Source organism: Pinus tabuliformis, chromosome 4_2, assembly GCF_031772625.1.
Source record: "Pinus tabuliformis cultivar Carrire ecotype Pingquan chromosome 4_2, CPIR1, whole genome shotgun sequence".
Taxonomy (NCBI): Eukaryota; Viridiplantae; Streptophyta; class Pinopsida; order Pinales; family Pinaceae; genus Pinus; species Pinus tabuliformis.
The window spans coordinates 334,200,809-334,344,987 of NC_142304.1; the positions used below are offsets into that span (position 1 = coordinate 334,200,809).

General features: G+C 35.2%; 1 protein-coding gene across 1 annotated transcript; it reads right to left on the reverse strand.

Moving 5' to 3' along the window:
- Positions 1–51,654: 51,654 nt before the first annotated feature.
- Positions 51,655–53,006, reverse strand: LOC149169310 (uncharacterized). Its single transcript, XM_089425152.1, has 2 exons — positions 51,987–53,006; positions 51,655–51,795 (listed from the first exon to the last, which is right to left on the reverse strand). Exons 1-2 carry the CDS (start codon positions 52,911–52,913, stop codon positions 51,655–51,657), a joined length of 1,068 nt encoding a protein of 355 aa, XP_089281278.1. The 5' UTR covers positions 52,914–53,006.
- Between the last annotated feature and the right edge of the window lie 91,173 nt (positions 53,007–144,179).

Below are 144,179 nucleotides of genomic sequence, written 5' to 3' on the forward strand. Positions count from 1 at the left end.
AAGGTTGGGATTGAATTTGAATGTGGCTTGATGGAAGATTGGGTCATATCTTTAAATTTGACTTGATGAAGTTTGGGTCAAGTTCTTGAAGTATATTTTCATTTTGAATTGGGTGGATCTTTTAGAAGTGGTAGAAGTCCAATCATTCAAAATGGTACGATGGACATTTTTCCTTTTCATCAAATAAATCTTTTGAAAGTGGCTTATGGCCAATGTTTTAAAATGGATAAATAGCCTTTTTCCTTTCTTCTAGGTTGACCCTTTGAAAGTGGATGATAGCCAATATTTCAAAATGGTTTGATGTCCCTTTTTCTTTACATTAGTTACATATTTCAAAATTGGTTGATAGCCCACCTTTTGAAATGGCTTGATACCCCTTTTTTCTCCTTTGTATTAGGAGGATTTATGAAATGTGGCCAATGGTCATTGTTTCAAATAGGCCTAATGGCCTTTTCCCTTCACATTAAAGGGATGTTTTGAAAGTGTTCAATGGCCAAGCTTTAAAAATGGCCTAATTTCTTTTTCCTTAACATCAAGTAGCTATTTAAAAAACGACTGATAGCCCATCTTTCAAAAATGGCTTGATGGCAATTTCCCTTTAAATTGGGTGAAACCTTCAAAAGAGGTTGATGTTATCTATTTTTAATGGGTTTGATGGGATTATCCTTCAAATGGAATTGATGTTTGGCGATATTATGATATTATTTTCAAGAAGCCCCAATGGAAAAAGTTCAAAGGAGGTTAATGCCTTGAAAGGGATATTTTTCAAACTAGGCCAATGTATTCATGTGAGAAACACCTTCAACACTTTCCAATGAAAAAGTGTTGCAATGTGGTGGAGAATTCACATTTACAAAAATGAAATTGAGCCAAAATTTATTTTGGCATAACATGAGCATATGAGCTTGGATGGAGCTAAAATTATAGAATTCTTGAAAATTAACAAAAATCCAATTTCTAGAGTATAAGATAGTACCTTTTGCTATTAACACTATTTATGATGAAATTTGGATAAGTAGGGGCATGAGAAAAACATGGATAGATTCTAAGGGTTCTCATTTAACTGTAAAAATGGGAACATACCTAGTGTTTTGAGACACTTTTTGGTAGCCATGGAAATAATATTTGAAAGAAAAGGGGTCTATGACAATAAATTTGGAAACAATTTCTACATTAATGTTTCATATCTCAATAATATGGACAATGTTGTCATAGTGAAAATTACATATATCCTTACAATTTTAAACATAGTGATTTTCTATTAGATTTTCTTAACGTTTAGATGGTGTGAAAGGGACGTAAGTTATCATATTAAGAAGGATGCAAAATATGAATATAATAATGAATTTCTAGATGAAGGTTGTTGAGTGTTCATAGATGATAATACTATCAGTTCTTGATACAAATGTTTTTTTAGTGGTCACATGATATTCTTCCACTATTAGTGGACGATGGTATCCAACCTTCATTTTCACTTGCAAAACAAGTAGAAATATATAAGTAGAGAAATTTTTGATATTGTAATTTAAATTGTAAGCTCAAAAACGAGATAAGAGTACAAGCATCAAAAATATATTAAGAGGAGAATGGAGTATAATATTCAAGTTGCAAACTGTTCTTATAGTTACTCTAAACTAATCTAAAGACATATATAAGACCCATGTTAAACATAAAACCATTTATTAAGCCCTGGATATTGTGTGAGTAGATTTCTATTGTTATACTGTTATGTGAGATAGAACCTTTCATGGCCCCATTTTATTATAATTGTACCCTTTGTCTCTAATATATATACTAAGGAGACCTCATATTAGGATCATCAAATCTTGTCTTATACATTATATACATTGTAAAATGAAGTTTTCCCATCAAAGAGAATTGTAATTATTATTTTCTTATCTATTTTAAGGTGGAAGGTTAATAACTTTTGGTATCAAAGCACACAAACCAAGGGGCTTTCTACTTCGAACACGGTTCGGTAGAATTTTTTTATATAACTTATTTATGGGATATTTCATATGGTGAAACTTTGATGATATTGAGGAAAGATCTCGATGAACATATGGTTAAAATTTCAGATTTTGGTTTGCTATACCTTCTGAGATATACTATATGGAAGTTAGGGTTTATGATTGGTTTTGAAATCTATTTCAAAGTAGTCATCTCAACATTTTTTCTATATTTTTTTCTATGAAATTTTAGATAGTGAAATTTAGAGATAATTAAGAAGGAATATCAAGTTACATTTGGTAAAAAAATTAGATTATACCTATACTTTTAGAGATATACCTTGTGAAAGTTAAAGTTTTTGAAGTATCCTAAAATCAATCTCAAACAAGTGAGCCTCTCTCTCTCTCTCTCTCTCTCTCTCTCTCTCTCTCTCTCTCTCTCTCTCTATATATATATATATATATATATATATATATATATTGGTGATAGCTAAAATTCTTTCTCTCTCTCTCTCTCGCTATATATATATATATATATATAGAGAGAGAGAGAGAGAGAGAGAGAGAGAGAGAGAGAGAGAGAGAGATATTGGTGATAGCTAAAATTGTGAAAAAAAATAGATATAAGGAGACATAATGGAATTGCATATAAGACATATCAAAGTGTTACAGACCCAAATTTTAGATTTAGAAGGGCTCTAATCTCATAGATATACCAAGAAAAGGCTCAATCATTCAAAGATTCTTCAAATTAAGGTCTTAAAGGTATATAACTTACAAGTGATATAATTTTTTATTAGAAGACCCAAGTTTTTTTGGTGATATGAAGTTGTGAAAAGAAAGTGATTATAATATCAATTGTTGAATGTGCAAGGATCAATAAAGAATGAAGAAAAAAAGATGGAGGAAGCCAAGGAAGAATAAAAAATGCATGACCAAAAAAACCGAATAAAAAAAATATAATACTATAGAATCTCCCTAAAAGGGATATGGATATCCAAGAAAGTCACGAACATAAAGAAAAGTAGGGTGTTGAGACTCAATCACATATGGGGAGTATTTTATCAAAGTTGGAGATCATAAATGTTGAATGATAGAACCATAATCATGATTTATCACTCCAAGATCCTCATCATTAGGGCTTTAAGTTAGCACCAAGGAACTAATACATTATGAATATTGTTATGAGGAAGTTTAATGGTAAGGATCCTATAATATAGATATTATAAATGGATAAATACTTTGATCTACACAAAGTGGAACCCTTACAAAAGGTAAATATTGCAGCCATGTTTTCAATGGATTTGTGAAAGGAAAAAAAGTTCTATTATATCTAGGTCCATTTTTATAGAGGAATTATAACAAATTATGGGGATATTAAGAGAAATACATTATTTAGTCAATTGGTAAATATTCAATAAAAAGGTATAGTTACCGAGCACATTCAACAATTCTAAAAGTTGATTCTTAAGGTAAAGAACATTTTAGAGGATAATTTCTTAGACCTATTTATGGGAACATTAAAGGAAAGAATTCAATGTGAGGTGCAACTCTTTGAACCTAAATCTATAGAGCATGCTTCAGTCTAGAAAGGAAAGTTAAAAGTAAAAATATGGCCACTAGAAGATTGGTCAATGCTAACTATAAAGAAAATCATACTCCCTCTCCTAAAATGACAAGTTTGACACTTCAACAAATGGATGAAAGAAGAACAAAGGGACTATGTTTCAACTACGATAGCAAGTACAATAACGGGCATCAATGCAGGAGAAGAAATTATTATACATATATTGTGAATACAAAGAAGATCAAGAATTGGAACCATCAAAATATATATAGCTAGAATATACTACAAAAAGATCTTTTCATGCAGTAGTTGGAAATAGTACTCCACAAAACCTCAAGCTAGAAGGATATATCAAAAAGAAAAAAGAAATATTATTGATTGATTTGGGTAATACCCATAACTTCGTTAATTAAAAATTGGAAAAACTTCTTAATTTCTTTATATATCAATACCAAAATTTCAAGTAATGATTGCAAATGGAGGTACCATAATGTTTTTAGCAAAGTGCCATAGTATTAAGTTTCTATGGGGGAGTATTTGTTGGATAGTTCGATGATTGCAATCCAAATGATTGGGTTTGATGTTATATTATGGTTCCAATGGTTACAATCATTGGGAACAATGGATCTTAATTTTCAAGAACTTTTAATAAGATTCTCATGGTGAAGTGATAAGCTCTAATAGCATGACAAAATTGCTAAACAAGGGACACCAAGTTATAATTACACAATTTTGTTCATTAGATGTTCAAATATCTTTATGCTTTTCTTGAACAGATCTCCAAAACATTATCAACAATAATTCCAACGTATTTGGAGAGATGCCTAAGGGTCTTTTACCCGCCTAAGATTGTGACTATGTTATTCATTTGCACCCTGGAAGTGTACCACCTGATATTAGGATTTACAAGTAAATTTACACAAAAGAGTGAGATTAAGTGTATGTTTCAACAAATGTTAAAGGTTAGCATCATTCAACCTAGCTAGAGTGCTTTCTCTTCAACAATGGTGATGATTATTAAAAAGAATGGTCCATGGAATATGTGTCTAGATTACATACAACTTAGCAAAATGACAATCAAAGATAAGTTTCATTTTCCTATCATTGATGAATTATTAGATGAATTTCATGGAACAATTTTCTTTACTAAGTTGGATCTCCATTTTGGATATCATCACATTAGAATGAGACAAAAAGACATTCCCAAAATAGATTTTAGAACACTTGAAGGTCGTTATGAGTTTTTAGATATGCCATTTGTACTTACAAATGCACCTTCAACATTCCAAACTTTATGAATTCTATATTCAAACCATTCCTTAGAAAAATTATGTTCGTATTTTTTTATGACTTACTAATCTACAAAAAATCATGCGAAGAGCATGTACAACATGTTGATAGGGTCTTAACAATCTTGGAACAACAATAACTATATGCAAAGGATTAAAAATGTTCCTTTGGTATTCAAGTAGTGGAATATTTAGTTCATATTGTATCCCATGAGGTGTCAAAGGGGATCCTAAAAAAATCAAATCTATGTGGGAATGGCCAATCCCCAAGACCTTGAAGAAACTAAGAGGAATTTTAGTATTGACAGGCTATCACTATAAGTTTGTTAAGAATTATGGTATGATAGCATCACCTCTAACAAAATTATTGAAGAAGGGAGTATTTTCTTGGGCTAAAGAACCAACCAAAGATTTTGAAAAACTTAAAGTGGTTGTGTGTACAACGCTTGTCATGGTGACACCTTACTTCGCAAAATCCTTCAGTGTGGAGTATGATTCCTCAAGCCATGGAATTGGTACAATTTTGATGTAAGAAGGAAAACCAAATTACTTTTAAAGTAATTAAATTAAGGGAAATAAATTACTCATATACATCTATAAAAAAAGAAATGTTGGCTATACTACACGTAGTTAAGAAATGGTTTCCATAACTAATAGGAAGACACTTCAAAGTAAAAATAGATAATGATAGTTTGAAGTACTCCTTGAGGCAAATACTATCCTCATAAGAGAAACAAAAATGGGTTACAAAGATGTTGGGTTATTACTTTAATCATTTACAAAAATGAAAAACAAAATATTGTGGTAGATGCACTCTCAAGGAAAGAGGAAAACTTCCATTGCACGATTTGATAGGGTGGAAGAAGCAAGGACTAAATGGAATCAAGATAGAATGAATTGGTGGTGTTTTCTCAAAGGTAAATAAACCTTCGAGGCCACGTATTCCCTTCCATGTGGGAGAATATTAGTTGATGGAAATTAAGAAGGCTAAAAGGGAGGCAGATACATTGACACTTTTCCATTTTTGGGACTTGAAATTTCACAAGTATGATCCTAGATCAATGGTTAAAAATCATTGCAAATAATGCAGATTCAAAACGGAGTATTGGTTATATGCATAGGAATAAGAGGAAAATCAAAATAATCCATGGAATTATGTAGAAGTTACTTCAATAATCAGTTATGACCAAACCCAAAGAAAAAATGAAGAAGAATAGATTAAACCATAAGTTTTAGCCTAGGAGTGGAAAACCAACCAAGAAGATAATATAAATAAAGAACAAGAATAAATCTATATAGTAGAGTAAAATACTATAATAGCTCATCAAATCGAACAAACAAAACAAAAAGGGGAAGAGATGAGGAAAGAAGGGGAGTGAAGAAGAAGAAATGAATATAAGAAGAAAAAAGAGTAGAAAAGGATATAGAGTGAAACTGAGGTTAGAATCCATGAAGAAACCCTTCAGATTCATTAGTAGAACCAAAATCACATCCTCAACATAACATGACTTATATGGAAATGGGCCCAATAATTCCAACATTTTTAGAGATCACAAAAGGTCATCTACCCATATCAGAGATATGAAATGTGCCAGCTCAAATAAAGAAGGTGGTAAATATATACAATTTCATATTTGAATACACTTAGAACAAAATCATGGAATACAAACAAAACACATGTTAAGCCATAGCTACCACTGATATGTGTTATGACTGAGAGGACTATAGTTCTAGATACCAGAGACCCACTTTCAATATCCTTTGTAGGAACAACATTTTCCCAAGTAACTGAAAGAAACATTTAGGTTATCTTGGACCAAGTTTAAGAAAAGGATGCTTGGATTACAGAACTGGAGCAACATGTGAAAATGTTACGAATTGGAGCTAAAACCATGTGGTAGATGAGTATCAGGGTGGATGACTATAAATTATGTAAAACGAAATTCCGTCACCATTATAAATATTTTGTTGGGTCCCTATAATACTAGCGATTACCCCATTACTATTGTAGTTATACCCCTTATTTATATTGATGTACCCATGTAGTGCCCATATTGTTACTATTGTGCCACATAGAAGCCCACTATTGTTATTGTTGTGCCCTACAATATTATTGTTATGTAGGCTTTGATTGTATTGGGACCACTTAGACTCCTATATATAGAAAGGAGGTATTTTCATTTGTATCATCCAAGAATTGTTCATTTATGTAATGTAAAGGAGGTTGCCCCCTCGAAGAGGCTGAATTCTAAGTCGTGGATCTCTCTTTTCTATCTTTTTGTGAGCTGGTTTCATAACATTTGGTATCAGAGCTTTGGATTCTAGGGTTTCGCTGCTCCAAACAGGTCATCGTGGCATTTTCACTATAACTTTTTTTCTGTGACGTTTCAGAAGTCGCAAAAAAAACCCATTTGAGAAGAATTGGCGCTGAACCTTGGGTCCGAATTTCAGAGCTTTTAGCGCGATATTTTCGGAGATATGATCTGAGGAATTTGGCCTTTTTGCAGACTCCTGAATTACATTCAAAACAGGTGACCTGGGGAAAATCGTCATAACTCTCTCTCTGAGGATCGGATTGAAATTTCGTAAAAAGGTACAGAAAGAGGACGGACTGTAGTTTCTTGTGGGTGAGTTTCAGATTCAAAGGTTGAAACAGTGACTCGTGGCACGTCGTACAAGTTCGCTCTACTGAACCAGTCTAAAAGAAAGTCACTGTGGGAGATTTCACATAACTCTTCCTTGGAGAATCCAATTTGGCTCAGACTTGTGGCATTGGAAAGAGGACACAGAAGGCTACTACAGATAGAAATTTCAGAACTGGATGATCCGAAATTACAGAGATACATCAGATTCAATATCAGGCTTCTATAAAGTGAAAAAAGGTGTGTAGTTTTTTTTTAAATTTTTGTGTAAGCTTGGTTTAACAGAATTCAAAGGGCATAGTAAAGCATTATTATCGGTAACTGATGCCCCGAGGAAAGAAAATGCAAACACCTAGTAAGGAACCTGAAAGCTCTAGCATGACTCATGAAGAAGAGGAAGAAATGCTACATGATATATCAAAATTACAAGAACAAGTGCAACAAATGTCACGCTCACAAAAGCTAACAGAAGCTAAGATAAGTGGCGTGGAATCTAAGATAAATGGCGTGGAATCTAAGATAAAGGGCATGGAAGCTAAGATGGATGGCATGGAAGCTAAGATGGATGGCATGGAAGCTAAGGTGAATGGCATGGACTCTAAAATTGATGGCATGGATGATAAGATGGATGAATTGAAGAAGTTGCTACAAGAAAGGGTCACTAATGGTGAAAAGGTAGTAAAGGAAACTCATGATGAGAACAAAAGAAATGTTAATCATGATTCCATAGACTCTAATGTTGGATCGAAGACTCACCATGTTCCAAAAATCGATATGAGGAAGTTTGATGGCAAGGATCCCGCCACATGGATATTACAGATGGAGCAATTCTTCGATCTCAATAATGTGCAAAACACACAAAAGGTACGTATGGCAACTTTATATTTGGAACCAAATCAGTTTGTATGGTATCAATGGCTTTGTTCTCGTAAACAATTTATCACTTGGGCAATTTTTACGGAAGAATTGATAGCACATTATGAGGATACAAAAAGCAACACTTTTTTTAGCCAATTGATAAGTCTCAAACAAAAGGGTTCAATAATGGAGCACATTGAGGAGTTCCAAAAATTGAACATAAGGGTAAAAGATATTCCAGAGGAGCATAGGATTGATGTGTTCATAGGGTCTTTAAAGGATAATATCCAACATGATGTGCGCCTTTGGGAACCTGATTCATTAGAGAAGGCATTCAGGTTAGCAAGAAAAATGGAAAGCAAAATTATGGCAACTAGGAAGCATACCATTCACAACTATAAAGATGGAAGTGTTGTTGCCCATAGTCTTCCACAACCTACAAGGTTGACACCACAACAATTGGAAGAAAAAAGAGCAAAAGGGCTTTGTTACAATTGTGATAGCAAATACACAAAAGGTCATAAGTGTGCTGAGAAGAAATTATTCTACATAGATTGTGAAGAGGAAGAAGAAAAGGAGCAAGAAAGGTCAAAAGAAGAGGATATATTCCAGGAACAAAGCCTAGATGAAGAACAAATAAATCCGACCATATCTTGTAATGCATTGGCGGGAATTACCACTCCTCAAACCATCAAGATAGAAGGACAAATCAAGAAGAAAAAGGTAATAGTGTTGATTGATTCAGGAAGCACCCACAATTTTATTCATTGTAGGGTAGCAAAAGAATTGAATTGCTTCCTATATCCAGCACCAGAGTGTCAAGTGATGATTGCAAATGGAGGAACAATAAATTGCTCTGGAAAGTGCCATAATATCAAGCTATCCATGGGAGAATATGTATTGACTAGCCCAATGCTTTCCATTCCAATGGGAGGTGCTGATGTTGTACTAGGAGTCCAATGGCTACAATCCTTGGGTACAATAGCTTTTAATTTTCAAGAACTTTTCATGAAATTTTCTGTGGAAGGAAAGGAAGTTGAATTAAGGGGTATTGCAGGGAAACCAGGAAAGATAATCAGCTCTAATGGTATGACAAAGCTTCTAAAAAAGGAGCAAAGGGTGTAATTGCACAATTATGTTCGCTAGATGTTTCCACATTGGAATCATCTATTTCTCCAGATCTCCAAAAAGTCCTGGACAATCATTCCAAGGTATTTGAGACTCCCAAAGGTCTCCCACCTATGCGTGATCATGATCATGCTATTCATCTGATTCCAGGAAGTGTTCCTCCAAACATCAGGCCGTACAGATATCCCTATGTCCAAAAAAGTGAAATTGAACGTATGGTTGCAGAAATGCTAGAGGCTGGTATAATTCAACCGAGTCAAAGTTCTTTCTCTGCTCCAGTAGTATTGGTGCACAAGAAGGATGGATCATGGCGCATGTGTCCAGATTATAGGGAGCTCAACAAGCTCACTATTAAAGATAAGTTCCCCATTCCTGTCATTGATGAATTACTGGATGAATTGCATGGATCAATTTACTTCACCAAGTTGGATCTTCGTTCAGGATATCATCAAATCAGAATGAAGATTGAAGACATTCCGAAAACGGCATTTAGAACTCATGAGGGTCATTATGAATTTTTGGTCATGCCTTTTGGCCTTACCAATGCACCTTCAACATTTCAAGGTTTGATGAATTCAATTTTCAAACCATTCCTTAGAAAATTTGTGTTAGTATTTTTTGATGATATACTAATCTACAGCAAGTCTTGGAAGGATCATGTTGAACATGTTGACAGGGTGCTACAACTATTGGAGGAGAAACAATTATATGCAAAAAGATCCAAATGTTTCTTTGGAGTCCAGGAGGTGGAATATTTGGGTCATATTGTATCTCATGAAGGAGTTAAGGTAGACCCTAGCAAAATTAAAGCCATTAAGGAATGGAAAATCCCCACATCCATAAAGCATCTGCGAGGATTTCTTGGGTTGACAGGGTATTATCGCAAGTTTGTTAAGAATTATGGGAGAATAGCAGCACCTCTAACAACATTATTGAAGAAAGATGCATTTTCATGGACTCCGGAAGCAACAAAGGCCTTTGAACATCTTAAAGAGGCAATGTGCCAAGCACCGGTCTTAGCTACACCGGACTTCACAAAAACCTTTATTGTGGAATGTGATGCTTCAGGAAATGGAATTGGTGCTGTTCTAATGCAAGATGAAAGACCCATTGCTTTTGAAAGTCGTCCAATCAAGGGAAAGTTTTTAAGCAAAGCTATTTATGAGAAGGAAATGTTGGCAATACTCCATGCACTTAAGAAATGGCGACCCTACCTAATGGGAAGACACTTCAAGGTAAAAACAGATCATGATAGCCTTAAATACTTTTTAGAACAAAGATTATCCTCTGAAGAGCAACAAAAGTGGGTCACAAAGATGTTGGGTTATGACTTTGAAATCATCTACAAAAAAGGGAAGCAAAATGTGGTGGCAGATGCACTCTCAAGAAAGGATGAGGATGTGGAAGCATTGTTGTGCGCCATTTCTATTATCCAACCAGATTGGATAAATGAAGCAAGGGAGGAATGGAAGAATGACGAAGAAGTGTGGGCACTTATTCGAAAGCTACAACAAGATTCCAGTACGTCTGATACATTTAGCTGGAAAAATGATTCGTTATGGTACAAAGATCGCTTATACCTCTGTAAGAATTCCCAGCTAAAACAAAAGATTCTTATGGAATTGCACACTTCTCCCTTAGGAGGGCACTCAGGATTTTTAAAAACTTACCACAGGGTTAAGAAGGAATTTTTTTGGGATGGCCTTAAATCAGATATTCAAAAGTTTGTGGCAGAATGTTTGGTTTGCCAACAAAATAAAGTTGAAACAATTAAGACACCGGGTCTATTACAACCTTTATCCATTCCAAGCCAACGTTGGGAGGAGGTTTCAATGGATTTTATCACAGGTTTACCCAAGTCTGAGGGAAAGAGTGTCATCATGGTGGTAGTTGACAGACTTACCAAGTATGCACACTTTTGTGCATTATCACATCCATTTAAAGCCAGTACAGTTTCTACTGCATTTATGGAAACAATTCAAAAGCTACATGGAAACCCAAAGATTATTGTAAGTGACAGAGATCCCATTTTCACTGGAAATTTTTGGACAGAATTATTTTCTTGTCTTGGTACTCAGTTAGCTCATAGCTCATCTTATCATCCTCAATCTGATGGGCAAACTGAGATAGTAAACAAATGTTTGGAAGGATATCTTCGTTGCTTTGTATCTGATAAACAGACACAATGGGTCAAATGGTTGCCTCTGGCTGAATGGTGGTATAACACTTCCTTCCATACAGCAACAAAAATGACCCCATTTATGGCACTTTATGGGTATCAACCACCATCCATCACATCATATTTAAGAGAAAATTCTAAGGTTCAGGCAGTGGAACATCACATCGAACATCAACAACAAGTCCTCCAACTCTTAAAGGATAACCTCGTGTTGGCACAGAATAGAATGAAACAACAGGCAGATCAACATCGCAGTGAAAGAAGTTTTGATGTAGGTGATTGGGTATTCCTACGGCTACAACCATATAAGCAAATGTCCCTCAAGCAAGCTAAGAAGGATAATAAATTATCACCAAAGTATTATGGTCCGTACAAGGTGTTGCAAAAGATTGGTACTATGGCATACAAATTGGAGCTTCCTGCAGCTTCTCGATTGCACCCAGTTTTCCATGTTTCATGTTTAAAGAAGGTTATAGGCGACAAGCTCCCAGTTCAAACAATATTGCCAGAACTTGACGAGGAAGGAAAAATTATATTGGAACCGGAAGCAGTCACAGAAACAAGAACTCGACAGCTACGAAATCGATCAATTTCAGAGTATCTTATCAAGTGGAAGAACTTATCCGCTGAAGATTCCACATGGGAGGATGAGAATTTTATGCAGAAGTATCCAGAACTACTCAAGCGTTGAGGACAACACTTTTTTGAAGGAGAGGGGCATGTTGGGTCCCTATAATACTAGTGATTACCCCATTACTATTGTAGTTATACCCCTTATTTATATTGTTGTGCCCATGTAGTGCCCATATTGTTACTATTGTGCCACATAGAAGCCCACTATTGTTATTGTTGTGCCCTACAATATTATTGTTATGTAGGCTTTGATTGTATTGACCCTTAGACTCCTATATATAGAAAGGAGGTATTTTCATTTGTATCATCCAAGAATTGTTCATTTATGTAATGTAAAGGAGGTTGCCCCCTCGAAGAGGCTGAATTCTAAGTCGTGGATCTCTCTTTTCTATCTTTTTGTGAGCTGGTTTCATAACATATTTGGTTCAAAAAGTGTATTCACATCTACAAGTTATGCATGAATCGACAAGAGAATTGAAGCCACTTTGGTAGAAAGTTAAATAACAAGGTATATAGTTACAGGGAGTCCTAAATGCCATCTAAAAACTAGAGGAATGGCCAAAAGACTATTTGTAGGCCCCAACATACCTCCTAAGAATTAGTAGCAAAGAATTAACCTATGATTCTCTTGTTGTCAATCGAGCCATGAAAATACAAGAGAAATTAGAGAATTTCTAGATCATTGATCATGTATTGACGTAACTATTATCTAGCTACTAGGACCATTAAAGTGAATAAACTCCCATATATTGGAGCTGAAGGGAAAGTAATATATATTGAAGAAGTAACCAGGGAATTGGAGGAAGCCCTTAATGCTAAAGAGATATCCTTCAACACTATTACTAGAAATCGTACCAAAGAAAACCTCAAGCATCACTTGGTGGAACTAGCACAAGAACAAACAATACCCAAATCCTTCCTAAGAACATTATAAAGATAATTTCCCTCATTCTCCCAAAGTACTAAAGAGTATTGTGTTTTCATGGAGAGTTAACCACCAAGTAGGCTCAAAATGATTGGATCATATCATGAAGTGTGGGTAGTGTATCTTAAGGAGATTGGTAAGATTCCACTAGAAGATGCAATCATCTAAATGACTTGTAAAACATTAAACAAATTATTATATAATTGTAATTAGAAAATAGAAGCTAAAAGGTTGTAAATTCCTTGAGAAGTCCAACAGTCTCAAGATACAATTACCATTTAGGCCTACAAATAGTGCTAAGTTGAATGTAAACATGGATTTTTACATCTTTTTGAAATTCTGGTAAACGAAATATTGGGAGTTTATATCTCTATATTCTTTTTTCCATTTAATATAGAGAATCCATGAAGTCCAATATTGAATTTCACTCCATGTACATGGCATATTTGTTGATGGATATTCTCAAAAAAATTGTTCATGTATGTAGATGTGAGATTCATTACTGTTGTTTTTAGATTATTTTAAAAACTAAATTGTAATTTCTTACTCATAGTTTCAACTCAGTTACTTTCTTCATTGAGCACCTATTGCTTTAGGGACGAATTATTATGTGTTATAATTTCAATAATTTGAGTGTACACTACCATCTAAGACTACAACTAACTATTCCTTGGATGGATACCTATGCAGTTCTTTCTCATTTCTTCCAAGTTCCTCATCAACCTCCCTTATAGATTAGAATAACTACATTTTTCATTTAGGATAGTATCTAGCCTAGTAGGTGCACCTCACCACCATGACGATCACAAACATATTATAACATTCATCTAAAACAAAGATGGTAGCCAGGCCAAAATCTAGATGGGTTTTTCATAACAAATGGTGTGAGGTATACTTGGAACCTCATACCAGAGATAATCGCTAACTATTGTTGGGACAAATTTCCTAGTCAACAGATTAATAAATGAAATTACCTTACAACAAATCCACATGAAAAAGTTGTGATGAGACTTACCTACAATCTACTTACTAATAATTTATACATCCATTGCACATTCCCAATCTTCCTGACCACAAATAACATGTAGGGGATTATTGACCATTTGACCATAGGATAAGGAAAACCATATACATCTATAGATAGCTACCCTTGAGTCCTCAATTTGATATTATGCTATATGGCCTATTGCACCCAAACAAAAGAGATGCATTTATTCTTCTTCCTCTTCCTTATATAGAATCCATTCATCTTGAAGAACTCAATCTCTAAGATACACTTGTGATTAATTCTTTCTTTATCTTGCTTCTTCCTTTCCCATGTTGTATTTTTAGTGTTTTCCCTTTTTTTATTAGATAATTAATTGTTTATTATTATTATTTTACTTATTAAATAATTTGAGGAATTATACACTCTCCCCCTTCAAGGAAATTCATCCTGAAGTTAACTTTAATCATGTCAACTAGGTAGGAATCTACCACCAAGACAAACATCTATCACCGAGGCAAGCATCTGATACATCACATAACGAGAAATTTTCCAAGGGAGGCATATATCATTACAAACATATATCACTAAGGAAGGTATCTATCACCAAGATAGGAATTTGTTACATCACTTACCTGGGAATTTTCCATTAAGGTAGGAATCTGTCACCATGATCAGAAGTTACGCAAAGGTGGACATCCATCACTAAGATAGCCATATATTACAAGAAGTTACTAGGAATATACCACCAAAGCAAGCATCTATCACCAAGATAGGAAAATACCACCAAGGTTGCAATCATCACCAATACAAGCATCTGGAACATCACATACCTAAGGCAAGCATTTGTCACTAACATAGGCATCTATCACCGAGGTAGGCATCTGCCACCAATGTGTGCATTTGTCACCAAGATAGGAATATACCACCAAGGAAGAAATATATCACCAAGACAAGCATCTATTACCAAGATAGGTATTTTCCACCAAGGCAGTCATCTATAATAAAGATAGGAATCTTCCACCAAGGCAGACAACTATCACTAAGGCAAGCATCTACCAGCAAGGCAGGAATCTATCACCAATATAGGCATCTACCACTAAAGTAGTTATCTTCCACCAAGGTAGGAATTTTCCACAAAGACAGTAATCTATATTCCACACACGACTCCCTCCTTCCTTCTAGACATGGTATCACAAATGTAAGGCATAAGAAATACTGAAATAAGTTGTAGATTAAGTCCTCCCCAACCCATAAGATGTTACTTGCAGGTATTCTCCCTTGTAGAGATGTGATTCCATGAGATAATCAAATACCGACCCTCTCAAATATTGGTGGACCGCCTATCAATCACCATCTCAACATGAAATAGATGGATTAGTCATGATTATCCACATACTAACTTTGACATATCATAATGAAAACACAACATCATTGTTACTAAAATATCCAAAATAGTAAGGAATCACATGCCCATGCATGACATAATTAAACATATAGTCATAAAAGGTTATATGTAATTCAACATGACATCACATTATGAAATGATATCACATTAGCATAGCCTCAACCTATCTTGTCAAAGGTATAGAAAACAACATAACATCAACATATCCTTATCAAAGGCATAAAATTACATCCACTTAATGAATGGAACCACAATTAACATAAAAACCTAACATAACATTTAAATAAGTTTCTCAACACATATTCTGTAGAGAGCAAAAAAACATTATAGGTGTTCTTATCATGATTCATAAACTAGATCAAAAATATTATCTTATATAAACAATTAATACCAACTATTTCACTTAATGCAATAATATCATTTAACATCTATCTAGAATCTAAGCAACATGAATACTATGAGTGCCATATGATTAGCCAAACATTGATCATGTTTTGATTATCATTTCCTCTTCTCTCAATAAGAAATTAATAAATTATAGGATATGTATAGTTACCCTATTCACATGCTCAAGTTTTCAAAAATTTTCCTTATGAATTACCCCATTAAAATTCAAGTAAGCCTCATCATATAGGCTTAATCTCTAGTCATGCCTTATTTTTCTGCGTCGGAATATTTTGTGAAATTTAACATTGGAGTATACTGGCCTTACTGGCATGCCTTAAATTCCTAGTATTAAAATTAAATTCTTGACCCTTTTTATCCTTTGGTCATTACCCATGGGTCTTACATTAGTTACATCTTTTCTTACCCATTCCAAGATTGTTGTACTCGATAGCATGTAAACATTAGGTTATCATTATTTAAGTCTTTCCTATCATGCTCAATCCTTTTTCACAAAGGGATGGATAAGCCCCAATGATTTATCCATCACCTCACAATTATCATTGTTTACCCTTATAAGGGTTGACTTTCCCACTCACTATAAATTGATCTATTTGATCATAGATGCACCTTTATTCAAGTTGGACTAGGGTTTCTTACCATTTTTAAAAAGCAATATCCTCAAAGTAAATTTATTATGAATTAAGGTACTCCTAACTCAACAATTACTATGAATCCATCTAAAAACTATTTTTTTATTTTCGATTATGTCATTATCACTAGGTTTCCATTTTATTAACTCTTTTTGGTCATAATTGCATTTTGGTATACACATTTGGTTTTGTTCCTCCAAATTTGTCCATTAAAAAATAAGACATTACAAGCTTGTTATTTCTTAGTGAAAAGGTTGATATACCACTCCATACTCACTCATACTAGATTTGGTTCATATACCTCACTTATGCTAGAATTTAGGGCCATCTTATGTCAAGAGTTAGTATTATAGCTTTTTCAATGATGCCTTCAATATTATTATTTTAACAACCCAATATATAGGTAGATGTGTAGACAGAAATGTTTGTAAAATTTGACATTTAACAAAAACTCAGTTACAAAATAATAAAAGGGTAAAAGTAATATAGATCCCAATATGGGGGATATGTTGTAGTGTCTATAAATGAGTGTAAACATTTAAATCATGACTCAACTAATAATAAAAAGCTAAATTAATAAAAATAATAAAATTCAACTTGTTATATTGTAATTTTGTTTTTTAGGGAAGCTTAGTCCCTCCAACTCAAGTTAGAAATTATGCCCTCAGAAAAAATTGGCTAAATAAATATAAGTTACATTGGCCAATGCTAAATTAATAGTGGTTGATAGACAAATCATCCTATAGTGTTGCTTTGGAAGGAACTAATAAATTGAGAAGTGAAGTGGATCGTGTTGCTTTTTTGAATGGTTTTCCTACAAAGCTTAAGAATAAAAAAATCACTACACTTATCTAATAAGACCTTTAAGTTTTTGTCCAATCAAATGTTTAAAAATTAATTTTTTAATAATTTAAAAAAACTATTTATTTCACAAAGTTAAATATTATAATTTGCATTGGTAATAGTGATCAACACACAAATAAATTGTTAGTGTTTCTTTGGGAGGGACTACTAATGATTCCATAACCATATTTAAATTTAATTAATAAGCACATGAAAACTTAATACTTACAATATAATACATTTCTTAACCATGGATATCCACCCCCATATTACCATGGTTATTATTAACTTGTAAATAGGTTTTGTTACAATACCATGGCTTATCAATACCACATGCCCAAAAACCATAACTCATTTCACAATAAAAAAAATAAAATGTAAAATATATTTGACATTACATATATCATTGATTGCATAGAGTGACAATTCTCGATCATACAGATGGGGAGAGAGAGGGGAATAAAGAGGAGAGAGGGAGGGAGATAGTGACAGAGCTGGAGCGTAGAGAGAGAGAGAGAGACTTATGGGGAGGAAAGAGAGGAGGTGTGAGAGAGAGGGGTAGAGAGGAATGTAAAGAGAGAGGAGGGGAAGGACAAAAGGAGAGAGGGAGGGAAGATCAAAGACATAGAGAGATAGAGGTAAAGAGAGAGGGAGTAACAAGGGAGAGATGTGTAGAGAGTGAGGGAGAGAGGAGAGAGGGAAGATAGATAGAAAGAGAGGGGGGAGAGAATGGGAGAGATAGAGTGATATAAGAAGAGAGATAGTGACATAGTTGGATGACAGAGAGAGATAGAGTGATGAGGGGTGAGATAGAGGGAGGTGGGAGAGAAAGGGACAAAGAGGAAGGAAAATATAGATGACTTGAGAGAGAGAAGGAGAAAGGGAGGGAGAGAGAGATGGGATGGGAGAGAGGGAGGGAAGAAGAATTATATAAATAAAAAATGGTGGAGAGAGATTGAGAGGGCGAAAAGGGAGAGATGGAGAGAGAGTGAGGGAGAGAGTAGAGCAGGAGGGGGGAGAGAGGAAGAGATGGACCCAACCTAGATACATTTTAACCCTAGATCTATAAATTATAGAGAAGGATCAAATATCTTGAGTTGTAAACCTTTTTTTTTAGTTCAAAACTTGAGGAAAAGTTTGCACCTTGAAATGTTTGATCCCTCTCGGCGCTTGATAGATCTAGGGTTAAGATGGATCTAGGCTGGTACAATATTAATCCAATTATTTTATTTATATGTTTATGTATCATGTAATCTTTGCATGACCTTTATATCTAGATGATAAAGGCCAATAAAAAAACCATACTTAATATCTATTAATATTATCATATTCTATTAATAATATATATATATAAACTTTCAATTTTACAATCATGGCTAAGACAAAGACCAACTTGGTGTAAGAAAAATTTGTGTTGCACAATGATATAACTATTAATGTCTACAAAGGCGTACATACTCTATCCCCCTTTGGATTTGACCCTATGATCACTTACAAAGAAAATTAACCCTATACAGTAGTATTTTATATTTAATTTATTCCTTCAACCATATTTATTTATATATCATATTTATATATTCATAAATTTAGAAAGATTATCATTTTTATATGTACTTTATAATCTGAATTATTGTAATGTCCCCATCCACTTAGGAGACATAAGGAGAAGATTATATTAGCATAATTAAGTTCCTATCGGCTAGGATAGGAAAATTAATCAAGGCAACACAATTCACCTAGGATAACACTTTATAAAATCTAAAGTGGAGAAAAGGGGACATGGGTCCTAGGCTAACAAAAAGTCACTTTTAAATTATAACATGAGAAAATCCACTAAATTAACTTATTAAAATAAAAGGTAAAAGGGTGATAAAAGGGTGAAGTGAGTTATAAAAAAAGGAGATGAGAAGCTTCTCCTCAATTTTGCATTTTATTACTTGAAAAATAATTTTTTGGAGAGATCTTGAGAAAAGATTCTAGAGTTTTTGAAAACCCTCATTTTGGTTGTTGGTTTTGGTGTTGAAACTATACACCCTAGCTAGTATTGGAGCGTAGTCACACATATTACAACATTGCACTTCATTGTTGATGAAGCATGAGGCATTGTTTGAAATAGGAAAATGTGCAGGTGTTATCACTTGATTTTATATTTTGAATTTTGGTGCTTTATATTCTCCACGCAGGCTGAGTTTCCTCTTTCATATCAGGCCAATGGCATCATTTAAAGAGACTGTGGGATTCTCTTGTTTGTTGGTAGATTATGAGTAATTTAGTGAAGGTATTAACCATGTACAATAATTACCTGCATTCAAATTATTAAAATCAGAAAATATACAATGGAGAAAACATAAAATATACATAACTATTTTTCTCCTAGAACCTAAAATCAGGAAAACCAGATTGATTTTTCATTATATTCCTTTCAATGTTACAATACATTGTATACATGTCGATGAATTCATAAACCCCAATCCATTAACCGTATATTAGAACATAATTGTATCTCCCTCGATAGGATCTACCAACTACCACAGGAAAAACCATCATGCCCAAAACCATGAGTAAAAAATCACATGCAAAACCATGGGCAGGTCTGCCCTCCATCCTTGGGCCCGACCCCCATCCTTAGGTTCACCCAACCATCCTTGGGCCCAACCCCCATCCTTAGGTTCGCCCAATCATCCTCGGGTCCATATAAAAAAAATAAAAATGGAGTGTTACCCTAAACCCCTCAGTAGCGGGGTTACTGCTCCCCCTGTGACCCCCCATGTGCCCAATGTATATAACAACTCCTACAACTAGTTGTGTAAAGAATATAACACATACACAACATTATCCTACTTATTATTTTCTTTGCACACAAGGGGCTGCAAGAGTATACAAACATTGGTCCATGGATGCAACACCCATTATTTCTCTGCATCAAGGAAACTTCTTAACATTCGTAGACTTTGTCAATGCATTTGCAACATTCTTCAAAGTGTCCACCTTTACTTGAAACACCATTTTGTCTTCAACCATATTCCTCACAAAGTGATACTGAACATCAATATGTTTTTTCTTCAAATGATAAGAAGGGTTCTTTGCCAATAAAATTGCACTTTTTTTTTCCTGAACACATTCTCTACAAATAAATTGCTTCCTTGCTTGCATGAGTGGCTGGCAAGTGCCACTACAAACTGTCTATTACTCAACCAATTAACTGCTCCTCTAAATAGGTTAAACACATACCCACTTGTAGATATTCCTTGATCTAGATCCAATCCATTGTGCATCAACAAATTCACATATGTCCAACGCTTTGTCCAATCCTAGTCTTCCTTGGTAGCACAAACCATAATCACTACTGCTACACAAATATCTGAAAACCCGCTTTACTATTGTCCAGTGCTCCTTCCCTAGTTTTGACATAAACATGCTCAATAGTCCCACTGAATGTGCAATGTATGGCCTCATACATACCATTGCATAAATAAAACTACCAACTGCACTAGCATATGGAACACAAGACATATGCTCTTCCTCTTCCTATTTCATCGTACATTGTTCTGCAAATAATTTTACACCTATAGGATAGGAACCTTCACTAGTTTACTATCCTAAATATTGAACATATGCAGTATTGTCTCTACATGCTTCCTCTAGTTTAACTAGAGCTTCCTTTTTGCCTGATCTCATTTAATTTCCATGTCTAAAATGAAGTTTGCAACACCAAGATCATTCATGTCAAATTTAGACAACAATTGGGTCTTCACATCCTCGATATTTTCTCTATCATTTCCAATCAGTAGCATATCATCCACATACAAGACCAAATAAATAACAAAGTAACCAAGTAATTTATAATACACATAGTGATGCACTTTTCTCCTTGAGAATCTAATTCCCTATATATATTTATCAAATTTTTGATACCACATCCTTGGTAATTTCTTTAACCATATAGAGACTTATTTAATCTTCAAACCAATACTTTATTACCCTTCATTGCAAAGCCTTTTGACTACTTCATGTAGATATCTTAATCCAAATCCCCATGTAGGAATGATGTCTTAAGTTCCATCTATTCTACCTCAAACTCAAAAGCCACAACAATAGATAAAATTAATCTAATAGAAGCTAATTTGGAAACATGAGAAAAAATATCCCCAAAATCAATTCCCGACACCTGGGAATAGCCATTCACTACTAATTCAGCTTTGTCTTTCTCTGTTTTTCCTTATGCATTTTTCTTCTTCTTACACACCCATTTGCTACAAATGGGTTTCCTTCCAGGCAACAACTCCAACGGTTCCCAAGGCTCATTTTCATCCAACGTTTCGATTTCTTAAACCATTCCCTTCTTCCATAGTTTTCCATCCTCTGAATCCATTGCTTCCGTGATAGTTTTGGGATCATCATCAACAACAAATAATGAAAAATTCAAACATAAATTAGATGTTTTATCTCTATGGCTTCCTTCTTTCCCAAACTAATCTCCTCAAAACTAGAGTGCGTGGTTCTTCTTCTTCTTATTCTTGTTCTTATGTTGAGTCTAATTCTTCACCCTTCAAATCAAACTCTATATTTTCTGGTTCCTTTTCCATTGGAGGGACTTCTTATTTCATGAGATACTTCACTTCTCTAAATACCACAACCTTCTTTGTTTCTAGGCTCCAAAGCTTGTAACCTTTTAAACTATATTTATACCCAATAAATATGCACCTTTCAGATTTGTGAATACTCTGAGATATGAGAGAGAGGGTTTCTAACCATTCCATACCTCATGTGAAATCTTATCCTCCAATTCTAATGGAGGTGATCTGTTAAACAAGTATCATGCAATATCTACTACCTCTGCCCATAATTCCTACCTTAATCCAGCACTACTTAGCATGCTTCTTGCCTTTTCCATCAACATCATGTTCATCATTTATGCAACTCCACTTTTCTGAGGTGTGCATGGAGTAGTATTTTGTCATGCTATTCCATACTTGTTATAGAACTCTTCAAATTCCTTCTTATATAAATATCCATCATTATCTGTCCTCAACACTTTAATCTTCTTCTCTATATGATTTTCCATCAAAGTCTTAAATTCTTTAAACATGTCAAAGACTTCAAATTTCTTTCCGAGGAAATATATTCATGTATTCCTGGAGAAGTCATCTATAAATGGGACACAATACACAAATTTACCCAATGATGGAACCAAAACAGGTCCAAACACATTATTGTGCACAAGCTCTAATATTCCTTTTGTCCTCTTAGCACCAGAGGGAAAACTCACCCGATTCTACTTGCCATATACACAATGTTCACAGAAATCAAAATCTAGAGAGGAATTAGACATACCTTCTACCATAGCACTACTATGTAGTATCCAAAGGCCCATTCTCAACAATATGTCATAGTCTTTGATGCCATAACATAGTCTTTTCAATAGAGGCTACAAGTTTTTTTCTCCACTTTTAGGAACAACATAAATGTTGCAACCATCAATAACAACATTGCCTAGAATCTTATATAAATTTATGATCCAAAATTCCTTCATCAATATTGGCGCTCTTCGAACCATATTGTAGGTATCTTTTTTCAACATTATGTTTACACTTGCACCATCCATCTTTCTTACAAAAATTAGATTTCTGGCCAATCTAGGAATGTGCAAAACACCAGGAAGTGTTCTAATCCTTACACCTATCAAATTTATTTTGATTTTTCCTCGTCCTATAATTTTGGTATTCCTATAATCACTTAGGAAGACATTCACCTCTATAGAAGGAACATCATCAAATCCCTTTCCTTTCTCAAGAGTTTTAAATTTGTAATCCTTTTTTTAGTTCCCTTATTTTCCACATTTCCACCATACCTTTACAAATTTTCCTAGAGATTTAGATCTCCCACTTGAGGACTTATTTCTATTTCTATTCTAGGACTGTCCTCTGATAGATAAGGCATCTCCATTTTTCCTCTCCATATTTTTTTGTCTCATGTCCTTCGACAACAATGATGAGACTATTTCATCAAAGTTCAAGTAGTTGTATTGCTATCTATGGCAAAAACTAGAGTATCCCACAAGTTTGCTAGAGAACACAACAAACTGATGCACTTATCTTCATCTAAAGTTTTAATATCAATAGATAATAATTGACTTACCATAATATTGCAGGTGTTCATATGCTCTGCCATCGAGTCTATATCCCTCATCTTAAGGTTATACATATTTTTATGCAGGAGCAATTTACTCAACAAGGATGTAAATTGATACAAAGCTCCTAACTTGTGTCACAAATCCTATGTTGTATCTTCTCCTGAAAGATTAAATCTAAGGCTCACAATCGTATTGTGCTCTTTTCCATCCGATCCAAATTGGTCCAATATTTTGTTGATATTGTTTTTGGTTTAGTACCTAGATCCACCACAATCCACTAATATTTATCCACCAACATATCCTCTATCTGAGCTTCCACAACTCAAAACTTTGTCTATTGAATTTATCGATCTCTATTTTTCCACTACTCGCTATATCCTTTGACAGAAAGAATCAATCCTGAAGATCTCCCACTGTAACAGGGTTTACTGTAGGCCTAAGAAAACCCCCTTAGCAATAAAGGCATCCCCTTGAAGCCAAAACTACTCTGATACCAAATGAAGGTTTTAACCTTGTATAGAAATTACTTGCAAACAAATTCTTAAAAATAGAAAATATACAAATGGCGAGAACATAAAATATACACAAATTATTTTCTCATGGAACCCAAAACTAGGAAAACCAGATTGAATTTCCATTATATTCCTTTCAATGTCACAATACATTATATACATGTTGATGCATTCATAAACCCCAATTCATTAACCATGAATCAAAACATGGTCTGGTTTCCTTGAGCAGATCTACACTTAAACAGTACAGGACTGCACACACACAATGTGATACATATATAATATAAAGAAAAGATTGTAGAAGGACTAGTTGGAATCAAATTAAGATCTCTCACACACCACACTCTCTCTGACTCATTTCATTAAAGTCCAAGAAATATAAAGATTACAAATGGTTTTGTCTAGATCCACAAATATAGGATCTAAAAGACTAATTTAGAGAAATAAACAAACTAAAACAAATTGTCTAATCCAAAGAATTACATGGAAATTCCAAACAAATCCTATCCTAACAAACCACTCATTAAGGAACCAACACCTCTAAGAAATAATTTTGACCTCTCGATCAATGAAAATTATGGATGTCCCTACATCATACTCCCAATGAACAAAGATTTCATGGACTCTTATCCATGAGTTCTTCAATAGATTTTCCACACTTTTTGTATAAGTGTGGCGGTCATCCAAGTTTCATCTAAGACTAGAAGGTTTTTCTAATTAACCAAATATTCAAAATACTATATCCATCATTTTCTTGATCAATCTCCTAGCTAAAATCCTTTCAGGCTGCAAAGATTCAATTGCTGGCAACTTCTTTTCCGACTATATTGAATGCTGCTTCTAATCATCACTTGCTAGTTGTTCTATGTCAGGCTTGGAGTTATATAAATATTCTACATTAAATGTTGGTGAAATTCCAACTCTAGGTGGAAATTCAAGTTCATAAGCATTAGCAGAGAATTTCTTTAGGATCTTGAAAGATCATGTTTTCTTAAATTTTAAATTTTTGTACCCACCCTTTGGGAATATTTCCTTTCGTAAGTTTTCAAGTACTAAACATCCCACTTTGAAATTCTATTCTCTTCTGCTAACATCTGCTCTGCTTTTATATTTAAGGCTAGTGTCATGTCTTTTTTTCTTTATATCGTCATGGATTTCTCATATAGTTGTAGAAAAATATCCTCCTGTTGCACTTCTCTGCTCTATTCTTCCTAATTTTCTAAGATCATGCAATCCTCTTTGGATTCCATACACAATCTGGAAATGGATTTGTCCAATTCTTCTATTGGGAGTGTCATTGTATGCATATTCAACTTGTGCTAAAATTTGGTTCCACTATTTAGGATGATCCCCAATGAAACTGCATATAATATTTTCCAAACTTCTATTCACTACTTTAGTTTGGCCATCAGTCTATAGGTGATATGCTAAGGTGAAATACAATTATGTACCAAATTTCTTCCATAATGTTCTTTAGAAATGTCCCAAGAACCTAGTATCTCGATCTGAAACAATACCTTTGGGAATTCCATGTAGTCTTACCACTTTTTTAAAGAACATATTAGCAACATGGCTAGCATGCCTAGTCTTAGCACAAGGAATAAAATGAGCCATTTTTAAAGATATTTCTACAACCACAAAGAGGTAGTTCTAAAAGAAAATCCATACTCAACTAGTTCCAATGCATTTATGGGATTGGCAATGCGGTAAATAGAGTAATGTTCTGAGTTCTTCCTTTGGCATATAGAAAAATTATGCATTTATTTACAAACTTTTGCACATCAATCCTCAAATTTGGCCAATATAGCGTCTTTTCAATATATCTTAAGTTTTGTCTTGCCCAAAATGTCCTCCAAGGCCTCCACTGTGTTTCTTAATCAAATTCTCTCTCATGGAACAATTGGGAATACACAACTGGTTGTTCATAAAGAGAAATCCATTTTGGATCGTATATTCAAGCCATGGGATTTGATTTTGAGAAGTTGTGTTCTTACAAGCTTCAAAGGCTTCTTTGAAATATGCATCCTTATCATACAATTCCTTCATAAAATCAAATCCCAACACTTGAATTTGACTTTCTTGAAACAATAACTGCCTCCTACTCAAAGCATATGCAATTTTATTACAATTATTCAACCAACTTAATGTGTTTTTGATTCATTTTAGGCCATTGAATAATATATTGGAGGGCATGATTATCAATATATAAAATAAATTCCCTAGACAATAAATAATGCCTCCATTTCTTAAGAGCTTGAACCACTGCATAGAATTCTTTGTCATAGGTTGTATACTTCCTTCTAGCCTCATTTAGTTTCTCACTATAATAAGCAATGGGTTTGTCCTCCTGGCTGAGTACTGCTCCAATCACATCATTGCTGGCATCACTTTTCACTTGGAAAGGCTTATTAAAATCTGGAAGTGCAAGGACTAGTTGTTTTGTAATCTTCTTCTTTAGCATCTGGAACCCCTTCTCATCTTTAGCATTCCACCGAAATGGTTGTTGATTCTTCTTAATTGTATCAAAAATTGGTGTGCTCATTTTTCTAAAGTTCATGTTGAATTTCCCATAAAAACTTGCCAAACCATGAAAACTTATTAACTCAAAATCATTTCTAGGAGAGGGCCATTCAACAATAGCCTTTATCTTTCCTAAATCGATCTTCAACCCTTCTTTGGAGATGAAAAATCCTAAATATACAAGTTTTGACTTTAAAAAGGAACATTTCTTCAAATTTATAAGTAACTTTTCCTGTTGTAATATTTTCAACACATACCTTAAATGTAGTATATGTTCCTCCTTTGACTAACTGTAAATTAAGATGTCATCTAGATAAACAGTTACAAACTTTCCTATGAATTATTTTAGTACTTCATTCATTAGTCTCATGAATGTGCTAAGTGCATTGGACAATCCAAATGGCATGACCATCCATTCATACAATTCTTCATTAGTTTTAAAGCTATTTTTCCACTCATCTCTCTCTTTGATTCTAATATGATGGTATCCACTTTCAAATCAATTTTTGAAATCCCATTGGCACCACTTAAACAATATAGAAAATCATCGATGTGTGTCCAAGGAAAACAATGTAATTTTATTAAAAGATATGGAATTTGTACACATGTGCCATCCACCATCCTTCGTTGGGCTCAACACTGTAGGCATTGTGCATGGACCAAGACTTTCCCAGATCAAGCCTTTATCTAACAAATACTGCACTTGTTTCTTGACTTCCTCATTCTCCTTAGGTGTCATGCGATAAGCAACTTTATTAGGAAAAGTTTCTCTTGGTATCAAATTGATATGATGGCTAATACTCCTTATAGGTAATAGTTCACTTGGTAAATCATCCACAACAATTTCATGGAATTCCTCCAACAATACTTGAATCTATAAAGGAAAATCAGAAATAGTAGTGAAAGTAAGAACTACTCTAGGTTTGCAAATAAAAACAAAATTTGCCTCCTCTGTTTTCAACTATTGTAAAAACTCTTTCCCACACATCAACAGAGATTTAGGATCACTGGTTTCAGAAGTCCTTTCTTCTTGTAATTTGAAGCAAGGTATTATTGATGCCATCCTTTTGAAAATTATAAGCATTCCTCTTGCCATAATGTACAACACCTCTATCAAATTGCCATGACCTACCCAAAAAAATATGACACACGTCCATCGACATCACATCGCACAAAATCTTATCCTTATAGATGTCAATCTGAAGCTCTATCTTACACTACTCATTCACCAAAATTTGATGTCCTTTCTACAACCAAGATATCTTATATGGCGTTGCATACATTTTCTTCTTTAAATTTAGTTTTTCTACAACCTCTGTAGACAATAGGTTGTTAGTACTACCACTGCCAATCACCATTTTACAACACTTCCCTTGAACTTTGTAAACAATTCATAGTAAGGCTCTCCTCTGGACTGGATCAACTACTTCTTTCTCCTGCTTAATCAACCCTTATTCATCATCAAGGTTTCTCCTGTCTCTAGAAAATTGTTAGCTTCCTGCACCTCTACTTTTTGTTCCTCTATTGGAGCAGTGAAAACATTCCTTTGGTTTGTCTTTCTATTCTCCAGACAATCATATGCCATGTGTCCAATATTGCCACATCTGTAGCAATGAACCTCTCATCCTCTACCTCTTCCTCATCATTTGAAAAATGATCTTCGACCTCTGGATTCTCCCTCTTTCTATTGTTGTGGATTTGAGCTACTAGCTCCATCTCCTGGTGCAATATATCTTCGTCGGTTTGTTTGCTTCCCTCTAACTCTGGCAATACTCTTACCTCTTCTAGCTTGCTTCCTTGCAAGTTTATCCTTAGCCTTCAATGCCAACTGATATGCCTCCTCCACTGTCTTAGGTGACAGTACACTAATCTTATCTTGTATGTCTAATATAAGACCATTTATATACCTTGTTGTCTTCTCTGTAGACTCCTCTACATATCCTTCCCTAATGTTCACCTTGTAAAATTCTTGTGTATAACCTTTGACTTTCATTTCCCTCTAACTAAGCTTTTCCATACTCCCGAACAAGGTAAGATGGTAATCCTTCAACAAAATCTTACCTCTGGGTTTTTCCGCCATCCTGTCCCAAATTTTAATCTTCTTCTTATTCTTTCTTCTTTTCTTGCCTGTACAACATCCCACCAGAGAGTTGCATTACCCTTTAGCTCATTTACAACAAAGTTAACTTTTCTCTCTTCATCCATCTCTTCATACTCAAAGAATTTATCCATCTTTGTGATATATTCAATAAGCTCCTCCAGATTCATGTTGCCTGCATAAGAAGACAGATTTGGTTTGGGTTTCATACTAGATCAGAAAATTGCTTTCAACACTTTAGCTTATGTCGGTTCTTATACCACTTCTTCTTCTTAAGATTCTTTGTCTTCTAGACTCATCTTGCTCTTCTAGTTCTCTCTGCTTACTAGTCTCCATCACATCCATTATTTCCTACAATCGCTCCATCACCTACAATACTTCTCTATTAGCAACTGGTCTTTGTTTTTCTCCTCTTGCACCTCATCCAATGCCTCCATCCACTCTTGGTGGCATGATTCTTCCTATTCCTGAAGCAGACATAGGGTCTGTTGTGATATCAATTGATGAAAATCTAACTCAGATTTGCTCTAAATTGGTCCATTAAGTTGCTTCCCCAAATCGATGCTTCCTTCAACCTTATGGACAATTACGGTGGGTATATTTATTAAAGGTGGGAGGAGTTGGAACAGTGACCAACTCTATACGAATATATATATATATATATATATATCAATCCTTGCCCAAATATCTGATCATATGCCTGTGACCCCAGAGCTTAGTGCTCTATTAAAATTCCAATTCATAAAGCTTACAGGCTTTCGACCTTCTGGGTATGGGACCTACCAGTCTTGGGACTTGCGCTTTGAAAATCTCCAAGCTCAATAGCTCTAGGTTGGCACACCTTGAACTCCTCGCTCTTATCGGGTTGGCCCACTTTCCACCTGTCGACCACTTGTACTGAAGACCTCCGCCAACCACCTAACTTCTTGTCTCTTAATTGGAATTACTTCCGGGATTTGACGGTCTGGAGCAATGAGAAATCTACCGTCACCTGCAGCTCTGTCAACAGATGGATCCCTGGTGCCGGAAGATTTTTAGAAATGCCAATTCAAAAACATTACGGGCTTTCGAGAAACTTTGTTATGGGTTCCGTCAATCAACGGTTTCGGGTCTCGTTAAGTGGCAAACTTCTTAAACACTAAAATCGAATAAGTGTTGGTGCCTTAAATCATATAATCAGATGTATGGCTTTGTACTTCGACTCTCCTCGACTCCTCTAGTTCCTCTCACTACTGTTTGCGGCACTCCTTTGAGCTCCTCCTCTCTGTGCCTTCTCCACCTGACCTTTCTTTCGCTCCTCCTGCAACCCAACTACTCTTTGCGGCACTCCTTTGAGCTCCTCCTCTCTGTGCCTTCTCCACCTGACCTTTCTTTCGCTCCTCCTGCAACCCAACTCTATATATATATATATTGTACTTCTCTCACCTGTGACACTTAAAGTAAGAAATAACTACAGGACTGCGTGCACATAGTGTGATACATATATATTATAAAGAAAATATTGTAGAAGGATTGGTTGGAATCAAATCAAGAGCTCTCATACACCACACTCTCTCTGACTTATTTTATTAAAATCTAATAAATATAAAGATTACAAATGGTTCAGTCCAAATCCAAATATAGGATCTAAAAGACCAATTTAGAGAAATTAAACAAACTACAAAATTGTCTAATTTAAAAAATTACATGGCAATTCCAAAGAAATTCTATCCTAAAAAACCACTCATTGAGAAACCAACTAAAAAACCACTCATTGGAGAACCAATTCTATCCTAAAAAACCACTCATTGAGAAACCAACTAAAAAACCACTCATTGGAGAACCAACTCTTCTAGTAAATGATTTTGAGCTCTCGATCAATGAAAATTATGGATCTCACTACATCACATTGAGGAGTTCTTACATTGTTGTTGTTTGGAAGAAGTCACTGACATCCGAAGGATGTATTGCTGAAGTCTACATTGCTGGGGTTACTCAAGAAAGTCTGTTATTTTAGAAGATTGCATTGTTGGAACATACACCAGGTTTCTTAGTTACTTTAAGCATTGCAATGCTTTATCAAGTTAATAACATTGTTATTTACCCTTAAACTTATTGTTGTTGCAAGTGTTTATTAGTGGGCATATATTTTTTAATTTAATATAAATGTTATAGTGTTGCTTGAAGTATCTTTTGGGCATTTATTTAACACTGTGTTTACTTGTTTAAAATAAAATATAAAAGAAATGCACTTACAACTTTATGCATGTAAATTATTTAATGAAATATTTCTAAAAAAAATCAAACAAATTCAGAAATTTAAATGAGAATTTCGAAATATTTCAAAAATATATCTTACGATTATTTTTTATAAAAATCTTTTAATATAGTAAAAAAAAATTTAAGAACCAAAATTAAATTAAATAAATAAATACATCAAAATAATATCATTCTGTTAACTTTCTCTACATAGATTTCTCTTTATAAATTATATTGTTTCACAAAAAAAACTTAAAATAAATAAACAAATGTTAAAAATGAGAGAGATATTTTCATTTGACTTAAACTTACCACATTTCTAATAATATATATGTCATTATATTTATCATATATATATATATATATATATATAAATATATATTTCGTTATTAAATATAAGGATATTAAATAAACTATATTAAATAAACTTACAATGATCCTCATTAAATTTCTTTTAACTTATAAATACTCTTTCTTGATGTATTTCTACCCCTCGTATTATTGTATCCTTGTGTTTAACCAATGTCCAATTATAGCATTTTAAAAGGGTGTTTTGCTCGATTTTTTCCTTCACTTAAACTTTGCAATCCTTAGATTATTTCTTGTATTAGTATAATCCAATTTTTAAAATAATTATCATAAATCTTTATTTTCTGTTATCACTAGATTATTTCTTGTATTAGTATAATCCAATTCTTAAAATAATTGTCATAAATCTTTATTCTGTTATCACTAATGTGATTTTGCACTGTTCTATCCGGAATTTATTCATATACTATAACCTTTCATTATGGAAGTTCCATTAACTAAAAGTAGTTAAGCAAATCAAACACATTATTTCTGTTTTTGTCAGTGAAAAGATAAGGGGAACATTTATGTGAAACAAGATTTGCTTTTTAGAAAAGTCAATATTTATGTTTTTTTTTGTCAGTAACAAGATAAGGGGACCGTTTATGTGAAACAAGATTTGCTTTTTAGAAAAGTCATGGTAAAAAAACCATTTAGTGGAAAAAATCAAATTTATATATAATTGTGATTAAGTGTTGTTATGCATGGAATATTTTAAGGATGAAAATTTATTTCAAGTTTAGAATTTTTAGTGAATTTTATCAATTTTTAATGTGCAAATTATAGATTTTTGATAACATTATTGTAAAAATATTCAAATTTATGACTTTATATATACTCTATAAAATGTTGGTGATTTTTTGAGGTAAAATAATTTTATACTATAAAATTTGGGGGAATCATTTTAGGAAAAAAGAAATTGGCACATATTTTTTTGGAAAATGCATGGAAAATTAGCCCACCTACAAAAATTAGCCCTTAAATTTTCCCTGTTACTATATAATGAAAGTGACAAATGTTAATGTTAAATATGGGAGAGTGTCAATGCAACTTCTGTAGCCACTCTCCCAAAGAAGGTCATGGGATTGAATGGAATATGTTTGATCAAATTATATTATATTTGCAATGGTGAAATTTTTCCAAATATTGTAAAACCTTTAAATGGAATGGAATCTCGTGCAAGGATGTTGAAACAATACACATAGTGAATTTCATGACATTTTGTTTCGTTGAGCCCATTGAACTAATACAAGTTGAGATTCTAGAATTTCTTCCCACTAAGATGTTATGATGAGCAATAAACAATTTATTATGTCTGTTATGCAACCAGCTCATAGAAAAGATAGATCAATGACTTAAAAATCCTCCTCTTCAAGGGGGAAACCTCCTTTACATTACATAAATGAACAATTCTTGGATAATACAAATGTCAAGGCCTGCTTTATATATAAACGAGTCTAAGGGTCACAATATAATCAGAGAATACATAGTAATAATAATGTAAGGGCACAACAATAACAATAGAGGACTTTTATGGGGCACCACAATAACAATATGGGGGCTACATGGGCACAACAATAACAATAAGGGGGATACATTAGATTTATATGGACTTAACATGCTCCTCTCCTTTAAAAGTGTTTTCCTCAATGTTTGAGTAGTTCTAGATTTTTTTGTATAAAATTCTCATCCTCTCATGTGGAATCTTCAGCAGGTAAGTTCTTCCACTTAATGAGATACTATGAAATTGATCGATTTGTAGTTGTCGGGTCCTTATTTCCATGACTACTTCACTCTCAAATATGATTTTTCCTTCTTCGTCAAGTTCGGGCAACATTGTTTGAACTGGAAGCTTGTCACCACTAACCTTCTTTAAGCATGAAACATGGAAAACTAGGTGTACTCGGGAAGATGTAGGTAGCTCCAATTTGTATGCCATAGTACCATTATTTGCATCACCTTGTAAGGATTGTAGTACTTGGGTGATAATTTATTAGCCTTCTTAGCTTGCTTGAGAGACATTTGTTTGTATGGTTGTATCCGTAAAAATACCCAATCACCTACATCAAAACTTCTTTCACTGTAATGTTAATCTGCCTATTGTTTCCTTCGATTCTGCGCTGGATTGAGGTTATCCTTTAAGAGTTGGAGAACTTCTTGTTAATGCTCGATGTGATCTTCCACTGCTTGAACCTTAAAATTTTATTTTAAAGACGATGTGATGGATGGTGGATGATATCCATAAAGTTCCATAACTGCAGTATGGAAGGGAGTGTTATACCACCATTCAGCTAGAGATAAGCACTTGACCCATTGTGTTTGTTTATTAGATAGAAAGCAATGAAGATATCCTTCCAAAAATTGTTCACTATCTCAGTTTGCCCATTAGATTGAGGATGAGAAGATGAGCTATGAGCTAATTAAGTACCAAGGTAAGAAAATAATTTGGTCCAAAAATTTCCAGTGAAAATGGTATCTCTGTCACTTACTATAATCTTTGGATTACCATGAAGCTTTTGAATTGTTTCCATAAATGTAGTAGCAATTGGATTGGATTTAAAAGGATGAGATAATGCAAAAATGTGTGCATACTTGGTAATTCTATCAACTACCACCATGATGACACTCTTTCCTTTAGATGTGGGTAAACCTGTGATGAACTCCATTGAGACCTCCTCCCAATGCTGACTTGGAATGACTAAAGGTTGTAATAGACTTGGGGTCTTAATTGTCTCAACTTTATTTTTTTGGCAAACCAAACATTCTTTCACAAACTTTTGAATATCATATTTAAGGTCATCCCAAAAAAATTCCTTCTTGACCCTATGGTAATTTAAAAAAAAAATTGAGTGCCCTCCTAAGTGTGAGGTGTGCAACTCAAAAAGAATCTTTTGTTTGAGTTGGGAATTCTTACAAGATATAAGTGACCTTTGTACCATAATGAATCATTTTTCCAGTTAAATGCATCAAATATACTGGGATCTTGCTACAACTTTTGAATGAGTGACCACACCTCTTCATCATTCTTCCATTCATACCTTGCTTTGGTTATCCAATTAGGTTGGCTAGTAGAAATGGCACAAAGTAATGCTTCCACATCCTCATCCTTTCTTGAGAGTACATCTGCAACAACATTTTTCTTCCCTTTTTTGTAGATGATTTCAAATTCATAACCCAACATCTTTGTCACCCATTTTTGCTTCTCTTCTAAAGATAATCTTTGTTCCAAAAAGTATTTAAGACTATTATGATCTATTTTCACCTTGAAGTGTCTTCTCCTTAGGTAAGGTCGTCATTGTTTAGTGCATGTAATATTGCCAACATTTCCTTCTCATAAATAGGTTTATTTAAATAATTTCCTTTCATTGGACGACTTTCAAAAGAAAAAAGTCTTCCTTCTTGCATTAAACAACACCAATTCCATTTCCTGAAGCATCACATTCCACAATGAAAGTCTTTGTTAAGTTTGGCGTAGCTAAGACCGGTGTTTGGCACATTGCCTCTTTAAGATGTTCAAAGGGCTTCGTTGCTTCTGGAGTCCAAGAAAATGCATCTTTCTTCAATAATGATGTTAGAGGTGTCGTTGTTCTCCCATAATTCTTAACAAAATTGCAATAATACCTTGTCAATCCGAGAAATCGTCAAAGATGCTTTATGCTTGTGGGGATTTTCCATTCCTTAAAGGATTTAATTTTTTTAGGGTATTCCTTAACACCCTCATGAGATACAATATTACCCAAATATTCCACCTCCTGTACTCCAAAGAAATTTGGAGGTTTTTGCATATAATTGTTTCTCCTCCAATATTTTGAATACCATGTCAACATGTTGAACATGATCCTTCCAATAATTATTGTAGATTAGTATATCAACAAAAAATACTAACACAAATTTTCTAAGGAAGGGTTTGAAAATGGAATTCATCAAACCTTGAAATGTGGAAGGTACATTAGTAAGGCCAAAAGGCATGACCAAAAAATCATAATGACTCTCATGAGTTTTGAATGTTGTTTTTAGAATGTCTTCAGTCTTCATTCTAATTTGATGATATCTTGAATGAATATCTAGCTTAGTTAAGTAAATTTCTCCATGTAATTCATCAATGATAGGAATGGGAAATTTATCTTTAATAGTGAGCTTTTTGAGCTCCCTAAAATATGGACACATTGGCATGATCCATCCTTCTTGTGCAACAATACTACTGGAACAGAGAAAGAACTTTGACTAGGTTGAATTATACCAACATCTAACATTTTTGCAACCATATGTTCAATTTCACTCTTTTGGGCATAAGGATATATGTAAGACCTGATGTTTTGAGGAACAATTCCTCAAATCAAGTGAATCATATGATCATGATCATGAATAGGTGGGAGGCCTTTGGGAGTCTCGAACACCTTGGAATGATTGCCAAGACTTTTTAGAGATCTGAAGAGTAGATGACTTTGATGTTTGAACCCCTACTGAGCATAATTGTGCAATTATGCCCCGTTGTTATTTCTTCATAAGATTTTTCATACCATTATAGCTTATTATCTTTCTTGGTTTCCCTACGATACCCCTTAATTGAAATTTGTTTCCTTCCCAACAAGATTTCAAGAAAAGTTTTTGAAAATTGAAAGATATCGTCCCCAAAGATCGTAACCACTGGACTCCTAGTACAACATCAACACAAACCATTGGAATGGAAAGAATTGGAATATTCAATACATATTCCCCCGTGGTTAGCTTGATATTATGGCACTTTCTGGAGAAATTTATAGTTCCTCCATTTGCATCCATCACTTGATACTCTGATGCTGGATATAGGAAGCAATTCAATTCCTTGACTATCTTACAATGAATAAAATTATGGGTACTACCTAAATCAATTAACACTATTACATTTTTCTTCTTGATATATCCTTCTATCTTGAGAGTTTGAGGAGTGGTCATTATTGCTGATGAATTAGAAGATATGGTCAGATTCATTTCTTCTTTCTCTTGGGTTGGTTCTTGGTGTATATCCTCCTCTTTTGATGTTTCTTGTTCCTTTTCTTCCTCCTCTTCACAATTTATGTAGAATAATTTCTTCTCAACACACTTATTACCTTTAGTGTATTTTCTATCACAACTTTAACAAATCAAATTTTCTCTTTTTCCTCCAATTGTTGTAGCGTCAACCTTGTAGGTTGTGGAAGACTAGGAGCAATAAAACTTCCATCTTTATAGTTGTGAGTGGTAGACTTCTTTGTTGCCATAATTTTTCTTTCAACTTTTCTTGCCACCCTAAATGCCTTCTCCAATGAATCAGGTTCCCAAAGGTAAACCTCATGTTGGATGTTATCTTTTAAAGTCCCTATGAAGATATCAATCCTATGCTCCTCTAGAATATCAATCACCCTAATATTCAATTTTTGGAAGCCTTCAATGTGCTCTGTCATTGAACCCTTTTGTTTAAGATTTATTAATTGTCTAAATAAGGTGTTCCTCTTTGTATCTTCATAATTTTCTATCATTTACTCCATAAAAATTGACCAGGTGATAAGTGGTTTACAAGAACAAAGCCATCTATACCATAAAAATTGATTTGGTTCTAAATATAAATATGCAATACGTACCTTTTGTGAGGTTGCACACCCTGTAAATCAAAATATTGCTCCATCTTTAGTATCCATGTTACCAGATCCTTGCCATCAAAATTCCTCATATCTATCTTTGGAATGTGGTGGTTCATAAACTCCACATTGGAGTCTTCAAAATTGTAATTCATATTCCTTTTGTCCTCATCATGATTTTCATGGATTACCTTGTCACCACCAGGAAGCCTTTCTTGCAACAACTTTGTCAAACCTCCCTTCAAACCTTCCATGTTTGATTTTAAACCATTCATGTCACCTTTTAAACCATCCATGTCTCCTTTTAAACCATCCATTTCACCTTTCAGGTCATCTTTGGTTGCTCTTTGTGAGAGCGAAATTTGTTGCACTTGATCTTGTAACTTTGATATATCATACTGCAATTCTTCCTCTTCATGTGCATCATAGTAGAGCTTTCTGAGGGCTTAATGGGTATAGAATTATTTTTCTTAGGAGGAATTTTAGAACCCAATACTAATATCTATGCTTCAATATGCCCTTGGAATCACTTCAAAACTGATTTTTTAAAGAAATGTTAGGCAATTTTTAAAAAAATGCACACCTTTTTCTTTCTTTTAAGAGATAGATCTTGAAATGGTTTTAACTCTGTAATTTTGGATCTCTAAGTTCTGAGATTTCTTCGTATGGTATCTCTCTGAGTATTCTTTCCAATCCCACAAGTCTAATTGAGATTATATTCTTCAAGAAATAGTTATTCCAAATCTCCTACAATGACTTGATTATGGAATGGTTTAGTAGATCAAAGTTGTAAGGGATTCATCGTGTTATTGTTTCAACCTTTAACCCTGAAATTGATACAAGAAAAACTGCAGTTCATTCACTTTTAGCCACTTCTTCCAGAATTCAAATCCGATGTTTGAAACAAAATTTATGATGATTTTTCCTAGGTCACCTGTTTGAGATTGAATTATGGAGCATGCAAAAACCCTAACTTCCTTAGATCATATCTCTGAAAATATAGCTAAACAAGATCTGAAATGTTTAAAGAATTTCAACATGATTTTATCTCCACGTGGTCAAAATTTCAGCTTCTGAAGCCTCATAGAAAAACAATTATAGAGAAAATTCTAAGATGGCTTCTTTGAAGAAGTGAAAACCTTGAATCCAAAGCTCTGATACCAATGTTATGTAACTAGCTCAAAGAAAAAATACATCAATGACTTAATGGTTATCCTTTTAGAGAAAGAAACCTCATTTACATTGCATAAATGAACAATTCTTGGATGATACAAATGAAAAGACCTCCTTTTTATATATAGGAGTCTAAGGGGTCACAATATAATCAGAGCCTACATAACAATAATAATGTAAGGGCACAACAATAACAATAGTGGGCTTTTATGGGGCACCACAATAATAATATGGGGGCTACATGGGCACAACAATAACAATAAGGGGGACACACTAGTATTATAGGGACCGAACAATGTCATTAGTGTGCACTATTTAATCAATATATTTTGATCAAAGAGGAAGTAAATTTGTATTCTTGGACGCTAGGAAATTAGGGAAATACTTATTCCACTTGCCAAGCAATTCATTCACCTTGATTTAAGGTCAATTTACCCTTTCCAAATGTGTAGATCCATCAAATATCTTGCAACATCCAAAGCTAACGCCAAACTTATACACTAACTTCAAAATTTGTAAAGAAAAATAAATCTACCATATGTTCTAAACAAATCTTTATTATAAAAAAATCATTGTATAGTAAGACATAATAAATATATAGATATATAATATTTTGTTAACCATACATCTATTAGTCCACCTATAATATATATATAGTACAAACATGTTGTCATATCTAGAATTATTGTATAGGAATTAGAGGTGAACCTCTCTTTGGTCTTATTCTGTCACCTTCATACTACACCAATATAATTGGAAATTTATTATAAATTATTTGTAATTATAGTTTTATCATAGTCTTCAAATTGACATATATTTATAATTTAATTTATTATATAAACCCATTTTAGCAAGGTAAGAGGAATCATAGGTCCTAGAGAATGAACTTGGCTCAGATACCAAATGTAATGGCATGATCTATTGTTTAATGATATACATAGAAATTCATAGTAATGATCTATAAATGAAATGACAAGGTGTGATGGGACTTAACTACAAGGCAAAGAATCCACTTACTAACAATGTCTTGATTTTTATTGCATACCTATATTATTGATTGCAAACAATGTATGGAGGATGACTCTACAACCAACCATATGCTCAACTGCACCATATACTTATACAATTGGACACCCCAAAACCTCAATTTACTATTATGCTATATTTCTTAGCTTGTTTCCCCTAAGACAAAGATATGCCTTTCTTCTTCTCTCTAATCTTTATATAAAATCCGTCTATCCTAAAGAATTTGATCTCTAGGATCCACTTTTTCATTTTTAATTATTTCTTTATCTTGATTTTTCCTTTCCCATCCCTTATTTTTTGTGTTCTATCCCTTTTTATTAGATATTAAGTAATTTGTTATTAGTGTTGTTGTTATTGTCTCTAAATAATTTAGGGCATTACATGCCCCTTTGTTGGAGAGAGCTCTCCATCATGCTTGATGGAATACCTCCTAAATGTTTTTGAGAATAAGGTTGCAAGTTGGACTTTTAGAACCTTAAATATATCTAGAACACTGATTTTGTTGAAATTATCCATATAAGCCATACCTATTTATTTGCTCTCTACTTTAACTACTCCGAAAGTAGTCATCAAGAAAATTTACAATATTCAAAGGTCATTTTGTGGGGGGTGTGGGGTGAAGTTGGATAATATCAAGGCTATTTTTTCATGTGAAAAGGTATGCCTACCAAAAACGAAGGGGCGTTTGAGCCTTTGAGATCCAAAATACTAAGGAAATCTTGGCTACCAAAACCTAGTGGTGTTGGATTCACTCCCCAAATGAGCTATGGAGCAAGCTAGAGAGAAAGAAATATATCCCCAACAGAAAGAAACAAAGATTAATCAAATTTGAAGGGGGAATAAAGGCTCACATTATGGAATTCAGTGTGGTTGAATATATGTCTTATACAAAATCATAGAGTATAGGAAGTAAGAGAGGGAAACCATGCCTTATTTTGGGAGGACTCATGGAATCAAATTCCTAAGTTGAAGGACCTAGAAAATGTGTGGAGCATACAAAATAGTATGAGCTGGAAAGGGCACCTCAAAGTTGCAAGCTATTGGAAACCTCCATAGGAGCAATAAAAATGGAGAACATGTATTCTGAAAGAGAAATGGTGTCAAGCAAATGGAAATAGAACATGGGAAATCTTTTGGGAGGAGATTATAAATAGAGAATTAAAATACAACAAAGTCTAGACAAATTTAGACGGGGATACAAGGAAATTGGAAAATTCAACTTAAAATAAGCTTACAATATAGAAACAAATGTATCTTCAATGCTAGATGATAATATTTTGGTTGAAATCTAGAAACTGCATCTATAATCGAAAGTTTCTTTCTTCCACTCGCTCTTGTTGTATGGTAAAATATGTACTTGTTTGGAGGATAATTTTGATTACCTCACCCACCAAGAATCTTTGTTGTGCATGCACAAGACATGACAAAAAATCCCTCATGATAGGTAGGGGGAAATGGTTAGATTTTTGGCATCATCCATATATATTTAGTTATGTATCTCCATCATTGACATGGGACCTCGATTGTTATAGTGTCGAGACACCATTTCTATAACACCTCTATTATTGTGTTTCTATGACACTGTTATTGTTACATTGTTGTGACACTATTGTTGTGATACCCTTACTATTATGTTGCTAGGAAACCCCTTCTATTATAGTATCGTGACAACATTAGTGCAACAACTCTATTTTTACATTGTTGCAACACCCATGTAGTTTCAATCTCGTGACATTGTTGTTGCAACACCTTTTCTATTATATTGCTACAACACCTATATTATTATATTGTTGTGACACCCCTATTACTACAAATCTCTATTGTTACATTTTTAGGACACCCTCACTGTTATAGTTTTGTGACATCTCTATTGCTACATTATTGTGACACCCTAGTTGTTACAATGTTGTGACAAAGCTACTATGGCACCTCTATTGTTACATTGTTGTGACACCCTTGTTGTTACAGTAATGTGACACCTCTGCTATTACATTGATGTGACATCCCTAATCTTACATTTTTATGACACCACACAATTGTTACACTGCTACAACATTCATTATTTTTATAGTGTCAAAAATCTATATTTGTTGAAATACAACCTTGTTGTTAAAATGGTATTAATTCCATGTGTCTCAAGTGAAGAACTAGTGAACTGGTGGGCCAACAACAAAAGCCCTTTGAGCTTTCAATTTTCTTGGATTTTTTTTTTTTCTCTTGGCGTTTTTACATGATAGAGGGACAAATCTCTTTTTGGTTGAATGAAATATCTCTTTCATTATGAGTCTATGTTATGGGGCTTGGGCTTGGGGTAGTTTTGTTTTTCCTGGGTTCATTTTGATGGTTTGTGTCATAATTTGGGTCATGTCTTCAATATTGACACTAAGTGGTAAGAAACAAGCTCCACACTATATATTGGACAAAACTCTTTTTTCCTTTTTCTTTTCTCCAACTCACAGGCAACTCGAATACTAGACTACTAGACTTTTTAATACTGCTATATTTTTTATTTTGTTACTACTTTTGTGCTAGTGGTATGGTTTCCCCAATGGAAATCCAATGGCCACAAAGAGATATATATATCCTTTTTCTAAAAATTAATATAACCTTTTTCCAACTTACACAAAAAAACATAATCAACCTCAAGCCCTAATTAATATGGCGACATTTTTTCCTTGTTTTATCTCTCTCCCTTTTCTTACTATAGGGTTTCATAGTTATGTATCCTAAAATTAGTAGCTAGTCCACTCCATCCTTAATTCTTATGGTATTGTGTATTTATTCACTCACTACAACCTCCATAGAAACATAAAGGGTACATTTCTAACTAGGAGAGAAATTTGACTAATTTAGGCATAGGGTTAGTTGGAACCTTTTCCACAAAACTAATTCATCTAAGTGCCAATATAAGGTCACATTGTAAGCCTTGTGTAAAAATATTTCAAAGCAAGTCCCGCGATGTGCATATTCAATGAAAAGTTGTTTCATACCCTTATACTATCAATAATGCACTAGCATATATATACCTTGTGCAAACCTACGTCAAATGGCCATATACTACCAAACATGTGGCATCATTGATAAAAAAATACAATTGCCAATTATAAGAGTCACCTTGTAGCATATTCTTATGAACTAATGTATATATAAATCTTCTCAACTCCATTTTACTTCTTCTTCCTCCTCCCTAAGCTCCATTGTCATACAACATATTTATAGTCTTATAGTGCTTAAGGCTACCTTCACAACTTATCCTTTGGTTTTGGAATAAAATTGCATGGCTAAGTATTCATGTACATTGTAATATATAATGGTAACTGCGTATATTACACTAGGATATTTGTATTCATGTTGTTATGCTTATGCATTTATCATTGAAATTTACCTAGTTGTTCTAACTACACAACCCTACTTAAGTATTAGTTATGCTCTCTCACTTATAATATGTACTCACTTTATTTTTTCCATGAAATGCACATCCTACGAAAACCAAGTGGGCACTTCCACTCATTTTGATGTTAGCACTAAGGGAGGCCAAATTTCACACAAGCTCAAGGCATTTGTTGACACAAGGATAAAGACCTTTACACCATATATTCATTCAAAATTCAACATGTCACTTGCACAAATTGAATTTAGGTAGGGAGGAAACACTCCTCCCATCAACTCTCTAAGCTAAACCCACTTAACAACTTTTACTAACTTTCTTATAAATATTAACTTTCTCAAATTATTTAATTTCACTTGATAATTTTATATTTAATATCTCCATATTTAAATTTTTATAAATTATCTAAAAGCGATAAATATTTATCAAAAAATAATTCATATAATATATATTTAACTTATAATAAAAATAAAAGTCATATATATATATATATATATATATATATATATATATATATATATATATATATATATATCCCCCAAATTAATATGTATGTATGTGACTAAATGGCATATCTGGACTTCAATTATATAAAATAAAAATAAATGGAAGAGAATGAACAATGTCATGGTAGCTTCTCTCAGATGAACAAAGAAATGTCAAAACAATATCTCTCAAAATTTGGTCATGAAATAATGTTTTTAGTTACAAACATATAAATTACGATGATGAACCAAAGTAACTGGTTTGAAACGCGTCGACCATAAAAATTTCCTTGTGATTTATCCATAAGAGACTTGATATATGATCATGAATCACAAAAGCCTACATTTAGAGAAATTGTGATTTCGTTCAAATAATTATAATTATATTTTTTTTATATTTATGACTTTTATATTTTATTTTATTAAAAAAATAAAGTTAATGTTACAGTTTTTAGTTAAAATTAATAGTGATTTTAATATAAGATAAAAATATTGGAAGTGAAACATGGTGAAGCATTCCCCATATGTTGCGGCGGTTAGAGTTCGACCCTAACTGGATGCCCCTCCTCTTCTCTTTGTGGTTTCATGGTTCTTATGTCATCTAGCTCATCCTATTATTCATCAGTCGTGTCCATCACATTGCCTCTTCATCCTATCAAGCCCTCCTTATCGAGGATTACAGACCTGGGGATGATTTCTTCTAAATTTTCTGCTCCAATGGATGGAATCAAGACTCCAATTGTGGAATTGATTGTTGGCAGCTCTCATGCAGCTTCATCCTCTTTAATTTTGGGGTTGTTACTTCTACCCCTTTATCCTTCTGTTACATTGTGAGGGTCACTTCTTCTTTCCCTCCCCAAGGTCGCCTTCTCCTCCTATCAGTAACATTATGAAATCTGCTTCTAGACCCATTTCCTCTGTGATCTCGATATTTGAAGCCCATGTGCTTGAGGTGCCAGTGGTGGCTGAGGCTCTTTGTGAGGCAATTTTTTTTCAAAAGTTGGATTGATTTGCACGTTCAATGGTTTGTGGCTAAAGCTCATTGATCTTCATTCTTGGATTTCTGAGAAGTGAAGGCCTCTAATTTTTAATGCTTTGAACATCTACCCATTGGAAAGGGGTTTTTTATTGCTGTATTTGACAAAGTTGAAAACATAGCATTAATTTCTAGCTCTGGTCCATGGTTTTGGGGCAACACATGGCTCTCTATGCAACCTTGGTTTGCCTCCTTCAATCCCCTCACATGGGGGCTTCATTAGGGGAGCAATACCATACCATGTGCATTCATATTGGGGGATATATAATGAGGAAAAAATGACAAAATATATTGAGCATATATTAGGGGGTAAAGGGTTTTTATATTGGTAGATATAAAAAATAGAGCTCAAAGTTAATTAAAAAATATAATGGGATATAAAAAATGTTAATGAAAAAATGGATACCTACAATATCTAGTGAATGTATGGATTTTTTAAATTGGGAAGGTGTATTGGGTTCGTATTGGTAGGGAGTTAAATAATATGATTTTTATAGGTATTTTCCAATATGTAGTCAAATTAAGGGTATTATTTAGTATGCCATGAACGCACGTGATATGTGAGAGGTTCATTTAGTGAAGTCTTCGTGCTCCCTCACTATTTCAATATCGACTTCTCCGGTTTGGGTAAGGCTCCCTAATATTCCTTTGCATCTGTGGAATCATGCCAACTTTGACTGCAATTGGTAACGATTTAGGCAATTTCTATTGTCGAAGTGATGATACAAAATTATACCTAAAGCCCACATATGTGTGGAAACAGATTTAGCAAAGGTTTTCCATTTGAAATTAAGCTAACATGTCCCATATATATATATATATATATATATATATATATATATATATATATATATATATATATATATGGATGCAAAAAATAGATTACAAAAATATATCTTTTTTGTTGTAGATCCTACTATGAGACTAACCATTCTCTCAAATCTTATCCCAAAGTTGGGAAGAATAAAGCTAAGAATACTAGTCGTAAACCTCATTGGTGGGAGGGCGCCAATCGAGATCACTACACAATCTATAAAGAAGATCTTCCTCCAACTCCTAACAAAGAAGACAAATTACAAAAAGAGTTAAAATTTCTAGCAACAAACCAAGTTAAAAAAAAAAGTAATGTAGAGACTTCTGACATTTCATTAAAAGATAGTAAAATGAATTCTTCCCTACATGCTTCTTAGACGAATTCTCTTAAGGAAAAGGATTTCGACAGTATGCATCCAATTTTGGAGATGGGTAACTCTTTGCCCATTTCCCTTTGATGACATTTCTTCAGGAAACAAGTTTGATCGTGCCCCTCCTTAGGCGAACCAAATGGATGGTGATGAGCTTTCTTTGTGTCAAAGAAAGATGATGTTAGTAGAGATCAAATAAAGATCATTGATAATACAGACTCTCCAGAAAACTTGGGATGGACCCAAGTTGGAAAAGAGATAAAAATTCACTCTCCAAGGATGATAAGAAGTCAATCCAAGTGAAAATGATTCTAAGATGAAAATGGGATGCAAATACATATGGATTTTTGGAGTCTTCTGGAAAGTTTTTAGTTGGAATTGGAACCATATTTTTGTATTATGGGGTTCTATTGCAAGGTTTTGGATGATCCTGCGTGTTCTATCCCAAACCTTCAAGGAGTCATGATAACTCTTGTTCTCAGAAGAATTGTATCGGTTTGGTCCAACTTTTTCAATATAATCTCAATATTTGTTTCTTTAAAAAGGATTAATAGTGATTTTATTCAAATCACAAATTTAAATTACGAAATCTGTATAAGTCAAATATCATAGAATCTTTTCAAAATATTGAATTCATTTATGCATTTAAAACTTATTTTAAACTCCATCCAATTGCAATAAAAAAACAATACATAGAAAAATTAAACAACTAACATTTAAAATTATATAATCGAAAAAATATAAATATATTTGTGAGTGTATATTTCCACAGTCATTAGTCATGTTGATATAGATTTCTAGATATATGTTATGTGCGAGTTTACTAATGTTCTACATTTCGAGTGGCCTCACCACCGAGAGACTCAAGTAAAACATTATAGATTGGAAAAGAGTGTTGGGGTAATTATAAAGAAAGAATCAACTAGTAAATATTAGTATAACTATTATATAAACGCTGAAAAGATCAATAACCAAGGGATGATTAAAATAATATAAACTAAGAGTAAACATATTTTTATAAAATATAAGATATTAATTAAAATAATTTCATCGCAATTTAAATCAAATAAAGCTAAAGAAAGATTTTAACCACAATTTAAAGTAAGATCAAGTAAAATAAAGATAATAATTAGGAATATATTTATTAAAAAATAATGAAGATATTAAAAATGTATTTATTAAAAATAAAGAATAATAAGGATTTGACAATTTAAATTAAAATTAAGTAAAAGAAATTAATACTGGAACTATTCATGAAATTAAAAAGTGAAATAAATAAATTTGAAATGTATTTATTAAAATATAATTTTTATTAATAAGGCTATGACCATAATTTATAGAATAAAATAAAAGTATACATATTTTTATTATTAATTAAAAATTATTATTTTTATTATAATTTTAAAGTATTAAAAAGTAAAATTGAAGAATGTATTTTTTTTTTGGTATCTGAAGGAACTTAGCAGTTTGTTTGGCAAGTAATTAGAGGTCTATGACTTGTTTTCTCCGTAAACCGAGTCACAACCAAGGGGATTTGAACTTCGGATCTCTCATTTTTCATAAATTTCACATTAATTCAATCATCAATTGAGCTGCCCGCGTGGGACAAAGTGAAAAATGTATTTATTAAAAATTAAAATATATTAATTAAAAAGGTTTTTACTATAATTTCAAGGAATAAATAATTAAAAATTAAAACATTGATAACATGATCGGATGTGAGTAGACAGGACTCCAGATTCACTTAATAATGGAAATTTTGACTTATTACTTATATTCAATTAATTAGGATAGGGTAAATTGATAAAGGGGTTGAATTTATAATCAAGATAATAATGAAAAAGATAAAATGATTGTACTAAAAGGCTAGTTTCTATTCATGATAATAACGAAATAAAAGGATAAAAATGAGGAAAGAGAGAAAAAAGAAAGTAAAGTATGGGGAGAGGAAAAAGCAAATGCATAAAGGAGAAAAATAGTAGATAATTGTAAAAGTATTGAATCACTCATAAAGATGTGTAAAAGTGCATAGAAGACCTCCATTATATAGCAATGGAGAAAGGCCAGTGTCACTTAAAGAAAGTCACGACAACTGGGTACATGCAAGTCCCTATGTGAGCTTATGACTCACCATACTTAGCTCATAAGGAAATGAAGCATTGGAAAAGTAAACTCTAACACCCCCCCCCCCCTTAAGCGAAACATAAGGAGTATCTAAAGAAGAAAGAAAACAAAGAATGAGTCCCGACAACGAGGCCTGATTAGGTACCCATGTACAAACTCTCACAAGCAGAGAAAGAGAAAAAAATCGCGGGAAAAAACTCCCCCCCCCCCCAAATGAGAGAAAGATGTCAGTGCTCAAATTATCATGGAGCTGAAATTGTAGATCCCATAACGATCCACTAAATGGCAAGAACATAGGCTTGCTCCAATCAAGAAGTATGAAATGTTGAAGTACCAAAACTTTGAAGATGAAAGTTGTGAAACCTTAATGTGGTCAGTCAATCTCTAAAGTAGGATTGTTGTAGAGGCACAAGAGTGGAAAACACTGTCAACTTTTCCAAAAAATGCTTCAAAGAAACTAGGCGCCAGTAAAGAACCAGAACAAAGGCTTCAAACAGAAGCAACACCATCAACCAACAAACAAACAATGAGCCCTGTAGGTATAGCAAATGTCGTACAACAACACCCCAAAAGTTGTCTGAACACTATCACCATCACACTGATAAAAGCAAAAGTATCTGTCACCATTTGATTTGCCCCCCTAAAACAAAACTATGGAAGGAGTGAGAATCAATAGTCTCCATTGTCAGCGAAATTCCCCCATGAAACACAACTGAGGGAACAATGAGAATCAACAATGAACCATGATGCAACATGACGATATGAATTTTGCAAGCATTGGTTCAATTGATGCCATGACCATCCATCGACCCATCCACAAACGATCTTGATGGTCAGCACTGGTCCATGATTCATTCTCTCACGTCTCTTTTGTAATGATATGAATGTAGGACTAGTAATTGACCAAGAATGTTGATGCTTGGATAATTTCCTTTGATGAGGATGTGTTGATAGATTAGTTTTTTCCTTTACAAACTCAAACTTCAGTGCAACCATGTCTTTAATCTGTTTATCATAATCAACCAGAGAGTTTTCTTCAAGCACCTCACAATTGGATGTAGGTGATGAGGCAACACCAAGATCGTATCCAAGACCTGCTCTTGATGTTTGCACTACAAGGTTAATAGGAGCAACAATTCCCTGTCCATTCTTCCCAAGTCCTCCTCTAGTATATCCCATTTTGCTTAGCAATCGGGATCCAATACCAGTAGTATGATGTTCAAAACTAGGTGCAACAATAACGTGTGATGATTCATGATCATTTGTATCATCCATCTGACAATAAACATCATCAATTGTCTCCATATTAGATTTTTGAGGACGACTAACCTCCAATTCAATTTCCTTCTTACTTTGTTGCAACTTTTGAATGACCCCACCTTCTCAATTAGTTGTTGAGATAAGGCATCATAATCTTGCCTCAAAAGTTGATATTGCTCCAACATTGTTCCTTTTAAACAATCAATCTCCATAACATGTTGATTATTTTGCTCTTCTAGTTGCTTCTTCAAATTTGAGTCAGAACAAGACTCAATTTCCTCCTGCAAGTCATCAAGGAGGTCAATCTTCTATGAGAATTCATTTGCAAGCATCTGGAGATATTTTCCCATGGTTGATTCCAAATGTTCAACCTTCTAGATTTTCTCAGCTATTGAAGTTTGCAACCTATTCTTAAGAGTTACATTCTCTGCTGACAAAACAACTACCATTGATTGTAACTGAAAAACCTCTCTACGAAATTCATATACTGCTTTCTTCTCACGGAACTCTTACAAACTTTTCCCATCTTGAAAAAACCAAGTTGGAAAAGCAAAAATTGCTTTAAAAAACAAGGCTAATGATGATGACTTACACTTCCAATTAAGTGATAAATAAGACCAATTTAGCTGGGTTTGCATGACTAACTTGCAAGGTAGTGTTTCATAACCCAAGACATAAAAATACCAAGATACATCATCCAAATAGGCATATGGTCATTTTCCAATGGGCATCATTTCCATAAGAAAAGAAGACTGAATATTTTAAGAATCAAATATCCCCGTTTTTAAATATATGTATGCAACAGTAATCGCCATCAGGTCGCTACAATTCCACGATTGCTCCAGCCCCCTGGACTCCGATTGCTCTCTCTGGGTTCGTAAATACTCAGCTTACCTCGATCAAAGACTCCGCTGTAACATGATTTTCAAGACCAACATTCTGTCTGAATGTCTCCATCAGAGAACAACGGATTTGGATGTCGATTACATTTTCATAAGCTTGCCATCTCTGCAACAACTCTTGGGCTGCCGCTTAAATTGCACACCGCGGGGAAGCCACATCCAAAAAACAAAAATCCGAGATAATTTTGTCGTTTCAGCTCTGGAGAATTACAGTAGGTCGTCCACCGCTGTTACAAACAGCTGATAAAAAAATTCTTGATCTTGACTGCTCAATTGCAAATCGGTGCCCGAGATGTGGTTATCGCCACTCTGAAGATGAGATCAGACGCCAAGTTCCTAAAAACTCGCTAATTTGCTGATCTACTCTGCCCAGGGTTCCCTATGAAGTTCACTTGCAGCTTGGCCGCCTCCTCTCCAGTGATGAAATCAATGACGAACAGCAGTATGGAAAATCAAAGGCTGCAGTATTTTAATCACAGAGAAAAGATGGGGAAAAAGGTTAATAAAAAATAAATATAAAATAAGGAGTGGGGAAAAATGAAGAAGGGAAGCAGGCAGAGGGAATGGCAGGGTCGGTGGGGCGAAGCAACAAGGGAAGGGAAGGGAAATAGGAAGGCTAGTTCAGTGACCCAGGGGGCAGATAAAAGGTTTCTATGAGTCATTCAGCTTGTACCATTTTCAATATTGAAATTATTGGGGTGAATTATGAGGTTTTATGAATAAGGTAAGTGGAGTTTGAAGGGTTAGGAGCAAGGATTTCAGTTTGGTCAAAACTGTTTGGTTTTGAAGGAATGTTCAGTGAGAGTTGATTTTAAAACATGGTTGTGGGCAGTATCAACGGTGTGTTTTTATAATTAGGTTTTAAAGGACCTGTCAAGTTGGCCAATGTAAAACTTGTCATATGAATATGGAATTTGGTAAACTTGTCTAGCATTAAACTTATTTTTAAGAGATCTGTAAAACTTGTCATATGAATATGGAATTTGGTAAACTTGCCAAGCATTAAACTTATTTTTAAGAGATCTGAATAACTGTTTTAAGAATATGTTTGGCTTAAATAAAGTTTTGATGTTTTTTTGCAAAATAAAAATTATAGATGATATAAATGCTGCCTTTATGTTTGAAAGAAAAATAAGAGCATTGGGAGACAGAAATGATTCTTTAAGGTGGAGATGAGAGCAGACAGATTTGGTTAGTTGAGCTCTCTCAGTGACTAAAAATTGAAGATAGGAAATTATATTTTTATGAATTAAATATAAATATTAACGATGTTTTTATTAATTACTAAAATATATGATAACAAAAAGCAGCTAAACCTCAAAAGCATGGGGATGATTTCGAAAAGAATTTGCATTAAGGAGCAGTTTACGAGCGGAATAGCTCCGTTGATCATTGAAAAGATGACCAGACCAATCAGCGAGATAAAGCCAGCCAAACCTCAGAAGTGTTAGGATGACTTAAAACCTAATTTCAACTATGAAAATGCCTGAGCTCAAGCTAGTTTTCGTTCATCTTACTCTGTCTTATACAATGAAATAGTAGGTAAATAGAAAAGTGATTCATTATATTTTCATGAAATGTGATTGACATGTTAAAGGATGTGTAATTGATATGTTAAAGGATGTGAGAGTTGGAACAAATATGGTTTATATATATTTAAATTGATCTCAAATTTTATGGGATAAAATTATTTTATTTTAAAATTTGTTAAAATTATATAAATTATATAATCATAAATTTCTATCTTTAAAATTTTCTTCCGGGTTCAATAAGATTGTATTTTTTTAAGCTGAGTTTGTGGAGCAATGATATCATAATCATTATTTAAATCATAAATCAGGCTAAATAACCACTGAAATGGTGCTGCCTCTGACCAGCTTAATATGTCTTGGGGCCATTTCAAACTTATTTGAATGAACTAGAATAGGAAACCTCAAGCAAACAGACAACAATTATGTTGGAGTAGGTCTGTTGATACCTTAATGGCCCACAAAAAATTGCATAACTTATGCAGAATTTGTTGACAGTATGTGACGGTATGAAAACCTCAAGGACAAAAGTGGCTTCAACCAATTGGCAACATAGCGAATGCTACTGTAATGACTGAATGAAATAGTTTGATTCAGTCCAGATGTCCGTTGGATTTATTACTGCAGAATACTTCATCTTCATGATGTTGACTGATTCCTAGTCTTTATTTGCCACTGGAATAACAACATCAAAGTCACTAACAGTCCATTCTTCCTTTTCAACCTTGTTAGTCGCATATATTTCAGTGCCAACATTAATAGAAGACCATATTCTCCTTGCAGGTTTCGTCCCTCGATCCTGTAACACCATACCCATAAAAGCATTTGTAAGTCAAATATAGAGCATTTAACTTGGATCTGCTTTAAGAAAGAAATAGGAGCCAACATGTAAATGGCTAATAAAAGTGGGCTTAATGAAGAGGTGGTAAGCAATAATAGTGATTGATACTTCACAAAAAACCTACTAATACAATGAATGAAAGAAATTACCTGATAGAAGTATAATTGGCTGGAGAGGCCTCCAAGATCTAGTTCCCAGGTTCTAGGGTCACCAATCCATCCTTCTCCACTCTTGGAGGGATAACCATGGACTGCCCATTCTGGATGTGGCAATAACTGCATTAATTCCTGTGCCTGTGGATTACTGTATGAATTACAAATGTCAAAAGGTTTCTTCAGGTGCTTTGCATTGCCTGGGGAGCAGTATAAGTGGTATGCAGCATATGGGAAGTGCTTTGTATCATTTCTATAGATCTTGGTACCTTTGGCAGGGATGTGATAAGGGGGACAATGAGAAAGGTTGCCTGGTGTGCACCAGTTGGTAATTTTGGGGTTAATGATCATCTCACTGTATCTAGTAACATCAGTCTGTACATCCCCATCACATGGCCTTCCATCATTTTTCCAGCAACTCCCAATATCAGTGAGATAAAACTGGCCCTTTGCACCACCTCCTTTTGTTATATTGAGGGTCAAACGCACCTTAAAATTTGGTGACTCAGGAAGCTTCTTCATCATCCCCCGAGTTTCATAATGATATCCTCCAGAGTAGCCACGAGTAGCATCAGCACGCAGATACAGCATCAACCATGGATACTCCTTTGAAGTTCTTAATGTATGGTGAAATACCCAACTCCCTGTTTTAGGATTCTTCTCCCATACCACCGAATAATAAGAGACATTTTTTTGTCTTCCTGATTTGAAATCAGCATCCAAATCATATGATCCATAGAATTTTCCTTTCAATTTGCCTGTTGATTGAAGCTTTGATGGATTATGGTACACAAGGGGCTGGTTCATGCAGCCTTTGCCGAAACAGGGGAATTTTTTAGGTTTTCTAAAAGGACCTCTCTTTTTACCGTTTGCAGGACATAAAGCTGCTTCTGTATCAAAGTTCCCATTCTTTAACATGATCATCCAAAACTGCCATGGTTTTGATGCAGTACGAACTTCGCACAAGGAACCAAGGTATAACTCCTTTTCTACTGCATGAAGGTCTGGATTATTGTAAGATTTGAAGGATGTATCAGGGAATTGTTGGCCTGCATGTAATAAATTGTCGCGCCTTTTGATTCTATGATTTACCCTACACTTCGTTGATTCTGTTCATGACGAAATATACATCATTAGCATGCTTACAGAGAAGGATTTAGCAAATAAATCTGCATATCAGAGAATATTATGTAAACGAAAAATATTTGAAAGGAATACTATTTAGTAAGCGCATTAAAACTTATGAAACATAATATTAAAACTGGTTATCTATGATTCCCAACTTCTTTAATTTCCAAAAACCAGAAGGATGCACTAGTATAAATCGTCTGCGAATGTACGTTTCGCTTCAGTGACACGGAATAAAACAATTGAATGGCGAATCCCATCTCTTCGATTATTCTTTTCCTTCGAGGAATTCCATATCTCCCTCCGCCTATTTTAATCAATTTTTATATATATTAGGTTAACCTTGCTGAATAAGCCAATTTCCCATAAGTGCACAAAAATCATTTTGCTTTGACGTTTCATAGATGCAAATATAGACAGACAAAAAATATGTTTAAGTCTGTACCTCAGAATTATGCTAATCTATGGGATTTAAATGCAGGGTAAGGTTTTTTTTTTTTTTTGGTTTTTTGGGGGGTGGGGGTGTCTAAATATTTATGTTAATTTGTGTGATTTATTAAGTAGAGACGAAAAAAAGAAAGGCATAAAAAGAGATTTTCACACCTCTTAAATTTAAATTTTATAAAAAATGAAAAACAAAAACCACTTTTGGAAAAAATAATGTACCACCAATTTCCCATACAAATCTTTGAACAAACCATATATATATATATCACTAAATATAGCTAGTGGCTTTTCTTGATAATGTTATGTCACTAACACACTATTTTTTATTGCCCCTGTTGTCACTTTCTGAAAAGAGAGTTCTAGTTGTACAAAGAGGGAAAAAGAACAGAGAGGAGATTGATGTGCTTTGCAAATTGGAGATTAAAAGGGGAAGAACAGGTCCAACTTAAATAGTTTTGGAGAAATTTTCATATTCTCTAAAAACCATTTCTTTCACAAACTCCATTTCTCCTTTGTTTTTTAAACTCTAGCCGCAGTGACCCATTTTTAACTCTAGCCGAAATCCCTTTGTATATCCAACTCTAGTTGTGTTTCCCATTCGCCTTTGAAATATTTTAAAACATTCAGAAATCATGTCGAAACCCTTTTCAAATGTCGGGACCCACAAGCCATAATCGCTACCGGCCTTTTCCCTTTTTGTGATACATATCCCCCCGTCACCACTCCTTCTCACCGATTGCGATGGAGTCCCTCCTCCACCGACATCGCATATCACAAATTTTCCCTGTTGATTGCCATATTTGCCCGTCATCACTCCTTGCCGATTTCGATGGAGTCCCTCCTCCACCAATATCGCATATCGCAAAGTTTCCCCACTGATTGCCATATCCGCCCATCACCACTTCTCACCGTTTACGATGGAGTCCCTCCTTCGCCGATATTGCATATCGCAAAGTTTCCCTGCTGATTGCCATATCCGCCCGTCACCACTCCTTCTCATCAATTGCGATGGATTCCCTCCTCCGCTGATATCACATATCACAAAGTTTCCCTGCTGATTACCATATCCGCCCGTCACCACTCCTCACCGATTGTGATAATTCTTCCCCCCCCCCCCCCCCCCGATTTTGATATCGCAATCGTGGATCACACACGTCAAAGTCCCTCCTCTGCCAAAGTCCCTTCCGACCTGCAATTGCGATGTGCGAAAAACCTCCCAGATGCAATATTTTATGTGATACATTCTATAAACCATCGCGTCTGAAACAACGAAAATCACCATAAATCCGTGTTAAAGCCCCTTTTCCCTTTCTGATGACAATATGCGAGTCCTGGTTCCAGATGCGATATTTTATGTATCATGCTTTATGGAAGTTTCATGTTCGGACTATCGGCAAAACACTATGAAATGTGGTAAAAAGGCCCTCTCCTGTAGGTCCGGATCAATGACCCAGATTAAATTAGCCCCGATCAATGGCCTAAGTCAACGAGCATTAAGACGTCTATTTCGCTTCCGCTCAGTAGGATGGTGAGGGTATTTTTTAGCATATATCTAGCAGCACAGTCACCAAACAGAGCATACAAAGGTAATACTATGTAATGGTCGATTTTGATATCTTGGGAAGGCCCAAGCCCGCATATCGGTGATCGCAATTGTCAAGGGGAGGCACTCCCATCCCGTAAGGACCTTTAATGGAAAACCCCAATGCGATAACTCTGCGATAAAGTAACACAAAACTTTAAAGGCGTGGTGGGTCGATAGCTGAGGCATTTAAGAAAGAAGTTGTCACATTCAAAATCGGCATGGGCTGACCTAGAAAGGCCCCTTGTGACACAAATTCAAGGTTGACAAATATAGAGTAAATGAAGACATGGAAGCTTCGGAGGACTTGATGACCCAGCATGGTGCTCCACGCAGAGGGAAGACGAAGTATCGCCTAGGTGACCTCTGCTTCTGTACTGTGGCATTAAACAACTGCTCCCAATTTTGAAGAACGAATGATCCTAGTAGTAAAGGTAGAAGCGACGGGAATCGACTTATGACATAGGTGACCATGTCGTGGGCAAGCAACAACATGAAGCAAAGATGATCATAGGGTTGGGCGTGGAGATATTTTGTTGGCGTGTTCATCTGATTGATTGACTTATTTCGTTTTCCTGTAATGTGTCACCATTTATTGAAGAAATTTATATTTGTAGTCATTTTTGGGCCACAGAACCATCCTAGGTCGAGATAGCTAGTCGATCTGACAGCTGAGGCTCGACTGAGATATTTTATTGTAATTACTGTTCAATGCTCCCCTCCCCAGATAAATAGGGGGAAGCAACAGTTCACAATGGTTCAAAATTCTAAAGAAAGAACTACATGTTATTTTCAAGACTATGATTTTATGATATGTGTCTTTCAGAATATTAAGAAAATGGTGTTGATTCCTCCTTCGAGTACTACAATATGTTATCCTTCTGTTAAATTCCATTATGTTCATGTTTCCTCTCTGAATTCATGTAATTGTAGCTACTAGAAAGGCTTCATATGTTCTTACAGATTCATTTGTATTGATTCTTTAATGCATGTGCCTGTATGGATATTTGATATTATATCTTTAAAATTGCGCTCCATGAATCATCACTCCCATCCTCTTTCATCCATTATGTCTACCTTTAGCTCAAAAGTGTAGAATTCTGGAGGCTTCAAGCTCTATGCAATAAGTGTAGAATTCCTGATGCTTCAAGCTCTATGTGATGAGTTACTCTATCTTCTTATCCTCTCTCATTGCTCTGCTAAAGCTTATTAAACTGTAGGTCCTTGAACTACCCGGCCTCCACTAGTTTACCATATATTTATATGAGTCGTATATGTGAAGAAGTACCAGAAATGCATGGCTTACGCCTTTAGATGAATGAACCAACCCAGGTTGTTTATTATATATATGTGTGTGTGTGTGTGTGTGTGTGTGTGTGATGCCTCCAGCTTCCTGAGAATCATGTGAGACACACAAAATCTAGATGTTCTAGGCACTAGTCTCGTAAGCAATCTGAGGCTGTCTCTAGAAGAGACAACATCTTCTGGCACTGTTGTTGGGGAACGTATTGAAGGATTTTCCCCCTGGGATACGACAAGTTAAGCACTCTTTATGTAGGTGAGCAAAGACTTACTGATTGCATCCTCATCACCTTGGCGACTCCACAAATCCCATTATCATTTATCATCTTGGCTTTTAGAAATCCTCACACTCGCTCAGATACCTCTCAGTAGAGAAACCCCATCTGTATTTGACCCAAAGAATTTAATTTTCATGAGAGTTTGGAAGGAGAAAACCCCTACTACCTATGCTACTATCTCATCATTCTTTGAAGCTTCCTCATCCAACTCCCAACCTGGTCATTCACTGCTTAGAATTTGCTGCTAAGATCCTTACATACCCTGCTCTCAATCTAGCCACTCCAACCACTATGGTTTTGGCCCAAGTTCCTCTAGAAAATCTCAACTCCCCTTCATTACTTCAGATGATTGTTCCGGGTTTCTTACTGAATAAATATGGATCTCTTGATATACCTCAACCTCTAACTGATATGCCTTAGAACTACCTAAATCTTTTTCCTAAGTTCAATGGGGAGGATGAAAACACTGCATGGAGACACATTGAAACCTTCTTTGCTTTTGGTGAGAATCTAAATGTAGAACAACTAAACGTGGTCTTGAGACTCTTTGTACAATCCCTTGATGGAGAAGCTAGAAAATGGTTTAAAGCCCTACCCGATGCCTCCATCACTACCTGTGAGGAACTCAAAAACTCTTTCACACAAAAGTGGGGTGAAAAGAGAAATCATGAGTATGTCCTCACAAAGTTCAATGCTATAAGGAAGAAGCTAGAAGACGATATTTCAGAATTCATAAAAAGGTTCAATAAGCAGTATAATAACCTGCCTGGTGAGATAAAGCCTCCTCAAGCTGCTGCTTGCGTAGTATTCGTGGGAGCCTTTGAATCCGACTTTGGTTTTGCCCTAAGAGAAAGGAAGTCTCGCACTTTGTATCAACTTCAAATTGATGCTCTTGAGGTAGAAGCAAATTTCACCTCGGCAGGGTAGTCAAGAGGTAAGGATGAACCTATTGAGAAGAAAAGGGGGAAACAAGAAACATCCTCCTATGGTCAAGCTAAAGAATCACATCTAAAGTGGGAAAAAATGGATAAACTCATCAAGAGTTTATTGCATAAGTTGGTGACAATTGAGCTAGAGAACAAGAGTCTCCCAAAACCAAATGCTCAAGGTAACAATTGAGGTTATAATCCACAGTACAAAAAGCCACCATTACAGATACTTCCAAGGGAAAGAAATGACCAACTTGATCAGTTCCCTCATCCTCTATATTTAGAAGATGATCCTGATGAACAATCATCAAATACACATGAGATGTAGGAAACTTGTATTCCTCTTTCTCTAAAGAAGAACATGAAAATATGGCTCACCAGGAGACAAGTCATGATAGAGAAGCAACAACAAATGAGGAGGACATAGGTGATTATTGTAAACAATTTGCGGATTTCATGCAAGCACAACTACACCAAAGGTATGATCTAAGATCTTTAAGAAAGAGGTCGAGGGAACTAGAACAACAAGAGGGAACTACTCCCCAAGATATTCCCCCAATGCCAGATAAAGGTAAAGTTAAGCTGAAACGGGACTCATCCAAGGTAAAAGTCTCCTCAAATAAGGAATGGAATAGCTCCGAGAACACACAGAAAAGAAGGCATCTGTTTTTATAAAAACTGCCATTGATAAGGAAAGAGAAGCAGAGCGAGGAGGTGTGGAAAAATCCCAACCTGCATTCAATATTCAGAAGGAACTCAAAAAGGTAAAGATTCTTATTCCTCTTATTGAAATTCTAAAGCAGCCCACTTATAAAGCTCAAGTCTCTTAGTTCATGCTTCCATCCACCTCAACACCGATACATGAATGTTTAAACCTTCATGAAGAAAGACCAATGGTTGTTTTTGGGCCTCATGTTGAAGAAATTGATCCTTCCATTGCACCCTTCTATTTGACCCTAGTAATCCATGACCTCCTATTGCATAACTGCATGTTGGACTCCGGAGCCTCGCATAACCTCATGCCCTTAGCCGTGATGGAACAAATTGGCTTGCAAATCACTAGGCCCTACAAGGACCTATTCTCCTTTGAATCTAAGAGGGTCAAATGCTTGGGAATGATAAAAGGTCTGGTGGTAAACGTGGCTCAAATCCATGTGAAGAGCATAGTGATGGAAATCGTAGTGGCAGATATTCCCCCTCGATTCGGCATGCTCCTATCCAGGTCTTTCGGTTCCAAGGTGGAGGGCTCTATCAAATTAGATCTAACTTATGCCACTATTCCCACTTTTGGAGGCGAAGAAAGGAGGCTTTATAGGGAGTCCAAATTTGTAAAAATTGTAACACCAGCTGAAGGTTCTAAAAATTCTTGAGTGTATGGAAAAGAAAGCGACCTCTCCTGCTTGTCCTTAGAAGAATACTACTTTCACCACCCCGTGGGGAACATTCATGTATGCTCGCATGCCTTTTGTCCTTATTAATGCAGGGGCCATGTTTTAGAGAGCTATGGATATAACTTTTGTAGGGGAGGAAGACAAGTTCGTAGTGGTATATTTGGACGATATCACAGTCTTCTCTAAGACTAATGAGGAACATATCCTCCACTTGAAGCTTACCTTTGAGAAATGCGGGAGATATGGTCTCTCTTTGAATCCCAAGAAATCTCAGTTCACCTTGAGTGAGGGGAAGCTACTAGGACACATAATAGAGCAATAAGGAGTGAAAATCGATCCTAAGCGAGTCAAAGCTATCAGTCATATTCCTCTACCCAGAAATAAGAAAGAGGTCCAAGCCTTTTTGGGGAGAATCAATTTCTTGAGGAGGTTCATACCCAACTATGTAGAAATAGTGAAGGGTATTATAGATATGCTAAAAAAGGAAAATGAAGTCAAGTGGAGCCCTACCCCTCGAGATTCTTTTACTAGAATTAAAGAAGCTTTGGCTGAAGCCCCGGTACTAGTCAGCCCTGACTACTCAGTGCTTTTCTATATCTTTTCTTTTGCTTCTCTGCATACTGTTGTTGCGGTTCTGCTACAAAAGAATAAAGATGGTTATGAACAACCCATCGTCTTCTTCAGCCAAGTCCCGAGGGATGATGAGATTAAATATAACATCTTGGAGAAACAAGCCTATGCGCTAGTCAAGGCTTTAAAGGCATTTCAAGTGTATGTGCTATAATCAGAAATCACAGCATTTGTCGCAACGAAAACGATCAAGGACATCCTTGTGCAAGGAGACAGTGAAGGAAAAAGGGGTAGGTGGATAGCAAATAAACAGGAATATGAGTTGGACATAAAGCCTACTAAGCTCATAAAAGGTCAGGGGTTGGCCAAGGTTTTATCAGAATCTAATTTCCAAGCTTTAGGGATAAACTTGATAACAGAGGAAGGTAGAACAGAGGTTCAACACAATGGGATCAAAGCATCTGAGAAAAGGATCTATGCTAAATATGAGGGATCACCCTAGTATAAGAATATCATCCATTATATCTTATTCCTGAGGTGCCCACTAGGGATAGATGTGTCCAAGTATAGAACTCTAAGACTGCAAGCTCAAAAGTATATCATATCCAATGGACAACTCTACTGGAAGGACCCAGTGGGAGTTTTTCTATTATGTTTGGTAGAAGGTGAAACTCATAAAGTGATTGAGGAATTTCATATAGGAGTTTGTGGAGGTCATTACAACTGGAAGACCACAGCTCACAAAATCCTCAAGGCGAGATTCTATTGGCCTACACTATTTGGAAATGTTCATTCCTAGGTCAGGTCATGTCAGAAGTGCCTAGTGTTTGTGGAGAAAAACAAAATTTCTCCTCTCCCCTTGATTCCAGTGCATGTGGAAGAACTCTTCAGACAGTGGGGACTAGACTTCATAGGAGAAATAAACCCACCTTCCAGTGGCCAACACAAGTGGATATTGACGGCCACAGATGATTTCACCAAGTGGGTAGAGGCCATCTCAGCGAAAAACGCCACAGAATCAGTGGTAATCAAGTTTATGGAGGAGAAAATATTATCTCTCTTTGGTTTCACTATCAAAATCATCACTGACAATGCTCAAGTCTTCAAATATGAAAAATTCATCAGCTTTTGTCATAAATTCAATATCCTCATTGGGCACTCCACTACTTACTATCCTCAAGGTAACGTCTTAGCTGAGTCCTCAAACAAAATTGTGGTGAGAATGCTGAAGAATACCATCACCAAGAATCAGAGGAACTGGGACTCCCAATTGAAGTTTTCCCTTTGGGCTAACCAAGTAACTTCTAAATGATCCACTAGAAAATCGCCTTTCGGGCTAGTGTATGGTAAGGTTGTAGTCTTCTGAATCCAATTAACAATGCTAGTGGCGAAGTTACTTCAAGAAGTTGAGGAAGAGCTAAGTGCCTTGACACAAAGGATAAGCCAACTGGTCGAACTTCATGAAAACAGAGAACAGGTGGGGGCTAAATAGGAAAATTACCAACAAAAGATGAAATCCCTACTTGACAAGAAGGCCGATGATCGACCTCTTCAACTAGGGGATTTAGTTCTCTGATGGGACATTTGACGAGAAGAAAAAGGAAAACACGGGAAATTCGAACCACTTTGGTTCAACCCTTTCAAAATTTCAGATGAAAAAGAAAACAATACGTAGCTACTTGAAAATATGGAAGGTGAATCGTTGGAGTTGCCAGTAAATGGTTAGTTCCTCAAACTCTATTTTCAAAGTTAAAGGTACTTGACTTGCAGCCATTGTAAATACGGTGTGTCTATTATAATTATTATATGAAATTTCTAGTTTCTGTTGAAAATTCCACTTTCACAAAAGTATCATTTGTTTAGGAAAGACTCCATGCCCAAAAGAGAAGTTCACAATCTATAATAGGTTCTTGATGCATTGCAATCCAATGCCCTGTCCCCAGTTAGAGCCAATGTTGTCACCTTCTGAAAAGAGAGTTCTAGTTGTACAAATAGGGCAAACGAATAGAGAGGAGGTTGTTGTGATTTTCAAATCGGAGATTAAAGGGGGAAGAACAGGTCCAACTTAAATCGTTTTGGAGGAATTTCGATATTCTCTACACACCATTTCCTTCTCAAACCCCATTTCTCCTTTGTTTTTTAAACTCTAGCCGTAGTGACCCATTTTTAACTCTCGCTGAAATCCCTTTGTATATCCAACTCTAGCTATGTTTCCCATTCCACTTTGAAATATTTTAAAACATTCAAAAATCATGCCGAAACTCTTTTCAAGTGTTGGGACCCACCAACCATAATCGCTATCAGCCCTTTCCATTTCTGTGATACATATCCGCCTATCACCATTCCTTCTCGCCAATTGCAATGGAGTCCCTCCTCCTCCGATATCGTATATCGCAAAGTTTCCTCGCTGATTACCATATCTGCCCGTCACCACTCCTTCTTCTTGATTGTGATTGAGTCCCTCCTTCACCGATATCACGTATCGCAAAGTTTCCCCGTTGATTTCCATATCCACCCGTCACCACTCCTTCTTGCCGAATGTGATGGAGTCCCTCCTCCTCCGATATCGCATATCGCAAATTTTCCCCATTGATTGCCATATCCGCCCATCACCACTCCCTCTCTCCAATTGCAATAATTCCCCCCCCCCCCCCATTGCGATATCGCAATCGGGAATGACACATGTCAAAGTCCCTCCTCCGCTGAAGACCCTTCCAACCTGCGATTGTGATGTGAAAAAACCCTCCTGGATGCGATATTTTATGTGATACATTTTATAAACCATCACATCTGGAACATCGGAAATCACCATTAATCTATGTTAAAGCCCCTTTGCCCTTTCTGATGGTGATATGCAAGTCCTGGTTCCAGATGTGATATTTTATGTATCATGCTTTATGGAAGTTTCGCTCCTGGAATATCAGCAGAAGACTATGAAATGTGGTAAAAAGGCCCTCTCCTACATTGCGATTGCGATACCATTAGGCCTGAATCAATGACCAAAATTGAATCAGCTCAGATCGATGGCCCAGGTCAACGAGCATTAAGACGTCTATTTCGTTTCCACTTAGTAGGACAACAAGGGTATTTTTCTGCATATATCCAACAACACGGTCACCAAACAGGGCAAACATAGGTAATACTATGTAATGTCTGATTGTGATATCACGGGTGGGCCCAACCTCGCATATTGGCAATCACAATTGTCAAGGGGAAGCACTCCCGTCCCGTAAGGACCTTTAATGGAAAACCCAGATGCGATAAATCTGCGATAAATAAACGCAAAACTTTAAAGGTGTTGTGGGTCAGCAACTGAGGCATTTAAGAAAGGTGCAACATTCAAAATTGGCATGGGCCGACCCTGAAAGGCCCCTTGCGACACAAAACTAGGGTCGACGAATATAGATTAAATGAAGACATGGAATCTCAGGAGGACTTGATGACCTAGCATGGTGCTCCACGTAGAGGGAAGGTGAAGTACCACCTAGGAAACCTCTACTTATGTACTATGGCATTAAATTGATAATTGATCGCTCCCAGTTTTGAAGAACAAATGATTCGAGCAATAAAGGTAGAAGCGACGGGAATCAGTGTATCGCAAAGTTTCCCCGCTGATTTCCATATCTACCCATCACCACTCCTTCTTGCCGATTGTGATGGAGTCCCTCCTTCGCCGATCTCTCATATCACAAATTTTCCCCATTGATTGCCATATCTGCCTGTCACCACTCCTTCTCTCCGATTGCGATAACCCCCCCGTGATTGCAATATCGCAATCGGGAATGACACATGTCAAAGTCCCTCCTCCACCGAAGACCCTTCCAACCTGATTGCGATGCGAAAAAACCTTCCCAGATGTGATATTTTATGTGATACATTGTATAAACCATCACGTCTGGAACATCGGAAATCACCATAAATCTGTGTTAAAGCCCCTTTTCCCTTTCCGATGGCGATATGCGAGTCTTGGTTCCAGATGTGATATTTTATGTATAATGGTTTATGGAAGTTTCGCTCCCAAACTATTGGCAAAACACTATGAAATGTGGTAAAAAGACCCTCTCCTACATTGCAATTGCGATACCATCAGGCTTGGATCAATGACCAAAATTGAATCAGCCCGGATCAATGGCCTAGGTCAATGAGCATTAAGACGTCTATTTCGCTTCCACTCAGGAGGACAACGAGGGTATTTTTCTGCATATATCCAACATCATGGTCACAAAACAGGGAAAACATAGGTAATACTATGCAATGGCCGATTGCGATATCGCGGGTGGGCCCAACCTTGCATATTGGCAATCATAATTGTCAAGGGGAGGCACTCCCGTCCTGTAAGGACCTTTAATGGAAAACCCCGATGTGATAAATCTGCGATAAAGTAACACAAAACATTAAAGTCATGGTGGGTTAGCAGCTTTGGCATTTAAGAAAGGAGGTGCAACATTCAAAATCGGCATGGGTTGACCCTGAAAGGCCTCTTGTGACACAAAACTAGGGTGGACGAATATAGATTAAATGAAGACATGGAAGCTCAGGAGGACTTGATGACCCAGCATGGTGCTCCACGCAGAGGGAAGTTGAAGTACCACCTAGGCGACCTTTACTTCTGTACTGTGGCATTAAACTGATATTGGCCACTCCTAGTTTTGAAGAACGAATGATCTGAGAAATAAAGGCAGAAGCGACGAGAATCAGCTTGTGACACAGGTGACCAGACCATGGGCAAACAACAACCTGAAGCAAAGGTGATCATAAGGATGGGCATGGAGATATTTTGTTGGTCTGTTCATCTGATTGATTGACTTGTTTTTTTTTCCTGTAATGTGTTGTCATTTATTGAAGCAATTAAATTTTGTAGTCATTTTTGGGCCACAGAGCCATCCCATGCCGAGACAACTATTCAATCTAACAGCTAAGGCTCGGCTGAGATATTTTTTTTGTAATTGCTGTTTAATGCTCCGCTCCCCAGATAAATAGGGGGGGAGCAACATGTCACAATGGTTCAGAATTCTAAAGAAAGAACTACATGTTATTTTCAAGACTGTATGATTTTATGATATGCGTCTTTCAGAATATTAAGAAAATGTTGTTGATTCCTCCTTCAAGTACTACAATATGTTATCCTTCTGTTAAATTCCATTATGTTCATGTTTTATCTTTGAATTCATGTAATTGTAGGTGCTAGAAAGACTTCATATGTTCTTACAGATTCATTTATATTGATTTTTTAATGCATGTGCCTGTATGGATATTTGATCTTATATATTTAAAATTGCGCTCCATGAATCATCGCTCCCATCCTCTTTCATCCATTATGTCTACCTTTAGCTCAAAAGTGTAGAATTCTGGAGGCTTCAAGCTCTATGCGATAAGTGTAGAATTCTTGATGCTTCAAGCTCTATGTGATGAGTTACTCTATCTCCTTATCCTCTCTCATTGCTCTGCCAAAACTTATTAAACTGTAGGTCCTTGAACTACTTGGCCTCCACTAGTTTATCATATATTTCTATGAGTCGTATATGTGAAGAAGTACCAAAAATGCATGGCTTACGCCTTTAGATGAATGAAACAACCCAAGATTTTTATTATATATATATGAACATATATATACAAAAATATATGTGATGTATCCAGCTTCCTGAGAATCATATGAGACACATAAAATCTAGATGTTCCAGGCACTGGTCTCGTAAGAAATTCGAGGTCATCTCTGGAAGTGACAACAACACCTACAAATCCCAGGTGTTATAAAGTTTAAGTGGGGAAGATTATAATTTACATATTAAAAATACATATATATTTCATAGTTTTAGGAGTTGTTTTAAGTGCGATTTTTTGGGCTTTCTGATGCTAGAATGTGGCTAAAAAAGTTGAGGTGAAATCTTAATTTGTGTTATTCAACACCTTGAAAAACCCTTAGGGAACTTCGATTGTGTAGGGGTTACCCATCAATCTTGTGATTTCAATAAATTCCGACCAAATTTTAGAGAAATCAGACTAGAAAAACCAAGAAAAGCTTCCAAAAAGTCTCACTAAGGACAACTCGTTTCAGTATATATTAAAAATATTTATGTTTTTTATTAAATTTATTAATTATTAGGATATTTATAATTAAAATTTGTTTGATTTTTATATTCATATATATTTAATATTTGAAAGAAATTATTTGTTTGTTTGTTTGTCAAGTTGTCGGTGTCTTCCAGAGATGACTACATGCTTAACTTTTGGCTTGAGAAATGCCTACCTAGGGGCATCTAAGTCATCAAAATCACCCAGGGATCGCATCCCACACTAGCCCTTAAGATGACTAGATTTTTTCCTACGGAATTTAGCACTGGTGACTTTCACATCACATAGTGACTTAACAATACGGTGTGGTCAATTAAATTTAATTAATTAATTAAATAAAAATTATTATCAATAATTCATTTTTTTGTGCCTAGAGACGCTCTATGGGAGAGATGTTGTTAGATAACGTTATATTTAAAAATACTAAATTACTACTTGTATTAACAATTTAAAAATAGTGATAACAAAAAAAATTGATGTCGGGCATAAATAAAATACTTTAATTTTAACCTTAATTTTACATCAAATTTATATAAAGAGATAAAGTAATTGAAATTTAAAAATAAATAAATAAATAATATGGAATTAAAGAGATAAAAAAATTGAAAGTAAAAAAATAATTTACTTTTTAGTATGAGAGATATGTATTCTCTTCACTAGTTAATATAAAATTAACATAAAATAATATTATTGATATTACATGATGTTTAACTCATTTTATATTTAGTTTACATGTGATATTTAAAAAACATATATTTTAATAACAAAAAATATTTTACTTTTAATGGTAAACAAAATATTTCAATGTCCATATTAAAGAAAAATAATGTAATTTAAGTTAAAACAATTCTTATATTTTCACTTCCCATTACTAGGGAGATGTGTAATTTATTTCATTCTTAAGATGTAGTTGATGTTTAAGATTTAAAAAAATTAATAATAAAGAAAATTTTAATATGAGTTATACATCAAATATTTCAACATGCATGTTGAGTAAAAGTTTTTTACATCAAACAAATATAGGAAGAGAAAGAGTGAGAATTCTTGTTCCATTAATAGGTTCTTTCTAATTCAATGTATGAGGGATATTTGTAATCCTATCAATGTTTAATCTGGATTTGATATATGAAATTTAAAAAAAATAAAAACATTTTGTGTGTGTGCAAAGAGATAGTGAGTGCGTTTCTCAAAACCAACATTGATCCATATAACTTTGGATCTACCAAGAATTTAGAGGAATCAAATCTCTCAAGATGCAAACTTTCCTCAAGTTCTACACTAAAAAATAAGTTTGCATCTTGAGAGACTTGATTCCTGTCAGTGCTTGGTAGATCCATGGTTAGATGGATCTATGCTCATTAATATCACATATCCAATTTTATTGTAAAAATATTTAAAAAACCATGTTAAAATGAAAATATAGAAAATATTTTCAAAAATCATGTTAACATGAAAATATAGGGCCATCACTCCTCGATGGGGGTGAGAAGTGGAGAGGATGGCGTTCCTGAGGGAACACATGGGCGTTCATGTTAGGCACATGGCCTCAAGTGGGCGGGTTGGCCTCCCTACCCTCCCATAACACCTTGAGTACGAGAGAGAGTAAATTCTGGCATGTGAGGTTTCATGTCACCTTGGGTCTCGAGGGTGGTGGTGAGTGTCTGAATGTTATGGAGGGTGGCAGGGGTGTTCATTGGGCATTGTACATATGCGCGAGTATTGGTGTCTATGGTGTGGGAATTGTAGGAAGAACTAGGAGTTCCAGAGGTTCCCCTGTTCGAGCGAGGGGACAACATCACCATCAACATTTCCTCCCTTGCTTTTGGGTTTGCATTGTTATTAATTTCCGAATTTGGCTTTGTCACTGTGAGTGTGTAAGGAAAGCAGGGTATGGTTGTTTGTTTGCGGTTGTATTATACTATTTCTTTTTTATCTTGCAAGTTCCAGTTCGGGTCGGGTGGGAACTAGTTTTTTCTAAAACGGGCGAGTAGTAGTGGTCCTCTTCAGTCAATTTACAAGCTTCTGCGTTGCTAGGTGGAGTCATTGGAGAGACAATCTTGGGCTTTAGCTATTTGGGCTCGTGGGTGGCCGCTTCAGGGGAGGTGAATATTTCTGGCTCGTGGTGGGTGGTTGTTTTGTATGTTGTGTGTTCTCGGTGGTGTGGGGTGTGGAGGTTTAGTTGGGGCTGGTGGTGTCTCCTTCTGTTGGGAAGTTCAATCAGTATCAGGCAGGTATTCCTTTGTTTATTCCAGTGGTGTTGAGAAACCAACCATGAGCCCTATTCCTTGCTTGAGGCATTCCTCTGCCCAGGTGCAGCGCAATTCGGGCTATTTTGGCATAGACACAGCCAGGTCTAGGCTTGAGATGGTGAGTGGCAGTGGTGGCTTGGTTCTAGGTAGCCATAGTGGTGGTGGGTCGAGTCACGAGACATCGAGGGGTAGAGAAGGTGGGCGGTCAGGGCACTCTAGGTACACAGGGCCTGCTGCTTAGGGTGGTAGGCGTGGGGGCTTGGCGTTGGGTCGGGCTAGCCACACTTCGCCTGTCCAGCAGCAAGGGGGCTTGTCTCGTCATGGTGTTTCTGGGCGTCGTGTGCTAGCACATCTTGGTGGTTGTGGTCAATGACAATTCTGTTGTGTTGAGCGATGTCGGGACTTGATTCAATCAATTCTAGAGCGTCTAGATAATTCAGAGTGGGTTCGACAGGAGGCGCATACTGAATTGATAACTACTTTGAACAAAATGCATTATTTCCAATGCCATGTTCGGGAACATGTAGTGGTGGTCTGGTGAGGCCATAAATTTTTATAAGGTTGAGAAGCTGGAGGCCTCGATGACCCATTTCAAGGAGCATGTCCAATGCTCCTTTCGTCCTTCGTCACCTCCTAGAACAACCCCAAACAACCCATCCTCCATCACTTCTGACGACTAGCATGGATACATGTGTTTTATATGTTATGTCTATTTACTGGTGCCTATGGCTTCTTAAGTTATGGACTGTGTATCTTTATCTTTTTTGTTTCATTTTCATCTGCTTTCCGTGATAGTAAACGAACCTGGTCGGGGTGAGACTACCTGCATTTTTATTCTTATGTACCTCTTTTGGAACCATGAATAAAATATTGAATTAGAAAAAAGAAATATAGTTCCACCACGCTCGGGCGATGATAATTGGAAGAGAAAGGGGGACGATCACCTCACTGTTACCCCGAGAAATTAATGAGGGAGGCATGGTGACCACCCTCCTCCGCATAACACAAATTGAGAGCATTCACTACAATGACACAAGCTTTGTTAAACATTACAATAGCCAATCCATTGGCTTTATCATTGTTTTATTGCTGACTTAATTGACCATTGATGGTGCTTAATATAGGGGAAATTATGGCAACTTTCCTAGAAATGTGGTTTATTGAACTACTTCTACATTGGCATTAGAGAATTGTCATTTTTTGTGGGAGGGTGTCTGACTAAATACTATGACTTTAGGTGCTTATCTAGAGGAAGGACCAGGCCCTCCTAGCTTGACCTACCCAGAACATATTGAGCATCTCTTTTCTATGTGAGACAAGGAATTTGGTGCAAAATTCAATGGAGCAATGGGTTGAAAACATGGTGTACTGGTGTATACCTCTCCATTTTTATTGTAGGGAAAGAACCACTTTGTGGTTTGATGTTGTATTAGGGCTATGTTAGGTATTTTGTTCATTAAAGTAATATTTTCATTTTATGGTTTGTATCTCTTTGCCGGCTTGGTTTTAGGCCTAGGAGTTATAGTATTGGTTTTTCATCCTATCACAAAGTCAAGTTCTTGTAGTTGTGAGCCCTCTCTAGAGTCTCTCTTTACTTTGGTTCTCAATCACACTCTTGATTGCAGCCTGGGTGGATTTTCTTTGGGGGAAACAAATCATTGGCTTCTAAATATTATTACACCATGTGCTTAGACAATTTCTTGCGAAGCGAGTCTATTGGTTTAGGATATTTCTCACCTTTGTTTCCTTGGTTGTGAAGCCTATCTTCACATGCCAAGGCAAAGAATGTGGCTTCGACTAGGAGCCAATAAAAAAGGAATTCATAGTGGATTTTAGGCTGCCACTAGAGATCAATATTTGGCTCAGTTATACAAAGTGCAGACCCCACCAACTATTCAAGAACAAATTCATGTTGTAGAGGAAACTATCATGAGTGAAAGAGATGAGCACTAAGATTTTGAAATTTTTTCTATCATTGCAGATTGGATTTCAAACTCTAGGCATACTTGTGGAAGACAAAACTAGTACCTCCATACCATAAATTTATATTGGCAAGTTAAATTCCTACTTCACGAAGTCCTCCTAGAGAGGAATGACACTAAGGTTGATATTACCTACCAATTGGAGGGAATTGAGTGAGATTTGGCTAAAATCACTGGCCATCTGGTTAAAATGGATCTCAACCTGTGTTGCATAGAAGGAAGATTGAATCAGTGTAGGGGGCTAGCTTAGCAGGCCAATCTAGTTGACCTTGAGCCTTTAGATTTCTCGACCTCATCTTGATGGACATCTATAGTCACTGGTATCTCTAATTTTTGTAGTTTTCACTAGTCAAAATTTTTAGGCATGCCATTTATTTTAGTTATTAACCAACTATTTTGCTTAGGCATCCATTTGATATTATTTTATCATGTATATCATGTTATGCTATGGAATTTATGCGACTATTTTGGACCAAGAGGCTATGGTTCTGTTGTTGATCGGGTTTCCCATGTGGCTGACCAGAATATAAGAAGCTAATCATGCTGTAATTTTGATATAATTTAATAGAAGGGTGTTTACTTAAAAAAATGAAGAAAATATAAAGCCTATATTAACAATCTTTTTATTCCTATCCAATAATATGTTAAATAATTATGCAACTTAAAAACTTAGTACTATCATTTTTATTTTCTATAATAAATCATCTATGTCTTCTTCTTCATTTAAATTATTTGTATAAGAGATATGTTATATTATTATTTTTATTTATTTTTTAAATTGAACATATAACTACAGTTTATATTTTTAATTTTATTATTAAAAAATTATATGTGTGTGTCCCTCAGATGAGGTGTTAGAGTCATGACAGGTAGGGGGCACATGGCCACCATTCCATCATGTATACATGATTGAGGATGTGGCCACATGCCCCCCTAAGGCCATCATCATGCCTTAACTTCCCCTGCATGTTAAATCATGTGGCCTAATGATGTTTTGATGTCGATTCAAGCTAGTCTACATATCAATTTAATGTTGAGGCTCAAGTGGAGGATTTCCATTTTAATTATTAGTAGCTTTGGAAGGTTGTAGCCAATGGTGCGCCCAATCTTAGCTATCCCTCCCATACATTATTGTAATTACTTCCAGGGATGGTCATTCATTCTTCACAGTGGGTGATTTCATCACATGGAAATAGTAATTTCTAAGCACTTGGGTTTGCAAGGTGGCACATTATTGTTTTTCATGGATCTATGCATCTCCATCCAGTCCACTCTTTTAGAGGTGCTCTCCTAGACTCCTTTAAATCTCATTGTTCTTTTTTTTTTTATGTTATTGTTTTCCCCTTTCCTCTTCATGTCCTCCAAGACTTGTTTCTTTTGTTTGATTTTCTCTTGGTTGGGATTCTTCACTGGTCTCTTATCTTAATTCTGGCCTAATTGGTTTCGAGAAGCTAGAGACTTGGTTGTGGATCCCCCCTATTAACAATTTCTCTTTGCATAATATTCTCCTTCTTAGGTCCTTCTCTATCCACTATCTTGGTTTTCCCATTTTGGCTCCATCCTGTTATGTTCTTTCCTTCCCTCTTGTCTCTTGTGGTGCTCTCTTCCTCATAAGTAAACATATTTTCTATGAGATTCGGTTTGAAATGCCATGGAAGTGTCCTTGGCTTTGGTGGGGGGCTACATTTCTTTAGAACAGGGAGGATCTTGTGACCAACAAAGGGAAGAGAGCTTGAAAAAGAGGTATCAGAACAACACTAATATGAAATCTAGGAGGAAATTACTCAAGTGGAATGAGAAATTGGTGAAGAAAGAGAGTGCTAAACAGACTCTAAGGTGCTAATGGAGATTGTTGACTAGGTGCTTGATACTGGGCATACTAAGGGGCATTGCAGTCAATACATGCAAACTGTTAATATATACCGGCATTTGAAGCTCTTGCTTGGTCGAGTCTTGCTTGACCAAAATAAGGTCAAGGGGGAAATTCTTCTAACTTTGGATGAGCTGCAACTTACAATGAAGAATCTAGACAGCAGGCTAGGGCCCATTGAAGTTCATTTGGGCATTCCCTCAGACCATGGATGCTCTCTCGGTAGCAAGAAAGGGGCTATAGTTATGCACACTTCATAACAATAAATTTCTCCAAGTCTAAATGACTAGTTCTTATCAGTCTAGTTTCTTTAGTTGTTTATGTTCAATTTTGTTTTTCAAGCTAGATTATAGATTAGGTCATCAACATAGTTTTTTGGTTGTTTTATTTGATTGTTTATGTTCAATTTTGTTTTTCAAGCTAGATTCTAGATCATGCCTTCATCATAGTTTTTTGGTTGCTTTATCGATCTTTAAAAAACTCTGTGTTGATTTTGCAAAAATTATGGTTTTGTCATTTTTCTGGTTTCCCAAATGGAAGGACATACACCAAACCACTTTAGTATCTCTTTAAACTATGAAATATAATTTTTATTTCAAAAAAAAATTTAACATAAATTTTTTCAAAGGAGTTGGATCCAATGGTGGAAAGGAAAGAGTTTTTCACCACTGGGCAAGGTTTTTCATGTGGGCTTAGTATGGATCCATGGGATACGTTGTGGTAGTTATCAAACATGGTGTTGCACGAAGAGAGATTATATTAAATGGTATCATGTCTCTTGCACACGTAAGTGGATAAATTTCCACTCCTAGGTCCTCCTTTATAATAAATCCTCGTATGGGGTGAGTTGCAATAGGTGGAGTTGGATAGCTATCCATCTCACCAAGCAATAGTGGGAGGGGACATGCAAATATGCCCCTGATTCTAATTAAGGCCATCATCCTTGCAATCTTTTCCATGCTCGACTATAATGGGACTCAACTACCATTGAGTTGCACCAAATCTTGTCTTGTGCTTAGAGATATGGGCGCATTGATCCCACATGTCACAATGATGCATCTAAGTTTAATAGTTTTTATGCCTCTTGGCATTCCAATTTCACTAAAGTGGGGAGGGGGTTTGATTTCAGAGCATGCGCACTAGGACTTCTATGTAGGCATACAACCTTTTCTTGTTATTTTTACTCTCACCTTTTCTCAACATGGATCACTACCATTTCCCTCTACTCTTCATGTTCCTTAGCTTGCTCTCTTCTCTCAATGATTGAGTTTCACTATCTCATCTCCTTTGGAAACAAGCTCTCCCCTCTGTCTCTCCGAGTGCTCCATGCTCCATCATGGTAGACTCCAATGGTTTTGTGTATTCTTGACTTAAAGTGACAAAGATACCATGCACTGTGCATGTTGTTGACAAGTGGCTACTTACTATGAGTAGAGAGGAGGAGCACGGGCTTGCTATCATGCATAAACTCCGCACAATATTATCAAGCAAAACTTAATGAAGCAGAATGGAACGTAATAGGTAAATGAGGTTGTTAGTCAAACATTGATATCATGGCTAAGATGATCATTTGGATACCTGATATGGGTCATACCAGGGAAAATCTGAACCAATACATACAAAATCAATTTATATTGACATATGAAGGCCTTGTTAGGAAGAGTGTTGCTAGAGAGAAATGAGGCTAGAAAAGAGATTTTGGTAATGTTGGATAAATTCCAGCTCTACGCTAAGAACAACATCTTTACTTGAAGAACATGGAGTGTCACATGCATAGAATTAAGGACCATTTGGACCTCCCACTAGACCCAGGAAGCTTCCATTAGGTAAGCAAAAAGTCAATGGAGGTGGAGTCCTTAGACTCATCCGAGTCCACATGTTCAAATACTACTTCAGTGTATTTTTCTGGTTTTAACTTTGTAAAGCATTCTTATAATGTGTGTGGTATTCATAGGCATGAAAGCAAAATTACTTTTGTTTGATACTTACAGACTTAAAAGCATAATTAGAAATCCCTGTGGATGTGGTCCAATGGTTAAGTGAAAATGTTTGGTTTCCACATGTCTTATGGTTCGATCTCGAGCAAAACTGTATATGAGTGAGAGCTGCTCCAGACAATGTTAATTAGAAACAACTTTGGTTAATTAGAAACAATCGATCAATAATAACAGACATGAAAATGTAATGAGAAGCAGTCGATCCATGGGTAATGTAGTACTGGGAGATCATAATAATGTACATTGTTGTTAGCTTCAAAATTAATTTATTTGACCAAACATCTGTCTTTTAGGAGTCGATGATATTGCTAACTGAAAAACATAGTGCAATAACATAGTGCAATAAATAATATATTTAAAAGGCAACCGGAGCTGGTATAAAGCCTGGACATTCATAGTTTGAGCAATCTGCATATCAAGGGCTGCCCATTCCTCGCGCTTCTTGACCCACTTCATTGCAGAAGTTCCAACCCTCACTCGGTTGCTCTTCATTCCTGGATCTCCCACCACAGAAACATATTCTGAGTTCCTCAATTCACCACTACCAGCAATCACATAATGGGTGTAACAAATCAATGCTGGAAACCCATACCAGTAGAACAGCCTCAATCTCTCCATAATTCCAAGATCCAGGTGCTTTACTATTCAAAATATTGAAGGCCACAGAAAGACATTTCAGAAGAAGAGAGGAAGAAGGCAAGAAGCTGGTACAGTCTACTAAGCCTTGGGGTTCTCCCTAAACACTAAAAAACTCATCCTGTACCTGTTATTCTCCTCCAAAATTCTCTGTGATCCACATATATAGAGAGGAATTTGAGTTGGATAAGCCTTTGGGAATTTTTTTTCTAAGATATGCCCGCCCATATTGGGTGACAAAGCAACGATCAGCACGGCGTTGAATTGTATTCGAGGTGAAGAACTAAATTTAGGTGTTGTATTGGATAACCATTAGTGTACGGTAATCTTAGTTATAATACAACTAAATTTCCCTGGAGTATATGGAATTTTTGGACATTTTCGGGGTTCTTTTATATATATTTTCTCTCCTGATCTCATAGATGCAAGCTCCACGGGATGCATGAGTGTTTAATGGAATCGAAAAAAGTCAACTGGCAAGCACCATGCTCAGCGTTACATAGGTAAACATAATCTATAAAATGTTGTGAAAAAACACCTGAAATTTATTTCAGGTCGGATTTTTTGAAGTCCGTCTGGTCTGTCAGAGTTAGATTTATGATGTTTGGAGGTATGTATTTAGGTTTTCTCATCTTCAGAGTGATGTGCTTTTTTAGTCATATTTGAATATTGTAGTTTTATTTGGTAGTTTAATCAGTGATTGAAGTGATGTGAAATCTTGTGAAATAAAAGATTCAAGGTTTAATCTCTTGCAGTGGCAAAAATAGCCCAAGAGATATAATGCTGGTGGCCAAAATCGTCCAAAAAAATATAGTAATAACAACAAAATTGATCCATTTGCCAATATAAAACTGGCTTGACTTAAATATTGTAGTTTTATTTGGTAGTTTAATCCGTGATTGAAGTGATGTGAAATCTTGTGAAATAAAAGATTCAAGGTTTAATCTCTTGCAGTGGCAAAAATGGCCCAAGAGATATAACGCTGGTGGCCAAAATCGTCCAAAAAAATATAGTAATAACAACAAAATTGATCCATTTGCCAATATAAAACTGGCTTGACTTAATTGTATATTCTTAAGGATTAAAAAAATAAAAATTATTTGAATATTGTGAATGATAAATTTTATATTTGATTTATGATAATTTAAATTAATTTTATAATATTTTTATATATAAACAAGGGCTACATAGTAGCTAGTATTTATTGTTTAGCTTAAATATAGCTTAATTAAATTAAAAAAACAATAAATACAAAAATAAAACAACTAATAAAATATTGTATTGTTAATTCATCACTTTTTGTTTATATTAACAAATATACACTTTAATACATATGTTTATTTTTTTATATATATTTATGTGTTTTATTTTTTATTAATATATATAATTTTTTATAATTAAATTTATTAAAATATGTTTTTAATATAATAATAATTCATATTAAATTGAAAATATGAAGAAAAATATAGTTCATACAGTAGCAATAATAGAAAAAAGAAAATAAATAAATAAGAAAATTAAATAAAAAGGAAATAAAACTAAAAATGAAAAATTAGTAATTAGTACAAATAGAAGTTAATAAACAACCCATAATAAGACCTCAACTAATCAGCTTACAAATAAATAAATTTAAATATAATAAAAATAACGAAAAAAATAAATTTTTAATAGAAAAAATAACAAAAATTAAATTCTCAATATTAAACTATAAATAAGTAATAATTTTTTTTAAACAATCAATAACAAACCTAACCTGAATGCATAATATTAATTATTTTTATAATATTAATATAATAAAATACTTCAAACATCTCTAATAACAAAATATAATAATAATTGTTTTTATAATATTAATATATATAAAATACTTATAAAGTATATTGTAAAATATATAAGATTTTAAAATATATAAAATATAGATATCAGATATAATGATTTCTAAAATACTTATATTTTATTTTATGTTTTAATAAAATACATAAATTATGTTTTAATAAAATACACACATTTTATGGTTAAGGAACAAAAAATAACTAACTATTACATCTTCCCTTATCTACTATTTTCTCGCTTAATTTCCTTATTACATGTTCACTTATCTTATCTACTATTTTCTAGCTTAATTCCCTTAGTGCAGCAATGACAAATAGCTTTGTGTATGGTATCCTTCCTAGCAAGACAAAATTACTTGAGGCGTGACCACTCTTAGTATTGTAACATATTGATTTGCTGTCCATAGAAAAGAACGTGACAAATTGATTTGTTGATTTGTGACGTATTAAAAGTATAAAATGTGAACGTTAACCTCAACACTTAATTTCATAAAATTAATAATGTCATGTAGACTGCTTTGGAATTTCTTCCAAAGTAATTGTTATGCGTATAAGTAATATTTTGAAATGGTCATATATATATATATATATACACGTAACGTTTTGATGTGATAATATCACATTATATTATGATTCATCTCATATTTAAAGGAAAAAGTATTAATAATTCATAAAATTCATATATATATAGTTTAATTAACTCGACTGAAATTTAGGGATAATTTATAATTAATTTTTCATATATATTTTATTTATAAATATGTGTAATTTCATATATATTTATAAATTTTGGTAAGTTTTTAATGTAAAATTTATTACAATTAACTTAAATTTATTTTAATTTTGAATCTATCAAGTCTTAAAAGGGATCAAGTCTTTCTCACTCTTAAAGAGGTTTGCACCTCAAGAGATTTAATCCCTCTAAGCTGATTCAGAATTAAAATGGATCTAAACTAATGTAATTATTAATAATTGATAATTTTAATTATTAATTTAATGTAATGTAATTTAATTTTTATGTAATTTGACTGGGTCAAAATATTTTAATTAATATTTTTGTTTTTACATTTCATTAAAATTTTTAATTGTGTTTAATATTCATTTTTATATTATGCAATTTGATCGAGTCAAAATATTTACATCACATAACATAACCTTACAACATCTCTTCCACACTCCGCTGGAGGGCGCCTCTCTTCAATTAGTTTCATTAAGTTAATAGACATATTTATTTGGGGATAAGTTTTTCAAAATTTTAATTTAATTATTAGTAATTATTAAGTGGATGTTAGACACAAATCAAAGGTTGAGACTCATCTCCAAAAAGCTATGGGCTTTTTCCCTTTTAATTAAATTAATTAATTAAAAATAATGTCATATGAACAAGTGCCATATGAAGTGATTTATAGTTTTTTCAGCATGTAGTATCAATAAGCCATGGTATTGGCCCGTGATATTGTAACAAAACTTAGTTATAGATTAACAATTTCCATGACAAAGTGGGGGTAAATATCCATGGTTAAGAATCTTGTTCCATATTTTTTAAAATGCATATATGTTTTTTTTGTGAATTTGGTGGAACTACATCTTCATCATGTCCAACATATCACCTGGATCGGAGTGGGAAATTGAACCGGTGACTTCACATTAAGGAGTACCTTAACGAAGCACCTGACCACCCTCTATCCAAGACCTTGTGGACAAATGTACATATGTTTATTTCATATATTGATTCTTTTTATAATAAACAATAATAATAATAATAATAACAACAACAATAATAATATAAAATAAAGCTATGATTTAGTTAATTTTTAGTTTTATTTTTAATTTTACCAATGTGAGATGTATCATGAAATAAGTGTTGTAATCCTTATTATGGATTAATGTATACCAATGTTTACTAGCCATTTAATTTATATGGCTACCCTAATTTGCGATTTTTTCACATTCCTTTATGGATGTTGTTAATGCTAAAACCATTGACCACAAATCTTCAACTAACCATGTACAACACCTATATTTTGGAATAGGGTTTCCACAATTTTAATTCAATTATCAATAATTATTAGGTGGATGGTAGGGATCTAAAATCCACTGAAGACCTCAGAAAATTCTTAGTAGTATACACAAATCAATGACTGAAATTTATCTCGAAAGTAGTTATGCCTTTTTTTTTTAATTGAGTTGGTAATTAAAAAAATGTCATATAAACAAGTGTCATATGAAGTGAGTTATGGTTTTTTGGGCATGTGATATTAGTAAGGCATGTTATAAACCCATTGTATTGTATCAAAACCTATTTACAAATTAAGAATCTCCATTGTAAAATAGGGGTAAATCTCCATGGTTAAAAATCTTGTTCCATATTTTTTCAAATGTATATATGTCTAACTTATATATTAATTCTTTTTATAATTATAAATAGTAAGAATAATTTAAAATAAAACTATAATATAATAAGTTTTTATGATTTGTTTAATTTCAACATGTATTATGAAGTAAGTGTTTTGATGTGTATTATAGTTTGATTCTTATCAACATTTACCAACCATTTAATTTATGTAGTTGAGCTAGTTGTAAATAGTTATTTCTTATTCAGATTAAAATGTAATAAAAAATGAAATGGCGTCTCTCTATGGAGTATAATAGACATTGTGCCATGTGATAGCTACTACAAGTTTCTTCATGGGTTTTTCTCAGATACTGTACTCATTTTCTCCACTTAGCTATGGAATAGTAAATTATTACAATATGAAAAACCCCTTCCTTTCTTCGCACTTCAATTTTTAATGTGTCTTGATACTCATGCAACAACCCCTAATGAAAGTTAGGGTTTTGGACCCTCTAGAAGATTCCTTAAACTCCACATGTAATTATCTCTTCATGTGAGAGTAATGAGAATTAAATCGGCATCCCAGGGGGTAGCTCAATTGGTGATTGAAGTAATGTGAAATATGTGAAAACTGGGAGATCCAAGGTTCATGTCAGACAAGGTGCTGAGTCCCTTTGGGATACAAAAAATGAGAAAAAGAAAGTTAAATTAACATCCACTTGGTATTATAACTCCCTCATACAAACTATAATAAAGATGTTCTTTCCATTGTTGAAAGACTTTTAAAACTTAATGAAATAATGATGATCAATAAAAATAAAATTTTCACAAAAAAATTGATCCCATGAATAGTTGTTCAAAACTCTAAACATGCTCCAAAAGTTTTAATTCACTACCGTAATAGTGGACATGAAAATGAAATCAATAAAAGTTTCGTCAACTTACTTTGGTTATTACCACTTAGCTTTACACACAAAAAAAAATTCCTTTTAACACAATTCACCGGATTTATTACCACTCAATCTAATGGTTTTGGAATTATTATGGAAAATTCTATCTTCTACTAAGTCTACTTGAGATTTTGATAATATGTCAGCTATGCCAGATAATATAATCCCCTCACAACATATAATCCCCTCATGTTCTTCATTAAGTATGGATGACTCATATAGTTTCCAATTATCCCTATTTGATTATTACATTTCAAGATTAAATTATGCATTTTCATGTAATAACATGTCATTGTGTAGGAGCATCTATATACTAAATAGGAGAAAAGATTTTTCCCTAAACTACCATGAAATATACCATGGATATTTCATTGAACTATAGTATAAATGTTGTGAGGTTGCACTTTATTATAGTAGAAATGTTGTGAGGTTGCACTCTATTATATAACTATTGTTCTGCTAGATTAAAATGCAAGATAAAAGGAAATATGGTACTAAACATTGTGGCATGTGATTAGTTACTATAAGGTATCTTCTTATTTTACTCAAATACCCTACTCACTTGATTTTCTTAGATGTGGAATAATATATCGTTACAATAATAATGAATCTCATTCTTTTCCTTGCACATCAATTTTTAACATGTCTTTATAACAATCAAAGATTAGGGTTTTTACATGCCCTAATTCCTAATGTTGGTAAGGGGTTTGGACCATCTATAGGATTATTTGAATTCCATGTGTGATTATATGCACATGTAAAAGTAACGAGAGTTGAATTTGCATTCAGTGGTACTATGGTGGTCAAAGCTTAACTCAACTTGTTAGACACATAACTCCCTCATATAAAATTTAATAGACATGCTCAATGAACCATTGAAATATCTCACTAAGTAAAAATGCATTGAGGGGATAAAAATAATTTGTTCACAATTTCTTGATCCCAAAAATGGTTTTTCAAAACTAGAAACATGCTCCAAAATTTTCAACTCACCAAAATAGTATTTGACCCGAAGATGGCCATGAAAATGCCATGGATATGATTTTCGAACACAAAATGTAGTAGAATGAATGAAAAATATATAATGATACATTTTAGATCATACCTCCACGTTTTGGGAGGTTTTTGGTCCCCAAATATTTTTATCCAAGGACATGGATAAACATTTCCTCAACTTACTTTAAGAAATACAAGTTTTCCTTCTGTTATCTCAAAATCAGACCCTGATAGGCTGCTGTGATCAGGTAGACTTTAAGTAACTATTTCAAGCCTACTTTAGGCTGAGGCTTAGCCTCGCCAACCTGAGAGGGCTCTCTCACAGGATTAAAGATTTGGATAATGAATAAGATGGCTAACTCTATGAAACAAAATGAACAAGTATAAGAGGTTGAAACACAATTAAAAAGTATCCATTGGGCTTATGGAGTCAGATATGCTTCAGTATTGACACTAAGGTTAGCTTTGCATAGAAGTCAGGGCATTCAGAATCCAATATATGTAAACACAACAAACACATAGATGACCAACACAGTTTACAAATGTATGAAGGAAATTAGAGCACTGTTAGTGATTTCTAAGTAATAAGACATTCATAACACTGTAGATAATAGGAAAAATACAACACAAGACATTCAGAACATCGAATTCCTTTTGATTCCTGAGAAGCAAGGCCAATACTGTATTACTAGAAAACAAAGTCTTTACACAAAAGCCAATATGAGAGATTTTCTCAATAATTTTCCAACCCCTGGTACATTGCTCTTTCTCCTATATATAGAATTCTTTACATAGCTGAGATTCCTCCTCCAGCATGAGGGGAACTCGAATTCTGCTTGCTATGACACCTACTCAAACTTTAACTAACTATTAAATGCAACAAACTGCTAACCAGAAGTTTTAGAAACCTAAGACAATTAGGAGTCTAACTCCACATCATGCTGGTAATAGCATTTATTACAATCAAATCTCGTTCTCTGACAAGTGGTCTCCTTCAGTTTGGCTTGGTGGATGTTTAAAACTCCTTGCTGGCCCTTAATGTCTCATCTCCTTTACTGCTCCTGAAAAGTAGGAAACTGCCCTTGTTTTTCTGCTTTTGGTTTCCTCAAGGATATTTGAAACCAATTAACCATGTTGTTCTTCTTTGATTACACAAAAGTGTATTGGAGTGCCACTTTCTTGATGTGATGTAGGCCCTTCCCATATACTTGTATGAAGACAAAACTCTTCAAAGCTATTTGAAATGTCGTGGGCAATACTAGCTGTGATCATTTGTATGACAAAAAACTTAGAGTTCATATATCTTTTCCTCCGCTTGTTTTACCCTTGCTGGTTGCTTGCACATTGTAAATGATCCTTTTTTGAAATCCCCTTTCAAAAAAAGTTTCCCCTTGATTACTCAAAATTGGTTGACTGAGTTTAATTATGCAGCTATAGCAGTTTCGTAGCGTGCTACGAAACTGCTGTGCATTATGCGTCACCTACAACAGTTTTGTAGCGCGCTACGAAACTACTGTGTAATCACAAAACACAGTTTTAATACCAAAATCTGACTGTCTTGAGCCTCTTTTATATTGAAATGTCCCTTTCAACTGCCCTAAAGCTATTCAAAACTGAATGGAGATGCATCATTCTTCAAGAAAAACTGCAACAAGGTAAATCATCAAAATTTGGGATATAACCTTACTTGTTGTGTGATTTCCTTAAGGAAATATTTCCCGCTGGCTTAGCTACATCTTCAAATCCTCAATTTGTCTCTTCATAACCCTGATCCCAGCTCTCAGTTTCGTATTAACTCTTCTGATGAATTTTGCTTCCTTTATTGCGGGAACTGACCAGGTGTAGTATTGAGCATGACAGTCGACCACCTCGGGTATTTGAATTGTTTTGTCTTCCCACAGAGCCTCCATTTTGTTAAAATGAGCTTCCTTGATTGCATGTTTCCTTGAGGCTTTCTTCAGTTTAGCAATTTCCAGGTCTGTTAATTTCAACTTCTTTTTTAACTCTTCAACACTATATTATTCTTGAGGGATAACTGCCTTACCTTTATCTTTTCCTTCATGATACTGTGCTATCTCCTCTATTTCACTTGCTTCTAGCAATGTCTCTTGTACTTGTCTTGAATGCCTCGTCACTGGTCTTCTTGGCTTAAAGACAAATTTAGACACTAGATCATCAAACTTGAGCTTTTTCAAGGTTTTGATCTTTTTGGTCTTATCCTTTCCTGATTCTATAAAATCTGCTTGAACCAAGGGAGATTATTCAATATCAATAACTTGCAGTAAGTCATTAAGACTTCCCTTTGAAACCGGGCTTTCCTCAGTAACCACTGTCTTGCCTTTTTCCTTAGCTAACTGGCTCCTTGTCATTCTTCTCTGGACTACTTCACCTGTAGATGATTCATGTACACCCTCTCTAATCTGAGTTTTCTCTTTTTGGGACTGTTGGGGTGTGTCTTGGATTATCAGTGGTTTGGTGGTTCTTTTACCTGTTTCCTGGCCTTCAATTTTACAAATCTCCTTGATCTTGTCTCTGCACGATGGCTAGTTGCTGTTGGAGAATCTTTTGCAGCTTGAGGACTGAGACCAATCTTGTTCTTGAAACCAGACATAAACATGAACGTGGGCCAGTCCCTACCTACTTTCTGGAGCTCATGCAAAACGATTAATTAAACTAAGCCGTGATGAAACAATGAGGTCTCACAGGCTTCCTTCTTTAGCTGAACCTTGTCACACATTTCTCTTAGGCTACGAAATAAGTAGAAAGGTAAATCAAGAGATATCTTTCCTATGAAATGCAGTAGAAGCTTGAAGTGATATGAATACACCTTATGATACCTGCCCTCGCAGGTAAAGTATCTCTGTATGCAAGTAAGTAAATTGACATATGAGTCCTTGACAAAATTCCTGGGAATAGACTTATTTAAATCTGAATCAATGAACTCCGGCTTCAAAAATTCTTTGCATGGGGTCATATCAAATTTGAAATTTTTAAACCATCTTTCCTCTCCCCTTGGGATTTCAGTAACTGCAGATATGACCTCTGGAGAGATGGATAATTCAAGCATCCCAACTTTTGAATTCAGTCCTGTGAAATTCAAAGCGACCTCCTTGGTGATTTTCATATGGCCTCCTTGAAGCTTTTCGCAGAAATTCCAACAGCCAACCTACTTGAATGCGCGTTCAAATTATCTGTTCTTTAAGATAATGTCTAAACCTTCAGGTTCGCTCCTCAAGCACCTTCCTGACCTGTGCTCCTTTCCTTCTGTAGCCCTCTCCATGGGATTCCAGTGGAATAAAAATTTGAAATACTTGCACTTCCTTAATCTTCGATCACTGCCTCTCTTGAAAGCTGCCTCGCTTGAAAACGACCTCGCTTGATCTTCAGGGAATTCAAATTGAAGGCTTAACAATTCATTTGTCATGCATGAACCCAAACACAAATCATGATTGTGAATGTCAATGCTTGGCTCTTCTTGAAACTTGAAATCTGAGCGTACCAATGTACCTAACGACTCTAATGATGAAGATAAGTGGTTGGACATGATAGGCGAAGTGTATAAGCTGACAAATGATGATGTAAACATAACGGATTTTAATAGATATGACAGCTGAGCAAGATTTGGTACGAATCCACACGAATCCCCGATTTCGTAGCGCAGCCAGTGCAAAATCTGGGTTTTGCGCTACGAAAACACCTAAACTGCTTTGTAACACATAAGAACCTTAAAACAAACTTGATACAGGGAATCTATGCAGGTTGTGGGACCAATGATGAATGAGAACGGATTATTGACCTTTATTTAACCATACCACCAAGACTCCTAAGGCTTAGACACTACATTGAACATGGAAAAACTGAACTTGGACTAACACCTAACCTTCACAATCAAACTGATGTGAAAAATTTAGTAATTGCTTCTTAAGTGATAACACCTTCCTAGAAGTTTTCCTTTTAACATAACCTACCAAAATTTATTTCTACCCATATCTAGTGGTTCTAGATTTCATATGGAAAATTGTATTTTATGCCAAGTCTACTTGAGATTCTAGTGCTAAGTCCTCTATGATAGATAATACTTTCACCTCATTTTCTTCATTAGGCATGGATAACTCATAGAGTTCCAAAATTTTCGCATTCATTGTACTAAGTAAATTCACATGTATCGAGGGAAAATAAGTTTATAGGAATTATTTCATATATGAGAGGCTTCTCTTCTAATCAAATCCCTATGACCTTGATTTGTTTAAGTGAAACTAGTTTCCATCTCTTACCTTGAATTTATTCTAAATTATATGTTGGTCATTTCTATCCTTGTGTGCTCCTACGATTTCATTAATGTTTTATGTACCTACAATTGATCGCCATGCTCTTGTCAGTCAATATTTGAACCTTTAATGCTTATCCTATGGAATGATCCTTCTCTTATCCATGTTGTTTCTAAAAAATATCTAAGGGTGAAAGGTGGAAAATATCTAAGACAAATTTCAAAAGGGGACTTTATAATGGAGGTATGCATTACTCTATTAGGAGAGTGTTAAATGAAGATTATGTTTTTGTTCCAAATTGTTGAATGCTTACCATAGTAACCCTTGAAAAGCTAATCCCGTTTTCTTGGTTTTAACTCAATATAGCCAATATTTGCAAAAATATTCTTAAAAAATAGAAAAGATGGAAGGGAACACACACACACACACACATTTAACGAAAATATTTTACCTTGGAAATCCAAACCATGAAAACTAGAAATATTTTTCAGTATATTATATCTTTACAATATTACAAATACAATATGTATATCCCTTGGATCTAGAAACCCCCAACCCATTAATCTTGGATTATAATACAAAAATAATTCCCTAGCCAGAATTACAAAACCATAAGCTAAACCACCATGTGCCACAAGACTACTAAACATGAAAACTGTGTGCCAACAAATGCCACAAATGGATGCAAAAAAATTCCCCCCATTTTATTCTCTTTTTGGGGGCTTTCCCCCCCTATGAACCCCTTGTTATGCTCGATGCATACGAATAACGTATGGGGATAATTTTCAAATAATATAACATAGACACAACATTCTCCGACTTGTTTTTTTTGTACATAGAAGGGGTCAGAAGAGAACATGATCAATAATCAAAGGAACTAATTCCCATTGTTTCTCTAAACCAAGAGAACTTCTCGGTGCTCATAGACTTTGTTAATGAATCTACAACATTCTTGAATATATCCACCTTCACCAACAATGCCTTCTTCTCTTCAACCATGTCTCCCACAAAGTGCTATTGAACATCAATATGCTTTGCCTTAGAAGGTTAACATGGGTTCCTTGCCAGAAGATTGCACTTTGACTATCACAAAATAACCTTATAAATTGTTGTACCAATCCAATACCTAAACACAATATTTGTAACCATATTGCTTCCTTGCTTGTATTAGTGTTTTCCATGTTTTCAACTTCTATAATTAATATGCCACTACAAATTATCTCTTGCTCATCCAACCAGTTACTGCTCCAAAGAGGTTAAACATATACCCACTTGTAGATATTTTGTAATACATATCTCTAGCCTAGTATACATAAAAAACCATGTATATCAAACACTTTGTCTAACCTTGGCCTTTCTTTGTAGCATAATCCATAACTAGTAGTACCACACAAATACATGAAACCCTTTTTACTAATACCCAATGTTCCTTTCCTAGTTTTTACATAGACCTTTTAATACTCCCATTACGTGTGTAATGTCTAGTCTAGTACAAACCATTACATATATCAGGTACTAATCATATTGGCATATGGAACATGGGACATGTCCTCTTCCTCTTCTGGTGCCACAAGACACTAATTTGTAGATAACTTTACACCTACAAGAATAGGGACCTTTATCATTTTTCACTCATACATATTAAACTTTATAATGTTGTTTCGATATGTTTCCCTCAGGTTAAAATCCTCCGGTGTAAGATCAACCACATAAAAAAAAATAAAAAAAATTGGCCAGTGTGGTGCCATCCATGCTTTCCTCCATGATCGGTCATTGGAACCTGTATACCCCGCACTGAGATACGCTTAGGATTCCTTAATCCCCATGTAAGTTTGTCTTGGTCATTATTAAACAAAATTTGTCACTTTCTCAGTTCCTCTATTAAACTCTAAAAGGATAAGCCATTTAGGGTTGGCTGTCAAAATATATTCAAATTCCATAGTCTCCATTTTTTGTTCTCTATTCCTTGCTCCCAAAATTGGTGGACTTCTCTATACCCCTAATTTCCATGCTAATTTGGAAGGGGATCCATTCCTCTCTAATTAACTTGGATTATTATTACCAAGCATCATCCCAGAATAGGGCCTATTTTATGTTTCTTATTTCCCAAAAGCAATGTTGCTGTATGATGCCTCTGTTATTCCATGCCAAATTATAAATATTCGACCCCTAGATTGAACCTGAGAGTCTGACTAGGTCTTTCGTTTGGAAATTATGTGCATACTTTTATTTACATAGCCTTGCCCATGGTGTTGACCCCCATTTTAACCATATCCACCATAATTTTTCTCCATTTTCTCTATTGGTTATCTCTGGATCTTGGAGACCAAGGCCTCCTACATCTTTTGGTTTACACACTGTATTCCAAGCCACTCGTGCCCATTTTCATTTTTCCTTTGTCCCTCGCCACCAAGAAGTTCCTTTGGATATCCCTAATTTTTTGGAGAACTCCCTTAGGAGTAGGTGGGATAGATAACATATAGCTTGGGATAGCCTATAGTACAGTCTTTGTCAGGACCATCTGACCAACCAAGTTTAAGGCTCTCACCATCCATTATTTAACCTTATCCTCAAGATTTGAGATAAATTTCTCCCAATTGGACTTCTTCCAAGCTTACATTGTTAGAAGGAACCTAAGGTCCTTTGATGGGAGGTATTTCCTTTGGAACCCTAATATAGTCATTAAATTCCTCTGGATAAAAATATGGGTATTAAAGAAAAAATCATGGACATAGAATGATTGATCTCCATACCTGGGGCAGAGGTAAATGTGTCTAGGATGAATTCGAATGAACAAGTCCCATTTACCGTGGGAATACCATGCAACATGGTATCATTGGTGAACTATTGATGCGTTGTTGCCTAACCTTCGTCATGTAGCTTAAGGCCCTATATATCTCCTTCTCTATTTGTAAAAATGATCACCCTCCCTAGGCCTTCCGTAATTACAATAAATAGAAAGGGATACATGGGGTCCCCTACCGTATACCTCGAGAAGGGAAGAAAGGTTTATCTGAGGCTCCAATAACCAAGATTGAAAAACTAGGAGACGAGACTAGATCCATAATCCACCTGATCCAATGATTGTCAAAGACAAATGCCCCTAATACCAATTTCATATAATCCCAACTAATCTTACCGTATGCCTTCGACAGATCTAGTCGAACAATCATACCTGCCTTTTTTTGGGTCTTCAACAAGTGAGGTATCTCATGCACAAGGATCACATTATCTAAGATCTGCCTACCCTCAACAAACACAGAGTGTTCTACTAAGATCAGATATGGAAGAATCGTTTTCATCCTTTTTTTTCTACTTTGGATATGATCTTTTATAGTACATTGCATAGAGATATTGGCCTAAATTTCTCTGGAGTGTTGGCCCTTTCTTCCTTCAGAATAAGGGTAATAAAATTCGAATTTAAGGCTTTCAGAATGGTTGTTGAGACTTGTGAGTCTACTACCACCTCATGGATATATATTTTAACTATTTACCAACACACTTTAAATAAATCGATAGTAAATCCATCTAGTTTAGGGGATTTTCCATTGGGCTTTTCATTCACGGCCCGGGCCACTTCTTCCATGTAGATTGAATTATTCAAATTCTTATTGTGTTCCTTTGTGATCAGATTAGGGATACACCTAACAATCCTTTGGACATCCTCTCGTCTATCCACTTGAGGTTCCTCTATTGTTTTGTGGAAATTTTGAACCAAGACTTTTTTAATATCTTGACATGCTTCATAGGTGTGCCCCCTTTCATCCTTAATTCTGAAAATTCAATTGGAATTTCTTTGTTTAATTATTGAACAGTGAAATAACTTCATATTCTGCTCACCGTCCCTGAGCCATAGCACTCGGGACTTCTATCTCCAAAGGATTTCCTCTATCTGCATTTTTCCTCCCACTGCTTCAATAGCTTCGTCTTCTCTTTTCTACTTTCCTCATAATAGCGTTTTGTGATCAGATTTTGTTGTATTTCTTCCATCTTTTGTTGTTGTAATTTGATCAATTTTTTTTTGTAATTCCTTTATTGCTTGGAAGATGTTACCAAATTCCATATTATTCCACTACTTTAATTTCGATTTGATATTTTAATCTTTCCTGTAAGATGCACATCTTGGAATCCTTAATTGGGATTTGTTCTCTGCACCATCTTTTAATATTTTCCATAAAGGTAGGGTGATCCAACTAGAAGGCCTCAAATCAGAATGGTATATTTTTAGGGGTACCTAACAACGTGATCATTAATATCATCGACCAATGATATGATCCTCTACAGGGAAGGAGATTTTCTTCCGTATCTATCCCTCACATCAGAAAATCCTCCGAAATTAAAAACCTGTCAAGTCTTGACGCAACTTAATGTTGTCCTCTACATTTATTACTCCATCTGAAGCAACCATTGGAAGCCCCTTATTATTATTGTTGTGCCCCTGTTGACCCCATATTGGTTGCCCCCTCGAAAAGGCTTATTTTGAAGTTGCTGATTTATCTTTTCTTCTATTTTGTGTGTTGGTTACATAACAATAAGATTGAAATCATCAATGAGTTCCTTGAAAGCTTCAGCATCTCTGCCTATGCATCTTTTCCCCCCCTTCTTCTCTGATAGGGAGGTTATGATATTGAAGTCCCCCACCCAGCACCTAAGGGAGGTTCCCTTTCTCAGATCTTTTCTCTTAAATCTTAAAGGATTTTGAGCTTTTCCTCTATTCTTTCAGGCCCATAAACATTTTTAAACAAGATTGATCCTATAGTCCGTATAACCTGCATTTCCACTGATAAATAAGACCTCGTTGCTTCTGCATCAAGTAATATTAGAGATTGGGGGTTCCAACCAATCACTACTCCCCATACATAACCATGCATTGCGACCTTCATCGACTCAAACCTCCTCCCCAATTTCCTACTTAATTCCTTGATTTTATCTGCAGAACACTTTATTTCTTGCAAGAAAAAAAGGTCTAGTTGTTCCATTTTGATCTTCTTCTTAAGTAATCTTTGTTTCCTAAGGCTACTTAAGCCTCTCTTTTTTCCCAAGGAAAATTTGTAATTTTATTAATGAAAAAGAAATTACATGTCACAGATGCTTGAAAGAATTCCATCATATAGTCAAAGACTCGTGATCATAAGTTCATAAAAAATAATCAACTAAATAGATGAAAAGAAAAGGTTAAACTTTTCTCCATTTCTTTTTTTCAAGCTTTCACCATTCTCCTTGAGATGGCGTGGATGAGACAATGGCTAGCTGATTTCCTTCTTCTATTCTTAGAGGTTCCTTATCCGAATCAGGATTTTTAGATGTATGATGATGCTTGTAGCCTCTAGAATCCTTTACATCTGGTATCCTTGCTGACTATGTTGCGGTAACTTGTGTTGCTTCCCCCTTTCCATCTTCTTCTTACAAATTCTAATTTTCCATATTGGGAATGGGTTCTTTTTCTGCTTCATTAACTACTTCATCTAGCTCATTTGGGGGAAATTGACATCCTTTGGGTTATTTACCCAGTTCCATCTTCCTCCTTAATTATTTCTTGGCTTCATGGCACGTGTTTTGTAGATGTCTTGTTTGTCGGCATATTCATCATCTGAATGTTGTGTTCTTGAAATATGAAACTTGTGTCCATCTCTGCTTGTTATGTATCTTCCATGCATATTCATGCAAAAATATAGATTCGTTCCTCCATTTTTTGTGTGTTTGTTTTTATGTATCTTCCTAAAATAGTCACAATGCCTTCTAGCACTTGGTTATGCTAGAAATGTAGGGGAAGGTTATGAAGCCAAACCCAGACCGACATTCTGGATACAATCATGGTGTTGGCATCAAAATATGGGAACCATGGAGTAATGAAAAGTCTCGTTGATCCCCAAAACCATGGACCTTCTTGTAGTATAACTTCTTGATCCTCTGATGATGCAAACTTAACAATGAAAAAACCTTTGGAGCATAGGTGTATTTCACAGTTTGTTGTCCAGTTTGTGAAGATCCAGTGAAAGAGATCCATTGGTTTTGGCCAGAAATTGTTGAATCTGCAGATGATGGCTTGTGCTTCATCAGTTGAACAAAGATCAAATGTTTTTGTAATGTCGATGTTCAGTTTTGGGACATGATCCATTTTATCTACTATGTAGGGACTCGACGTCTTGTGAGTTTGTTCTGTGTGATCTGTATCTATTTTTTTCCCTGTAGGATGTTTTTGTAGGATATTCCATCATTGTTATGTTCATGGTTTGGTTATGCTCCTTTTGATAATCTAGAGCCAGCAATACCTCCTATTCCTTTTGACTTAGTAGATCACGTTGCTCTACTTCTCAATATCATATTTAAGATGTGGTGGATGCAGATTGAATATTGTATTCATGTAAATTCCTATTGTCCTGCATAGATCTGCCACCACAGATCAGGTTTTGAAGGTGTAACAGATAGCCAAGATTTTGCATGATGTTCTATTTCAAAAGTGAAACCTTGTCTGATGCATGTACCCATACTAAAGAAGATTTACCATCAGGTGTTTTAAGGAAAATTTGGAAGAATTTATGATCATTCTGATCTAGGGAAGCTTATGTATCGAGATCCAAATTAGCATCATATGAGATTGTTGATTCTAGTAGCGTGGATTGCATTACAAGCACAGTCAATGACTGTGGATTCCTCATTGTTCTGAGTTCAATTTTATATGGGGAGAGATCCGATGATAGTCGTTTAGAAGTCCCTAGTATAGATCCATATCTGCCTTGACTAGAGTAAGATGCGCACAAAATCTGTGGAATAACCAAATCTGATCTGTGGGGTCTAATATTTTTGGCATACCATACCTCGTTGATAGGCATCAATGTAGACAATGGTGTAAAAAACTGCAGATCTACTCCTGTTACACAACATTTTGTCACTGTCCCTGTACTCCCCGTTCCACGATCTTGGAGGACCTCTATAGTGAACCCTACATGCTTTCCCATCATGAAGAAACTCCCATTATGTCCCTTTTCATGAACATAATGATTCACGACCATTCGGTGTCCTTCCCAACCTTGCCATTACTTTGGAGGGAAATACAGTTCACATCGAAGTAGACATCGTTGACACTAATCTTAACTATAATCTTCTACTTGGAAGAAGCTGGACCCATGCCGTGCATGTTGTAGCCTCCTCCCTTTTTTGTGTGATTCGTTTTTCCCATCAAGGGAAGATAGTCACAGTCGACCAACTATCCTTCTTTTCCTCTTCTTCCTCGGATGGAAATATTCCTTATGTAAAGAACACCAGTGCTCCTTATGAGAGTGTGGGGGCATGACTCTTTAAATATCCTACCTTGATGGGTACTTTTCTGCTCCCACATCCTCATGTTCCCTATGTCAACATGATCTCAGTCAAGTCTGATCCTTGGGTCATTTCCTCACCAGATCTTGCTGATACATGGGGCGAGGTTATGCCGTTAAGCCCTACCAAAATTAGTTATGTGGAGATTGTTTCAGCTTCGCCTTGGGTATCCTCTGATCATCCGATTTTGAGAACATCTCTCAATGCATATTCTCAATCCCCATGGCTTGGTTCTTCAAAATCTCCCGATCCCTTAGCCGAGACTTTTCTTTCTGACGAGAGTATCATGGAAGTTATGTCTCTGGAGGAAGTACCTTGGAACGACACTCATCATCGTTCCTTGTTCTTTCCTAGCTCAATGGCCATGTCTACCTGTCTTGAGAAGTTCTCTTCTCAGTTCCCGACCTTGCCACTTTAGACACCAATCATGACTCATGAAGTTTGGTTGGAGGGAACATGGGTAACATTACCCAAATGATGCCAATTGATATTTCTGTCAAGCTTGGTGTCATTGAAAATGTCCATATCGGGGTAACTTGTTCTCCATATGAGATCAAGCTCTATACTCATCTGTTACAAGAGTTCCTGGATGTTTTTGCATGGTCATATGAAGAAATGCCTGGCATTGACCCAAGTATAGTCGTGCAAGAGATTCCCGCTTACCCTCATGAGAAGCCCATTCGCCAACAACTTCTTCCAGTGCACCCTAGAAAAGCAGCTGCCACCAAGGGTGAAGTTGAAAAACTTTTGAAAGTTGGATTCATTTATCCAATCCCTCTTACAGATTGGGTGTCGAATATTGTACTGGTGACAAAGAAACAAGGCACTATTCACGTTTGCGTCAATTACCGTGATTTCAGTCGTGCCTATCCAAAGGATAATTACCCCACTCCCTTCATTGACTAGATCATTGATGAATGTGCTAGGAGTGAATTCTTTTCCTTTATGGACAATTTTTCTGGTTACAACTAGATAAACATTGCGTCGGCTGATCAAGATAAGACGACCTTTATCTGTCCGTGGGGAACCTTCGCATATAAAACGCTCCCTTTTGACATTAAGAATGTTGGGGCTACATTTCAGAGAGCGATGTATTATGCATTCTGCGATATTCGAAACATCATTTAGCCTTACTTGGATGATCTCCTCACTCATTCTCATAAGTGCCATAATCATCCTGATCATCTCTGGAAAAATTTTCTTCGTTATAGACACTACAACATTCGACCGAATCCACATAAATGTGTCTTTTACGTCGAATCCAGATGACTCCTTGGATTTATCATTTCAAAAGAACGCATTCACCTTGATCCTCTTAAAGTTGAGGCCATTGTTAATTTACCCCCTCCATCTTCGTTGCATCAACTGTAGAGTTTGCAGGGAAAAGTAAATTTCCTCCGTCGTTTCGTACCAAACTATGCTAAGATAGCTTCAAGGTTCACTTAGTTGCTTAAGCAAGGAACCCCATTTGTTTGGGATGAGGCTTCCCAAAAGTCTTTCAATGACCTAAAAGCTATCCTCATAAATGCTCCTTTGCTGCACCCTTCGAACTATCATTGCGATTACTTCGTTTATCTAGTTGCAGCCTCTAGTACCATCGCTATGGTGCTAGTACAGGACGATGACAAAGGTAATGAACATGTTATTTACTACCTCAGTCGCAACCTCCTCGACACCAAGACGCGTTATGCTCATGTCGAGAAGTTGGATTTGGCTGTCGTACAGGCTGTTCAACACTTTCGACATTACATTCTCCTCCACACTACCACTGTGATTTCCAAATGCAACCCCATGACCTACATCCTGACTTGTCAGTTGCTGGGGGGAAAGTACTCTAAGTGGATTGTCATACTCCAAGAATTTGATTTGGTGTTCACTACTGCCAAATCTAAGAAATCACTAGTATTCATTGATTTGATTTGCGCCCTTCCCTCTGCTTCTCTTCCTACTAGTGCTAATGAGCAGCTCTTGAACGAGACCCTTTTCTTGATTATCACTCTCGACCCCTGGTACGGTGATATCATCGTGTATCTCCAGACATCCACCTTTTGGTGTGCCTTGACCAAGGATGATCGCCGACGCATTTGGCATCAATCCCAACCTTACCATATCATTGGAGATACTTTATACCGTGTCGACGTCGATTCAATTCTTTATCACTGTCTCACTCTCGAAGAGGCTAAGAGAGTCTTGAATGACTGTCATTCTGGCGCCTGTGGCGGTCATCTATCTGGATATGCTAATGCTCAAAAAATCCTTTGCGTTGGTTATTTTTGGCCCTCCATCTTCAATGATTACATCCTTGTTGTTTGCAAATGCCATGAGTGCCAAATTTATCAAAGAAAAATGTGCACCCCACCTGCTCACCTACATCTCGTTATTACTGTTGGTCCTTTTTCCAAATGGGGCATTGACTATACGACATGTAACCCTCGTTCGGTCGGGGGGAATGGTTATATTATCATTGTTGTGGATTATTTCACCAAATGGGCTGAAGCGATACCTACATCTTCTGCAGACGTAAAACAACAACTCAATTTCTATTCAATCGTGTTATTTCAAGCTTTGGAGTGCCTCAAGCCATTGTCACTGACCATGGCTCCCATTTTTGAGATTACATGATGGTTGAGCTGACTTCTATGTTGGGTTTGTGCCATGATGGCTCGACCCCATATTACCCTCAAGCCAATGGCCAAGTTGAAGCTATGAACAAAGTCTTGGTTACGATGCTTCAGTGCACCATTGGGATGCACAAGTCAAATTGGCATCTCATGCTCTTTTCAGCTCTGTGGGCTTACCGAACCTTGACCAAGAACGCAACTCGATTCACACCGTTGTATCTACTCAACGGTTTGGAAGCAACTTTACCGATTGAGTGCGAAATTCCCTCACTTAAGCTGGTTGTCGAACTTCTCCCCGAGACCTCACCTCAGGAAGAGCACCTCTTGTATTTAGAACAACTGGATGAGACTCACCATCTTGCTACTTTGGTTGTCGAAGCAAAGAAAAGTGGGTTAAGTCCCATTTTGATCAGTCTGTTTCTCCTCAAGCTTTTTCTAAGGGCGATTTGGTTCTTCTATATGATCAGGCTAATGATAAGCTGGGGGCAGGCAAGTTCGAACCCATGTGGCATGGGCCCTACATTGTTAAATGTGTGTTATAGAAAGGGACTTATGAGCTAATTGATTATGAGGGCAATCCCTTATACAAGCCCTGTAATGGGCTTTATCTCAAAAAGTACTATGCCTAGGTCATCTTGCATGGCTACTTTTGTACAATAGTGCGTTATTAATTTTTTGTGTAGTGTGGTTTGTTGTGTTGTTTTTCAAGCAACTTTCCTGCTTATTATGTTTCTACCTGCTTTTTAGATGTCTATGTCTCCTCACATAGGTTTCGCTGATGGTGCTTGCCATAGTACTCGGAATCTATCATCTGCAGCATGGCCCATTTATGACACCCATGGTGAGTTGATTGATCTTCAAGGTATTTGTTTAGGTCGAACAACTAATAACATTGTTAAGTATAATGTAGTTATCGAATTGTTGTCAGAAGCTACCGCTCTTGAAATCTGGGAATTGGTTGTCAACCTTGATTCACAACTTGTTGTTCTTCAACTCAACAGGGAATATTTCATCAGAAACCCTCACATTTTGAGAATGTATTTGCATATTTGTCTATTGGCTAGAAATTTTGATTACATTACATATCATCATATTCCTAGGCATATGAATACATTGACAGATGCATTAGCTAATTATGTGTTGGATAGACATTTTCGAAACATGTGAAAAACAAAAACAAAACATTTGTACCATAGTAATCAAGGAAATATATATATCTATATATATATATATATATATATATATATATATAGATAGATATATATATATATATATATATATATATATATATATATATATATATATATATATATATATATATATATATATATATATATATATATATATATATATCCACACACACACACACATATATATGTCGATAATGTTTTTCATACATCAAAACCCCAAAAAATAATATATGTGTTCAAATACATCCGTGGCTCGTAGGCCTCATACATCTGTGGCTCGCAGGCCTCAAAAATGAAAAATGCTAGACCTATGAACTACTCGGCATGGTGCTCATGGTAGCACATAGCTGCTTGTATTACACGAGTCAGCAGTCGGCGGATCTGATCTGATACCCCCACTGTGTGCCTCTCATATTGGAGTGGGATGTCACCCACCCGGGCATACTTTGAGATACCGTGGATCAATCCCTCGAGGTTCCATGTGATCTCCTCCTCATTATCGCTTCCTTCCTGATAAGGAGCGATATCAAACTACCGAGCAATGTGCCTAGAAATCAAGGACATCCCGGTAGGACGCTCTGGTACCACATCTGCATTACAAAATTGAAATGTCATGAATGCATGTATTTCAAAATAAATCAAAAATCAAAAATAAAAATTGTTTGTTTTTACCTCCATCGTCATAATATTCTCCCTCTGGGAGCAACATATCTGGATCGTGTAGAATTTTGTACTACTATAGGGCCAATCCTCTACTACGATTAGCTGATGTCGTAACCATGAAAAGAAGGTAGGCTTATATGACATATGTTGGCCCCTGGTGATTCTAGGCATTAGTGCACTCCAACGGACCATCCGTGGGTCTCGTGGCAATGGTGGTTCCACCTTAGCAAGCTGGTAGTGGAATAGTGGGACCCGCTCCAAAAATAAGGCCACTAGAATGGAACCGTAGAAAAACTACTTCAGGTTTCCTGCCTTGGCTTTTGATAGCTAGCACTTCATGTTTACCTTCATGGCTTCCACCCAGTTGAAGATAGTCAGCACCGTACAATCGATAGCATACTAAAACTTCGACTTGTTGGAATCATGCTGTGCTTGAGCCCCAGCCACTCTGTTGATGGTCAACAACAACACTTTCAGCACAAGATCTTGAACACTCATGATCTCTATCTTGCTGCTCTTCGATTTTAGTGCTTCTGGGCAGTGTTCTGTGAGAAACATGTTCACACTTGCCCCAATAGGCCTGGACCCATACAGATTGACTGGTTCCCCTCTTCGGGATAGTCCTGTGATGAAATAAATGTTGGAAGTTTCCAACTCCATTTCTTGGTCACGGATCATAAAAACTTCCCGATTGACATCCCAGAGACTGATCAAATACTACAGCAGCTCGGGTTGAGCTCGAAGACCCGATGTGAGGAAGAATTTGAGGAGCCCACAGTTCTTCAGGGAATTCAAGTATTTTGGGTCTACCATTGCTTGTGTATCAATGTCCTCATGCTCACGTTCCCTCCAATCAACCATTTTTTGCGATATTTTCCCTGAAAAAACCATAAAATCAAGTCAATAATCATCCTTGGCGAAAGAAATTTGGAGAAAGTCAGAGGAATTGGGAAAAAAACTTGAAAATTTTGTGTTCACAGCACTGCGCGATTGTTTTAAAAACTGTAGCGCTGACGACGCACTTGACAATGTTAATAACCCCCTGATCGGTGCGATTCCGTGCTCGGAAATCGCTTCGACCGAGGGTGTTTTTTTTGCTAAATCCTCCTCAGGAAATCCAAAAGATAGGAAAAATGAGCATTAAAATGAAGCTAAAGGTCTTGGCTCTTACCTACAACTGACAGATTGTCGAATGGCCTCCCAGATCTCCCACAATATGCTCCTGAAAATCTAGGGCACAAATGAGTGAAAAGTTCTCCACACAAGGTAAAATGGTAAGATGGTAAAAATTAATTCCTTTTTCCTCCTTTTATTCATTTTTCATGAAATATTAGGGTTTTAAAAGTATTTTTAACCCATTTTTGCCTCCAAAATTGAATAACGCGTTTGCCTTTGTGTAGTGACAGGTGACAAATTATTGATGATGGTACTAGAGTGACGTTTAAGCTCTTTTCTCGACTTGTAAAACTCAAATGAAAAGATTGTCGAGTGTTTTTCCCTTTTGAATCGTAAAAGAGGATAAAAATGGGGGGTCCACTTTTAAGCTCTTTTCTGACTCTTTAAACATGAAAATATTATCGATCTCTTGTTGTTTTGAACTCATTAAAGGCTTCCAAACATCATTTACCTAGTATATGTTTACCCCTTTTTTCGGGTTGGGATAAACTATTTACAAAAAGGTACTCCTTGATGGAAATGATCAAGCGGTTCTCTCAAGTATTGTTTTCTACCTTTTTAGGCTCAAGAGACGCAAATGTATGAAAAGGGACCATGTGGAGTTTTCTTTTCTATGTCTTTTTGAAACTCTCTAAATATGAAAAAGATACCGAGTTGCACCTTTGTCGGACTCGTTAAAACATTAAATGAGATTAGATTCGTCACCATCACAGACATGAGGTTCTCCTTCCTAAGGCTCATTAAAATTATTAGGTTGGATTTGTTCGAAGGATGAACTTACATGCAAGCACATGCTATCCCCTCAAGCTTGCAATAAAAAATAATTGGGGTGCCTGCCAGGAATGGTGGGGGAAAATGAGAAATTCTATCAGTTGTGTCAGCAACTCACTCTTGAACATGACACTTTTTTCTTCGTGTCAGGTTGGGATATCCTCCTTTTCATCGTTGACCTTCTTGGGTTGGGCCATTCATTTTTTCCTTCCATTTGATCTCTACCATGTCATCATGACCACCGATCCTATGGATCCAAAAACTACCAAACTCTGGAGTCGTGTTGCTGATATGTTCAAGAGTCAGTCCTTTTGCAATTACACTTACTCCTGATTCATTGTATCATCTGAAATCATTGCATCCCTTTGTCTAGTGTTGATGATGTGGAATACATCATGGCCCTCCTTTGACACAGTCACTTCCTGTCGACTTCAGCTCATTATCTAGGAAGCTCGTTGAGAGACTCCCTTCCAGTACCTTAGAGCTTGCATGCCCTAATGGCAAGTTATCTGCACTCGATGAAAAGTTCACATCATTGGCTTTTGTTCGAGTGATTTCATGGGTGTTTGACTTCAATTCCTTTATTCACATTCCGTGAACTATGCTGCTAGTACCTTGAGAGCCATTGTCATTATTGATGGTTTCTCTCACGCTTGTTAACGGTTCACATCATTGATCGGTAATGAAGCGACTTTCTAGCATATTCAAATTCAACACATTCATTCACATGTTAGGATTTGTACTTTGATCGGGTCGTGTTTGAGCGCAAGACCCTGGGCTCAGATTACACAAGTCTAGGTTGCAAGGTGATGTGACATGATCATGCTGATATACATGTCTCTTTCAGATGGATGGCTGTGACCATACCATGATTTTTTATAGGTGATCCTTCTCATTATTGGATGGTTGTGACCATACCTTGGTTTTGATATGATCCTCTCTATTGGATGGCTGTGCCCATGCCTTGGATCCATTTACATGATCATTCTTTGGATGGTTGCGTCCATGCCACGATTCGTGTCATTTGTCAGATTTTTCAGTGATTTATTTGTATTTATGCTTGCTTACAGGTTTTCCCACAATGGACTTTGGTTCCTCGCATCTACTTGTAAAGCAATTCACCCCTCACTCTAGTTTAGCCTTCACGCTTTAGGGGGCATCTGTTACACAAAATTTTGTCACTGTCCCTGTGCTCCCCATTCCACGATCTTGGAGGACTTATACAGTGAACCCTACATGCTTTCCCATCATGAAGAAACTCCCATTATGTCCCGCTTCATGAGCAGAACAATTCCCTTTTGCATCATTTCCCAAGAATCTTCCTTGTACCCCAGTTTACAAGACTGGCGCTAATGACTAGTTTCCTCCTTACGCTGATTTGCAGAGATTAAAACCAGGACTAGTGCCGTACAGTGCTACTAAGCCTTTTCTCAGTCACGTTGATCCTCTTTTGGCAAGTTTTTGTAAATATGGAATCGAAGCTTCCAGGTCTATAAGCTTCGTAACGGAAGTCTGGTAAATGGTTTGGCTGGATGGAGCCGAGGAAGTCAGTTTGGGATCATTTCCCCTATTATCATGGAACCAATCCAAGAGATAAGACCTTCTCCCATGATAAGATGAACCATCTCCCCTCCAACCAAGCTATATAAACCCCTCCTTTTACAAGCTACACTAGTTTCAGTCTTAGTATTTTTGAAGCTTGAATAATCAACAAGACATCTATAGCTTGTAGCTCTCTAGTTTATGTTTGAGGGAGAATAGTGTGTTTGGTTTGGTTTGAGAATAAAGGGAAGAAGCCTTAAAACTTCCATTGTTTGGGCTATCCATGAGATGTTAGCAGAAGTGTGGTAACCCAGATATGTTGGAGGAGACCAACAACGTCAAGGCATTGGTTGTTATCTCTTTTTGAACTTATATGAATACAACTATTGATTGATTTCCTACATTGAAGTGTCATCATACATTTGATGGCTTAATTTTCCTTGACCTGTTAAGTAGGCTAAATGTAATTTGTATGCTATAACATTTCATGTTGTTGTTTTTTTACTTGTTTAAGGTATTCGAAGGGAGAAAAAGAAGGTAGTTAGAGTAAGGCAGCATGATCATCACCAAGCGGAATAAAGTTCTAAGAGGCAAGCCCTCTTATTTGATTCTAGCTTAAGGAAGTTTTCCATAGATTGTTTGTTTGTGGCTAGACCCGCTCTCAGGCTAGAGGAATTGTTTGTGTCCGCACTGAGAATTTACCTGCACCAAACTCCAGACAACCTCTATGAGCCCAGATCTAATTATGATAGTAAGTCGTTGAATAGATTATATGTCCTTCCTGCAAGTTTAGGGAAGTTCTGTCCCCAGTGTCGCAGTGATGAGAGATTCCAACCTGTATGTAATCAGATGCAATAGAAAACTCATGAAAAAAATTGAAAGAGGAGTTGTGTTGCAATGCTTCTGGCTCATATCTAGCCCTAGATAGTGGAGAAATGAAGGGTAATTTGTCCCCATCTCGATCACTTTCAAAATTGGGTTCAGATATGATGTGAAGACGTATTCGAAAGTGGATCTCTTTATGCCCTAATCACACATAGCAGTAGCTTCTCAGTGATCCTTCTAATCCATGTTCTAGATACGCGTCCCTTTTGTCAGTGCTTTTCTTGCTTGCAATGAGCCTCGTAGCCCAGACACACACAGTCGTACTCTCCTTGACGCAAGTCACCCTTCAGATTGCCTTAGATGTGAGGGACCAGTGGAGCTAAATGATCATCATTGCATGCTTTTCCCTCTCGCATGTTTTGTGTACCTCCATCGTGCTCTCCAACAAAGTATTCATTTTCAGTGTCAGGTCTAAGGTTAACTTGACTACTTAAGACTCTTACATTCAATGTTAAAAATTTCATGATTAACTATTGTTAAGGGGTTGTGGGCTTAATGTTCTCATCTTACCTGAATTAATCAACATGGCTCCCAACTCCTGGAGGGCTACACTATTCGACTTCCTCCCTGTTTCTTGATGGTTGTGACATGATGCCATTATCGTTTGAGATCTCATTGCTTTCACTCCCATTTCGATTATTTCTAGATGTGACCTTTTTTTGCCTCTTATTTTCACTTCTTCTCTCATCAGATATAGATACTAGATCCTATCCATTTGATCTGCTAGGATGGTCTCAAATCCCTATTTTCTCGCTTGTTCCACCATATTTTGAAGGTCGATTCCTTCCCTTTCTATTATTTCCTATAAATCTAGGCCCTTTGTTCTTACCTCGCTTTGGGTCATCTTGGCATCTCCTTAAAAATCCTTTGACACATCTAGGATATCCAACTGCTACCTTATATCTTCTGTCAGTTGCAACATTTCTTCTTCTTTACCCTCTTCTTTCTCCTCATTTTTATCTTATTCAGCACCTTGACTTTCTAGGTTCTCTTTTAACAATATTTCAAATTTATTTCTCTATGATTTTCTCCCTCCTCAGTTTCTTTGTTGTTGTCTTTGATTTTCCCTTCCCCTTGGGTTAGGTATTACAAATCGATCATCATCTTTTTGTTATGATTCTTTCCCTTGTTCTTTCACTTTATTTAAAGGGTATCTCGAATCAGGTGGCCATGTTCATGGCATCATATGCACCTTAATGGAATCTATCCATAGTCCACAGATTGTAACCATATTTCATTCCTGAACTCTAGTTTGACTCGTTCAGGAAGGGCTCCAAAAACATCCATTTCCACTCAGATTTTTGCACACGATGTGTATCTTCCTTGTAGCATTGCCTCTGATATTTTGATAAACTTCCCCAATGTATCTCCTATCAACATTAGGGTTGAATGTAGCCAATAATCTAGAGGTAGGGAGTACTTACTAACCCAAAATAGGGCTTTGGTAAAGGTTTCCTTCTCTGGGGTAAAATTCTCCATCCATGGTGGCATGTACAGACTAACTGGTGCAAATAAGTAGGGACAACCATCAAAAATTCATTCTCTATCCTCCATATTGGTAAATACCACTATAAAGAATCCCTTGGACCCTAGATGTAGCTCTATCTCCCTTCTTGTTTTCCAATGATGTTTAATCGAGTAACACAACTTTTTATATGGGACAAAGGCCCATAAACTTGCATATGATCGCATATGATCTTATGTGATCCCAAAAGGCCTGTCTCTCAGGATCAATGATTAATGTTGTTGGGATCACAACTATTTTGGGCTTACACGACCCCGTATATCCTTTTGACTTTTCTTGCTACTTCTAGTATACTTGATTCCCTGGAATACTTTTGTCCTCATCTCTTTTCTAAGAATTAGCACCTACTCCAGTCGCACCTTGAATGTTCCCCGACACACCTTTTGCTGGGACCCTAAATCATCCCTTGAACCCCTTCCCCCTCTCTGTTACCACATTCTAATAGGAGGGAGCCCTAATATTGTTATTCTTAATATTGTTATTCATTGCATTGTATGCACCTTAATGGAATCTATCCATAGTCCACAGATTGTAACCATATTTCATCCCTGAAATCTAGTATGACTGGTTTAGGAAGGGCTCCAAAAACATCCATTTCCACGCATATTTTTGCATACGATGTGTATCTTCCTTGTAGCATTGCCTTTGATATTTTGATAAACTTCCCCAATGTATCTCCTATCAATGTTAGGGTTGAATGTAGCCAATAATCTAGAGGTAGGGAGTACATCCTAACCCAAAATAGGGCTTTGATAAAGGTCTCCTTCTCTAGGGTAAAATTCTCCATCCATGGTTGCATGTACAAACTAACTGATGCAAACAAGTAGGGACGACCATCAAAAATTCGTTCTTTATCCTCCATATTGGTAAAGACCACCGTAAAGAATCCCTTGGACCCTATATGTAGCTCTATCTCCCTTCTTGTTTTCCAATGATGTTTAATCGAGTCACGCAACTTTTTATATGGGACAAAGGCCCATAAACTTGTATATGATTTCATATGATCTTATGTGATCCCGAAAGGCCTGTTTCTCAGGATCAATGATTAATGTTGTTGGGATCACCACTATTTTGGGCTTACATGACCCCGTAGATCCTTTTGACTTTTCCCGCTGCTTCTAGTCTATTTGATTCCTTGGAATAATTTTGTCCTCATCTCTTTTCTGACAATTAGCACCTACTCCAATCGCACCTTGAACATTCCCTGATACACCTTTTGCTGGGACCCTAAATCCTCCCTTGAACCCCTTCCCCTTGTCCGTTCCCACATTCTAATAGGAGGGAGCCCTAATATTGTTATTCTTAATATTGTTAATATTATTATAATCATAAGGATGCCCAGGCTTGGCTCAACCATTGGGGGATAAATGAGGAGATCATCTTGGGAAGCAAGGATAGTGTCAAATAAACTATCACTGTAATATCCCCTGGTTAAAGTTCTTCTAATAAAAGTTAATAAATGCAAAATAAGACCACGGTTTAGGGATACTTATTCCAACTTGAATGTTGGGCAAAGATATCCTAGTGGGAATCACTCGATGTATTTATGACTAAGGGAAATTGGCAAAAGAAACAGTTAAGGCATTGAAAAGGAAAAAGGGAATTTTGGAATATTTATTATGAAAATAATGGAAATTAGGAGAAGAGTGAGGTGAAAGGTCACAGGTTTCATGTGAGGAGGAAATTGAAGGAAAAAAAATGGAAAATGAAGAAAATAGAGGCCTCATTAATAAAAAGGCTTATGAGGATTAGTTTGTAACCTTTTGTCAATTTAGTTTTGGAGCTCGTATATTATTATCTCTCTCTCTCTCTCTCTCTCGTTCTTGGACACTTAGAGTTTTCTTGGAGCACTCTAGCTTTGGAGAAAGAAAGGAAAAACCAAGCAAAGGAAAGGAAGGAAAGCAAAGATCAAGCAAGGAAGAGAAGGATCAAGCAACTGCAATGGAAATACTTGCAGGTAACATATTGCATGTGTGATTTCCTAGATGGTTTTGACATGCATGGATTTGCATGTTGGTATATGGTTCTCTTGTTGTTGGTGGCATGGGTTTGTCGAGTTATGATAGTGGTTTTCGACCTTGCCTTGCATTTTTCTAGATAGCCATGGTGTGATGAGATTTTTTTCTCAATTTTGAGCTTTGGAATTACCAAATGGTTTCAGAATCTGAGGTGGAGGTGGTCTCAAGAAAATTTCCAAAGGCCTAGGAATCCCTTGACTAGTTTTGGTGGGATACACAGTAAAGCCTGAAGGTGGAGTCTCAATTTAGGGCCTAGTGATCTAGTGTGGATTGCGGTAAAGCCTGAGAGACAAGTGTCTCAGTTTAGGGCCTAGTGATCCAGTGTGGATTGCGGCAAATCCTGAGAGGCAAGGAGACAAAAAATTCCTCAAGGATAGTGATGGAGTCTAGAGGCATACCTAGCTCGGTTTGGTTTTGGTAAGATCATGGTTTAGTGAGGGTGGAGGTGGTTTAACCTCTAGATTCTCTTAGTTTATTTTGGATTGGTTTATCCATGAGATCCCACATTCATGCTTGGAATATGGCACGAGGTGATTGACTGAAAGAAATATTTGGTTCAGCCATGTCTATGGTCAGGTGGTACGTGGAAGTCTCGAACCTAGTCAGATTTTCCTATGATTAATAAAAGCTAAGTTATCTTTCTTTTGTACTTGTTAATATGTGACTTTAATGGATGTTATGTCATTATTATTTTCATGGCTTAATGCTGGTTATAAGCATGGTTATATGATTGATTATTGTCATGGTTATTTAATGTATTTACTTGTAACTGAAAGGATGATAGATGCAAGACATAATTGATGTCAAAACAATTAAGGGAAGAGGGTGGTGATCCTTCTTGTCAAGTTCCATATGAGTTATCAGTCATTTATGCTCTATCTTGTATTCATTTCTGGTAGATTTCATTGATGCCAAGTGTTTGACAGAATGTAAGTCCTGGATGGGGATGGTCATGCCTACTCCTGGAGTTAGTTTTTGATTCATAAGTCTTTTCATAATGTAGTTTATGAATTTTGAAAGCTACAGGAGTTTCTAGGTAGTTTCCATGATTTTGGGCTTGAAACGTGGCACATATCCCAGAGTCATAGGCACATGCCTAAGTTGAAAATTCCATGGATGTTGGCATACCCACATTGTGCATGCGTCAAGAGGTCCTTAGATGCACCCTTGTCCATATCAAGGGAGAGTCTAGGGGTTTAGTGGTCTAAAATTTTAGTGGGACCTAGGGGTTGCCTACCTGAGTGGTTGGGATGGTTCCTGGGAGTCCTGTTGCTAATGTGAAAGGTCTATATGGTGTGCTTCCTTTGGTTCCACTTCCTTAAGGTCACTTAGGATGTCGGATCATATCATAGTAACTTCTTGTCACATGTTTACCCCGGTTGGTCAGTTACTTAGGTAGATGTCGGAGGAGGGAATTACAATCACCTCCAAATTTAAAGATAATACATGGGATGATAAGGAGCTGGAGGGTAAAAGGAAGCTAAGATATTATAAGGAGGTGATCAACCCCATCCTTGAGAACTATAATTATCTTTCTTTTTTTACTAGCTCGAAGAAAAAGATGAACATCACTAAGATTATAACTAATTCTCATGAGCTTCGAAGTGAAACCAGGTGGTAGTCTAATCCTGAGACTCCCTAGGATGATATAATTCGTCAGCTTTGCAATACTAAGAGGGTGGAGGATGAAAAACACTTTCCTTTATATTTTCTGACCCTTACTCACATCCGCTCTCGTTTCCCTAACATTTGTCACACTTCCAATCTTCTTGACTTGTTAAGTCAACCCAGCTATAGTGATCTTGGCACATTTCTTTCCCTTTTTTAAGCATAGAAATAAGGTTCTAAAGAACTACAATTATATTTTTATTCTTCTTAAGATCTCATTGACCACATTGGTATTAGTGGATGTTAATCATCATCATCATCATTATTATTATTGTCATTATTAATATTATTAATATTTTTTTATTAATATAAATATTAGTATAAAACCAAAGTACATAAACCCTAAGATAAATATTATAAACCCTAAAATAAACATGGTTGATCACTGTTGATTTTCATATTTCCACCATCTTTGTCACAATGCGACATTGGACCATGGTTGACCATGATTGATTTTCAACCACATTTACTAATGTCGTTGTGCTAGTCATATTGGGACAACATTTTTCACAATGCGACATTGGAAAACGGTTGGCCATGGTTGATTTTCATATTGAGACAATCTTTGTCACAATGCGGCGTTGGATCATGGTTGACCATGGTTGTCATAATGTGATGTTGGACCAAGAGACAATCTTTGTCACAATGCGACGTTAGACGATGGTTGACCATGGATGACCATGGTTGTCATAATGTGATGTTGGACCAAGAGACAATCTTTGTCACAATGTGACCATGGTTATTTACCATGGTTGACCATGATGAAAATGGTTGACTAGGGTTGATTTCCATATAGAGACAATCTTTGTCACAATGCGACGTTTGAACATGGTTGGATAAGTTAATTATTATGAACAAAATGGAATAATAAACCCAAGGGTTTAAAATTAAAAACCCAAGGGTATAATATTAAACCCAAGGGATCAATATTATAAACCCAAGGTATATAAACCCTACAATAAATATCATAAACCCTAAAATAAACATGGTTGACCATGGTTTATTTTCATATTGACATAATATTTTTCACAATGCGACGTTGGACTATGGTTGACCATGACTGATTTTCATATTGAGACAACATTTGTCACAATGCAATGTTGGACAATGGTTAGCCATGGTTGACCATGGTTGATTTTCATATTGAGACAATCTTTGTCACAGTGCGACGTTGGACTATGGTTGACCATGGTTGTCACAATGAGACATTGGACCAAGAGATAATCTTTGTCACAATTTGACCATGGTTGACCAAGGCTTATTTCCATATAGATACAATCTTTGTCACAATGCGATATTTGAACATGGTTGACCATGGTTGATTTTCATATTGAGACATCCATTATAACAATGCGATATTAGTTGCTTTTCATATTGAGAAAATCTTTGTCACAATGTGACGTTGGACCATGGTTGACCATGATTATAAACCCAATGGATTTATATTAAAACCAAATATTAATATTATAAACCCTATGAATAATATTATACCCTAGAAATATGAACCCTTAGATTAATAAACCCAAGTGATTGATATTATAAACCCAAGGGATTATAAACCCAAGGGAATATTATTAAACCCAAGGGATAAATATTATAAACCAAAGGTATGAAAACCCTAAGATAAATATTATAAACCCTAAAATAAACATGGTTGACCATGCTTTACCATCGTTGATTTTCATACTCAGATAATCCTTTTCATAATGCGACGTTGGACCATGGTTAACCATGGTTGATTTTCATATTGACACAATCTTTGGCACAATGTGACATAAGGCCATCATTGACCATGGTTGACCATGATTTTAAACCCAATGGATTATAAACCCAAGGGATTAAAACTAAAATTCCAAATGATTATAAACCCAAAGGTATAATATTAAACCCAAGGGATAAATATTATAAAACCAAGGTAAATAAACCCTAAGATAAATATTATAAACCCTAAAATAAACATGGTTGACCATAGTTGATTTTCATATTGACAAAATCTTTGTATAATGCGACGTTCGACCATGGTTGACCATGATTGATTTTCATTTTGAGACAACATTTTTCACAATGTGACATTGGACAATGGTTGGCCATGGTTGACCATGGTTGATTTTCATATTTTGATACAATCTTTGTCAAAATGTGACATTGGACCATGGTTGTCACAATGTGATGTTGGACCAAGAGACTATCTTTGTCATGATGTGACCATTGTTATTGACCTTGGTTGACCATGGTTGACCAGGGTTGATTTCCATATAGAGACAATCTTTGTCACAGTGTGACGTTTGAACATGATTCACTAAGATAAATATTATAAACCCAAGGATATAATATTAAAACCAACAGATAAATATTATAAACCCAAGGTATATAAACCCTAAGATAAATATTATAAACCCTAAAATAAACATGGTTGACCACGATTGATTTTCATATTGATACAATCTTTGTTACAATGCGAAGTTAGACTATGGTTACAATGATTGATTTTCATACTGAGATAACATTTGTCACAATGTGATGTTGGAAAATGGGTTGCCATGGTTTTTCATGGTTGATTTTCATATTGATACAATCTTTGTCACAATGAGATGTTGGACCAGGTTAACCATGGAGGACCATGGTTGTCACAATGTGACATTGGACCAAGAGACAATCTTTGTCACAATGTGACCACAATTGACTGTGATTGACCATGGTTGACTAGGGTTGATTTACATAGAGACATAATGTTTGTCACAATGTGACATTCAAACATGGTTGGCCATGGTTGATTTTCATATTGAGACAATCATTGTCACAATGTGACATTGGTTTATTTTCATATTGAGAAAATCTTTGTCACAATGTGACGTTGGACCATGGTTGACCATGATTATAAACCCAATAGATTTATATTAAACCCAAATATTAATAGTATAAACCTTATGATTAATATTATACCCTAGGAATATGAACCCTTAGATTAATAAACCCAAGGGATTGATATTATAAACCCAAGGGATTAATGCTAAAAACCCAAGAGATAAATATTATAAACCAAAGATATAAAAACATTAAGATAAATATTATAAACCCTAAAATAAACATGGTTGACCATGCTCTACCATCATTGATTTCATACTAGGACAATTTTGTCACAATGTGACATTGATCATGGTTCACCATGGTTGATTTTCATATTGAGACAATATTTGGCACAATGTGACATTGGACCATTGTTGACCATGGTTGACCATGATTGTAAACTCAAGGGATTTATATTAAACCCTAGGATTAATATTATAAACTCTATGAATAATAATATACCCTAGGAATATGAACCATTAGATTAATAAACCAAAGGGATTGATATTATAATCCCAAGGGAATAATAATAAACCCAAGGTATATAAACACTAAGATACATATTATAAACTCAAAAATAAAAAAGGTTGCCCATGGTTCAACACGATTGATTTTCATATTGCCACAATATTTGTCACAATGCGACATTGGACTATAGTTGACCATGAATGATTTTCGTATTGACAAAAAATTTGTCACAATGTGACGTTGGGCAATGGTTGGCAATGGTTGACCATTGTTGATTTTCATATTTAGACAATCTTTGTCACAATGCGATGTCAGACCATGGTTGACCAAGGTTGATTTTCATATTGAGACAATCTTTGGCACAATGTGACATTGGACCATTGTTGACCATGATTGTAAACCCAAGGGATTTATATTAAACCCTATGATTAATATTATAAATCCTATAAATAATATTATACCCTAGGAATATGAACCCTTAGATTAATAAACCCAAAGGATTGATATTATAAACCCAAGGGAATAATATTAAACCCAAGGGATTAATACTATAAATGCAAGGTATATAAACCCTAAGATAAATATTATAAACCCTAAAATAAACATGGTTGATCATGGTTGACCATGGTTCATTTTCATATTAAGACAATCTTTTTTACGAAGTGACATTGGACCATGGTTGAGTATGATTGACTTTTATATTGAGAAAATCTTTGTCAGAATGTGACGTTGGACCATGGTTGACTATTATTATAAACCCAAGGGATTTATATTAAACTCAAGGATTTATATTTTAAACCCTATGAATAATATTACACCCTATGAAAATGAACCCTTAGATTAATAAACCCAACAGATTAATAGTATAAACCCAAGGGAATAATAAACCTAAGAGATTAATACTAAAAACCCAAGGGAGTAACATTAAACCCAAGGGGTAAATCCTTACATTAATAAACCCAAGGGATTGATACTATAAACCCAAGGGACTAATAAACATAAGGGATTAATACTAAAAACCCAAGAAAATAATAATAAACACTTGGGTTTAATATTATAAACCCAAGGTATATAAGCCTTAAGATAAATATTATAAACCCTAAAATAAACATGGTAGACCATCGTTGATTTTCATATTGACATAATCTTTGTCCCAATGTGACGTTGGACCATGATTAATTTTCATACTGAGACAATATTTGTCACAATGTGACATTGGACCATGGTTGACCATGGTTATCATAATGTGACGTTGGACCAAGAAACAATCTTCGTCACAATGTGACCATGATTATTGACCATGGTTAACCATGGTTGACCATGATTGACCATGGTTGACCATGGTTGATCTTCATATTGAGACAATCTTTGTCACAATGTGATGTTGGACGATGGTTGATTTTCATATTGAGACAATCTTTGTCATAATATGACGTTGGACCATGTTTGACCATGGTTGACAATGCGACGTTGGACCATGGTTGACCATGGATGACCGTGATTGTCATTATGTGACGTTGGACTAAGAGATAATATTTGTCACAATGTGACCATGATTATTGACCATGGTTAAATATGATTAACTATTGTTTACCATGCTTGATTTTCACATGGAGACAATCTTTGTGAAAATGCAATGTTGGACCATGGTTGATTTTCATATTAATAAAATCTTTGTCATAATGTCACGTTGGACCATTTTTGACCATGGTTAACTATGATTGATCATACTTAAACAAACAATAACTAATAATTGAATTATTAATTAATTAAATATTAATTATTATTAATAATAATTAAATATTATAGATAACAATTAATTATTATTATTAATTAATAATAAATTATAATTATTATTAATAAAAATTCAATATTAATTATTATTATTATTATTTATAGTAATTAATTATCAAATGTTTATTAATTAAGACCTAATTATTAATTATTAGTTATTAATTATCAATTATTAATTAATTTTTTATTACTTATAATTATTTATTTATTTTTTTGTTGACTAGTGGAATCGGCAACAACGGTGGTATGGTACTCGCATTACACGGGGTCGAATCCCATCGGCTGCCACTATAACCTCTAGGAGGAACCGCCCAGCCCGCAAGAATGGTCCTCGGTTAAGATGAGACTCGAACTCATGACCTGCACAGTGGCACGAACGACTTAGTAGATCGTCCGTTGGCCACGAGACCAAACCCCTGCTAGCTGCTTATAATTATTCATTATTATAAATAAATTTTTTAGTATAAATTATAAATTATTGTTTATAAATTATATTTGACTATTAATTAAATTCAATGGTGACAACACACTCAATATTATTTGCAATTAATTAATTAATTAACTCGCTAATTGATTAATTAATTGATTAATTAATTAATTATTAATTCATTAATAATTTACTATAATTAATTTAGCCTGTAAAGGTTTGGTCTCGTGGCCAGCGGACGATTTGCTAAGTCATCCGTTCCGCTATGCAGGTCACAAGTTCAAGTCTCGTCTTAACCAGGGGCCATTCTTGCGGGCTAGGCGGTTCCTCCTAGAGGTTATAGTGGCAGCCGATGGGATTCGACCCCATGTAACACGAGTACGATACCACCATTGTTTCCAATTCGCTAATCAACAAAAAAAAATATTGGAATTAATTTATTATTAATTATAAATTAATTCATTATTAATTAGTTAGTTAATTATTAATTATTAAATAAAATTAAACTAAATTAATTTATTTAATTCATAATAATTAATATTTAATAGTATTTCCCCCGAATGTGGGTGACACAATTGAATTAAATGTTATTCATGACAGATCGTAAGACCAGGTACTGCCAGTTGCAGGGCAGCGTGGCTTCCCAGGATCTCACCTCGCGTAAGAGGGATAGTCTTAATAAGGGTGGATATGGTAGGATTTCAGCATTAATGGTGTGCATTGTTCGAAGCAAAACTGTGGTAGTTATAATCATGGTGATCCTGTTTATTCCCTTCACACTTCGCGTTTATTCCTATTGCTCCGGGCCTTGGTTTGATGCGGTTTTTGGTGGCAAGCAGGACTCTGCTAACAGAGGCAAGCTCCAGGTCGGTTCTCTGTTATTCTGGAGGTGGTATTACTATGCTAAGGGTCCCCACGGCAGGATTAGCGCTGCATTAAGGGGTAAGCTCTCCAAAGCTCTAGAATTTAGAATTGGGCGATTTTCTTCTCCTTCTCAGGCATACTCTGTGCGCTTGTATCGGTCTTTGTTTCAGTCCTTTTGTCCTCCTGTCGTTGTTTCTGGTTACTCTGTGCCTTCCCCTTCGCTCCTCATTATGGTTCGCCAGAGTGGGAGGAATCGTTCCGGGGGCAACGTGGTAGCGGCAAACGTTCGATGGCCAACCATTCTGTGGACCCTGAACAGTCTCCTATCAATCTTCCCTCCTCTCAAGTGAATGTGCCTCCTCCGAGCCCTGTTCGCAAGCCAACTCCGAATAGTGCTTTCCAAACCATTCATTTCAAATTCCAAAGCAATCTTAATAGGCCTCTGATCACTGCTCATATCACTCTAATCCTCTCGGAAGAAGAAAATCAGCTCTATCCTCTGTCATGCATGGCTCCTGAACCTTCTCAAAGCAGTGAGCAATTAATGGATGGGGGAAGCCAGGAGAAACGTATGAGTGATAAGCTTGGCCAGGATGAAGTTCCGAGAGTCATTCCGCCTCTTGAAGACAATTTCCCAGTGGCCGGGGAAGGGATTCTTGGAGCCACTAATCATCCCTTGGTGAACCCAATGGGCGAGAAGGATGGCAGTGAAGATTTGTGGATTGGCAGCACGTGTCTGGTAGCGGAGAAGACTCCTCGTGAGGATGTGGAAGGTTAAGGCCACCTGGGTCTATTTTTTCTCTCTTTTTGGTTTTTCTATCGCTCAGATGACTACTTCCAGGCCACTCTATTTACAGTCATAGTTCAGCATCTTCAACCTGATGATTTTGTTTCCCTCCAGGGCAGTGGCAGTTTAATTACCGTCTGGTTTGCCAAGTACATTGGCTTTCTTGCTTTCATGTTTCTTCCTATGTTCTACTGGTCTATCTCTGGGTCCTATATCTGTCTTCTAGCTTTTTGTAACTGGTCTCCCCAGGTTCCTTCTATACTGGGGCAGTTTTGCTGTGTTGAGTGCTCTCGGGTACTATTATCTGAGGCCTCAACTCCTTGTAAAATTATTCTACTTTTCAGTTAATAGATTTTAGTCTTTGCAGAGAAAAAAAATATATTTAATAGTATGTAATATTAATTAATTAATATTAATAATTAATATCAGTTAATAAAAAATAAAATTATTTAATAATAATTAATAATACAAAAAAACAATAATCAATAATAATAATAAGTAACTATAATTATAATTAATAAATTGATTATTAATTATTAATATCAATTAATTTAATTAATTAATTTAACGTTCCCTTTTTATAATTCTTTTAATTTTTATTGACCATTGGAATGTACCGTTGCATTTCTGGGATTTATATATTTTTGGTCTGGTTATCTTGCTCCTCATCATGGTCCTAATGATGAACCTAGATCTAGGTTCGAAACGTGTCAACCCTTTGTTATCTATGTGATTTCTCTGGAAGATCTGAGTATTATAATTAACAATAATTAATTAATTACATTCATACAAATAGAATTCTTAATATATCATATCATTTGGATATAATTTTAAAATTTTAACATTAATATTATTATATTAATTTAAAGAATGTTTATCAGTATAAGTTATACACTCTATGTATAGAAATTCAAACAAGTCATAAGTTGTCAAACACGTCAACCATAAGTTATCAATGTGATTTTTCCAGAAGATTTTTCTTAATTCAATCAGGATTTGAACTAAATATTCATCAAACATGTAAGTAAAACAACCAACTAAACTAATTTATTGCACATATGTATTATATACTAGTACAAGTATATTAGTAAATGTGGTTGATATACGCGGAAGGCGTATATCAATCACATGCACAACCACATATTAAAATTAAAATTTAATATTAATATTAAAATTAATAAAATTTAATATTGATAAAAATTAATAAAAGTTGACAAAAGTTGATATTAATAATAAAATTTAATATTTACTATTAAATGTTAATATGAAAGTTAATATCCATATTAATAAACCGAAAGGATAATAAACCCAAGGGATTAATATGATAAGCCTATTAAACACATTAATAATTAAAGGTTAATATTAAAGTTAAAGTTTAATATTAATATTAATAAAATTAAAGTTTAAGTTTAATACGAAAGTTAAAGTTTAATATTAATATGAATATTACAATAAAAGTAAAAGTTTCCCTTCCAGAGATTACAACTGGAGGATGGGTTGAAATATCTGGGCTTCCATATAAAAACTCATGGATACAAAATAGTTGATTGGACCTGGTTAGTGGCCAAGGTCAAAAGAAGATTGAACAACTGGAGTCATTGACTACTGTCTAGAGCAGGACGTCTCGTGCTTATAAAATCTGTTCTAGAAGCCACCCCGGTCTACTGGATGTCTCTTGCCTGGATTCCTCAAGGTATCTTATCCCGGATTCAAAGGATATGCTGCAATTTCTTATGGAAGGGGCACAAGGAAGGGAAACCCTTTGCATGGGTTAAATGGAGCAAAATTGCAGTCCCAAAAAATGGGGGGTTGGGGCCTCAAGGATCTCCCTACATTCGCACAGGCACTAGTGGCCAAATTGGGCTAGCTTCTCCTAAAGCAAAAAATCCTATGGACATAAGTTGTTACCTATAAATACATTTGGCCTCGCAATATTATGGAATGGGTCTGACTACCAGCTTGGAACAAATAAGGAATATCGGTGATATGGAAAGTTGTCATACATGCTCTTCCCATTATCAGGAGTGGACTCACTTGGCGAATTGGTAATGGTTCGGCTGTCCGCATCGAGTCTAATCCATGGATTGGATGTAAGAACATGAAAAATCTACCTCCGGAACTGATAACATTCCTAAACCACAAAGGCGTGGCCACCATTGCCCATATAGGGGACCGATTGAATACTTCCATTTATCAACAAGCTTGGATGTCTACTGATGATCTTGGTATACACGATCAGTGGAGTATGGAGTGGAGGCACTACACTAATTCTTAACTCAATCTCACGTGAGGCTCAGGGACGATGAGGATGAACTGATCTGGGCTCTGGCTGTACGAGGGCCATACACTCCAAAATATGGATACCCCATCATCCATGCAGCACATAAACCCAACACACTGGAAAGTTGGTGGTGTATGTTATGGAAACTCAAGGGCCCGCCATGCACTCGTCTCCTCATGTGGAATATCATCATGGAAAAGACTCCTATCAGCACTAATATCATGAAACGATCTTTCCAGGATCCATCCTAGTGTGTTCTATGACGACGAGAGGAGGAATCAAACAATCACTTATTCCTATATTGCACCATCACTCAACAGCTTTGGGAACAGGTGGTGCTCATGCTAAATATCAGACAAATATGGGAAGGGGATAGTATAAAGGATGCTTGGAACAACTGGTGGACTAATGTCCCCACCATGAAATCTCGAAATATCCCATTAACTCTATGTTGGAACATATGGCTCTGCAGAAACAATATCATCTTTAACAGCAAACACATTAGATGGCCTCTTATTGTCCCAAAATTTTCAACAGTTACAATGAAATTCTGGATGATGAACAGTCTTCCACAATTCAAACAATCATCCCAGAGGTTATAGATCATGCTCATCCCTAGGCCTACTTTGACGGCTCTGCACAAGAACAGGGGTGTTGGTGGGGGGGGGGGGGGGGGGGGGGGGGGGGGGGGGGGGGGGGTGGGGTGGGGTGGGGAGGGGAAGATACTACTACACCTATCCGAGACACATATCTTCCGCATTTGTATGGGATTGGATGTTGGCACAAACAACTTGATTGAGATCCTTTCGCTTCGCAATCTATTAAACTTTGCATTAAACCAAAATTGTTGACAATTACAAGTCCTTGGGGACTCTAAGATTGTCATAAATTGGTTCAATTGCATTACTACATGCCATGTACACACACTCAGGAACATTTTGGATGATACATTATTTTTAAAATCACATTTTGGTAAGATTTCATGTACTCATATTTACAGGGAGTACAACAAATTTGCGGATCAGTTTTCTAAAGAGGCAGTGCACCATCCCAGAGGAGAATGGCTGATACAGGAGGAAAGACAGGGACATGCCTATCAGTACTACCACAGGCCATATATAGAATAGGAACAACAAAAGGCTGATAGGCCCTAATTTATCATAATTTTTTGAGACATCTGAATAGTGACACACATATATGTTTTTGGTTATTTTTGATATTTTCTAACATATATGTATATGCATACTAATACATGATGCTACACCCTACCTAGGTTTTTTGTACAAAGTTACTACTTTTAGATGACTTCGGTCACTTGTACTGCATATGCCAATGGCATCTACAACATGTAATTTTCCACCATAATAGAAATTATGATTTTTCCCTAGGAAAAAAAAGTAAAAGTAAAAGTTTAATACTAATATTAAATTTAAAGTTTAATATTAATATTAAAGTTAAATTTTAATATAAATAAAATTTAATATTGATAGAAAGTAATAAAATTTAAAGTTTAATATTGAAGGTTAATATTAATAAATATATGTAATTAAACCATAGGATTAATCTTATAAACTCTACCAATAATATTATAACCTAGGAATAAGAACCCTCATATTAATAATAGAAAAACGATTGATATTATAAACCCAAGGCACTAATATTAAACACAAGGGATTAATATTTTAAACCCAAGGCAATAAACCCTAAGATAAATATTATAAATCCTGAAAACAACATGGTTGATAGGGGTTGACCATGTTTGAATTTAATATGCAGACAATCTTTGTTACAAATGCGACATTGGACCATGGTTGACCATGATTGGTCTTCATGTTGACCATTGGACCATCGTTGACCATGATTAACCATGGTTGACAATTATTGGTTTTCATATCAAGACAATTTTTGTCACAATGCGACATTTGACAATGATGAACCATGTTTGATTTTCATATCAACACAAACCTTTTTAGATAGAGGAGGAATGACCTGTTGACTCTACAACTAATCATTCCTCCTCTATCTAAAACCATTCTCACCTGTATGGATTCTCTATTTAACAACACAAACCTTGTCATAATGTGACATTGGACCATGGTTGACCATGGTTGATTTTAATATTGAGGCAATCTTTGTCATAATGTGACATTGGACCATGATTGATCATGGTTGATTTTCATATTGAGATAGTCTTTGTCATAAAGCAACATTGGATCATGGTTGACCATGTTTGATTTTCATATTGAGACAATATTTGATACAATGCGATGTTGGACCATGGTTGACAATTCCTCAGCATGGTTGACCATGATTTGTAATTAAACCCAAGGTATTTATAATTAAACCCAAGGATTAATATTATAAACCATATGAATAATATTATATATGAACCCTTAGATTAATAAACACAATAGATTGATATTATAAATGCAAGGGAATAATAAGCATAAGGGATCAAAACTAGAATCCCAAGGTATTATAAACCCAAGGCACTAATAAACCCAAGGGATTAATATTGTAAACCCAAGGCATATAAACACTAAGATAAATATTATAAACCCTAAAACAAACATGGTTAACAATGGTTGACCATGCTTGATTTTCATATTCAGACAATTTTTGTCACCAATGTGAGATTGGACCATGGTTGACCATGATTGATCTTCATATTGAGATAATATTTGTCACAATGCGACATTGGAACATCGTTGACCATTATTGACCATGGTTGACAATGGTTGGTTTTCATATCGAGACAATTTTCGGCAAAGTGTGATGGTGGACCATGATTGACCATGGTTGATTTTCATATTGAGACAATCTTTGTCACAATGCAGCGTTGGACCATGGTTGACCATGTTTGATTTTCATATAGAGACAATATTTGTCACAATGCAACATTGGGCCATAATTGACCATGGTTGATTTTCACATTGAGACAGTCTTTGTCACAATGCAACGTTGGACCATGGTTTACCATTTTTTATTTTCAGATTGAGACAACCTTTAACACAAGGCGACGTTGGACCATGGTTGACCATGATTATAAATCCAAGGTATTTTTATTAAACCCTAGGATTAATATTATAAACCATATGAATAATATTATACCCTAGGAATATGAACCCCTAGATTAATAAACCCAAGGGATTAATACTAAAAATCGAAGGGAACAATATTAAACCCAAGTGGTTAATATCGTATACCCAAGGCATATAAACCCTAAGATAAATATTATAAACCTTAAAACAAACATGGTTGACCATGCTTGATTTTCATATTTAGACAATCTTTGTCACAAATGTGATGTTGGACCATGGTTGACCATGATTGTCATATTGAGAAAAGATTTTTCACAATGTGACATTGGACCATGATTAACCATGATTGGTCATGGTTGACAGTGGTTGGTTTTCATATTGAGACAATCTTTGTCACAATGTGACATTGGACCATGATTGACCATGGTTTACCATGGTTGATATTCATATTGAGGCAAACTTTGTCACAATGTAGTTAAAACCCTTACATTATTAAACCCAAGGGATTGATTCTAAAAACGCAAGGGATAATAAACCCAAGGGAATAATGTTAAACCCAAGGGATTAATTCTAAAACTATAAGGAATAATAAACCCAAGGGATTAATATCATAAACACAAGGTATATAAACTTGAATATAAATATTTTAAACCCTAAAATAAACATGTTTGACCATGGTTTATTTTCATATTGAGACAATGTTTCTCACAATGCGATGTTGGACCATGATTGTCCATGTTTGATTTTCATATTGAGACAGTGTTTGTCACAGTCTTTGCAACATTGGGGCATGATTGACCATGTTTGAATTTCATATTAATATAATCTTTGACACAATGTGACTTTGGAACATGGTTGACAATGATTATAAACCCAAGGGATTTATAATTAAACCCCGGGATTAATATTATAAGCCCTATGAATAATATTATACCCTAGGAATATAAACCCTTAGATTAATAAACATAATGGATTTATATTATAATCCCAAGGGATTAATATTATAAAATCAAGGGAATAATAAACCCAAGGGATTATAAACCCAAGGCACTAATAAACCTAAGGGAATAATACTAAAAACCGAATGTATTAATATTAAATCCAAGGGATTAATATTGTAAACCCAAGGCATATATTTAGCACTAAGATAAATATTATAAACTCTAAAACAAACATGGTTGACCATGATTTTTTTTCATATTCAGACAATCTTTTTCACCAATGTAAAATTGGACCATGGTTGACCATTATTGATCTTCATATTGAGAGAATATTTGTCATAATGCGACATTGGACCGTCGTTGACCATGATTGACCATGGTTGACAATGGTTGGTTTTCATATTGAAATAATTTTTGTCATAGTGCGATGTTAGACCATGATTTACCATGGTTGATTTTCATTTTGAGACAAACTTTGTCACAATGTGACATTGGACCATGGTTGACCATGTTTGATTTTCATATTGAGACAATCTTGATCACAATGCAACACTAGACCATGATTGACCATGCTTTACCATGGTTGATTTTCATATTGAGACAACATTTGTCACAATGCAACGTTGGACCATGGTTGACCATGTTTGATTTTACTATTAAGATAATCTTTGACACAATGTGACGTTGGTTGACCATGATTCCTTGGGTTTTTATTAAATCATAGAATTAATATTATAAACCCCATGAGTAATATTATACTCTAGGAATATGAACCCTTAGAATAATAAACCCAAGCTATTGATATTATAAACCCATGGGAATAATAAACTGAAGGGGTTAAAACTAAAACCATAAGGGATTATAAACCCAAGGTACTAATAAACCCAAGGGGTTAATGCTAAAAACTGAAGGGAATAATATTAAACCCAAGGGATTAATATTGTAAACCCAAGGCATATAAACCCTACGATAAATATTATAAACCCTAAAAAGAACATGGTTGACCATGATTGATTTTCATATTTAGACAATCTTTGTCATAAATGCGAAATTGGACCATGGTTGACCATTATTGATCTTCATATTGAGAGAATCTTTGTCACAATGCAACATAGGACCATGGTTGACGATGGTTGGTTTTCATATCAAGACAATTTTTGTCACAATGCAACACTGGACCATGATTGACCATGGTTAACCATGGTTGATATTAATATTGCGAAAAACTTTGACACAATGTAGTTCAACCCCTTACATTAATAAATCCAATTGATTGATATTATAAACCCAAGGGATTAATTCTAAAACCACAAGGGATATTATAAACCCCAAGGGATTAATTCTAAAACAACAAGGGATATTAAACCCAAGGGATTAACATTATAAACCCAAGGTATATAAATCTTAGGATAAATATTTTAAAGCCTAAAATAAACATGGTTGACCATGGTTGTATTTTATATTGAGACAATTTTTGTCACAGTGCTACGTTGGACCACGACTGATTTTCATATCAGGGCAATCTTTGTAATAATGTGACGTTGGACCATATTGATTTTCATACTAAGAAAATATTTATCACAATGTGATGTTGAACCATGGTTGACCATGATTATAAACCAAGAGATCTATATTTAACCCAAGGATTAATATTATATAAATCCTATGAATAATATTATACTCTAGGAATATGAACTCTTAAACTAATAAACTGAAGGGATTGATATTATAAACCAATCGAATAATAAACCCAAAGGATTAATATTATAAATCCAAGGTATATAAACCCTACGATAAATATTATAAACTCTAAAATAAACATGGTTGACCATGGTTGATTTTCATATTCAGACAATCATTGTCACAATGCGACGTTGGACCATGGTTGACCATGATTGAATTTAATATCGAGAAAATATTTTTCATAATGTGACCTTGGACCATGGTTGACCATGGTTGATTTTCATATTGAGGCAATCTTTGTTACAATGCAATGTTTCACCCTAGTTGACCATGATTGGTTTCCATGTCGAGAAAATCCTATGATAAACCTTAAGATATATTATAAACCAAGGTATATAAACCCTATAATAAATATCATAAATGCTAAAATAAACATTTTTTTACCTTGGTTGATTTACATATTGAGACAATCGTTGCCACAATTATTTTCACAAAATATAAAAATTATTCACACAAAAATATTTTACTTTAACTACACATTAAATTGAAATTAATTATACATTAAATTTACATTTATTACGCATCAAATTTATTTTAATTTGATTTGACAAATAAAATCTAATCAAAATAAACTTTATATTTATATTTATTTATTTTTATATTATAACTATTTTTGTTTACAATTAATTGCGTTTATGTTTATAGTTATAAAGTTTAATATATTTATATCTATATTACGTTTATATTATAATTATAGTTAATTAAATTAGTTAATTCTATACTTTTGTTTATTTCTATACAATAATTATTATTAATTATATTCTTAATTAAAGCAAGGACCCCATAAATCATTAAAATCAATTAAATATTTTTAATTGTAATCCATTAATTATTATTCACAATCTTTGTTATAATATTCACTTCCTAGCCTTTTACAATGTCAAAATTATAGTGAGTTCGGGAGGCTTCTCTCCAAGCTTTTTGAGCATAGGAATAAAATCTTAAATCAAAATAAATAATTTTTTTGAAGGTCCGATAGACCAATGTTTGGTCTCAATGGACGTTAACCACCATCATCATCATCATAAATTATAATTAATATATCTGGGTTTATAATTAATTAATTACAATTATATTATATTATAATTATCAATTAATATATTGAATTAATGAAAATTTGCATTTTAAAGGTAAAAAAGAAATTCAAATAATATATTTAATAATTATGTATATTATAGGGTTTTAATTGGTATTTTAAAATTGGTTTTATACATTTTGCATAAAAATATTATAATTAAAATATTTTAATGGTGTATTTTTGCGTTTAAAAAACATGTGCAATTTATATATTGGTAAATATGGAGTTAAAAAAAGATATATATTGATTTACTTTAAACTAAACAACACAACATTGAAATATAAGTAAAACTTTGAAATGGTAAATAAAATCACGTTATACACACACATCCTAATAAACTTGATCATTCTAATAATTAAATTAAAAATCTGGAAAATCTCTTTCAAAATAGAGAAATATTTATTAACACAAATATTTTGTTTATAATTTTAAATATGAAATAAAATCACATTATACACACATATCCTAATAAACTTATCATTCTAATAATTAAATTAAAAATCTGGAAATAATTATATATATTATATGGTTTTAATTGGTATTTTAAAATTGGCTTTATACATTTTGCATAAAAATATTATAATTAAAATAATTTAATGGTGTATTTTTGCGTTTAAAAAACATGTGCAATTTATATATTGTTAAAAATGGAGTTAAAAAAAGATATATATTGATTTACTTTAAACTAAACACCACAACATTGAAATATAAGTAAAACTTTGAAATAGTAAATAAAATCACATTATACACCCACATCTTAATAAACTTGATCATTCTAATTACATCTTAATAAACTTGATCATTCTAATAATTAAATTAGAAATCTGGAAAATCTCTTTCAAAATAGAGAAATATTTATTAACACAAGTATTTTGTTTATAATTTTAAATAAGAAATAAAATCACATTATACACACATATCCTAATAAACTTATATCATTCTAATAATTAAATTAAAAATCTAGAAAATCTTTTTCAAAATAGAAAAATATTTATCAACACAAATATTTTGTTTATAATATAAATATTAATTTATTTATCAATGTATATATAAATATTAAATAATTTCTTATTTTAAATAATAAAAAAATCATTTTTAAAAATTTAGCAATGCTTAATATTTAATAAAACTAAAATTAAAATCAATCTAAATTAATTGTTGATGATGATGATTAATGTCCACTAAGACCATGTGGTCTATCAAATCTCAAGAAAAGAGAGTCTAATTGTCATTCTTTAAAATCTTGTTTCTGTGATCAAGAAGTGGAGAAAGAAGTGTTCGAAGATCGCTATAGTTGGGCCGGCTTAATAAGTCAAGAAGATTTGAGGTGTGGCTGATGATAGGGAATTGAGAGCAGATGTGGGCAAGAGTTGGGCAGTCTAAAAGGAAGTGATTTTCATCTTTCACCTTCTTAGTATCATAAATCTGACAAATTCTATCGTCCCAGGGAGCCTTGGGAGTAGACCACTGTTCGGTCTCACTCTGAAGCTCATGAGAGTTAGTTCTAATCCTAGTGATGTTCATTTTCTTCTTAGTGCTAGTCAACATAGAGAGATAATTATTGTTATCAAGGGTGGGACCTCCTTATAGTACCTTAGCTTCCTTTTACCATCCAACTCCTTAGTATCCCACATTTTGTCCTTAATAATGGAGGTAATAGTATATTTGATATTGTCCTTTCTTCTCATGATTATCTCCTCCTTAATCCCCCAAAAGTTGAGCCAATACTAAGCACCTTGATGTCACCCGCGCTTGAGGTGTAGGTGGGGGTTTTGACTAAAGTTAGAAGAAATTTTTGGGAGCCTCTTGGATTCCATATTGTGAAGCTTCTTATACATAAGATATCTAAACATAGCTCACTTTCAATAGGGGAGAACCAACTTATAAATATAAATAATATTTATAATAATATTATATTATATATGTCCTCGGGACAACTCAATTAGTGATCAAAGTAATGTGAAACCTGTGTAAACTAGGAAATCTAAGGTTCAAATCCCCTTGTTTGCGACCCGATATACGAATAAGAAAACAAGTCATAAACCCCCAGAAATTTACTAGTAATAACGTGTTAGACGAACTGTTAAATTCATATAAGTGAAAATAAAATTATATTATAAACAAAATACTATAATATTATATTTTTATTTATTTACATAATTTTTTATAACATTTTCATTCTTAAATTTCCTTCTTATATAATATAGGTTCACTATTTCATTCATCTAATCATTTACTACTAAATTCATTATTATAATGCAAAAAAAATATAATCCAAACATTTATACTTCATGTTTAACATTGCGAAAATCAATATATTAAGTAAATCCATTGTTTTAATGGTGTGTCAAAAAAAATTGACAATTCATAACTAATTTAAAATTAGTATTAGATAACCATAATCAATATAGAAAAATTTGTACATACAAAAACATATAAACTTCCATCAAAACATAATAATAATTATAAAAGAATATACGTTAATAGTTATGTTATATATCCAGATTTTTTTTTAATGAAATCCATCAGAAGTGTAAAATTAATATTTCACATTCCATACATGTACAAAGAAAATATATCTAAAAAGTCGGATGGAGAATTTGATAAAAGAGCTAAACGTGACATTTTACCAAATCTTTAGAAAATTATATTTTGCTAAATCTTATGGTTCAATATAGTGGGCCTAATGGTTAAGAGCATGTGTTTCCTCCTAAGAGGTCACAGGTTCAAAACCAGAGGGGGGTAGAGTATGTATGCCTTCGTAGACTTAGCAGTCAAATCGCTGCGCGGAGGTGGGTCCCTTGTCCCACAAACAAGGGGGTCTCATATACCAATTTGGTGTCTGGCTTGGCCGTGACCTTAAAAATGGATATTATTATTATTATTATTATTATAACTTAAACCAGCAAGATAATTTGAACCACATATGATGGGGCTATCCATGAGATGTTAGCAGAAGTGTGGTAACCCAGATACGTTGGAGGAGACCAACAACGTCAAGGCATTGGTTGTAATCTCTTTTTGAACTTATATGAATACAACTATTGATTGATTTCCTACATTGAAGTGTCATCATACATTTGATGGCTTAATGTTCCTTGACCTGTTAAGTAGGCTGAATGTAATTTGTATGTTATATCATTTCTTGTTGTTGTTTGTTTACTTGTTTAAGGTATTTGAAGGGAGAAAAAGAAGGTAGCTGGAGTAAGGCAGCATGATCATCACCAAGAGGAATAAAGTTCTAAGAGGCAAGCCCTCTTATTTGATTCTAGCTTAAGGAAGTTTTCCATAGATTGTTTGTTTGTGGCTAGACCCGCTCTCTTGGGCTAGAGGAATTGTTTGTGTCCGCACTGAGAATTTACCTGCACCACACTCCAGACAACCTCTGTGAGCCCATATCTAATTATGATAGAAAGTCGTTGAATAGATTATATGTCCTTCCTACAAGTTTAGGGAAGTTTTGTCCCCAGTGTTGCAGTGATGAGAGATTCCAACTTGTATGCGATTAGATGCAATAGAAAACTCATGAAAAAAATTGAAAGAGGAGTTGTGTTGCAATGCTTCTGGCTCATATCTAGCCTTAGACAGTGGAGAAATGAAGGGTAATTTGTCCCCATCTTGATCACTTTCAAAATTGGGTTCAGATATGATGTGAAGACATATTCGAAAGTGGATCTCTTTATGCCCTAATCACACATAGTAGTAGCTTATGAGTGATCCTTCTAATCCGTGTTCTAGATACGCGTCCCTTTTGTCAGTGCTCTGCTTGCTTGCAATGAGCCTCGTAGCCCAGACACACATAGTCATACTCTCCTTGACGCAAGTCACCCTTCGGATCGCCTTATATGTGAGGGACCAGTGGAGCTGAATGATCATCGTTGCATGCTTTTCCCTCTCGCATGTTTTGTGTACCTCCATCGTGCTCTCTACCAACGTATTCATTTTCAGTGTCAGGTCTAAGGTTAACTCGACTACTTAAGACTCTTACATTCCATGTTAAAAATTTCATGATTAACTATTGTTAAGGGGTTGTGGGCTTAATGTTCTCATCTTATCTAAATTAATCAACATGGCTCCCAACTCCTGGAGGGCTACACTATTCGACTTCCTCCCTATTTTTTGATGGTTGTGACATGATGCCATTATCGTTTGAGATCTCATTGCTTTCACTCCCATTTCGATTATTTCTAGATGTGACCTTTTTTTGCCTCTTATTTTCGCTTCTTCTCTCATCAGATATAGATACTAGATCCTATCCATTTGATCTGCTAGGATGGTCTCAAGTCCCTATTTTCTCGCTTGTTCCACCATATTTTGAAGGTTGATTCCTTCCCTTTTTATTATTTCCTATAAATCTAGGCCCTTTGTTCTTACCTCACTTTGGGTCATCTTGGCATCTCCTTAAAAATCCTTTGACACATCTAGGATATCCAGCTGCTACCTTATATCTTCTATTGGTTGCAACATTTCTTCTTCTTTACCCTCTTCTTTCTCCTCATTTTTATATTATTCAGCCCCTTGACTTTCTAGGTTCTCTTTTAACAATATTTCAAAGCTATTTCTCTATGCTTTTCTCCCTCCTTGGTTTCTTTGTCGTTGTCTTTGATTTTCCCTTCCCCGTGGGTTAGGTATTACAAATCGATCATCATCTTTTTGTTATGATTCTTTCCCTTGTTCTTTCGCTTTATTTAAAGGGTATCGCAAATCAAGTGGCCATGTTCATGGCATCATATGCACCTTAATGGAATCTATCCATACTCCACAGATTGTAACCATCTTTCATCCCTGAACTCTAGTTTGACTCGTTCAAGAAGGGCTCCGAAAACATCCATTTCCACTCATATTTTTGCATACGATGTGTATATTCCTTGTAGCATTGCCTCTGATATTTTGATAAACTTCCCCAATGTATCTCCTATCAACATTAGGGTTGAATGTAGCCAATAATCTAGAGGTAGGGAGTACATCCTAACCCAAAATAGGGCTTTGGTAAAGGTTTCCTTCTCTGGGGTAAAATTCTCCATCCATGGTGGCATGTACAAACTAACTGGTGAAAATAAGTAGGGACGGCCATAAAAATTCATTATCTATCCTCCATATTGGTAAAGACCACCGTAAAGAATCCATTGGACCCTAGATGTAGCTCTATCTCCCTTCTTGTTTTTCAATGATGTTTAATCGAGTCACACAAATTTTTATATGGGACAAAGGCCCATAAACTTGCATATGATCGCATATGATCTTATGTGATCCCAAAAGGCCTATCTCTCAGGATCAATGATTAATGTTGTTAGGATCACAACTATTTTGGGCTTACATGACCTTGTAGATCCTTTTGACTTTTCCTGCTACTTCTAGTATACTTGATTCCCGGGAATACTTTTGTCCTCATCTCTTTTCTGACAATTAGCACCTACTCCATTCGCACCTTGAATGTTCCCTGACACACCTTTTGCTGGGACCCTAAATCATCCCTTGAACCCCTTCCCCTTGTCTGTTACCACATTCTAATAGGAGGGAGCCCTAATATTGTTATTCATTGCATTGTATGCACCTTAATGGAATCTATCCATAGTCCACAGATTGTAACCATATTTCATCCCTGAAATCTAGTTTGACTGGTTTAGGAAGGGCTCCAAAAACATCCATTTCCATGCATATTTTTGCATACGATGTGTATCTTCCTTGTAGCATTGCCTCTAATATTTTGATAAACTTCCCCAATGTATCTCCTATCAATGTTAGGGTTGAATGTAGCCAATATTCTAGAGGTAGGGAGTACATCCTAACCCAAAATAGGGCTTTGGTAAAGGTCTCCTTCTCTAGGGTAAAATTCTCCATCCATGGTTGCATGTACAAACTAACCGATGCAAATAAGTAGGGATGACCATCAAAAATTCGTTCTCTATCCTCCATATTGGTAAAGACCACCGTAAAGAATCCCTTGGACCCTAGATGTAGCTCTATCTCCCTTCTTGTTTTCCAATGATGTTTAATTAAGTCACACAACTTTTTATATGGGACAAAGACCCATAAACTTGCATATGATTGCATATGATCTTATGTGATCCCGAAAGGCCTGTTTCTTAGGATCAATGATTAATGTCGTTGGGATCAACACTATTTTGGGCTTACATGACCCCGTAGATCCTTTTGACTTTTCCCGCTGCTTCTAGTCTACTTGATTCCCTGGAATACTTTTGTCCTCATCTCTTTTCTGACAATTAGCACCCACTCCAGTCGCACCTTGAACGTTCCCCGATACACCTTCTGTTGGGACCCTAAATCCTCCCTTGAACTCCTTCCCCTTGTCTGTTACCATATTCTAACAGGAGGGAGCCCTAATATTGTTAATATTATTATAATCATAAGGATGCCCAGGCTTGGCTCAACCATTGGGGGATAAATGAGGAGATCATCTTGGGAAGCAAGGATAGTGTCAAATAAACTATCACTGTAATATCCCCTGGTTAAAGTTCTTCTAATAAAAGTTAATAAATGCAAAATAAGACCATGGTTTAGGGATACTTATTCCAACTTGAATGTTGGGCAAATATATCCTAGTGGGAATCACTTGATGTATTTATGACTAAGGGAAACTGGCAAAAGAAACAACTAAGGCATTGAAAAGGAAAAAGGGCATTTTTGGAACATTTATTATGAAAATAATGGAAATTAGGAGAAGAGTGAGGTGAAAGGTCACAGGTTGCAGGTGAGGAGGAAATTGAAGGAAAAAAATGGAAAATGAAGAAAATAGAGGCCTCATTAACAAAAAGGCTTAAGAGAATTAGTTTGTAACCTTTTGTCAATTTAGTTTTGGAGCTCTTATATTATTATCTCTCTCTCTCTCTCTCATTCTTGGACACTTAGAGTTTTCTTGGAGCACTCTAGCTTTGGAGAAAGAAAGGAAAAGCTAAGCAAAGGAAAGGAAGGAAAGTAAAGATCAAGCAAGGAAGAGAAGGATCAAGCAACTACAGTGGAAATACTTGCAGGTAACATATTGCATGTGTGATTTCCTAGATGGTTTTGACATGCATGCATTTGCATGTTGGTATATGGTTCTCTTGTTGTTGGTGGCATGGGTTTGTCGAGTTATGACAGTGGTTTTTGACCTTGCCTTGAATTTTTCCAGATAGCCATGGTGTGATGAGATTGTTTTCTCAATTTTGAGCTTTGGAATTACCGAATGGTTTCAGAATCCGAGGCGGAGGTGGTCTCAGGAAAATTTCCAAAGGCCTAGGAATCCCTTGACTAGTTTTGGCGGGATACGGTAAAGCCTGAAGGTGGAGTCTCAGTTTAGGGCCTAGTGATCCAGTGTGGATTGCGGTAAAGCCTGAGAGACAAGTGTCTCGGTTCAAGGCCTAGTGATCCAGTATGGATTGTGGTAAATCCTGAGAGACAAGGAGACAAAAAATTCCTCAAGGATAGTGATGGAATCTAAAGGCATACCTAGCTTGGTTTGGTTTTGGTAAGATCATGGTTTAGTGAGGGTGGAGATGGTTTAACCTCTAGATTCTGTTAGTTTATTTTGGATTGGTTTATCCATGAGATCCTACATTCATGCTTGGAATATGGCACGGGGGTGATTGACTGAAAGAAATATTTGGTTCAGCCATGTCTATGGTCAGGTGGTACGTGGAAGTCCCGAACCTAGTCAAATTTTCCTATGATTAATAAAAGCTAACTTATCTTTCTTTTATACTTGTTAATATGTGACTTTAATGGATGTTATGTCATTATTATTTTCATGGCTTAATGCTGGTTATATGATTGATTATTGTCATGGTTATTTAATGTATTTACTTGTAACTGAAAGGATGATAGATGCAAGACATAATTGATGTCAAAACAGTTAAGGTAAGAGGGTGGTGATCCTTCTTGTCAAGTTCCATATGAGTTATCAGTCATTTATGCTCTGTCTTGTATTCATTTCTGGTAGATTTCATTGATGCCAAGTATTTAACAGAATGTAAGTCCTGGTTGGGGATGGTTAGGCCTACTCCTAGAGTCAGTTTTTGATTTGTAAGTCTTGTCATAATGTAATTTATGAATTTTGAAAGCTACAGGAGTTTCTGGGTAGTTTCTAGGATTTTGGGCTTGAAATGTGGCACATATCCCAAGGTCGTAGGCACATGCCTAAGCTGAAAATTCCATGGATGTTGGCATACCCACATTGTGCATGCATCAAGAGGTCCTTAGATGCAGCCTTGTCCATATCAAGGGAGATTCTAGGGGTTTAGTGGTCTAAAATTTTAGTGGGACCTAGGGGTTGCCTACTTGAGTGGTTGGGATGGTTCCTGGGAGTCCTGTTGCTAATGTGAAAGGTCTATATGGTGTGTTTCCACTGGTTCCACTTCCTTAAGGTCACTTAGGATGTCGAATCATATCATAGTAACTTCTCGTCACATGTTTACCCCGGTTGGTCAGTTACTTAGGTAGATGTCGGAGGAGGGAATTACAATCACCTCCAAATTTAAAGATAATACATGGGATGATAAGGAGTTGGAGGGTAAAAGGAAGCTAAGATACTATAAGGAGGTGATCAACCCCATCCTTGAGAACTATAGTTATCTTTCTTTTTTTACTAGCTCGAAGAAAAAGATGAACATCACTAAGATTATAACTAATTCTAATGAGCTTTGAAGTGAAACCAGGTGGTAGTCTAATCCTGAGACTCCATGGGATGATATAATTCGTCAGATTTGCGATACTAAGAGGGTGGAGGATGAAAAACACTTTCTTTTATATTTTCCAACCCTTACTCACATCCGCTCTCATTTCCCTAGCATTTGTCACACTTCTAATCTTCTTGACTTGTTAATTCAACCCAGCTATAGTGATATTGGCACACTTCTTTCCCTTTTTTTTAGCAAATAATAAGATTATAAAGAATTACAATTAGATTTGTATTCTTCTTAAGATCTCATTGACCACATTGGTATTAGTGGATGTTAATCATCATCATCATCATCATCATTATTATTATTGTCATTATTAATATTATTAATATTTTTTATTAATATAAATATTAGTATAAACCCAAAGTACATAAACCCTAAGATAAATATTATAAACCCTAAAATAAACATGGTTGATCACTATTGATTTTCATATTGCCACCATCTTTGTCACAATGTGACATTGGACCATGGTTGACCATGATTGATTTTCAACCACATTTACTAATGTCATTGTGCTAGTCATATTGAGACAACATTTTTCACAATTCGACGTTGGAAAATGGTTGGCCATGGTTGATTTTCATATTGAGACAATCTTTGTCACAATGCGACGTTGGATCATGGTTGACCATGGTTGTCATAGTGTGATGTTGGACCAAGAGACAATCTTTGTCACAATGCGACGTTAGACGATGGTTGACCATGGATGACCATGGTTGTCATAATGTGATGTTGGACCAAGAGATAATCTTTGTCACAATGTGACCATGGTTATTTACCATGGTTGACCATGAATGAAAATGGTTGACTAGGGTTTATTTCCATATAGAGACAATCTTTGTCACCATGCGACGTTTGAACATGGTTGGCTAAGTTAAATATTATGAAAAAAATGGAATAATAAACCCAAGGGTTTAAAACTAAAAACCCAAGGGATCAATATTATAAACCCAAGGCATATAAACCCTACAATAAATATTATAAACCCTAAAATAAACATGGTTGACCATGGTTGATTTTCATATTGACACAATCCTTGTCACAATGCGACGTTGGACTATGGTTGACCATGATTGATTTTCATATTGAGACAACATTTGTCACAATGCAACGTTGGACAATGGTTAGCCTTGGTTGACCATGGTTGATTTTCATATTGAGACAATCTTTGTCACAGTGCGACGTTGGACTATGGTTGACCATGGTTGTCACAATGAGACATTGGACCCAGAGACAATCTTTGTCACAATGTGACCATGGTTATTGACCATGGTTGACCAAGGCTTATTTCCATATAGACACAATCTTTGTCACAGTGCGATATTTGAACATGGTTGACCATGGTTGATTTTCATATTGAGACATCCATTATAACAATGCGATATTAGTTTCTTTTCATATTGAGAAAATCTTTTTCACAATGTGACGTTGGACCATGGTTGACCATGATTATAAACCCAATGGATTTATATTAAAACCAAATATTAATATTATAAAACCTATGAATAATATTATACCCTATAAATATGAACCCTTAGATTAATAAACCCAAGTGATTGATATTATAAACCCAATGGATTATAAACCCAAGGGAATAATATTAAACCCAAGGGATAAATATTATAAACCAAAGGTATGAAAACCCTAAGATAAATATTATAAACCCTAAAATAAACATGGTTGACCATGCTTTACCATCGTTGATTTTCATACTCAGATAATCCTTTTCATAATGCGACGCTGGACCATGGTTAACCATGGTTGATTTTCATATTGACACAATCTTTGGCACAATGTGACATAAGGCCATCATTGACCATGGTTGACCATGATTTTAAACCCAATGGATTATAAACCCAAGGGAATAATAACCCCAAGGGATTAAAACTAAAATTCCAAACGATTATAAACCCAAAGGTATAATATTAAACCCAAGGTATAAATATTATAAAACCAAGGTAAATAAACCCTAAGATAAATATTATAAACCCTAAAATAAACATGGTTGACCATAGTTGATTTTCATATTGACAAAATCTTTGTATAATGCGACGTTAGACCATGGTTGACCATGATTGATTTTCATTTTGAGACAAAATTTGTCACAATGTGATGTTGGACAATGGTTGGCCATGGTTGATTTTCATATTGATACAATCTTTGTCAGAATGTGACATTGGACCATGGTTGTCACAATGAGATGTTGGACCAAGAGGCTATCTTTGTCATGATTTGGCCATTGTTATTGACCTTGGTTGACCATGGTTGACCAGGGTTGACCAGGGTTGATTTCCATCTAGAGACAATATTTGTCACAATGTGACGTTTGAACATGATTCACTAAGATAAATATTATAAACCCAAGGATATAATATTAAAACCAACAGATAAATATTATAAACCCAAGGTATATAAACCCTAAGATAAATATTATAAACCCTAAAATAAACATGGTTGACCATGATTGATTTTCATATTGATACAATCTTTGTTACAATGCAAAGTTAGACTATGGTTTACAATGATTGATTTTCATACTGAGATAACATTTGTCACAATGTGATGTTGGAAAATGGGTTGACCATGATTATAAACCCAATCGATTTATATTAAACCCAAATATTAGTAGTATAAACCTTATGATTAATATTATACCCTAGGAATATGAACCCTTAGATTAATAAACCCAAGGGATTGATATTATAAACCCAAGGGATTAATACTAAAACCCCAAGAGATAAATATTGTAAACCAAAGATATAAAAACATTAAGATAAATATTATAAACCCTAAAATAAACATGGTTGACCATGCTCTATCGTCATTGATTTCATACTAGGACAATTTTGTCACAATGTGACATTGATCATGGTTCACCATGGTTGATTTTCATATTGAGACAATATTTGGCACAATGTGACATTGGACCATCGTTGACCATGGTTGACCATGATTGTAAACCCAAGGGATTTATATTAAACCCTAGGATTAATATTATAAACTCTATGAATAATAATATACCCTAGGAATATGAACCATTAGATTAATAAACCAAAGGGATTGATATTATAAACCCAAGGGAATAATAATAAACCCAAGGGAATAATAATAAACCCAAGGTATATAAACACTAAGATACATCTTATAAATCAAAAATAAAAATGGTTGCCCATGGTTCACCACGATTGATTTTCATATTGCCACAATATTTGTCACAATGCAACATTGGACTATAGTTGACCATGAATGGTTTTCGTATTGACACAAATTTTTTCACAATGTGACGTTGGGCAATGGTTGGCAATGGTTGACCATTGTTGATTTTCATATTTAGACAATCTTTGTCGCAATGCGATGTTAGACCATGGTTGACCAAGGTTGATTTTCATATTGAGACAATCTTTGGCACAATGTGACATTGGACCATTGTTGACCATGATTGTAAACCCAAGGGATTTATATTAAACCCTATGATTAATATTATAAATCCTATAAATAATATTATACCCTAGGAATATGAACCCTTAGATTAATAAACCCAAAGGATTGATATTATAAACCCAAGGGAATAATATTAAACCCAAGGGATTAATATTATAAATGCAAGGTATATAAACCCTAAGATAAATATTATAAACCCTAAAATAAACATGGTTGATCGTGGTTGACCATGGTTCATTTTCATATTAAGACAATCTTTTTTACGAAGCGACATTGGACCATGGTTGAGTATGATTGATTTTCATATTGAGAAAATCTTTGTCAGAATGTGAAGTTGGACCATGGTTGACTATGGTTATAAACCCAAGGGATTTATATTAAACTCAAGGATTTATATTTTAAACCCTATGAATAATATTACACCCTATGAAAATGAACCCTTAGATTAATAAATCCAATAGATTAATAGTATAAACCCAAGGGAATAATAAACCTAAGAGATTAATACTAAAAACCCAAGGGAGTAACATTAAACCCAAGGGGTAAATCCTTACATTAATAAACCCAAGGGATTGATACTATAAACCCAAGGGACTAATAAACACAAGGGATTAATACTAAAAACCCAAGAAAATAATAATAAACACTTGGTTTTAATATTATAAACCCAAGATATATAAGCCCTAAGATAAATATTATAAACCCTAAAATAAACATGGTAGACCATCGTTGATTTTCATATTGACATAATCTTTGTCCCAATGTGACGTTGCACCATGATTAATTTTCATACTGAGACAATATTTGTCACAATTTGACATTGGACCATGGTTGACCATGGTTATCATATTGTGACGTTGGACCAAGAGACAATCTTCGTCACAATGTGACCATGATTATTAACCATGGTTAACCATGGTTGACCATGATTGACCATGATTGACCATGGTTGATTTTCATATTGAGACAATCTTTGTCACAATGTGACGTTGGACGGTGGTTGATTTTCATATTGAGACAATCGTTGCCATAATACGACGTTGGACCATGTTTGACCATGGTTGACAATGCGACGTTGGACCATGGTTGACCATGGATGACCGTGATTGTCATTATGTGACGTTGGACCAAGAGACAATATTTGTCACAATGTGACCATGATTATTGACCATGGTTAAATATGATTAACCATTGTTTACCATGAATGATTTTCACATGGAGACAATCTTTGTGAAAATGCAATGTTGGACCATGGTTGATTTTCATATTAACAAAATCTTTGTCATAATGTCACGTTGGACCATTGTTGACCATGGTTAACTATGATTGACCATACTTATACAATCAATAATTAATAATTGAATTATTAATTAATTAAATATTAATTATTATTAATAAAAATTAAATATTATAGATAACAATTAATTATTATTATTAATTAATAAAAATTATAATTATTATTAATAAAAATTCAATATTAATTATTATTATTATTATTATTTATAGTAATTAATTATCAACTTTTTATTAATTAAGACCTAATTATTAATTATTAATTATTAATTATCAATTATTAATTATAAATTATTAATTATTAATTATTAATTAATTTTTTTATTATTACTTATAATTTTTTTATTTTTTTATTTTGACGAGTGGAATCGGCAACAACGGTGGTATCGTACTCGCATTACACGGGGTCGAATCCCATCGGCTGCCACTATAACCTCTAGGAGGAATCGCCCAGCCCACAAGAATGGTCCTCGGTTAAGACGAGACTCGAACTCATGACTTGCACAGTGGCACGGACGACTTAGCAGATCGTCCGTTGGCCACGAGACCAAACCCTTGCGAGCTACTTATAATTATTTATTATTATAAATAAATTTTTTAATTATAAATTATAAATTATTATTTATAAATTAGATTTGACTATTAATTAAATTCAATGGTGACAACACACTCAATATTATTTGCAATTAATTAATTAATTAACTCACTAATTGATTAATTAATTAATTATTAATTCATTAATAATTTACTATAATTTCCCGGATGCGGGTGACACGACGGCTAGCCATGACGAGCCACATGACATCCATGTGCCGCCTCAGGTGTAAGGAAGGCATTCAATGCCTGTTCGCCGCCATGGAATATATGGCAAGGTATATCGCAGGTTGGCATTCATTGCCGCATTCAAGTCGCGAGCTCGACTGCAACAAGCAGTTATGGTGTCCGAGGATCGAGGTTTCGGTGCAATGGTTAGAAAAGGGGATGAAGGAGCTCAGCAAATGCTGCTCCACGCTCAACGTTTGGCATTCTTCGGTCTGGACGTCGCCTGGTCTTCGGCTCTCCGGGAATCAATACCGGAAGTCCCTCGTCTGGTCTTCGGCTCTCTGCTTAAGGTATATCATCTCAAGTTTGAGGGGTCTCTGTGTCAATTTCGCCTCTGGGTCCTCACCTGTTGCCCGCTCGCCTCTTTGCCATTTCCGCCTCCCCACCCCGCTCTGCTCATCTCCCTCGACGCTCAGGAAAAAATGGTCAGGCCTCGACAGCGGTTACTCAGCCGTCGAGGCTCTGCACGCGGAGGGTCCTCTCGGCCTACTGTGGAAGATCCTCACCCCCAACGTTGTTGCTGCCATTGTCATCGTCCTTCTGCAGCCAATCCTATTCTACCTAGAAAATTCTTGGACTCTAGCAGCCCTGACCCTGACTCAGTGCCTTCGCCAGCCTTCGGTTCAGCCATCTTTACCTTCAACAGCTCGATGGACAGGCCCCGTATCAATGCCCATGTCTCGGTATTATTTCTGGAGGAAGCTCCTTCCGATAGCGAAGATCTCCGAGGCAAGAGGACGCAACAGGGTGAAAGGCCAGAATTTGACCAGACCTTGCCTGGAAAGGAAGCAGAACAAACCCCCGGCCTTTCCCAGCCTTGGGAGGCGTCCACGTCCAAGAAAGATGACATCAAAGAGGACCCCCTCCCTTCAGCGGAGGCATTGGGAGAATTCGGGTGGTACCCGATCGTTGAAGAGAAGCCGGAGGAGTAGCTGGTCCTCTGTGCAGCATTACCCTCTCCAGCATCATTCAGGTTCTGTTTCGGCTCTCGGCTTATGTCATATGGTCTTAGTGCATGTTTGTGTCTTGTTTTTTGAAACCCCTGCGTGGGAAAATGTCGCTGGCTATCTGCTGCCCCTGGGCGGGCTTTCTAGTTTGAATTGGGTGCCTTTTTTGAAGTTCATGGAACCCCTGCGTGGGATGTTTTGGCTAGTTTGAAATGGTTGCTCTTTTTGAAGAACATGGAACCCCTGCGTGGGATGTTTTGGCTAGTTATGGCACCTCTGCGAAGGTGGCTCTTTTGATATCTTATAGTCCAGAGTGCCAAAGTCTGGCCTCTGGGGATGAAACTCCATGATTGTAATGTTACTACTGTTACTGTATATAATAGATTAGTTTTTTAGCGAGAAAAAAAAAAAAATTTACTATAATTAATTTAGTCTGCAGAGGTTTGGTCTCGTGGTCAGCGGACAATTTGCTAAGTCGTCCGTGCCGCTGTGCAGGTCACGAGTTCGAGTCTCGTCTTAACCAAGGGCTGTTCTTGCGGGTTGGGTGGTTCCTCCTAGAGGTTATAGTGACAGCCGATGGGATTCGACCCCATGTAACGTGAGTACAATACACCATCATTGGCGATTCTGCTAGTCAACAAAAAAAATTATTGTAATTAATTTATTATTAATTATAAATTAATTCATTATTAATTAGTTATTTAATTATTAATTATTAAATAAAATTAAACTTATTTAATTAAACTAAATTAATTTATTTAATTCATAATAATTAATAGTTAATAGTATGTAATATTAATTAAATAATATTAATAATTAATATCAGTTAATAAAAAATAAAATTATTTAATAATAATTAATAATACAAAAAAACAATAATCAATTAATAATAATAAGTAATTATAATTATAATTAATAAACTGATTATTAATTATTAATATCAATTAATTTAATTAATTAATTGTTATTGATTAATTAATTTAATGTTCCCTTTTTAAAATTCTTTTAATTTTTATTGACCATTGCATTTTTGGGATTTATATATTTTTGGTCTGTTGATCTTGCTCCTCATCATGGTCTTGATGATGAACCTAGATCTAGGTTCGAAACGTGTCAACCCTTTGTTATCTATGTGATTTCTTCGGAAGATCTGAGTATTATAATTAACAATAATTAATTAATTACATTCATACAAATAGAATTATTAATATATCATATCATTTGGATATAATTTTAAAATTTTAACATTAATATTATTATATTAATTTAAAGAATGTTTATCAGCATAAGTTATACACTCTATGTATAGAAAGTCAAACAGGTCATAAGTTGTCAAACACGTCAACCATAAGTTATCAATGTGATTTTTCTGGAAGGTTTTTCTTAATTCAATCAGGATTTGAACTAAATATTCATCAAACATGTAAGTAAAACAACCAACTAAACTAATTTATTGCACATATGTATTATATACTAGTACAAGCATATTAGTAAATGTGGTTGATATACGCGGAAGGCGTATATCAATCACATGCACAACCACATATTAAAATTAAAATTTAATATTAATATTAAAATTAATAAAATTTAATATTGATAAAAATTAATAAAAGTTGACAAAAGTTGATATTAGTAATAAAATTTAATATTTACTATTAAATGTTAATATGAAAGTCAATATCCATATTAATAAACCGAAAGGAATAATAAACCCAAGGGATTAATATGGTAAGCCTATTAAACACATTAATAATTAAAGGTTAATATTAAAGTTAAAGTTTAATATTAATATTAATAAAATTAAAGTTTAAGTTTAATATGAAAGTTAAAGTTTAATATTAATATGAATATTACAATAAAAGTAAAAGTTTCCCTTTCAGAGATTACAACTGGAGGATGGATTGAAATATCTGGGCTTCTATATAAAAACTCATGGATACAAAATAGTTGATTGGACTTGGTTAGTGCCCAAGGTTGAAAGAAGATTGAACAACTGGAGTCATCAACTACTGTCTAGAACAGGACGTCTCGTGCTTATAAAATTTGCTCTAGAAGCCACCTCGGTGTACTGGATGTCTCTTGCCTGGATTCCTCAAGGTACCTTATCCTGGATTCAAAGGATAACTTGCAATTTCTTATGGAAGGGGCACAAGGAAGGGAAACCCTTTGCATGGGTTAAATGGAGCAAAATTGCAGTCCCAAAAAATGGGGGGTTGGGGCCTCAAGGATCTCCCTACATTCGGACAAGCACTAGCGGCCAAATTGGGCTAGCTTCTCCTAAAGCAAAAAATCCTATGGACATAAGTTGTTACCTATAAATACATTTGGACTCACAATATTATGGAATGGGTCCGTCTACCAGCTTGGAACAAATAAGGAATGTCGGTGATATGGAAAGTTGTCATACATACTCTTCCCATTATCAGGAGTGGACTCACTTGGCGAATTGGCAATGGTTCGGTTGTCCGCATCGGGTCTGATCTATGGATTGGATGTAGGAACATGAACAATCTACCTCTGGAACTGATAACATTCCTAAACCACAAAGGTGTGGCCACCATTGCCCATATAGGGGACTGGTTGAATACTTCCATTTATCAACAAGCTTGGATGTCTGCTAATGATCTTGGTATACACGATCAGTGGAGTATGGAGTGGAGGCACTACACTAATTCTTAACTCAATCTCATGTGAGGCTCAGGACAATGAGGATGAACTAATCTGGGCTCTGGCTGTGCGAGGGGCATACACTCCAAACTATGGATACCCCATCATCCATGCAACACATAAACCCAACACACTGGAAAGCTGGTGGCGTATGTTATGGAAACTCAAGGGCCCGCCATGCACTCGTCTCCTCATGTGGAATATCATCATGGAAAAGACTCCTATCAGCACTAATATCATGAAACGATCTTTCCAGGATCCATCCTAGTGTGTTCTATGCCGACAAGAGGAGGAATCAAACAATCACTTATTCCTATCTTGCACCATCACTCAACAACTTTGGGAACAGGTGGTGCTCGTGCTAAATATCAGACAACGATGAGAAGGGGATAGTATAAAGGATGATTGGAACAACTGGTGGACTAATGTCCCCACCATGAAATCTCGAAATATCCCATTAACTCTATGTTGGAACATATGGCTCTGCAGAAACAATATCATATTTAACAGCAAACACATTAGATGGCCTCTTATTGTCCCGAAAATTTGCAACAGTTACAATGAAATTCTGGATGATGAACAGCCTTCCACAATTCAAACAATCATCCCGGAGGTTATAGATCATGCTCATCCCTAGGCCTACTTTGATGGCTCTGCACAAGACCAGGGGTGTTGGGGGGGGAAGATACTACTACACCTATCCGAGACACATATCTTCCGCATCCGTATGGGATTGGGTGCTGGCACAAACAACTTCATTGAGCTCCTTTCGCTTCACCATCTATTATACTTTGCATTAAACCAAAACTGTTGACAATTACAAGTCTTTGGGGACTCTAAGATTGTCATAAATTGGTTCAATTGCATTACTACATGCCATGTACACACTCAGGAACATTTTGGATGATGCATTGTTTTTAAAATCACATTTTGATAAGATTTCATGTACTCATATTTACAGGGAGTACAACAAATTTGCGGATCAGTTTTCTAAAGAGGCAGCGCACCATCCCAGAGGAGAATGGATGATACAGGAGGAAAGACAGGGACATGCCTATCAGTACTACCACAGGCCATATATAGAATAGGATCAACAAAGGGCTGATAGGCCCTAATTTATCATAGTTTTTTGAGACATCTGAATAGTGACACACATATCTGTTTTTGGTTATTTTGAAATTTTGTAACATATATGTATATGCATATTGATACATGATGGTACACCCTTCCTAGGTTTTTTGTACAGACTTACTACTTTTAGATGACTTCGGTCACTCGTACTGCATATGCCAATGGCATCTACAACATGTAATTTTCCACCATAATAGAAAATTATGATTTTTCCCCAGGAAAAAAAAAGAAAGTAAAAGTTTAATACTAATATTAAATTTAAAGTTTAATATTAATATTAAAGTTAAAGTTTAATATAAATAAAATTTAATATTGATAGAAAGTAATAAAATTTAAAGTTTAATATTGAAGGTTAATATTAATAAATATATGTAATTAAACCATAGGATTAATCTTATAAACTCTACCAATAATATTATAACCTAGGAATAAGAACCCTCATATTAATAATAGAAAAACGATTAATATTATAAACCCAAGGCACTAATATTAAACACAAGGGATTAATATTTTAAACCCAAGGCATATAAACCCTAAGATAAATATTATAAATCCTGAAAACAACATGGTTGACCATGTTTGAATTTAATATGCAGACAATCTTTGTTACAAATGCGACGTTGGACCATGGTTGGCCATGATTGGTCTTCATGTTGACCATTGGACCATCGTTGACCATGATTAACCATGGTTGGAAATTGTTGGTTTTCATATCAAGAGAATTTTTGTCACAATTCGACATTTGACAATGATGAACCATGTTTGATTTTCATATCAACACAAACTTTGTCATAATGTGACATTGGACCATGGTTGACCATGTTTGATTTTAATATTGAGACAATATTTGTCATAATGCGACATAGGACCATGATTGATCATGGTTGATTTTCATATTGAGATAGTCTTTGTCATAATGCAACATTGGATCATGGTTGACCATGTTTGATTTTCATATTGAGACAATATTTGATACAATGCGATGTTGGACCATGGTTGACAATTCCTCAGCATGGTTGACCATGATTCATAATTAAACCCAAGGTATTTATAATTAAACGCAAGGATTAATATTATAAACCATATGAATAATATTATACCCTAGGAATATCATGAACCCTTAGATTAATAAACACAATAGATTGATATTATAAACGCAAGGGAATAATAAACCTAAGGGATCAAAACTAGAATCCCAAGGTATTATAAACCCAAGGCACTAATAAACCCAAGGGATTAATATTGTAAACCCAAGGCATATAAACACTAAGATAAATATTATAAACCCTAAAACAAACATGGTTAATGATGGTTGACCATGCTTGATTTTCATATTCAGACAATTTTTGTCACCAATATGAGATTGGACCATGGTTGACCATGATCGATCTTCATATTGAGAGAATCTTTGTCACAATGCGACATTGGAACATCGTTGACCATTATTGACCATGGTTGACAATGGTTGGTTTTTATATCAAGACAATTTTCGGCAAAGTGTGATGTTGGACCATGATTGACCATGGTTGATTTTCATATTGAGACAATCTTTGTCACAATGCAGTGTTGGACCATGGTTGACCATGTTTGATTTTCATATAGAGACAATATTTGTCACAATGCAATGTTGGACCATAATTGACCATGGTTGATTTTCATATTGAGACAGTCTTTGTCACAATGCAACGTTGGACCATGGTTTACCATTTTTGATTTTCAGATTGAGAAAACCTTTAACACAAGGCGACGTTGGACCATGGTTGACCATGATTATAAATCCAAGGTATTTTTATTAAACCCTAGGATTAATATTATAAACCATATGAATAATATTATACCCTAGGAATATGAACCCTTAGATTAATAAACCCAAGGGATTATAATCCCAAGGAACTAATAAACCCAAGGGATTAATACTAAAAATCGAAGGGAACAATATTAAACCCAAGGGATTGATTCTAAAAACACAAGTGATAATAAACCCAAGGGAATAATGTTAAACCCAAGGGATTAATTATAAAACTGTAAGGGATAATAAACCCAAGGGATTAATATCATAAACACAAGGTATATAAACTTGAAGATAAATATTTTAAACCCTAAAATAAACATGTTTGACCATGGTTTATTTTCATATTGAGACAATGTTTCTCACAATGCGATGTTGGACCATGATTGACCATGGTTGATTTTCATATTGAGACAGTGTTTGTCATAGTTTTTGCAACATTGGAGCATGATTGACCATGTTTGACTTTCATATTAATATAATCTTTGACACAATGTGACTTTGGAACATGGTTGACAATGATTATAAACCCAAGGTATTTATAATTAAACCCTAGGATTAATATTATAAACCCTATGAATAATATTTACCCTAGGAATATGAACCCTTAGATTAATAAACATAATGGATTTATATTATAATCCCAAGGGATTGATATTATAAAATCAAGGGAATAATAAACCCAAGGGATTATAAACCCAAGGCACTAATAAACCCAAGGGATTATAAACCCAAGGCACTAATAAACCTAAGGGAATAATACTAAAAACTGAATGTAATAATATTAAATCCAAGGGATTCATATTGTAAACCCAAGGCATATATTCAGCACTAAGATAAATATTATAAACCCTAAAAAAACATGGTTGACCATGATTTTTTTCATATTCAGACAATCTTTTGTCACCAATGTAAAATTGGACCATGGTTCACAATGATTGATCTTCATATTGAG

What these genes read in the sequence shown, in the direction of transcription:
- LOC149169310 (XM_089425152.1), bottom strand. Translation starts at nt 52,913, where the DNA reads ATGATCATGTTAAAGAATGGGAACTTTGATACAGAAGCAGCTTTATGT. An exon ending in GCCAATTATACTTCTATCAG is followed by an intron (nt 51,796 to 51,986) that starts GTAATTTCTTTC and finishes ATGGTGTTACAG; the next exon opens with GATCGAGGGACGAAACCTGC.